This window comes from Nicotiana tabacum, chromosome 20 (genome assembly GCF_000715075.1).
Source record: "Nicotiana tabacum cultivar K326 chromosome 20, ASM71507v2, whole genome shotgun sequence".
NCBI classification, from domain to species: domain Eukaryota; kingdom Viridiplantae; phylum Streptophyta; class Magnoliopsida; order Solanales; family Solanaceae; genus Nicotiana; species Nicotiana tabacum.
The window spans coordinates 97070124-97214302 of record NC_134099.1 but is presented as its reverse complement, the minus strand read 5'-3'; the positions used below and the strand labels follow the sequence as shown (position 1 = coordinate 97214302).

The following is a 144179-nucleotide window of genomic DNA, read 5'->3' as shown; positions in this document are numbered from 1 at the left end:
TTCATGAGGGTCCTGACAATTCTTAATTAAATTCTATCTTAAACATGCAAACTTTGAAGCCAACTTATATTCCTTAGGGTTACATTTATGCTAGATTATGCTACTCATGATTGTTTTGAATTTTAAACTAGGTCCCATTTTTCAGGAGGGTCCTGAGAATTTACGGTCAAACCTGTCCGGTGCTACCCTTTCCTTGCAGAGGGTTTCTCCGAAACAAACGAGATTTCCTGCCCCTGTTTCAATCAAAGAAAAATCTTGTCAGTTTAAAATGTGGTGGTTAGTTTGTGGCATTCTTGCTGAAGGTGGCCTCTCCGCCGCCGTGCTTTGCTTTGACTGGCTTTCCTGAACTGGCCAAGCACCGCTTGACTTTTCGACTGACTTTCAAACCACATGACCTCTGATGACCCGAGTGTTCTATGCCTGAACCGTTGTTTTACACTTCTGACCTCTTTAACTGAACCTCTGCATCTCCCATGAAATTACTAAATCATTCCACTAATGGAACTTTCGCTGGCACTTTATATCCCACTTTACATCATACTATCTTTGGTATGTTCTGCCCACACTGTGTTTTGCGATTTTTGAAGTTGGTAGTGAGCTTTGAAATTCCTTCTTATTTGCTTAAACAGAACTAACATTGGGAACATCTTAGATAAATAAACCCAAAAGAAATGAAATGCAATGACTTTCAAAGTTAAGGATAAGAAAAATCCAAAACTGGAAGACTATCTGAAGGGGAAAAAGAAAAGAGACTTATCTGAGTGGAGCAGCTAGCACCAATGATCATGACATGCATTTAAGATTAATCAGTCTAGTCTGTCCAACCAATCAACCTTCGGTTATCGTACTTTGTGCCCTGAGATCTTAAAAACCCAATTTCTTCACCAAAACCTTGGCCTTGTTCGGCCTGCAGTACCCTGATGGGTTTTTACCAGCAAACCTCTCTTATTTGTTCATCTCTCAACTCACTGTCACCTTATGGTGTCCGTGAAGGCTTTCACCAATAAGACTCTCTCATTTTAATTTCTCTCATCTTTCGTCGCCTTATGGTGCCCGGGAGGGTTTTCACCAATAAGACTCTCTCATTTTCATTTCTCTTGCTTAGACCGGAGTGTTTCCCCTGATATGAATTATCTTTACTTGCTCGTCTTGGCATCTCTCGAGGACTGATCGGAAGGTCTTTATTTGGACCATAATGTGGGCTTTTGGATAGGGTTTAGAAAGAAAAGGTAGAAAAAGGCTCAAAAATAATTCAAATGGGTTCAAGATTACAACTTTCGGAATCAGATTTTTTATAACAAACACAACTTCTGCCCCAGTTCCTTTGCTTGAGGACTTTTGGATTTTATTTTGATGAGACCGAACTGTGAGGCTGCCTACGTATCCTTAAAAGGAATCAGGTCGAACGTAGTTCATGACATAGAAAATGCTTTGTTGTTATGATTTTCTCTTTTCTCTTTCTTTTCTTTCTCTTCTTTTCTTCTTCCTTTTTCTCTTTTTGTTGTTTTGTTTTTTTTTTTGTTTTTTTTCTTTTTCTTTTTATACATTCTCTTCTTTTTTTTCTTTTTTTCTTTTTCTTTTACTTATCTTTCGCACTTGCGTTTATGAACTTTACTATTGATTCCAAAAGAGGGGTATGAAAAGAAATAAATAAGGCTTAAAAGTATAACAAATGATGAAGTGTTTAGATAACAGAACAAAATGTCTTCGTCATTCCAACCTTCAAAACATGCCAAGTACAAACAAATACAATTTAACCCCAAGAAAATCATACATAATATCTCTTGACTGCATCGGAATTGATGGCCATTTCTACACACTTGCTTTCTATGTATGTTAAATATAAAGCACCATTGGACAACATTCTAGTTACGATGAACGGCCCTTGCCAATTTGGGACGAACTTGCCTTTTTCTTCAGCCTGATGAGGAAGGATGTGTTTCAATACTAACTGACCCACTTCAAACTTTCATGGACGCACTTTCTTATTATATGCTCTTGACATTCTATGTTGATACAACTAGCCATGACACACTGCTGCTAATTTTTTCTCATCAATCAAACTCAATTGCTCCATGCGGGTTTTGACCCATTCATCATCATCAATTCCGGCCTCAGCGATAATCCGAAGGGACGAGATTTCAACTTTCACGGGTATTACTGCTTCAGTGCCATATACTAAAAATAAGGCGTCGCCCCTACTGAAGTACGAACAGTTGTACGATAACCCAGCAATGCAAAAGGCAACTTTTCATGCCACTGTCTAGAACCCTCCACCATTTTCCGAAGTATAAGTGTGGTTATGGAGTTATGATGAAGATCGTGTTCTATCGTATATTGGCATGTTGGGTGCAGGGAGTGGTATGGAATTTGAAGTGAGGATCAAGGTTGTAGTTTGGTGTTGACAAGGATGTCACGAGCTCGGATGAGCAGGAAAGGAGTCTCCATATTTAAAGTAAGTTGGTATTGTCTTCATCGTCACCTGGATCGGTGTTTTGTGACAGAGCCTTTGCATCCTGGTTAAGGATTCTTGATCGTTCTTCAACGTTAGTGCGGCCGGTGGTGTGGATGCACAGGCCTGTTATCTATTACGGAGGGTTGTGGGAGTGTGCCCTACGGGAAGGTTGTATGAGTGTGGCATGTAGTCACTTAATTGATTGAAGAGTTAAACCAAGTATGAAGATTGTGGTGATTTCGTTAAATTGAGAATTGATGCTTGGAGGGCACTCGGTTTATTGGGTTGTGGACTGTGGAGGATTACTCCGGTTATGATATTTGTTCTTGTGTGTTATGAGAAAAGGGGAGTTATTATGGACCTTTGAAAGGTTATTAGCTTAGTTCAGGGCGATCAGAATCAACTTGAGGTCTGTGGATGGATTTAAATGTTAATATGGGCTCTATATCAGGCCAGATGTGTTCATTTCAACAATGCGCTCCTTATGGAAGAGTAGTCGGGGTATTATTTTGTCGTCAGCTATTTCATGTAATGATATATTGCGTCGTGTGAGTTGTGAGACGGCTTGGTGAATTTCTCATGTGTTGAGGTTCCGCGTAGTGATGATGTTATATGAGCAGAATGGCTCTTCAGATTCAGATCATATATCGCACCTTGGTTGTGCTTGAGTTCGTAGCTGGTAGCGCTATATGTCTCCCCATGGATGGTATTATGCATTTAGCATGATTGTGATCGATATTCGGTATTTTATTGTAATGAGCAATCTAGCTCGGTGTGTATCTCCTTATGTGAATTTTATGTGTTGATCGGGTGGCACGCTGCCATGGGTATGTCGTTTGGATCGGGTTACGCGTTGTAATAGTGTGATGTTGAGTACAGTTCCCCATATCTGATTTTATGTGTTTTGTTTCCTATTTTTCTGAGGAAAACTCATATTAGTTGTGTGCCCGCGTCGCAGGTATGATTCGCGCGTGGGGTGTTTGTTTAATTATGTTGACCGTGTCGCATACATGATTCGCGAGCGGGGTAATTGGATTTCCTTTTCATAGTTCATTTTCCTTTTGTATTGCATTCGAATTGGTAGCCTATTGATGCATTGTGGCATCATATGAGACGTTTGGTCATGTTTGGGTGGCTTATTGCCTGAGCAGTTCGTACTGGGTGAGACGATATCATTGGATTTAGGATCAGTGCAATCTAATTATATGAAGTATATTAAAGAGCTAAGACCATTATTTGGTTCAGAATGAGGTGATGGTTCTTGTCAGAAGTATAGACCCAATGATTTGTCAATTCGGCAGTTGGTTATGAATTTCTACATATCTCTTCCGTCGTGGCAGCATTATAAGAGTTAGAGCAAGACCTATGTATGTTATGAGGTGCAATGGGAGCATCAGATTCGTGGAATTTCGACTAATTTGATCAGAGAGTGTTATTGTGGTCCTGTAAGTAAAGTGGTGCAAGGTGTGAATTCAGCAAAAATTGTGTAGTCATGTTTGGGTACAGCGTGTAGTGATTGATATGGTGATCATATGTTGGAAACAGTCCTGGCAGAAAATTTCGGATGTTGGAATTGCGATTTAAGCTTATTTGCTTGAAGGAAAGAGAATATCTTCAGATTGATCAAGCTAATGTGCTCGACTGAGTTGTGGTAGCATGGGTAGATGCACGAGGTGTTAAACGGTGATTTTGGACAATTTTGCTACAGTTCTCAGCACGTTCGAGGACAAACGTATGTTTAAGTGGGAGAGAATGCAATGACCCGACCGGTCGCTTTGAGCTCTATTATGTCATTCAGTAGTTTGAGGCCATGAGCAACTTCATTTTAGGCATTATGACTTGTACGCATGGTCGGAATTGAATTTCGGGAAGTTCGGAGTTGATTTGGAAAGAAAATGCTCAATTCGAAAGCTTTAAGGTGAAAGAATTGACTAAGGTTGGATTTTTGAGTAAACGACCTCGGAATCGAGATTCGAAGGTTCCAATAGGTTCGTATGATGATTTTGTACTTGGGCGTATGTCCATACTCGGTTTTGGAAGACACGGGAATGTTTCGGCGCCTATTGTGGAAGTTAGCATTTTGGAAGGAAGGTCCTTTTGGAGTCATTTGGCTAAAGATAGAAATTTGAAGGTTTTTGAGGAGTTTGGCTGGAAGTTGACTTTTTGATATCGGGGTCGGAATCCGATTCCGGAAGTTGGAGTAGGTCTCTAATGTCGAATATGACTTGTGTGCAAAATTTGAGGTCAATCGGACGTGATTTGATAGGTTTCGACATCGAATGTAGAAGTTTGACATTCTAAAGTTCATTAAGCTTGAATTGGAAGGTGATTCATGATTTCGATGTTGTTCGATGTGATTTGAGGCCTCGAGCAGGTCCATGTTATGTTATAGGACAGGTTGGTGTGATTAGAAGGGGTCCCAAGGGCCTCGTGTGTGTTTCAGGGTGGTTTCGGAGCATTTCGGGTTGTTTTGGAACTACTGGTGTCTGGTTTCCTTCTTCGCGAACGCGAAGGGAGTGCCGCATTTGCAAAGAGGAGTAGATGGGCCTGCTGAGTTTAGCCTTCACAAACGTGACCAAGGTTACGCGAACGTGAAGAAGGTAAGGGAGAGCTGGGCCCAAGGCCATTTGGCCTACACGAACGCGTAGAGGGTAACACGAACGCGATCAGCGGGTCGCGAATGCGGAGAAGGATTTTCTGGGCATGAAATTTCTGAGCTCCGCGAACACGAGGATGTTCCGCGTTCGCGATGAAGGGTCGCCTGGGCAGTGTTCTTTTAAAAATCGGAGTTTTGGCTCATTTTCACTTCATTTTCCATGGGAGCCGATTTTGGAGCAACTTTGGAGTGACATTTTCATCACCAAGCATGAGGTAAGTGATTTCTAATAGTTTTGATTAAATACAAGGTTTATATATGGATTTAGACAAGGAAATTTGAAGAAATTTGGGGTTTTGAGGAAGACCTAGAAATTTGATATTCTCGAATTTTGACCACGATTTTGAGTATGGGATTGAGAGTAAATTATATATTTGAGTTCGTGAGTCTATGGGTAAACTTAATCTTCGAAAAATTTCGGAATCCGGGCACGTGGGCCTCAGGGCGCATTTGTCAACTTTTCGATCGGGGTTAGAAATTATTATAAACTGGATCATTAGGGGTAATTGAGCATATATTAATTGATTTTGCATAATTATTGGCTAGTTTTGGAGCATTGTACATTGATTCAGGTCTTCGGAAGGGCGTGGAATGCCGGTTATGGATCTTCAGAGCGAGGTGAGTCTCCTTTCTAACCTTGTAAGAGGGAATTATCCCCATAGGTGAAATAATTGGTTATGTGCTTCTATTTGTGGGGGCTACGTACGCACGAGGTGATGAGAGTCCGTGCGTAGCTACCATTATGTTTAAGTCCGGATAGTCTAGGACCCAAAAGCATGTTATACTTGGAATAATTGTAATCTTATTGACAGTTGAATTGCTTAAATCCTATTGAATTGGTAAATGAATTTCTAAAAGGATTAAACTTTATTTTCTTAAATCGTTAAAAGAGAATTGGCTTTTATTTGGATAAATGTTCCTCGATAAATTCTTAATTGGTTGTTTGAGCATGTATTTCTATGTGTACCTGCGTCACATATATGATTCGCGAGCAGGGTGATTGTTTATTTAAATTTAACCGTGTCGCATATATGATTCGTGAGCGGGGTAATAGATGCATCTATGGTTCGTGTTGTTCGACCCTCGGCAGTGCACATTTTACATTTATGTTAGATCGGGTCGTACGACCTTGGCATGATTTGCGCATGCTTGTATTGCTTGTCTGGAGATTTATTGATATTGATATTTGCTCTCCCCCGAATTGAGATAATTGTTAATGAATGGGTTATGAATTCAGAGACTTTTAAATAAAAAAGAACTTTTACCTGTTTCGTGACTTATTTGAATTTACTGTTGTTTTTAATAAATCCGTGATTCATCGCATTAATAATATTACTATTGGACCACTAGCAAGTGTCGAAGTCGACCTCTCGTCTCTACTTCTTCGAGATTAGATGGGATACTCATTGGGTACACGTTATTTTTGTACTCATACTATACTTGTTGCGCATTTTTGTTGCATAGGTTCATATGTGGCTAGTGGCTTAGTGGTATAGCGTCATGGTTGATATGGAGACTTAGGTGAGCTGCATTTATCGAGACGGCCCGCAGCCAGCAGAGTCCCCTTCAGAGTATTGTACTGTGTGTTTTTTATTTATGTCCACTTTGTATTCGGGACAGTTACCATATTTTATTTCATTCCCTAGTAAATGCTCATACACTTATGACACCGGGTTCTGGGATGATTATGAGGTATCTTGTATTAACTGCTTAATATTCATATTCAGAAGGGCGTGGAATGCCGGTTCTGGAATGCCGAAACTATGTACTGCTTAAACTGCCAGCGTGCATTTGCTTGTTTATATGTGGAGGTTAACTTGGGCCTTTAACTGTCTTTATGTGAAGTCCTACATGTTTTGCTTGTTGCCTAGTTTTTTTGCATTTTTGAGCAGCCTAGATAAAGTCTAGAACCAATAGAGGTCCAAAACCTCCTGGACCGTAGGTATGGGACGGGTAGTGCACGCATAAGGTACGACTTATAATTGTACTAATGCGCTTTAAATAACAACTTGAAGATAGTAATCGGGTAGCAGGAGATGATAGTCTGTGCCCAATGGATAATATGAGTAACACCCCATTTAGAGGGAGTTACGAAGTATTATTTATATTACACGGGGTGATCCTTTAGGCTAAAAAACTTAGGACCCCCCCCCCCACCATTTTTCTTTATATATAGACCGTTATAGTTATATCCTTGTAACTCTTAAGATTTCTATCAATTCTCATTGTGTTATACTAAAACTAATTCAAGTTCGGCCAGGACCCACAGTTGTGGACCTCGAAGAGTGTCTAACACCTTCTCTTCGAGGTAATTCAAGCCCTTACCCGATATTTGATGATGCAAACTAGCTAAAATAGAGTTATTTGCAAATAAGTGTCCTAACGCACCTTAAACCCGTTAGGTGGAGACTATTCTTCTATTTTAACACTTTCCTTAAAACAGTCGTCACGACGTCGAAACCCGATTTCGCGAGAAAAAGGGGCGTGGCAAGTGGTGATTTACATGAGAGGCAAGCCTATGGTGTTTGAAGCCGTACTTGTGACATTATCTTGTGAGAGATGAGTGAGCCTTTCATGAATCTGAAGATTGAGTGCGAACTTTTTAAGCGAGCTTGGCAAATGGAAGTTAGAGGAGGAAGAGTTTGGAGTCCACCATGACCTACATGATAGAACAAGAGCCTTTGATGAGTAAAGTCAGTTCTTGAAGCTCAAATGTCATAATAGAACTAAATGTGCATGAATGTTTGTCCATTCCCCATTTCATGAATGGCCATGGGGATAAGACCGAATGGAGCCGCTCCTCGGGCTGGTGAATTATCGGTGCATACCTTTGACATTTATCACATTTTCGAACAAACTCTTTTGTATCCTTTTCCATATCAGCCTAATAGTACCCTACTCTGATAACTTCTTGAACCTGTGATACGGCACCGGAGTAGTTCCCACAGGTGCCTTCATGAATTTCCTGTAGGACGTAGTTGGTGTCTCCTAATCCCAAACATATCGCCAATGGACTATCGAAAGTCCTCCTGAATAAGGTTCCATCCTCGGCCATAGTGAACTATGCTGCCTTCGTGCGTAAAGTGCAATTTCGGATTTTTAATGGAAAATGTAGAATTTCATATGGAATTAATTCCTATAATTTTTATTGACTGAATCGAATAGTTTATGACTAGATTTGAAGCTTCGGACGAATTCGCGAGGCGAAGGCTTGTTGAAATTTTGAATTGGTAGCAAAGCGAGGTAAGTGTTTGGTCTAACCTTAGCTTGAGGGAATATGAGTTGAGTCTTAATTGCTACTTGCTATTTGTCGAGTACGACGTATAGGCATGGTGACGAGTATCTATACGTTGGTGTCTAGTGTCACACCTCCTTTTTCCTACCCCGTAAGGGTATAAGGGAGTTTTTCCAATTAAAGGATAATCGAAACGGGATTTGTTTATTTAATTCAGAGTCGCCACTTGGGAGATTTATGGTGTCCCAAGTCACCGGTTGAATCCCGAATCGAGGAAAATATTGACTCTGTTTAACAGTCTGCGCACCAGAAATCTGGATAAGGAATTCTGTTAACCCGGGAGAAGGTGTTAGGCATTCCCGAGTTCCGGGATTTTAGCACGGTCGCTCAACTGTTATATTCGGCTTGTTTATCTGATTTTTAACAATTAAGACCTTATATGCAAATTTTAACTTTGAACCGCTTTTATCAATTTTATTATTATTGTTATTATTTTATGGAGAATTGCAACGTTATGAAAACGTATCTCGAACCACGTCACAGTCAATGTACCCGTGGTTATCGACACATTTCGACTCCGTTGAGATTTGGTTTTGGGTCACATACCAAATTTAAGAAAGTAATTTATTAAAGACGCGCCAAAAGCGACTAGCGTATTGTTGTTTTGGGAAAGGCCACGAAATTTTGCTAAACGGCCCATCCCGAAGTCTAAGCATTCAATTAAACATTTATCGAGGGCCCCGTAATTTGTGTGTTTTATTGGCGAGGCTCATCTCATTTTTATTTTAAAGGTCGTCCTATAATGACTATGTTTTCTATTTCGTTTGTCTCTATAGTAAATGAAGAAAAAGGTCCTACTTTATTTACATACTTACGAGTTACTATAGTTGAGTTTTGAACATGATTCGTTAAATCTAAAATGAACGTAGTAAGAGCAATCTATTTGACAGTTATGGGCCCAGGTTCCGACATATAAGGAGTAAAACCGGACCTGGGCCATACTACTTCAAATTGGACGACTTGTTACCTTGTTGATAATGCATGAGTAGTTTGGGTAATTGTTGGTCCCAACTGAGTATAAAAGGCTAACCATTGACTCGCTGAAATGACCTTTAACTTTGAGAAGGTGGGAACTAATCTATTTGCTTGAGGACAAGAAAAGACTTAAGTTTGGGGGAGTTGATAAGTGTGGATTTTGACCACTTATTAATACCTTTTTACTTTCGTATTAGTCCGAAAGTATTGATTTATGTTTCAAAACTAGTTAAAGTGTGCAAATTGCAGGAATGTTGGAAATTTGGTCTCTCATGAAAAAATCTGACTCAAAAAAGTGCGTTCTGACTCACAAGGAAAGAAGGGGCACAATACACAAGAAGTGTGGTTCGCATATGTCACGATCTGACTTTCCCACCCTCGGGAGTCATGATGGAACCTACTCATGAAAGCTAGGCAAGCCAACTATTAGGGTTCTACACAATAACAATCAATCCAAAATAGTTATAAGCAGAAACTAAAGTTAAACAGATGATAAATGCAAAAGAGTTATAACATGATCAAATAATCCAATACAAGTCTACCCCCGGATCTGGTGTCACAACTTCACGAACATCTACGAGTTACTATAAATACTGGTCTAAAAAAGAAGTACAACTGTTCTCATAAAGAAAAGAGACAGCAGAAAACTAAAACAAGGAAGGGGGACTCCAGGCTCTATGGGCGTTAGCAGATCTACCTTGGTCTCCTTGGACTGAAGGCAGCTACCTCAGCTACTCACCGGGAACGGTACCGAAATCTGCACAAAAGAATGCAGAGTGTAGTATAAGTACAACCAACCCCTTGTACTGAGTAAGTGTCGAGTCTAACCTCAGCGAAGTAGTGATGAGGCTAGGACACGACAATCATATATACCTATGCAGTTAAATCATATACATACAGAATCATAATAACAGGAATCAATAGGATAAGGTGGGAAGGGGACATGCTGTGGGGAATATCAGATTCTAATAGTAGACCAATAAAGAAGCATTAATAAATAAGCATAATGAACATCACAACTATATCAACAAAATGATGAAATGGTAACACGTGCACGACATCACCCTTTGTGCTTTTGCTCTCGTCTCCACCATATGAAACAACAGAAATGGCACGGCATCACCCTTCATGCTTTACCTTACATAATCATGGCACGGCATCACCCTTCGTGCATTATAACTCACAATATCGGTACGGCATCACCCTTCATGCATTACACTCACTCACAATATCATGCACGGCATCACCCTTCGTGCATTAATACTCATAATATCGGCACGACATCACCCTTCATGCATTACACTCACTCACAATATCATGCACGGCATCACCCTTCGTGCTTTACACTCTTCCTCACCCAAACAATAGAAACAATAAGTCCTGGCAAAGGAATCAACAATATCAGCAATAACATCCTACCAAGGGATTCAGCTATAACCAATCTCGTTTTCAACAATTACTTTACTAAATGAACTCAACTTGTTCCAATTCTCAACAATACTCAATTACAATAAACTTTCATAAGCTTTGTTCAACAATAATCATCATCAATTTGAGCATGATCGATACATAATATAGTCACAACAATCATGATATAAGACTCACGGGCATGCTTGACACCAACGTATAGATACTCGTCACCACACCTATACGTCATACTCGATACTAACACGTAGCAAATAGACCACAACTCCTATTCCCTCAAGTTAAGGTTAGGACAAATACTTACCTCGATTCCACGGACAAGACTAAGCCTCAACTACCGTTTTACCTCTCGGTTCCACTTCCAATTCGCTTGTATCTAGTCACAACGTACTTAATAATATTAATATATTCTAAATAAACCAATTCTAATGCATGAAAATATGTTTCCCATTGTTTTCCCCAAAAAGTCAAAAATCGACCCGGACCCACATGGTCAAAACCCAAGGTTTGAACCAAAACTCGATCACTCATTCACTCATGAACTCAAATATGTAATTAGTTTTGAAATCGGACCTCAAATTGAGGTCCAAATCCCCAAAATTGAAAATCCTAACTTCTACCCAAAAACACCCAATTTCCCAAGAAAAAATGAAGATTGAAGTAAAATCATGTAAAAAAATGTTATAGATTGAAGAAAATAAGATAGAAATCGTTTACCTATGATTTGGGGAAGAACTCTCTTCAAGAAAATCGCCTATGGGATGTTTATGTTTGAAAAAGTTGAGAAATGAAGAAGAATCCCATCAAAAATCCCACTTATTAGGTGCAGATGTCGCAATTGCGACCAGGGGTTCGCAATTGCGAACCCTTTAGAATCCTGCTACCTTCGCATTTGTGAAGTCTATGTCGCATTTGCGATAGAGAGCCATCGCAATTCCCAGCTCAGGCTTTGCATTTGCGATGATGGCCTGCCCAAGCTGGTTTCGCAATTGCGACATACGGGTCGCATTTCCCAAACCTGAGCACTTCGCATTTGCGAAGCCTGATCTCGCAATTGCGAGATCAGAGGCCTGTTACACAGCTGCAACATACCAGCAATCTCTCTAAGTCCAATTTCACTCCATGGCCTATCCAAAACTCACCCGAGCCCTCGGCGCTCCAAACCAAACATACACGCAAGTCTAAAAATATCATATGGACTTGCTCGTGCGATCAAATCATCAATATAACATCAATAACTACGAATTTAACCTCAAATTCATGAAATTCTTCAAGAATATTGAAATTTCCATTTTCTCAACTAAAGGTCCGATTTATACCAATTCAACTCCGATGCTTACCAAATTTCACAGATTCGACTTAATTATTATTTTAAACCTGTACCGGGATCCGGAACCAAGATACGGGCCCGATACCATCAAGAAAATGCATCATTTAACTTCTAAATATTTTTCAGCAAATAATTTTCTTTCAAAATTCTTTTCTCGGTCTTGGGACCTCGGAATTCGATTCCGAGCTACGCCCAAGTCCCATATTTTACTACGGACCCTACGGGACCGTCCGATTACGGATCTGGATCTGTTTACCAAGAATATTGACCAAAATCAATTTTAACTAATTTTAATGACCAAATTTATTATTTTTCGAAAATTTCACATAAAATCTTTTCGGAAACACACCCGGACTGCGCACGCAAATCGAGGTAAGACAAAAAGAGATTTTCAAGGCCTCGGAACACAGTTTTGACTTCTAAGACAAGATATGACCTTTCGGGCCATCATAACATAAGTATTTCTGCGGCCGCAGAATTCCCTCGGTGGCTGCAGAACTAGTGAAGAATCCCACCAGACTTTAAGCAAATGTGCGTACTGCACATGAATTGTGCGGCCGTAGAATAGGGTTTGCACTAACAAAGATTCAAATGTTCACAGAGTGTGCAATTGACCAAGACTTGAAGCCTTTCCTGAAGTGTGGACCGCGCAAGAATTGTGCGGCTGCAAAAGTTATCTTGCAGGCACAGACCAAATTTTGCAGCTGCAGAATCCAAGTCCTTGAAAGCTCAAGCAATGTGCGGACCGCACATGTAATTGATTCATGCCTTTTTAACTTGGTCTTTACTTGAGAAAAATAGACCTAGTCTAGGATAACTTGGCTAACAAGAAATTGGATTAATTAAGGTTTTAATTAGCCTAATTAGTGGGTTTGAATTAGAGATAAGGAAAGCCCGAGTTGAGCTCTTATTAACTATTTAGCTTGATACCCATTTAGGCTTGAGAGAGCCAAATTGAGCAAAATCACTCTATGACCAAGAGGTATTGAGTGGGTAACTTATAGTTGAGAGCTATAATATACCCCGATCAATAAAACAAGCGTTAGCATACTTAACCCATTAGATAAACACCTAGGTGAAGGTCACATCCTAAGATTTTTAACCATTTGGTAAAAATAACAAAGATAATAATTCGCTTTCTAGTTTCTTCTCTTTAGTTTATAATTGTTAGTGATAATTTAGAAGTAGAAAACAAAATCCGTTGTTTGGAAGCGCAATTTAGTTATTTTATTTTCTCTCATCAAGTGTATACATCTAACACCCATATTAAAATCCTTGTTGAAATCGACCCCGACTCTGATTGGGTATTATTTTTCTAATGACCGTTTTCACTCACTATTGAGCGCAGATTGGATATAGATCATAGGTTCATAGAGGAACCATATAGCGAGAGAGTATCCCCATACTCCATATAAAGACCTTCAAAATGCCATCGTATCTCAAAATATACGACGGAACAACCGACCTGAAGATCACGTGACTCATTACATCACTGCCGTGAAGGGCAACAATCTTACCAAAGAACATGTGTCCTCTATTTTGCTGAAGAAGTTTGGCGAAACCCTCGCTAGAGGGGCGTTAACACGGTATTCACAGCTACCAAACCACTCCAAAAAAACATTCTAAGAAATGCCCAACAAGTTGGTGATGGCACACGCCGGGGCAAAGAAAGCGGAAACAAGAGTAAACGACATCTTCGCTATCAGGCAATCCTTAAGAGAAAGGCTGAGGGACTTCCTCGCCCGATTCAACGGGGTAAGGATGACCTTACCAAATGTGTCCGAGGGGATGGCATTCGCAGCCTTTCAGAACGGGTTGAGTAGAGAAGGTTCAAGAGCGATCAGAAAGTTGTTGAGCCGGCTGATAAAGTACCCCCAACCACTTGGGATGAAATCCATAATGCTTACTATGCTGAAGTCCGAGCAAATGATGACAACCTTAACGGACCAACTCAACGGCTCATCTCAGTGCAAGCCGAGCCCAGGAGAGAACGAACAGATAATATAAGGAGGGATGACCCAGTCTTACGGCCAAACAGGGAACGACATCAGCCTTACGTCAGGGCTCCTACCCCTCCTATTGGATATTAATATTAGTTATCTTGTCTTTTGGATATTAATATTAGCTAAGATTGACTCTATTTTATTAAATCTAATTGGTTGAGCCTAGATCTAAATTTTGGGTCAAACAACTAATTTTCTGGAAAAATTATTTTATGAATATTATGAAAAATTAAGTACCATGTATTCTGCATCCACTAATTTAAAATTCTGAATCCATGGGATATTAGTGGTTGCACACCACGACTACATATTCTCTAATTTCAAGAAGACTAATGTTTTCGTGTTTCCAACTACTACATACAGAACTGTTTAGCTTAATGAGTTAAGATTGAAAGAGTTTTTAGTTCTTCTTGGACTTTGTCTCCACTCTCCAGCTATATTCTATTTCGCAGCTTGCTACTTAGCTTTACGAGGATTGTTCATGCAACTAGCTGACTTCATTTGGCGTTCCCTCTGATTGTTTCAAGCAGATTGCACATTGATAGAAAGGTAAAAATAGATACAAGTAAAAGGAAAAATTGCTATCTTCAAGCTACACATCTATGAGGATATTATGTATTAAGAAATCACTTCAACTGTATGATCTAAAACATGAGTTTCTGCATCAGAAACATAGCTCGAAAAAATCAAATCGAAATTGGTATTGAAAAACATTCATCTTAAGGATAGTATACACGTACAGAATATATATATATATATATATATATATATATATAACAAGGTAAAATGTGGCACCTCCATTGAGCATAATTTTTATTTATCTTTTTTCTTTATTTTTGAATTTTTCCTCATTTATATACATTTAGGTGCTTAGAATACCCAAGAGTGAAAAGTCACGTATTTAGTGAAAGTCATATATTTAATTCTCTTAATTAGCGTCCCTCTCCTTTCTTCTTTCTTCAACTTGCCAGTTAACTCATGTAACCTCCATCTCTTCAATTCATAAAAGCTCCTATTCGTACCAGATGCATAATTACATATATATCGTGCCTCTTGATGGACAAATGAAGAGACATTTTCAGCAAATTTTATAAGGGCCTTGATTCCCCATTTAACCATAAAAGACATTATCTGATCTGCATATTGTTAGGAATATAGTAGATATGTCTTAGATCCAATATCATATTTGATGATTTGAACTTATTTTTGTGAACGTTATTTGATATAAAATATATATGGCATTTGATATTCTTTTATCATTATTATTAATTGCTTGATTTATTTGATAAGGTCCTTGATTAAATTTTGAGACTTGTCATCGTGATGGAGATCATGATAATGAGAGTAAAGTTTCTTATAATTTAATCGAAATTTGTTCTTGATCGTAGGATTATTAATTTGGACATTAGTAATCCGGTTAGATCAATATTTTTGTGATCGTCTTTATGGGATAAAGATTAGTTGATCTCATTAACTAAATTACATAGATAGATGATGCATATAGAAATATGATTATTGAACCGACTCATTGAATAATTTCTAATGGTTAGAATTATCATAAACTGTCAATAGGATATTCTCTTGAAGAACGTGGTGTAAGAATTTCCTTTAACCTGAGATCGTCATAGTAATTGACAAGCTATTAATTGTGATTTGATACCAGACACCTATGGCCCTAGGACGATAGTTGAAAGGATATTGGGTACGATTAAATACTTGTAGAATTAGTGATTGATCAAGATGGAATTTGTCAGCTCTTAGTAATGAGTTTAAGCTCCATGTTGTCATAAATTATAAACGACCAAACAAAGACCTTGGCCAGGGCAATTGAATGAAAGAAGAAATGAGTTTCTTAGGTCATTCAATGGTCGATTATATTTGACATGAACACATAGTTGGTCGCCTATTAGGATTTGACAGTTGAACCATATCCTAGGGTGATCCAGAGCTATAAGGACAGAAGGAATTACTACATTATTCTTCTACTGGTTCTTGAGAGTAAATTGTATACTTCATGATATCCGATTGTTAATGAGTGTTGCTAGACACCACCCTTGATTAGTATATTGATGTGATCAATTTACTACCGATTTAGTATTGAACCTATGGGGTCGCACACTTACGAGTGTTCTGATCTTTGCTAAAGGATTAATTAACTTATTATTTGATAATTAAATTAAAGAATTTAATTAGTCAAATAAATTTAGTTAGTTAGTCCAAATGAAATATTATTATATTCTTTGCTAGCACAAAGGATATAATTAATATTGTGAACAAATTGAAATTTATATTTGGAATAAAAAATTAAATTATATCTTTTAGTTGAAATATATATGATATATTTGATACTCATAATTAATATTTATTTATATATGCAAATATATAAAATATTAATTAAAAAGCTCATAAGTTAAAACCAACTTTGAGTTGGATTAACCAGAAAGTCCATAAAGGACGTGAGGCTCTCAAAATCCCATGAGTAATGGGATTAGTAGTTTACGTATAAGGTCCAAAAGGACTTGTTGGCTACTTCGTCCTATTATGAATAGGCTTTGTATTTTACAATATAAAATTATAAGAAGTCCAATTTTGAGAATTGATCCTCACGTCAGTCACGGTCTTCACGTTTTTTCTTAACCTAAGGTAATAGTTTGGTGCTCGAGTATATATATATATTTACTAGTCACGTTCATATTTTATATCAAAGATTATCAAACACGTTCCAAAAGTAATGTATAAAATTCAATAATCATGAGGACGTGAAAAACTTCGGATGAGCCGCAAGAAAATTACTTTGTGAAAGTGAGAGTGCAATACAAAGCCAAGAGAGAAAATATAATTACAAAAAAAGTGTTTCTTGTTCTTCTAATTTGAGTTGAGATTTTTGAAAAAAAATTCAACACAAGTTTTTCGTTCAATTTGTTCGCGAGTTTCATTGATCAAAGAGTTGATAGCAAGGATCTGTCTCGGTGTGGATACACATATAGTCTTCGCACTATCGAAGAATTTGAAACGAGACTTTCTTCACCAGGTACGTCTTAGATCCGATCTATTGACATGTAAATAAATTTTAAACACGAAAAGATCTGTCTAGGATTGTTATTGTCTTCCGCTGCGTGTTATGAACATCTATACGCAATTTTTCACATATTAGGTGTCAAATTGATGTTAACAATTCTTATGCATCGTACAGATCAGCATGATCAACGGTACAATATTCTCTCTTTTTCCTTTTCTTTGCTTCTTGGTTTATAAGCTTTACACCAAAGACTACACAACTTTTTCTAACATATAGTAAAAGAGCAGTTATTGAAGAGGATGGAGAAGATACGGTCAGCGCTCTGCCAAGAAACGTTGTAGATTCATCTTTATTCCTTTTTCCCAGCCTCCAAATTAATGTCTTTCTCCACTTTTTTCTTCATTTACTCACTTATATCCTGTTTGGCCAAACTACTGCAAAAATCAGAAAAGTGTTTTTCTCAAATGTACTTTTAGTGAGAATCAGTTTGCGTTTGACTAATTAATTTGAAAAGTATTTTTGAGCAGCAATTAGTATTTGACTAAACTTTTATAAATTATTTTTAAATGTATTTTTCTCAAAAGTGCTTTTCAAAAAATATTTTTGAAGAGAACTATTTTTTCTGCTTCTCCAAAACTGTTTCTGCTTCTCCTCAAAAGCATTTTTTTTTCTTCCAAAAACTTAGTCAAACACTTCAACTTTAAAAAAAGCATTTTCTAAAGAAAAAAAAAATGCTTCTAGAATTGGAGAAGCTTTACCAAACATGCTATTATATGACTGTCTCTTCCTATTAATCTACGTTTATGTTTGCATTTTAGCATTTGTCTTAGAAATTCTTATATTTGTGTAATATAGCATAATCGTAATTGCACATATATTTCATAAAGCATATCCTAATACGCTTAATTTGATATAGAAAAGCCTTATTCATATGTACGAATGTTGGTCAGGTGGGTCTTTTTTTTTTCAATCGGTCATGCATGTAATAATCTCACTTTTGTTTATACCTATAACTCTATATTTTAGGATCTTTCTTCAACAGATTATTTGAATCATGCATGCAAGATATATTATAAAGAAGAAGTTCACATCAAGAAGAGAAAAAGTAGAGTTAATCTTAGTGAGGGAGAAAGCAACAATTTAGGAGAGGGCGAAGAAAAAGAAGGAAAGAGAAACAGAAGGGTAAAAAAGAATCTGGATTTGTGTCGTCTTCGTCTTCTTCTTTCATTTTAATTTCAGCCCTTTTTCTTATTCTTCTTTTTTTGAAGCTTATTTTCCATTTCTCTTTCCTTTATCATTAATACATGAGAATTTGAAAAAAAATTAAAATACAAAAAAAAAAAAAAAGGTGTACAGTGTGAATTTTACATAATTCAATATATCTATACGCATATAACTGAAATTTTTATGCTAAGCGGAAAGAAATATAGAAAGAGGAAAAAGAGAAAAATAAATAAGAAAATAGTGATAGAATTGCAACTTGATTCTATAATTGAAAATCTGTGGCTGAACACTTTGAGAAAAGTGTGACGTAACATTGGGATTGTCTTAATATATCCTCTATTGTGAATTGCCTTCACATCCTCCATTTTACATGAATCACATCACTCACATATAAAGAGTGATTAAAGTGAGTAAACTTTCCATTGTTCATTTTAGAAATGGAGAAGCGAAAGAGAAATTATATTGGATAAATTACTTATGGTCGTCTTCAATGGAGAAGTATAATGATGCATGGTGGATATATAACATTACATGATGATTTAAAGATTAATTAATTGAACCACGGATGAACGACGACAAAGTTTTTATCTATATGCTTTACTTTATTAATGTTTATTACTTTTACCATAAAATATTTATTACCATTGTATACATGTAAAGTTATTAAGTATATCCAGAGGATGAAAGTAGCAGAGATGCGGATGTTGAGGTAGATGTGCGGGCACACTAGGACAAACAAGATTAGGAATGAAGATATTCGGAAGAAGGTGAGCGTCGCCCCTGTGGATGACAAAATGCGGGAAGCGAGGCTCTGATGGTTCGGGCACGTGCAGAGGAGAAGCCTTGATGCACCGGTGAGAAGGTGTGAGCGGTTGGCCGTGGTGGGTACGAGAAGAGGTAGAGGGAGACCTAATAAGTATTGGGGAGAGGTGATCAGGCAGGACATGGTAAGACTGCAGATTTCCGAGGACATGGCCCTTGATAGGAAGGCCTGGAGGTCAAGCATTAGGGTTGTAGAATAGGGGTAGTTGAGCTCTCCTTACTTCATATCGGGGGTGAGGTGGGGTTGGATTAGGGTTGATCTTAGATGGCTTGTAGTTTATGTTGAACACACACTATTCGTGCTATTTATCTTAGCCGCGGGCCTTAGACTCTGATTATTGTTATTGCATGTCATTAATCTTTTGGTTTTTATGCTTCTGTTACTATTATTGTTTCTACTGGAGTTACTAATGAATTCTCTTTTCTTGTTTTTTATTTCCGTCTTTCTGAGCCGAGGGTCTATCGGAAACAGTCTCTCTGCCCTATCGGGGCAGGGGTAAGGTCTGTGTACACATTACCCTCCCCAAACCCCACTGTGTGGGATTTTACTGGGTAGTTGTTGTTGTTGTTGTTATAGTTGTAGTCTTAATATAACTTTTTTTTTTTTTTGGCCTTTAAATTATTTTTTGGGCAACTGATAATATGACAAGTGTTGGAGCTAACCAAAAATAATATTAATATGTATAATTTATTAAACTTATATAAATAAAATAATAAAGAACTTTTTTAAAATTCACTGATTTATTTTTGTGACCGTGCAAAGCGCGATAATAATCTCTAATGAACACTATAATTCTCGAGAAAAATATTAGTATTTGTTAGTACTCAATCAATCCCAAGCTCTTCAACCAGGGAAGCACCTCGGACAAACCTTCTTTCAAGCTTCTGGGGTTGTAATCCAACTCTTCTTTTGCCTTCTCACAAGAGTAAGCCCACTGATGTCTAGCCGCAGAAACAATCTGTTCAAGATGATGTATAACGAGGTGATAAGAATTAAGGTCCAATGCTAGCTATAATCAGGCATAAAAAAGAAAGAAAAATGAAAAGAAAGTAGGCCAGCAAAAATCACCCTGCATGCCTAGAACATGAAAATCCCATCGATGTCACCACCTGTTTTTGGGCAGGTGTGAAAAAATTTGACCTGCTTATGTGCTAAATGATGTCTACTTTTGTTTTGGTGGAGCAATTATAATTTTTTTTAATAGTTTCTTAAAGAAGCAATGTTTTCGAATAAAGTAAGACCAAGAAATGTTGCATATGTACAGCTCTAGTTATGCAAATGCGGAGCCCAGAAATAGAGACTTAGCTTGAGAGATAAGGAGTCGGGAAATATGCAACATAATGATGGCTGCCATACATATTAGATACATAAATATTAACCTGTAGTTTAATTTATAAGCAATAATTCCGAACTATAAGTTGCAAAAATGAAAAAGGTCTACTAGACATGCTAAGAAAACAATTTTTCACACTTAGAACCAAATAAGAAGGCGCTACTATCCATCTCAGAGTAACAGGTCTGAAGTAATTTAAGCCGGGGCAGTGACAAGAACCTTAAAGAAAAGAAGGAAAAAAGCTAAAGCCCAATGTTTCTGTCATTGTGACATTGATGTATTAAACCAAAAGTCACCACCATTTGGTCTCGAATCTCATACAACTTAAGACATACACCCCTAAAGAAAAACCAGTATAACAAATCAAAGCATGAAATGTCAATCAGTTTCTTACCGGAGGACTGATTAGAGGAAGCTTTCCTGTTAATTTGGAGAAAATAATTGATATCCAGCCGTAAGCTTCAACAATAAGTAGGGGAATTCCAAATGAAGGCCTCTTTGTCTGAGTGATCATGGCAGCTATGTCGAAAACTTCCTTAAATGACGCATTCTCCCCAGTAAGAAGGTACCTTTCACCTGATTTGCCTTTGTCCATAGCCGCAATATGCCCGTCAACCACATCATCAACATGGCTAAAAGAGAACCTTTCATTTGCTTGGCCAATGTAACCAGGTAAACGCCCACTATAGCGTTCAATTATCTGACAAAAAAATTATGTGAAAACTCAATACCATATAAATTTCATGTCTGACAAATCAAATTACAGCAGCTAACTAGTAAAATTGCTAAATCCTACCTTCACAAAGGCAGGGTTTAGGCTGCATACCCACTAATTTCACTGGGGTATGTTGTTGTTATTGTTGTTGCTAAATCCTACTATCGCAACATGAGCGTTGACCTGAAGCACTGTTTTCTCTTTCTTTTGTTGACAGGTAACGTATCAAACAAGGTGATACAGAGTCCCTCAAAGTTTATGTTTGTGGAACTTAATCCCAACATTTTGTTTTTTGGGTACTAATACCCTTCAAAAAATTTCATCGAGGAATTTTTCCTACAGTTCGAAATTGGTTTAATTCACAGGAAAAAATGCAAAATTCCTGATTATCTCCTTTTTATCAGCATTCCTCCTCTTCTTCCTTCTCATTTCAAGGAAACAGAATTAATTAACAAACATCCCTCTTATAGAATGAGGAGTTTGGCATCATTGAACATGTTTTACTCTTTGGTGAAGCAGTCATTATGCATGAAATTATAGAACATCTACAATTTATTAATCAACTACAAAAACATTGCCAAATATATAGCTGTCTCCAAAATCCACAGCATTAAAACGAGTTATTTTGATCCTAACCATCAATTGAAAGATAATATAGTTCCAAACATCAAGCTGAATCCATGAAGGGGAGAGGAAGAAGTATGAAATATTTACCATACGCGCAACGATATTTGCACTCGTGACCTTTCCAGGACCATATATGAGTCCTGGATAAACAGGCACTATCGGCATTCCTTCAGACGCAGCATCTAGTGCAACTTTATCAGCAACAGCTTTCGATTTCTCGTACTCCGTACAGAAGAACTTTCCAGTATGAGTCTGTATTCCATAATATTAGTCAAACATTTGTACCCAAGGATATGGCGTAATTGTCAATGACGTGGGGCCAACCTTGAAGTCTCATGTTCAAATACTAGGAAAGCCAAAAAATACTTAATTTGTTCCCATCTGCCACCTAGTACTTGTCCCCGACACCACCATCATACAAAACATAGCTTGCGGGCCTCTTTTTTTTTTGGGACTAATATTAGTTTAGAGGTGACGATGAGACTCAAAAAACAAGACTTTGCTTGCTCTGATACGTGAACTGTCTCAACTAAAGAAGGAATAAATCTAGTTATTAATATGAGATCTTTAACACAGTCAATCAGCTTTTGTACCTGAGTTTCATTGGCAATATATCCATCAGTTGATCCCAGGGCAAAAAACGACGATGTGTACACAATTTTCTCTATAGTTCCCGTTTCTTTATAAGCTTGTAACACATTCTTCAATCCTCCAACATTGACCTATAAATGCAGTAAGTATTACCAAAAAATAAAACAGATCATTCCACCATCATTTAATACTCACAAAAAGATTACTCTTATATTGCACAATCAATAATACTCATAAATATCACAAAAACATCATTCTTTAGTTAGTTACGTGTCATATTTTCCTTTTTAGTTATTTATAATCACATAAATGTCTAGTGTTTATTTTAGACCACAAATTCAATAAAATATAACCAGATAGATGGAGACAGGGGGAATATTTTTATATCCTAATCAAAACACACTATTTGTATTCCCTATTATTTTACCGTCATCTACTTGTATATGTCTAATTACTACGTGTAACCTACTTTTCTACCTCAACACTGAAAAATGATTTTTTAAAGTAAAACATTTTCTACGAATAAAAATATTCCTTCAGGCGAAACGCATTATTGTGCTCACTGAGAAGAATCTAGATGGATCAGGAAGCCATAGCTCGACCAATGCAGCAGCATGAAAGATGACGTGGCAACCGGTAGCAGGCTTGAAGGAGTGACTGATAATCTGTAACATCTCCAAACACAAGCTCTAGGGTTCCGCCACCGCTTCCGCATCAGTAAGCGAAGGTAGAGAAGATAGGTTGCTTGTATGGCGAACGAATGCCTTAACATGCTGGCCGGCGTTGAATAACTGCTGGCAGAGCCGTCCACCCAGGTAACCAGAAGCTCCGGTTACCAATATCACCGTTTTGTTCATTTTCTGTGTACTTGTCACGTTCTTAGCCAACCATTAAGCCAGAGGTCAGTCTTTATTTTTAACTCATCAAGTTGAATAGTTTTAATAATTCATCGTACGTCTCGAAAAGTACTTTGTTGATCGATAGCACAGGAAAAGAAGGGCAGAAGAAAACAAAGAACATGTGATGAAATACAGCTTATGTTTGGCAAATCTTCTTTTACGCCAAAAAAAAAAATTCCAACGGTTAAGTGTTTGGTCAAGTTTTTAAAAGTAAAAATAAATATTTTTAAGTAGAAACAAAAACAAGAATTTCATTCCAAAAACATCTTTTGAAAAACACTTTTAAGAAAAATACACTTAGAAGTATTTTTTAAAAACTTGACCAAACATTAATTGTTGTTCAAAAGTGATTTACTCTTCTGTCAACAGGAGTTATTCTTTACCTTGACGCTGTGAAATCTTCCGGTCCTTGAGTTGCTACGAAGCCCGTAAAGGAATTGTGGATACTGTTGTACGAACATCAGACGCTGGATATCTCACTCGCAGACTTCAAATTAATTAGTCAAACGCAAATTGCTTCTCACCAAATATATTTTTTAAAAACACTTTTAAGAAAAATATTTTTCAAAATAAATTGATTTTAGAAACTTGGCTAAATAAGTTATTAGTCCCAACAAGGTTTGGGATTGACTACACCAACCATCAATTTTTAATTTAAGCTCAATTCAAATCATTATTATACTAAATAAAATTAAAAGTTAAGAATAAATCAACTATATATAAATAACACTATCTCTATTTTATTTTATGTAATAGATTTACTATTTAAAGAGTCAAAAGATTCCTTTTAAATTTTTTGAATTATTTTTTTTTTTTGGTAAAACTGTTATGTATTACCATTGACAAACCAAACTTTACACCTAACGAGCACTTAGGAAAAGCAGCAGTATGCCTACCCTCCTAAGCCTCGGAACAGAGAAAAACAACTAGTTACAGAACTGTTGGATCGGATATTTATATTTGCTTGCTTTCCTAGAGTTTTTCCTACATTCTATTCTCTCCACTATTTCTTTATCTATCTGTTGTATTGCTATATTTGCAGTAATTTATGTCCCTCTGAATTGCTTCCAGTTCCTTGCCTGCCAGGAATGATAAATTCTTGTTCCGAGTAATGCCGCAGCTATTTCCTTCTTGAATTGTTTCCAGTGCCTCCCCTTGATCCATTTTAAGCATTGTATAGTATCTTGCTTTTGTGTTCTGATGCCCGTCCATCTTTCCAGTACTTCTTTTACTTCCAGTGTCCAGCTACATTCATGAAATAGATGCTTATGTGTTTCCCTCTTACTATCAGTGCATAGACAGCATGTCGCATCCTCCACTTGGATATGCAGCATTCCCATCCTTTCCTTTGTAAGCAATTTGTCTTGACTAGCCAACCACACTATAAACCTGTGTCTTGGCAGCATAATTGAATTTCATATCATATCTGCTTCTTGAAGCCTGTCCATCTCTCCCAGTAGTGCAATGTAGCTCTTGCTAACAGAATAGTGTTGGGATAAAATAAATAATCCCGCCCAGGAATAATATCCACAGCAAATAATAATAACACAAGAGAGTAACAATGACACCAAATATTTTAGCGGGGTAAAATACAATACCCGAGTGGAGCAATATTATCACTATAATATTGCAACTTAGTAGTGTCAAGAAACTACTACAACTTTGAAAGAAATAACACTCTTTATTTAACACACTTCACTACAATATTACTACCACTCACTAATTATCTCACAGACAATAATCTGTGGATTACTCTCACTAACTATATGTTGCTTCTCTCTTTATTTTGGTGTATTTTTAACCGAAACAAAGCGCCCTTTTATAGGCAAAGTTGTAACCAAATCAGTCGTCCAACTTGGAAATTTTTTCATTCAAATCAGCCGCCCATATTTTTTTTAAGCAGCCCATTAAATTTTCAAAGCCACGCAATTTGACTTCTTTTTCATCTTTTTCAATGTTTCACTTTTTTTTTTGGGGTCCTACAAATCTCTCCCTTAATTTTGATTTTTCTTCTTCATTACAAGTCTTGATCTCAATCTTTGAAAATCTTCAAACTTGAGAGCCTTTGTGAAGATATCTGCAACTTGATCATGAGACTTCACATATTTGAGCTCGACTTCCTTCTTCGCAATGCATTCTCTGATGAAGTGATACCTTGTATCTATATGCTTGCTTCGATCACGATACACTGGATTCTTTGCGAGTGCCTGCGCTGATTTGTTATCAATACAAATCTCTGTAGCTTCCATTTGTGGCAAATTGAGCTCTTTTAATAATCTCCTTAGCCAAATAGCATGACAGGTACATGACGTTGTTGCTATATATTCGGCTTCACAAGTCGAGAGAGTAACAATGGACTGTTTCTTTGATCTCCAAGAAATAACACAATCACCCAAGAAAAATACAAAATCAGTTGTACTTTTTCTATCATCAATACCTCCCGCATAATCACTATTACAAAATCCCATAAGGTTGAAATCATTAGAAGAAGAATAAAATAACCCAAAATCGATCGTACCTTTTAGGTAACGAAGAATTCTTCTAGTGACCTTCAAGTGAGTAGAGGTAGGAGCCTCCATGAAGCGACTTACTACTCCAACTGCAAAAAGTATATCTGGTCTGGTACAAGTCAAGTACCTCAAACTTCCCACAAGACTTTTGAAGAATGTGGGATCCACTTTTTCTCCTTCATCAAACTTGGACAATTTTGTCCCACTTTCCATCGGTGTGTTCACGGGGTTGCAATCGAGCATGTTGAACTTCTTCAATATCTCCTTTGTATAGCTTTCTTGAGAGATAAAAATTCCATCCTCCATCTGCTTTACTTCTAGGCCCAGGTAATATGACATGGGCCCTACGTCTGTCATCTCGAACTCACGGGACATATCTTTCTTGAAAGCTTCAAACAAACTTGGGTTATTACCCGTAAAAATAAGATCATCAACATAAAGACAAACAAGTAAGATATCTCCATTAGTATGAACTTTAAGGTAAAGAGCATATTCATGGAGACAACGAGTAAACCCATTGTCTTGAAAATACTTGTCGATGCAACTATTCCATGCTCGTGGGGCTTGCTTTAATCCATATAAAGCTTTCTTCAACCGCAACACTTTATCTTCATGGTTTTTGACCACGAAGCCCAATGGTTGTTCAACATAGACTTCTTCTTCAAGATAGCCATTCAAGAAGGCTGACTTGACATCTAGTTGATGAATCTTCCACTTCATTTGTGCCGCCAAAGAGATCAGCAAACGAATTGTCTCCATGTGGGCAACAGGTGCATAAACTTCTTCATAGTCAATGCCTTGCCTTTGCTTGTAGCCTTTAGCCACAAGTCCTGCCTTGTATTTCTCCACATCTCCATCAGCATTCTTATTTATTTTGTATACCCAATTCACTCCAATTGTTCGATGACCCTTGGGAAGAGTTGTTAACTCCCAAGTGTTGTTCTTCTCTATTGACTTGATCTCCTCTTCCATGGCTTGTCTCCACCTTTTGTTTGTAACAGTTTCATCAAAGTTCATTGGTTCACTGTCAGCAAAGAGACAACATAAAAAATCAAAATTAGTAACTTCTTATGTGTCCTCATAGAACTCTTGAATGCTTCTTGTCCTTTGCGGCTGTTCATTTGAACCTTCTTGAGAAGAGGGAGATGCAACATTTGTTGGAGAAGAAGGTGGAGTTGTGTCCTGCACAGGTTCTACGGTCTCCGGTTCTTCTTCATCACCAAAGTATGGAAGAAAATCATATGAAGTTTCTTCCTCAGCTTCCCAATTCCATGCCAGTTCTTCATCAAATTCAACATCACGACTTACCACCACCTTACCGCTGCTTGGGTTGTATAGCTTGTAGCCTTTTGAACTCGTATCATAGCCAACAAACACATGCTTGACACTTCAATCGTCAAGCTTTGCTCTCCCTTGATGTGGCACATGAGCATAGGATATGCTCCCAAAGATTCTCAAGTGCTTGACACTTGACTTTCTTCCACTCCATGCTTCTTGAGGGGTTTGATCTCTAACATTTCTTGTTGGAGACCTGTTATTCAAATAAACTGCACAAGAAACAGCTTCGGCCCAAAATTCCTTAGGCATACTTTTAGCTTTCAACATACATCTAGCCATATTAAGAATCGTTCGATTCTTTCTCTTTGCAACATCATTTTGTTGAGGTGAATAAGGTACCGTTAGAGGGCGACGAATTCCATGAAATTGACAGAAGTCATTAAATTCGTTTGAGGTGAATTCGCCTCCTCTATCGGACCTTAGAGCTTTAATTTCATAGCCATTTTCTTTCTCCACAAGTACTTTGAAATTTTTAAAAGCAGCAAAAGCTTCAGATTTTTGGTTCAAGAAATAAACCCAAGTCTTTCTACTGAAGTCATCAATGAAAAGCAGAAAGTATTTTCTTTTACCAAAAGAAGGTGGATTGATTGGTCCACACACATTAGTATGGACAAGCTGGAGCGGCTTGGTTGATCTTGACATGGCCTCCTTTGGAAAACTCTTCCTTGCATGCTTTCCAGAAGACAAGCTTCACACAATTGATTGGGATGGTTAATTGATGGTATCCCATGCACCATGTTCTTTTCTCCCATTGATTTGAGCGCTTCAAAATTTAAGTGCCCAAATCGCATGTGCCAACACCATGATTCATCTTGCACATTAGCCTTCAAACACTTTGCATCAATTGTTTTAAGATTCAGAGAAAACAATATATTATTTGCCATATGCACTTTAGCAATTAGAATTCCACTTGAATCTCTAAGCCAAAGATGCATATTTTTCATGTGGATGTCATATTCCTTTTCAAGAAGTTGGCCCAAACTTAAAATATTACTTTTTAATTTTGGCACATAATAAACATCTTGAATTAACTTGTGACTACCATCTTTACAGGAGATCAGAATCGTACATATCCCTTCGATTTGAACCTTTGAGGTATCTCCAAAGGACACATTACCTCTCACTGTTTTATTGATCTCCACAAACTTCTCTTTGCATCCACACATATGATTGCTTGCTCCATTGTCCAAATACCACGAGCTGCAATCATCTTCGTCTTCTTCATTGAGTGCCATCAACAACGTTGACTCATTTTCTTCTTTCTTGTCGTCAATAAGGTTAGCCTTTTCTTAAACATTGCTACGACATTACCAAGAGTAATGGCCAAATTTATGACAATTATAACATTCAATTTTTTATTTGTCATACCTTTGTCCATTATTTTCTTGGTAGTATCCACGTCCTCTTCCTCCTCTTTGTCCACAACCACGACCTCTGAATGTTTGGTGGATTTTAACTTCATTGTTGAAGTTGTTACCATTACTTCTTCCTCTTTCATGACCTCCTCGACCTCGGCCTCGTCCTCGTCCGTTTCCTCGATAGCTTGTTTCACCTCCATAATCCTTGAAGGATGCCTGAGTTTTAAGAAGTTGCTCCAATGGCGCTTCTTGTCTCCTTTTGATCTTTTCTTCGTGGGCCTGTAAAGAACCTTCCAATTTCTCCACCATCATAGAGTCTAAATCTTTAGATTCCTCAATAGCACACACCACAAAATCAAATTTAGGTGTTAAAGTGCGAAGGATCTTTTCTACCACACGGACATCTTCTATGTCCTCCCGTATCTTCTTAGTTGATTTACAACAGCCTTCACTTTTGAAAAATAATCCGAGATACATTCGGATTCTTTCATTTTTAAAACTTCAAAATCAGCCCTTAGAGTTTGAAGTTTTACCTTTTTCACCTTGTCAACTCCTTGAAGAGAATTTTGTAAAATCTCCCAAGCTTCCTTTGAGGTGGTAGCATCTGTCACCTTCTCAAACATGGCATCATCCAAACATTGGTGGATGAGCGTGAGGGCTTGTTGATCCTTCTTCCTTGTCTTTGCCAAGACCTCTTTTTCATTTTGGGCAGAGCTTCCTCATTATCGGGTTTTGCATACCCTCTGTCTACGATTTCCCATACATCCTGAGAGCCAAGGATGGCTTTCATACGTAGACACCATTTCTCATAATTATCTTTTGTCAGACGGGGGTACTGAAAAGATAGCGGACCATTATTTGCCATGGCTCTGATACCACGTTGTTGGGATAAAATAAATAATCTCGCCCAGGAATAATATCCACAGCAAATAATAATAACACAAGAGAGTAACAATGACACCAAATATTTTAGCGGGGTAAAATACAATACCCGAGTGGAGCAATATTATCACTATAATATTGCAACTTAGTAGTGTCAAGAAACTACTACAACTTTGAAAGAAATAACACTCTTTATTTAACACACTTCACTACAATATTACTACCACTCACTAATTATCTCACAGACAATAATCTGTGGATTATTCTCACTAACTATATGTTGTTTCTCTCTTTATTTTGGTGTATTTTTAAACGAAACAAAGCGCCCTTTTATAGGTGTAACCAAATCAGCCGTCCAACTTGGAAATTTTTTGCCGCCCATGTTTTTTTTAAGCAGCCCACTAAATTTTCAAAGCCACCCAATTTGACTTCTTTTTCATCTTTTTCAATGTTTCACTTTTTTTTTTTTGGGTCCTACAAATAGCACCCATTAGAGGTCAGATTGTAGACATCACTTGTGTACCTGCTAGTCATCACATCTTTGAGAGAATTAAGTTTCCTCAAATACCAGCTACTATCCGCAGGAGGTACATGAGTCCAAATATCCTGGTTGCCTCTCATATATAGTTCATGGATTCATTTAATTCACAATGTGTCTTCTTTGCATGTTAGTTGCCATATGAGCTTTCCTACAGAAGCAATGTTCCATAGTTTGCAACTTTTCACATTTAGACCTCCATACTTCTTTGGCCTACAGATTTTATCCCATGATACCAATGTAACTTTCCTCTTTCCTTCAGTACTTCCCCATAGGTTTTCTCTGCACTTTCTGTCTACCTCTTTTACGATACTCTGAGGCAAAATAAAGACTGCAACCCAAAAGTTATAAACTGAAAACAAAGCTGCATTTATAATTTGCAACCTCCCTTCATATGACAATGTTTTTGCATAGGCACTTGTAATCCTGCATGTTATCTTGTCTACAAGCTGGTGGCAATCAATCTTGCTCCATTTCTTAGAGGAAAGAGGCAATCCCGGATATCTTATTGGTAAGGTGCCTACTGAGAACCCTGTAAGTTGTATCAATTGATTCTTGATGTCATCCTCCATACCTGCCATAAAGATGCTCGACTTTTCCATGTTCGCCACTAAACCTGTAACTTCACTAAAATGGGTAATGGCCTCCATTAGTCTAGCCACAGATTTCATATCTCCTTTACAGAGGAGCATTAAGTCATCAGCAAATATTAGATGGGTGAGTTTAGTCTGCTTGCACATTGGGTGATATTTAAAATCAGGCAGCTCTCCTATCTTCTTCAAAGTTCTTGAAAAATACTCCATAACTAGCACAAAGAGTAAGGGTGACATGGGATCACCTTGTCTCAGACCTCTTTTTCCTTCAAAATAACCATTCCCATCTCCATTGACCTTAATTGAGAACTTTGTAGATGCAACACATTCCATGACTATTGCTATGAATGCTCTTGGACCATAGCCTTCTAATGCTTCCGTAATAAATTCCCAACTAACCATATCCTATGCCTTGTTTAAATTTATTTTCAGCATGCACCGTGGGGTGGTCTTCCTGCTATAATGTCTCAAGATATCATGACAAACCAGCACATTATGCACTAGAGATCTCCCCTTGATCTTGTTCCTGTCAATATTACCCACTGCTTTCTTTACATTCGTCTCATGATATGGTTGTACTAATCTCAGCTGTTGCTCAGGTGTCAATCTCTTCCCATTGTGCAAGATACTCTTGAATTCTTTAACTCTGTGATTAGATTTCCTACCTAGCATATCCTGATAGAAATCCACCAAGATCTGAGCTATAGAATCAGGCTCAGTTTGCAACTGTCCATCTTTATTCTTCAGTGTGTAATAGCTTGCTGAAGCTTCCTATGTTTGATCACAGAAAAGAAATATCTAGTATTATCATCACCCAACTTGATCCACTTTAGCTTTGCTTCTTTGTTGTAAAAATATCTCAGCTAGGTAAGAACTCCTTTTGAACTTCTGGTAGTTTTCCTTCTCTTGTGCCTGCAGCCTTGCTTGCCTCTCCTGGATTCAATTGCAACTCTCACTGAATTTTCTCTAAGGCCTCTCTATCTTCATTTGCTTCAGTCAGTATATTCCTGAAGTGTTGTCTATTCAATTCCTGCAAGCTCTTCTTTAATTGTTTCAGCTTTTACACAATTTGATCCCTCAACTGGTTTGCTCCATATTTGATCAATTCTGGATAAGAACTCCGGATGCTGAGTCCATGTGTTGCAGAATATGTAATTTTTATTGTGATTTATAATACTGCTTTTTATGTAATTCTGAATATGTAAATTTTATTCAAATATTTTTTTCTAGAAATTAATCAACTTGAATCACGTATTCCGAGTTATGTTACATAAAACAAAATGAGTAATAATTAATAATAAAAATTACATAATAGGACGAATCCTACTCCTACTAGTAACATCACTTATATGATTTTTTCTTCTTCTTTATGTGCTATATTTGGAGTCCGCATTGATCCATATAGGTGATAATTACTAGTATATTTGAGTGGCCTATTTATAAATATTGATAATTCAATGATTAAGATAAATGATTCCCCACAAAATAGTTTTTTTCTCAAATATCAACTAATTTGTCTATATCCATATTATATTAAAAGCACGAAACCCCTTAATGGTATGTCGTTCGCCCTTTTTACCCTTTGAAAATAGAATTTATATTGGATAAATTATAATCTAAGTTACTTTCCTACTATTTAGGACTAGTCTCCTTCGTGGCTATAGTTTGGAGATTAAATCTTTTCATATTTGAATTATATGACAACTTCTAATATTTAGGAATTAAATTTAGGAATTGAAGTCAAGTAAAATTGAACTTATATAAATATATTACTTATCGAAACTGGTAAAATAATTATTAGGTCGTCATTATGAGTATGCCCTTCATGTTAAATAGACATACAGTTACGTTACATCATAATAAGAATATGTAACATAAATATCTCTAAAACTGGTAAGGGCCAATATTTTTATTTAGAGAAAATGCATAAAGTATCCATTAAATTTATCCAAAAAAAATTATTTACACACCTAAATTTTATGGGCAGGCTTTTATCCCTTATTCTAATCTTAAGTGAATGTAATACCTCCTTGAGTGATGACTTGGTGGAAAGTGTAGTCCATTTCTTAGATGTGTGTGAAGGCTAAAAAAAATAGCTTAAAACTAATTTAATTGTCTAGGTGTCACTTTCCTATTGAATATTATAAGTAATTAAACTTAATACTAATTTTTTCTCTTTTCTTTTTCGTTTTTTTGTTTCTCTTTCTTCATTTTAAGAGAACAAGTGAACCACTGCCCGTCATTACAATCTCCAACCATCCTCTTCTTCCCCATTTTTTTTAAACTAAGTCATGTTTTTGTTTTTTTTATTTATTTATTTGCTTCTCTTTCTTTCTTGTCGAATCTCCATTCCCGCTCCTCCATTTCCTATGCCATACTGTACCTTTACAAACTCTATTTCATTACTCATATTTTGTCCCTTTAATCTCCAGGATTTGATAGAAATATAAGTTCTCCAAAGTAATTGCATCAAGAATTTAGGTTGGAATAATTTTTATACTTGATTGGAGAGCTTGATATTCGCCAATACCATTTTTCGTACAAGTAATTTTCTTTTCTTTTCTCTTCGATCTGGGTGTTCGGGTTTTTTTCCACCTCGGTAAAAATCCATCACCAAGTTTAAATTACTTGGACCATCAAGTATTTTATGTTCGATTTAATAGACATTGCTCTTTAGGTGATAAAATAAATAAATTGACAAAACAAGTAAAACACAAAGAGAAATTATACAATTTTTTTTTTTGGTTTCTCATCCGGTGTCTGATATCTGTATTGGAGCCTCTCTCGCGATTGCGATGAACAGACCCACTAAACCATCGTGAACGTGTCCAACTTCTCGCAAATGCGATGAAAACACATCTCTAGTCATCCAAGTACACGTCGTGATCGTGAGACCTTCTTCGTGAACGCGTATAATGAAGCCAAATACAGCCATTTCAGCAGTCCAACAAATCCAAAAAATGAGTCGAACATGATCTGAATCACACTCGAGGCCCTTGGTACCCATCCAAATATACCAACACATCCTAATTGGGATTCGCGCCAGAAAGTCCCACATTGAGTGGTAAAGAAATTCCTAACAAAGGCGACTCCATACCAGGACTCGAACCCGAGACCCTTGATTAAGGATGAAGGAGTGCTTACCACTCCACCACAACCTTTGTTGGTAGAAATTATGCAATTGCTATATATTCATTTGACTGATTGCTTATAAAATCTAGTTGCCAAAAAGTACTATTATATTTATTAGGAAAGTTTTTTTTAGTGAGATTGATGTGAAGGGGAAATGGTCAAGTTAGAGGTGTTAAAGTGGAGTGGTATGAGGAGGTGGTTCTCATTCCAGAAATAGCGGTTATGGGCTTAAGGGAGGTTATGGCCATGAATGTCTGCTATGATGGCGGGCGGCGAAAATGATGATGAAGGAATGCGGAGAAGATGAAATGAAAAAAAAAAGAGTGAAAAAATAAAGAAAAAGTAAAAAAATAAAAAATAAAAAAAACGAAATAGTGCAGCACTTGACACATTGTGCGTGTAACGCAGCCCACGACAAGACGAGTTCAGTATTTTGAAGGAGGTATTAAATTTTGTTTAGATAAGAATAGTGGGATGTTAAGCCACCCGTAAAGTTTAGGTGTGTAAATGATTTTTCCGGACAAATTTAAATGAATGCCATTTAGACCAGTTCTCTTTTACTTATTGGGAAACAACATGACTTTGGCTTTGGAATCATTAGTTTGTATGATTTGGAAGAAATATTTTTTGAATTACTTATTATTTCGTTATATATATATGTTATTTGAAAAAGAATATCCTGAAAGTATAAAAATAACTACTGAAGTTCTAAAAATAAACCTAACAAAAGGTTTAAAAAAATTAAGGAATTGAACAACCTAAAAATTTATGGAGTAGATTATACGAAGTTAATTGCCATAGAGTTAAAACTTGGTCGACATATTCATATTTTATATCTTTAAGAAACTAAAATATTCTTTCAGCATTACTAAGAAAACATGAAATTTTGATCGGTTTTTTTTTATTTATTTTTCGTAAGCACATTTCATGCTGGATAAAATCAAATCATAATTAATAATTTATTTTAAGTAGAATTAAAATTTGGGCTCTTGAGGAGTTCTTTGGGTAGAACTTTTTCCTTTATTGAGTTAGTTAAATAGGATCAACATTCATTAATTTTTATGATCTTACATTTAATTTTTAATATATAATTCAAATACTATTTTTAAAATAATTTTTACATTATTTTAATATTTATATGGCTTTTATAAAGTTTAACCCACTTACATAAGCGACATACACAACACACATATCCTGAGACTAGTTTATATAAAAAATTCCTACAAGTGTTATTTTATTCCTCGATCTTCACCGTCCCTTTTCCCTTCCTTCGTCAGATTGTAATATTAAAAACTTTTTAATTCTAAGAGAAAAAATTTATAATCCTATTTTAAAAAGAATTCCAGTACCAAACACTTTATTTTCTTTGACTATATTCTCTTAAACATTTCTAAATATTTTTAACTATAAAAATTTATGATTTATAGTAATTTTATGTAGTTTGTAATTATGTAAATTTATTTAAAAGTATATAAAAATGCTATTATTGTTAACTTTTGTTTATTCTCAAATAATTCTGAGAAAAATAAAGAAACCAACTGAATCAATTTTCATGAGACTGTTGTGAAGTATTATAATTATATTAGTGGATGTCTATTGTCACACCTCCTTTTTCTGCCCCCGCGAGGGCGTAGGGAGTTTTTTCCAATTAAAGGACAGTCGAAACGGGATTTATTTGTTTGTTTCAGAGTCGCCACTTGGGAATTTTAAGGCGTCCTAAGTCACCAATTTTAATCCCTGAATCGAGGAGAATATGACTCTGTTTATTATTCTGCGAACCAGAAATCCTGAGTAAGGAATTCTGTTAATCCAGAAGAAGGTGTTAGGCATTTCCGAATTCCGTGGTTCTAGCACGGTCGCTTAACTGTTTTTATTTTTGGCTTAATTATCTCGATTTTACATTTTTTATTGCATGATTTTGTTATCGCTTCTGTTTAGATTGTTTATAATTAAAGACCCTTCTTCGAATCGAATCACACATACGCGTATCCGTTTTATATATTATATATATTTTAACGTGAAAAATCGTGTCACGCGTACGTATACACAATGATATTGATAATATAATAATTATTTTTTTCGAATTTTTTTTTATTATAAAAATAGACTTAAGTTCGAAATTGTGCTTAAAATAAAATTAAGAACGTCTGTCGCTCTTGTATGATTAAATAGCGAACTGCACATCTCGGGTTATATGAAATTAATTTGATATTCTCCGAAGAACCCCCTTTTTTATTAAATGTTTGCTCGAAGTTGCGCGAACGCATAATCCGAATTGCCTTTAGAAATATAATCAGGTCACGCGAACGTATCCCTAATCGCACAAGATATTCTTGATGGTAGTATAAATTTTCCACAAATTGTTTGTTACATCCATACATTTTTATGTGGAAGTCATGAGAAATCACTATTTGAGATGCCTCTAAATTCCTTGAAAAGAATTCACAATTCATTAAGTGTTGACCGCAAATTATATTTTACGTGTGAATTATATTCCTCAAAAAAACCATTCGAGTTTAAAGAATAAAAAAAATAAAATAAACAACGTGTGATTAATACTACCATTTTTATTGTAAATACAATATTTATCTACCCAAAAAGCGAATTGCGTATAAAACTTAGGAAAACAATTGATTTAATAAACGAAGTAATATTTTTCGAAGAATTTTCATTGTTATATTTGGAGCAAACGCTATTTACACATTTTTTGACTTAAAATGTTACAATCTATAAATCTCATCCTTCTTTTACACCACTTGTTTTTAGTCCGAGGTTATAATTGTTTGGTTAATTTTGCTTACGAAGATTGAGTTTGAGATAAATAAACCAATTCTTATTCTCTGCCTATGCGAATATTTGCAAACACTAACTCTATATTTAAAAAAAATCATTGACATTATTTCATACATTAAAAGAAATGAGTTGATCGCGTTCCTAAAATAACTAAGCCATTTGTTATTAAGAAAGAGAACTAATCTACCAATTGATTTAATAAGACGACATCACATATAACGTAAACATACATCATGACATGTTCGCAATATTCCAGCATTGTAATAGTAATGGATTATATTAATTCACCTTTCAACTATGGGTTATACACATAACCGTTATTACGCCATATACGAACAAAGTACGACTGACATCATCTAGTCTTAAACAAAATTGGATATTTGACAAAATAAACTAGTAATGTAATTTCTGGGTATTTCCGTACTATTCTTTACTTAACTAACAATATCACAAGATTTAATTAATGGTCAACTTTCTGCCATGTTCCCTATCTCAACAATTCAAACAGTAAATATCATCACTAGTCCTCAAAACATATATGATTATTGTGGAATTTATTACTCCAGAAGGTTAATTAGTTAACAGTTTATTATGTCAAGTATAATACTATATTAACCAACTAAAACAAAACTGAAACTTAAACTACTAAAATTTAAATGAGTAGAAGACATCCTTATAATTCCAAACTTCATTTACTTGTCATGTTGAATCTTTTCATGACATGAATTTACAGATATGTACCTGATATTGGAAGCAAAAGAAAATGATGATGAGAATCAGCGGTAGTAATAACAATACAGCAACAACAATCCAGCAGCAGTAACAACCCAGGAACAGAGTTTGCAAACCAGTAGAACAGTAATCCCAAAAACAAAAGCTTCAAGCTTGGAATGAAACAACAACCATTAATACTAATTTCAAACAAAGAAAGAAAGCAGAAGATTTTTTAGTTTTTATTTTTATTTTGAAAGCTTAAATATTTTTCGAAATTTTCTTTCTCTTAAATGTTCAGCGAATTTTGCTCTCTTCTATTCTCTGTCCGTTTTTTCTCTCTATCTGTGTGTGTATTTTTTTCGTATCTCTCTTTATTTCTGTTCTCCATGTCTTGTGTTCAAGACTTCTTCTTATAACCCATCCCATAAACCTTTCAATTAATTAAAATTCATACTTTTTCTCTACCCAACCCATTATCTTTCCACTCATCCCCATTACATTAAATAAACATATCACACCACCCCATTATATTTTGTCCCCCATGCTTCATTTAAAATAATGCAAGATTCCCCTTTAAATTAAATCTTGTCCCCCTTTTATATTAAACAACTATATCACAACCCACCCCATTTCATTTTGTCCCTCATGCTTCAAATAAACAATTTCAAAATGTACAATTCCTAAACTACCCCTCACGACCTTACTGAAATTACCAAACTACCCCTGAACGTACTACAAATTTACCAAACTACCCATCAGCTTTAACACATCAATTAATCAAACTTAACCAAAATATAGACAATATGATCAATTTCTAACAATGTTCAAACAACAATATGAACACGGATGAACATCATAACAACAATATCACATGAACACGATTTTAACAACATTTCAACAACAAATCACATGAACACAAATTGAACAACAAAGAACAACTAAAATTTGATTGAACAATATTTTAGCAACAAACAATTCTATTTTCGGATTCAACAACTACAACAAACAAGTATATTTAGATTTCTAACTTCAATCATATTGAACTTAAAATCAATTCTAACAACATTACAACCAACAATTCCTATATTAAACTTTATGAGACAAATTCAAGAAATAATCACAAATGGTAAACAAGAAATCAAGCTATACAAATTTCGGATTCAAGAACAATCAAACAAAGTATGAACATGAATTAAATCTATTTTAAACAACAAACATGATGGATTTAAACGATTAAACCAACATATTTCTCTAACACAACTAAATTCTTTAAACAAATAACAAGATCGACGAAGAAACAATTATGAACTTAAACTTGAACTTAACAATATTAACAATTTCTAACAATACATAAACACATGAAACAAATTGAAGAAATAGTTAATTAAATTTCAATTTGAATCTAACAAACATCAAACTAACAAATACTTACTTAAACAATAATACAAACATGAAATAAACATGAAAACAACTAATTAAACTTCTATTTTGAAATCTAAAAATTAATTTAACAAACAACATGAACACACTAGAAAATTATTTCAACGACGAACAAATCAAACAAGAATTAAATTACTTCTTTATTTTGGATCCGAAAAATACCAAACAAAATATGGACAAAATTTGAAACATAAACCAACTAACCGATTCAAAAACAACGACGAAGACGAAGATGATGGAGAGGCATGAAGCAGTAGGGAGCTGATGCGACGAGCAGCAACAACATCGCGGCAGCAGCTATGGCGGATGGCAGCAGCTGGTCGAGGAGATGGAAGATGCAGCAGCGGAGTAGAAGAAGAAGCCGCGACAGCAGCGGCGTGGGCAGCGATGGGGTTTGTTTGCTCGATGATGGGGTGTTTGGCGATAATAGAAGCTTGACGAAGCATCACTAGCAACGTCCATGGTGGGTTGTGAAACTTCACGAGATGGAGAGCTGCTGGACATCAAGCAGCAGCGTGAGGTGAAGGAAGAAGAAAAAAAACAGCAACGTTTGGAGCTTTGACGAGGAAGAAGAAGGCGCAACGTTGTAACCATGGGAGCTCGACGTGACCGGAGGAGCTTGGGCGTTCATGGCTTGGGTAGGCGGACTGGAGGGTGGTCGATGTTGGGCAGCCATGGTTGGAAAGTTTGGAGCTTTGGGGAAGAAGAAGATAGGGAGGGGGGGCGGATGGGTTAGTATAATTTTAGGGTTTTCTTCTTCTTCTTTTTTTGTTTTTGTTTTGTTTTTTGTTTTGTAAAAAATGAAAGACAAAGGGGGTTTGGGTCTTTTGGGTTATGGACTGGGTCGACCCAGTTCGAAATGGACTGGGTCGTAGGGAAGATTGGGCCATTTTTTGGGCTTGTGGCTTAAATTTGAAGAAGAGACCCAATTCCGACTTTCTTTATATTTCCGTTCTCTTTTCTTCTTTTATTTCTCTAAAACTAAATTATAAAAATACTTAAATTATTATGAAGAATTAAATTAAGTTATAAAAGCGCAAATTAACTCCCAATAACAATTAATGCACAATTAAATAATAATTAAGCATAAAATTGTATATTTGGTCATAAAATGCTAAAAATGCAAACGATGCCTATTTTTGTAATTTTTAAATTTTTGTAAAACAAATTTAATTACTAACAATTGTAGAATTAAATCCTACATGCAAAATGCGACATATTTTTGTATTTTTTATTAATTTAGCAAATAAACATGCACAGACAAATACAAATAATTATTCAAAATTGCACACCAAAGAAAAATCATTTTATTTTTGAATTTTTTGGGAGTAATTCTCATATAGGGCAAAACTCATGTGCTTACATCTATAACTCCTAAAGAAGTTACTCCCACTATTCATCTCCATTATCTCCATAACTCTCACTACTCCAATACTTATGGTTGTAACTCTCATGCTTCCATAACCTCCCCATGATCTTCCTCCATGATAGCAAATGTTTAATTTCATGTTCATGGCATTCTTTTGTATACCGCTATGTAATCCTATAAATAGAGGTTTTGCCACCACATTGTACACACTTGGAATACATAGAGGAAATAAGAAAGTTCTCTCTTCCTCTTTACATCTTTTGTCTATTTTATTATTGTTTCATATTATTACTTTGAGCTTAGTTTCTTAACACGTTATCAGCAGGAGCCACTAACCATCACGGTGAGTTATCTTCTCGACTCTGATTTAAAATTATTAGGTACAACCTATTTCTCTCTTTTGCAAGAATAATGACATGTTTGGCTGGATACTTAGTTTTTCTTAATTCCGTTTTAAACAAACAAAAGAAAAGATATTCATACTTCACCATGATTTCTTTATTTACGAATAAGGATGTGATGATTTTAATAGACTTTTTCTTAATTGATTTGCATTATTAAAATATGAATAGAAGTAATCATCAGTAGACTGGATAACAAGAGTGTTTTCTTGACAGTAGTATTAGTATATATTCAAAATATGATTATAAATAGTGTTTGTATCATTAAAATATGGCATCCTACTTTGACTAAATCCAAGAAGTTTTCACCGATTATTCAAAGCTTATCCAAAATTGACTTTTGACAGCTCAGAGTCGTCAGAAGTCATACTTTGATGTGGCGATGAGATTTAGAGTTTGGAGTTATCTTCTGTATAGAAACAAAGCATGTTAGCAATAATGAGATTACTTGAAATTGTTTTTGTTTTCAAATATATTTTCTTTCTGATTTCAAGTATACCCAGTTACAAGATAAGGTACTTAGGTACACCTAATGTAATACATAATTATGCATTATTATGCAGTATAACATGATATACTACACTGGTTAAATGTAACTATTTATTTTGACAAGATTATTATTAGTACATGAGTATGTACTGCATCCAATTTTCATTGATATTAGTTTTGGTCATTTTAATTAACTTATGCATATAATAATGAAAGGTGAGTTATAGTACATTTTAGCCTATTATGATATTGGTTAAGGGTAGGACGATGGGTTCAATTCCCAGCATACCACGAGGGTAAAACATTGGGTTTGAACCCGGGTACACCATGATGATAAGAGTTAGGTTTAAGTCTCAGCTCATTATGGCCTAACATGCCTTTATATGGGTAAGGCATTGGGTTTGAGTCTCAGTGTACCATATTGATGATATAATGATGACTAAAGAAAAATAATGTATTTTTCATGAAAAGGCATGAGACTTGTCCCACTTGAGTTGCTCCATTCTTGAAGTGAATGTGATAGCGGTGCATATAAGTCCAAATGAAGACAAGTGGTTGACCAATGAATGTGGGCGTGCCAAAGATCAAAATAATAATTGTCATCATTATGGTAATTGTAAAAATGAGAACAATAAGGGTTCTCAAAATAGTTCTTCAAAATGTGAAGGCAATGTTTACCATCAAATTGGTATGGAAAATTAATAAAGTATGTTGTTTATTATGATCCATTCTTAAAGAGAATGTGACTTGTGATAGGCATTGAGAATGCAGACCCATTTCTGAAGGTGAATGTGGCAATATGTGATAAAAGTAATGAATAAAGACGTGCAATGCATGATTGGATAAATATCACACAACTCACCTCTATGAAGGTTTGAGTGAAATAAAAAGAATGAACATTATTGTGGTTATATGAATATGTCATTGGTTGTGTACATGTGGTACGCCAAAAATATGTTGTCATGCATTATAAAAACTTATTAAAGGCAAACTAAAGCAAGAAATGATTTTGCTTATGATGATTTTGACCATGACAATTATTATGATATAATTTTCTCCGTGAAGAAGACATTCACTATATGGATGGTGTGACAAAAGATCTCGTAGTACAAAATTAGTTAAGAGCTCCGGAAAAGCTTGTTACTACTCAGATAAATAAAATTGTCCATGACATTGATATTGTAGTAAGTCTCAAAAGAAACTTTTTGAGTTTCAAATATAATAACCAAAGTGGTTGGTATTTGATACTATAATAAACAAGAATTAAATTACTTCTTTATTTTGGATCCGAAAAATACCAAACAAAATATGGACAAAATTTGAAACATAAACCAACTAACCGATTCAAAAACAACGACGAAGACGAAGATGATGGAGAGGCATGAAGCAGTAGGGAGCTGCTGCGACGAGCAGCAACAACATCGCGGCAGCAGCTATGGCGGATGGCAGCAGCTGGTCGAGGAGATGGAAGATGCAGCAGCGGAGTAGAAGAAGAAGCCGCGACAGCAGCGGCGTGGGCAGCGATGGGGTTTGTTTGCTCGATGATGGGGTGTTTGGCGATAATAGAAGCTTGACGAAGCATCACTAGCAACGTCCATGGTGGGTTGTGAAACTTCACGAGATGGAGAGCTGCTGGACATCAAGCAGCAGCGTGAGGTGAAGGAAGAAGAAAAAAAAACAGCAACGTTTGGAGCTTTGACGAGGAAGAAGAAGGCGCAACGTTGTAACCATGGGAGCTCGACGTGACCGGAGGAGCTTGGGCGTTCATGGCTTGGGTAGGCGGACTGGAGGGTGGTCGATGTTGGGCAGCCATGGTTGGAAAGTTTGGAGCTTTGGGGAAGAAGAAGATAGGGAGGGGGGCGGATGGGTTAGTATAATTTTAGGGTTTTCTTCTTCTTTTTTTTTTGTTTTTGTTTTGTTTTTTTTGTTTTGTAAAAAATGAAAGACAAAGGGGTTTTGGGTCTTTGGGTTATGGACTGGGTCGACCCAGTTCGAAATGGACAGGGTCGTAGGGAAGATTGGGCCATTTTTTGGGCTTGTGGCTTAAATTTGAAGAAGAGGCCCAATTTCGACTTTCTTTATATTTCCGCTCTCTTTTCTTCTTTTATTTCTCTAAAACTAAATTATAAAAATACTTAAACTATTATTAAGAACTAAATTAAGTTATAAAAGTGCAAATTAACTCCCAATAACAATTAATGCACAATTAAATAATAATTAAGCATAAAATTGTATATTTGGTCATAAAATGCTAAAAATGCAAACGATGCCTATTTTTGTAATTTTTAAATTTTTGTAAAACAAATTTAATTACTAACAATTGTATAATTAAATCCTACATGCAAAATGCGACATATTTTTGTATTTTTTATTAATTTAGCAAATAAACATATACAGACAAATACAAATAATTATTCAAAATTGCACACCAAAGAAAAATCATTTTATTTTTGAATTTTTTGGGAGTAATTCTCATATAGGGCAAAACTCACGTGCTTACAGCTGCCCCTCTTTGCCCGAAGACACGAAGGGTTTTCGTGCAAAGATAAAGCGAGCGATTTTTGCCCATCCGAGTACTCCGTTGAAGCATTTTTTTTGAAAAAGATTTGATCGAACCTTTGCTTCAAAGGTTTCCTACATATCCTGGGCTAAACAGGAATCAGGTCAATGTAGTTCGGAAAATTTTGGTAGCTGGGACTACCGTGGGACTGCATTGTCACTGATGTTGCATGCTATTACTACTGCTTATCGATCTCCTTGTTACACCGTGCTTAAAAAGAACAAGAAGCTAGGCTAGAGTACAATTTGTTTTTGTTGCCTTGCTTCCTTGTCTGCTTGCATTTCTTCCGGTGCTTTTCTTCTTTTGACACATGTACTTGAGTTTGTACTGTGACCTCTTGTTGCAACCTTCTGTTTCCCGGTGCTGGGGATTTTTATTGTTTCCTGCTGGGGATTCCTATTGTAACCCTCTATTTTATTGTCCTCTGACTTGATCTTGAAATGTATGCCTCTGTTATCTGGGCGGGCTCCCAACTTCAATACTTGAAAATTAAAGACTTGAAATGTAAAGACTGCAATGTATGCCTCTGTTGTCTGGGCGGGCTCCCAACTTCGACGCTTGAAATATAAAGACTGAAATGTATGCCTCTGTTATCTGGGCGGGCTCCCAATATCAATAACAACTTTAGAAATAAACGTCATTCCTCTCTTCAGGCGGGCTCCTGACTTCAACCAATACATTGTCATTCCTTTCTTTAGGTTGGCAAGATTTCAACAACTTTTAAAAATGTCTTTCCTCTCTTCAGGCGGGCTCCTGACAACAACTTTGAAAATAATCGTCATTCCTCTCTTCAGGCGGGCTCCTGACTTCAAACAATACATCGTCATTCCTTTCTTTAGGTTGGCAAGATTTCAACAACTTTTAAAAATGCCTTTCCTCTCTTCAGGCGGGCTCCTGACAACAACTTTGAAAATAATCGCCATTCCTCTCTTCAGGCGGGCTCCTGACTTCAACCAATATATCGTCATTCTGTTCTTCAGGTGGGCTCCTGACTTCTTCTTAAATTCTTCATCCTATTCTTCAGGGGGGCTCCTGATTTCAACCAATAAATCGCCATTCTATTGTTCAGGGGGGGACTCCTAACTTCAACCATTTTTTTTCAATTCAAACTTCTTTTTTTTTTTTTAATTATCCTAGGAGAAAATTCATCAGACTAGGATTTGATATCTTATCTTAGGAGAAAGATTCATCGGACTAAGATTTGATATCTTATCTTGGGAGAAAAATTTCACCGGACCAAGATTGTGACTCTAGGAGATAAATCGTCAGACTAGGTCCATTTTGTTGTGATCTTAGGAGAAAGATTCATCCGACTAAGATTTTATCTTGGGAGAACAATTTCATCAGACCAAGATTTTGACTCTAGGAGATAAATCATCAGACTAGGTCCATTTGTTGTGATCTTAGGAGAAAGATTCATCCGACTAAGATTTTATCTTGGGAGAACAATTTCATCAGACCAAGATTTTGACTCTAGGAGATAAATCGTCAGACTAGGTCCATTTTGTTGTGATCTTAGGAGAAAGATTCATCCGACTAAGATTTTATCTTGGGAGAACAATTTCATCAGACCAAGATTTTGACTCTAGGAGATAAATCGTCAGACTAGGTCCATTTTGTTGTGATCTTAGGAGAAAGATTCATCCGACTAAGATTTTATCTTGGGAGAACAATTTCATCAGACCAAGATTTTGACTCTAGGAGATTAATCGTCAGACTAGGTCCATTTTGTTGTGATCTTAGGAGAAAGATTCATCCGACTAAGATTTTATCTTGGGAGAACAATTTCATCAGACCAAGATTTATCGGGAGGGAAATTCATCAGACTAGGACTTTTTATCCTAGGAAAAAAATGTAAAGATCAATGATTTGAGAAACTTACCTTCGTAATTCCTTCTTTTCTTTTCTCCTTCCTTCGCGCTTCTTTGTTCTTGCTTGCTGGGGATAATACCACTGCGGTAGTTTTCTTTCTTCCCCTCCTTCAAATTCAATTTTTTTTTTCAGAATTTATTTTCTCTCAACACTGCTGGGGATAAAAGTGTTATCTTCTTGGGATAACGTCGTTGAGGATAACGTTGCTGGGGAATTTTATCCCTTCAAATCGATGCTTCATTCTTCTGGAAGCTCCTAGGGATGATAATGGCTTTTGTTTTTCTGAGCACAAATGTCATCCCTTTGTTCTGTCTGCTGGGGATCAATTTCCTCCATTGGAAACTTATTATAATGGGCCAACACTGGTTCAAAGACCACTTCCCTTGAGACTGGTGTTATTTTTTATTCTTCCTCAAATGGGTACCTGACTTCCAGAAAATTTTCCAAATGAAAGGAAAATTTTCTGCCTCAGTTTTACAGTCTCCCTTATGGCATGCATTTCTGTCATCAATGCCATTTCTTTTACCTGTTTCAAAACAAAATTTGTTAGCTTAAAGCGTGGTAGTTGGTTGTGATACTCCACTGGGACGGCTTTTCCCTTTTTCCTTCCTTGCTCTGCATTCCACAAGGGATGATATTATTTGCTGGGGATAATACTTTTCTGCTGGGGATATCCCTCTTCTTTCGTGGCATGGCTCGGAGACTTGCATTTTTCCGACCTTTTAGTCTCGCATGAATTTTCCAAGTCATGCTTATTGCTCTCCTTGTTTTGTCCACGGGCCTTGGCCTTGAGGTTTTAATAACCTCTGATTTCGGCAAGGATATCCCTCTTGACACTCGTTGATCCTTTTGTCAATTCCCTTTTGCTGGGGATATCTTTCTTGACATTGGCCTCGCGCTTGTTCCTTCCTGACTATATCACTTGGATGTATTAGTCAGATCTTATCTTGGAAAGCTGATGGCCTATTTTGAAGTCATTTCCTACTGGTTCCGACCAAACAGACTCTACTGGGGAAATTTCTATGAAAGGAAAAGATAAAAGGGAACAGAATAAAAGACAACGGAAAAAGATGACTCTTTAACAAAAGAAACTATAAATAAAAACCTATCAAACGCAAATACCGACTCTAATGGTCATGACATGCACATGTGGCCCATCCTCTGCCGTCAATCGTCTTTCAAGACCTTCAATTGGCGATTCCCCATCTGATTCGACTTGTAGTGCCCGAAGGGTTTTCACTATCAAGCCTCTCTCATTTTGGTTTTTCTCTCAGCTTTCATCGCCTTATGGTGTCCGTGAAGATTTTCACCGATAAGACTCTCATTTGTATCACTTTCTAGCTGGGGATTTGGAGTGTTGCCGGTATGACTCTATCTGCTGGAGATTAGAGTCCTTTCTGCTGTGGAACAGAATGTTATGTTCGCCGGTAAGACTCTCATTCGTCTGACTTGACATCTTTTGAAGACTGATCAGAAGGTCTTTCTTTGGACCGTAATGCGGGTTTTGGATAGGCTAGAAAGAAAGGGTATTAAAAGGCTCAAAAACAAAATAAATTTGGGGTTTTAAAATTACAACCTTCGAAACCAATTTTGCTTACAACGAGTACAACTCTTGCCCCAGTTTCTTGCTTGGGGATTATTTATTTAAATTTTTTTTTTATTTATTACACCATGCATACCATGCACATTATGCACACTATGCACCCTATGACCGAGCCGTGAAGCACCTACGTATCCTCTTTGAGGAATCAGGTCAAACGTAGTTCCCAATTCCTCTGTTTTCTTCTGACTTTTTTTTTTTGTTATCATTTTTCTTCTTTTTTTTTTTTTTTTTTTTGATTTTTTCTTTACCTTCCAGGCTCATATTTCCTAGTCGTTGCTATTGATTCCGAACGAGGGGTATGAAAGAAAATAAATAAGGCTCAAAAGGGGTAACGAAGGATAAAGTGTTTAGGTAGCAGAACAAAATGCCTTCGTCATTTCAGTCTTTAAAACATGCCAAGTGCAAACAACACAATTGAACATAGATTTATAGTCTCTTCCGATGGTGCTAGACTTGACAATTATGTTAAACACTTGCTTTTTCATTTTGTCATTTCTAAAGCACTGCTGGGCGACACTCTCACTCTCATGCACGACCCTCATGCCAATTTGGCGAATCTTGCATTTAACGGTTTTCTTTATGTTTTACTTGCCCCAGTTTCACATGACTCGGGCTTCAAATAATCTCAAACCGTTCTTATTTCCTTTAAATGCTTTGATCACCTTCCCAGGGTTTTATGATTAACTTTATAGACTAGGCCCAAACTGTGTGCGCATGTCATGTCACTAGAATCGGCGCTTGAATAAAAATGATAAAAGGACTAATCAAAAGAAAACTGGAAATAATAAAAGACCAGCTTTTGTATTAGACTACTGGCGAAATGGTTTGAATAATAAAACAAACAAAACAAGCAGAATAAAATCCTAACACAGCCTTGACAAAACTTAAACAAACTGATATGACAAAATGGAAAGATAAGAAGGTTTGACTCAAGACAATATTCGGATTACAACCCTAAGAATAATCCGGACAACAGAAATGACAACAAAATAAGCCACCACAAGCTTCTCTCTTGCTAACCAAGGAACGGAGCGTCCTCCCATTTTATCAAAGTTGGCATCTTTAGCCACTGAGCTTTGCAGTATTGTCCAGACCATTTCCAACTTCGATATCATTATCATCAGTTAGCGGCTTTCCGGGATGACTCTAAAATCCCATGTTACCAGGCATCCTCCCCATAAAGTTTGCATCATGATGTGCAGGTAAAGGATTCTGCGCGATATTCTGGGTGTCATTACCTTGGATCACAATCAGATTTTCCTGGATCATCCTTTCTATTTATTTTTTCAAATCCCGACAACTTTCAACATTGTGCCCCTGGGCATTGGAATGGTATTCACACCTTTTAGAAGGGTCAAAGCTTCTTGCACGTGTGTCCAGATGATTTGGAGGAATAGATGCAATCATGTCGTGATGCTTTAACCTCTCAAATAAGCTTTCATAGGACTCTCCTATTGGTGTAAAATTATCTTTCAACCTTCGTTCCCCTTATACTTCTGACTTGGATGTGGGTTATAGGGCACCTGAAAGTTATGTGGAGGCTTCTGGAGATTTTGTGACGCTCGTGCTCGCCTTCTGGGGCGTTTTGGTGGCCGGGCAACATACTGAGGTGGAACAATAGAGTGTTGTGGGTTCTGAGGGGGATAATATTGCTCAGGGGATTCATAGATAACTTTAGGAGGCTGCTCATACCTTCGAGATGTTCTCCTAGGACCTCTTCTTGACCCTGATGTCATCATGATTTCTTCAATCTTCTCATTTGTGTCGCAAAAATTATCAGACTCAACCCGAACAGCGTGAGTTGCAGCTTTAAAAACTGCTTGACTCATAATTTTTCCTGTCTTAAGACCATTCTCTATTATTTCTCCCATTTTGATTGCTTCCGAGAAGGATTTGCCAACTGCGGACATCATGTTCTGAAAGTAATCTGGCTCTTGCGCTTGAAGGAAGACAGTTATTAGCTCGTGGTCATCCATGGGTGGCTTAACTCGAGCTGCTTGCTCTCTCCATTTAATGGCATATTCCCTGAAACTTTCACTTGGTTTCTTTTTCAGGTTTGAAAGGGAAATGCGGTCTGGGGCAATGTCGACGCTGTATTGGAACTGTTTGACAAATGATTGTGCCATGTCGTCCCAGACATACCAGCGAGACGTGTCTTGATCCATAAACCATTCGGAAGCTACTCCCGTAAGGCTTTCCATAAAATAAGCCATCAACAATTCTTCATTTCTTCCCGCACCTCTCAGTTGATTGCAATACCTTTTCAGGTGGGCAATGGGATCTCCATGTCCATCGTACTTTTCAAATTTGGGAGTCTTGAAACCAGGCGGCAAGTGGACATCGGGGAACATACATAGATCTTTGAAGGCAACACTCTTTTGACCAGACGACCCTTGCCTGTTTTTCAACCATTGTTCTAAGTTTTTCACTCTTTGGGTCATTTCTTCTTGTACCATCTTTCGGGCAGGCTCTTCAATCTTTGAAGGAAAATCAAACGAGTACGGGTGGTACTTAGGAGAGTGGTACTGCTCTTGTTTTGTCGCAAATTGTGACTCATGACGAGGCTGTCCTTGCCCACTGGCCCATGCTTGACACACTCTGGTCATTTGTTGTTTCAGTATTCTATTTTTCCCGGCACAGTAGACTCTTGTTGAACCCTCTGAACAAACCGACCAACTCAACTTTCTTCACAATTCAAAACAAAACATGTTAGAATGGACTCAGTCGGTTCTTATTACTAGCAACATCTTTTTCCTTTTTTTCATTTTCTTTTTCATTTTTTGTTGTGGTCGAATCTTATGGAGATTGCCTACGTATCATGACCCCGCATGAATCAGACCTTGTGTAGTTCGGACCAATAAAAGATAAGCAATACTAATCATTTTTCAATTTAAAACAAACTGGGTTTCAAAGGTTTGAAGATGACCTACAAACTCGAAAATCAAACAACCCACATATTCTAATTAAAGATTTATAACCTCGAAATAAAAAGGCCAGCTTCCTTTCCCCGTTTGACAAATGCAACCAAACGGCTATTTTTGCAAATGTGGCCCCTTCCAAATTTCACATGAATTTTGAGGCCGGGGAGGATTATTTTGACACTTTACAAACTTGTCCGTTCTTTTACGAAAATAGCCTTTCGACAACTGAAAGATACTCTGAGGCTATTTCGGCAAAAACGGTTTAAGACGCGGCCGAAGCTGGCTCGGCTTATTATGACAAAATTCAAACGGTATTCACCTGACCGCCGACTCTTTGTTTTTTTTCAAATTACAATAAAAACCAGGTGTTGCAAACACGGCCCTTCAGCGGCTCGGGGACGAAGATTTTTAAGGTTGTGTGGGTCAACTAGACCAAAATCCTAAACATGACCCAAAAGGTGGTTGTTTATGCAAAGTCGGCCTTCTGGCGTCCCATTCGGGAACATTCGGATATGTCTTGATAAAACAACGTCACCCGACTTCTTTATGACTCTTAAAATTTGACATTTTTTTTTGCTATTTTGTTTTAGCAAAAAGTGGAGGCTGGACACTGCCCGACTTATTTATGAAAAAAAATTAAAATTTTGACATGTTTTTTATTTATTTATTGGTTTTTGGCTATTTTAGCAAAAATGGGGGTTGGACCCGATGAGGGTTGCCTACGTATCTCACATCCGGTGAGAATCAAACCCGCGTAGTTCGGACAGGTCATGAATAAAGTAAATAAACTGATTTTAAATTATGATTTTTTTTATTTTTTTTTTGTAAAAGAACTGCTTTAAAAGAAAAAAGGAAGTATTTTTATATTTTTTTTTGGATTTTTGATTGATTTTCTTTTTGAAAGAAAGACTTCTAAGAATTCCTTTTCTTTTGATTTGAACTTTGAGAATTTCAAAAGTAAAAGGAAGATATTTTTTTTTGTTTTTTCTTATTCTAAAGAAGAAAGAAAATATTTTTTGGAATTTTACCTCTAATAAAAGAAATGCTTTCTAAATTTTTTTTTTTGAATTTTCTTTTCAATTTTTAAAGAAGAATGAAAATATTTTCGGATTTTTTTATTTTATTATATATATTTTTTTTAATAATTAAAAAGACTTTCTAAAGAAGTCAATAATGGAAAATATTTTTGAAATTTTTGTTTTGAAAATTGGGAGTCTAAACAAAACTTTTCTAGACCTTTTTGGCAGGACAAATATTTTTGCAACAAATAAAGATATATATACATTTTTTTGAAATAAAGAAAAACTTTTTGGATTTTTATATATATATATTTGCAACAAATAATATTTGCAACAAATAATAAAACCACTTTCAACGCCCGACTCTTTTTATTTTATTATTTTGAATTTTTCAGAAACGAATAAAAAAAAACTATTTTAAAAGTAAGACTCTTTTTCATTGTCATTTTCAGGGGAAGACAAACTATTTTCCTTTATATATATATATATATATATATATATATATATATATATTTTTTTTTTTTGAAAAATAAGACAGAACAACGATTTTTTTTTCTTTCTATTTTTTCTTTGCTTTTAATAAAACAAACTAATAAAACATTTTTTTTTCATTTTCTCAAAATTTCGGCAGAGTTTTGACAGTATTTTTTTTTCCAAAAATAAACAGTCAATTCCCTAACCGCTATTTCTTTTTATTTCAATTTTAAAATATTATTCCTGATATTCAAAAGTTAGTCAACACACAAATCCGGATCAAATAAATGCGCAAGTAGCAGCAAGTAAGATGCATCAGGATGGTCATTTTCATTTTAGGTACACCTGTCCTAGACAGACCCAAACCCTGTGTTGAGCCTCCAAAGTCAAATGCACGTGATGCAAACAAACGTTCCTACTAGGGATCCGGCATGAAGCTGAGTTATTCTAAGTGAAAAAACCTAAGGTATATTGTTCTAGCCCTGGCTTACCCAAGTGGACAGCTTGAGCCGAAATGGGGGCAACGTACCGGGAGCACGAAAGTCTGCTCGACCTAGTTACTTGTCCCAACTTCGTCTTTATTTGGTATGACTTGTAACAGAAAGGTGGGCCACGCGCACGTGTACACCATAAATTCAGAAGACTCAGAAAGAAGAAAGGTTTCGCAGCAGTTTTATATACACAATTCAAATAATATTAAAGCGGTAAAAGCATCATTTAGCACATTAGGCATATATCAGATAATAAATAAAGCCAACTATAACAGTTATTTTAAGCTCGAATTCTTGAACCCTGAACTAGTGGTTCTGGGTTAAATGTCCCCAGCAGAGTCGCCAGAGCTGTCACACCTCCTTTTTCCGCCCCCGCGAGGGCGTAGGGAGTTTTTTCCAATTAAAGGACAGTCGAAACGGGATTTATTTGTTTGTTTCAGAGTCGCCACTTGGGAATTTTAAGGCGTCCCAAGTCATCAATTTTAATCCCTGAATCGAGGAGAATATGACTCTGTTTATTATTCTGCGAACCAGAAATCCTGAGTAAGGAATTCTGTTAATCCAGAAGAAGGTGTTAGGCATTTCCGAATTCCGTGGTTCTAGCACGGTCGCTTAACTGTTTTTATTTTTGGCTTAATTATCTCGATTTTACATTTTTTATTGCATGATTTTGTTATCGCTTCTGTTTAGATTGTTTATAATTAAAGACCCTTCTTCGAATCGAATCACACATACGCGTATCCGTTTTATATATTATATATATTTTAACGTGAAAAATCGTGTCACGCGTACGTATACACAATGATATTGATAATATAATAATTATTTTTTTCGAATTTTTTTTTATTATAAAAATAGACTTAAGTTCGAAATTGTGCTTAAAATAAAATTAAGAACGTCTGTCGCTCTTGTATGATTAAATAGCGAACTGCACATCTCGGGTTATATGAAATTAATTTGATATTCTCCGAAGAACCCCCTTTTTTATTAAATGTTTGCTCGAAGTTGCGCGAACGCATAATCCGAATTGCCTTTAGAAATATAATCAGGTCACGCGAACGTATCCCTAATCGCACAAGATATTCTTGATGGTAGTATAAATTTTCCACAAATTGTTTGTTACATCCATACATTTTTATGTGGAAGTCATGAGAAATCACTATTTGAGATGCCTCTAAATTCCTTGAAAAGAATTCACAATTCATTAAGTGTTGACCGCAAATTATATTTTACGTGTGAATTATATTCCTCAAAAAAACCATTCGAGTTTAAAGAATAAAAAAAATAAAATAAACAACGTGTGATTAATACTACCATTTTTATTGTAAATACAATATTTATCTACCCAAAAAGCGAATTGCGTATAAAACTTAGGAAAACAATTGATTTAATAAACGAAGTAATATTTTTCGAAGAATTTTCATTGTTATATTTGGAGCAAACGCTATTTACACATTTTTTGACTTAAAATGTTACAATCTATAAATCTCATCCTTCTTTTACACCACTTGTTTTTAGTCCGAGGTTATAATTGTTTGGTTAATTTTGCTTACGAAGATTGAGTTTGAGATAAATAAACCAATTCTTATTCTCTGCCTATGCGAATATTTGCAAACACTAACTCTATATTTAAAAAAAATCATTGACATTATTTCATACATTAAAAGAAATGAGTTGATCGCGTTCCTAAAATAACTAAGCCATTTGTTATTAAGAAAGAGAACTAATCTACCAATTGATTTAATAAGACGACATCACATATAACGTAAACATACATCATGACATGTTCGCAATATTCCAGCATTGTAATAGTAATGGATTATATTAATTCACCTTTCAACTATGGGTTATACACATAACCGTTATTACGCCATATACGAACAAAGTACGACTGACATCATCTAGTCTTAAACAAAATTGGATATTTGACAAAATAAGCTAGTAATGTAATTTCTGGGTATTTCCGTACTATTCTTTACTTAACTAACAATATCACAAGATTTAATTAATGGTCAACTTTCTGCCATGTTCCCTATCTCAACAATTCAAACAGTAAATATCATCACTAGTCCTCAAAACATATATGATTATTGTGGAATTTATTACTCCAGAAGGTTAATTAGTTAACAGTTTATCATGTCAAGTATAATACTATATTAACCAACTAAAACAAAACTGAAACTTAAACTACTAAAATTTAAATGAGTAGAAGACATCCTTATAATTCCAAACTTCATTTACTTGTCATGTTGAATCTTTTCATGACATGAATTTACAGATATGTACCTGATATTGGAAGCAAAAGAAAATGATGATGAGAATCAGCGGTAGTAATAACAATACAGCAACAACAATCCAGCAGCAGTAACAACCCAGGAACAGAGTTTGCAAACCAGTAGAACAGTAATCCCAAAAACAAAAGCTTCAAGCTTGGAATGAAACAACAACCATTAATACTAATTTCAAACAAAGAAAGAAAGCAGAAGATTTTTTAGTTTTTATTTTTATTTTGAAAGCTTAAATATTTTTCGGAATTTTCTTTCTCTTAAATGTTCAGCCTTTTTTTCTCTCTTCTATTTTTCTTCTCAGATTCGTTTCTCTTATCTGTGTGTATATTTTTTTCTCGTATCTCTCTCTATTCTCTTTCTCTGTATTGTCTTGTGTTCAAGACTTCTTCTTATAACCCATCCCATAAACCTTTCAATTAATTAAAATTCATACTTTTTCTCTACCCAACCCATTATCTTTCCACTCATCACCATTACATTAATTAAACATATCACACCACCCCATTATATTTTGTCCCCCATGCTTCATTTAAAATAATGCAAGATTCCCCCTTTAAATTAAATCTTGTCCCCCCTTTATATTAAACAACTATATCACAACCCACCCCATTTCATTTTGTCCCCCATGCTTCAAATAAACAATTTCAAAATGTACAATTCCTAAACTACCCCTCACGACCTTACTGAAATTACCAAACTACCCCTGAACGTACTACAAATTTACCAAACTACCCATCAACTTTAACACATCAATTAATCAAACTTAACCAAAATATAGACAATATGATCAATTTCTAACAATGTTCAAACAACAATATGAACACGGATGAACATCATAACAACAATATCACATGAACACGATTTTAACAACATTTCAACAACAAATCACATGAACACAAATTGAACAACAAAGAACAACTAAAATTTGATTGAACAATATTTTAGCAACAAACAATTCTATTTTCGGATTCAACAACTACAACAAACAAGTATATTTAGATTTCTAACTTCAATCATATTGAACTTAAAATCAATTCTAACAACATTACAACCAACAATTCCTATATTAAACTTTATGAGACAAATTCAAGAAATAATCACAAATGGTAAACAAGAAATCAAGCTATACAAATTTCAGATTCAAGAATAATCAAACAAAGTATGAACATGAATTAAATCTATTTTAAACAACAAACATGATGGATTTAAACGATTAAACCAACATATTTCTCTAACACAACTAAATTCTTTAAACAAATAACAAGATCGACGAAGAAACAATTATGAACTTAAACTTGAACTTAACAATATTAACAATTTCTAACAATACATAAACACATGAAACAAATTGAAGAAATAGTTAATTAAATTTCAATTTGAATCTAACAAACATCAAACTAACAAATACTTACTTAAACAATAATACAAACATGAAATAAACATGAAAACAACTAATTAAACTTCTATTTTGAAATCTAAAAATTAATTTAACAAACAACATGAACACACTAGAAAATTATTTCAACGACGAACAAATCAAACAAGAATTAAATTACTTCTTTATTTTGGATCCGAAAAATACCAAACAAAATATGGACAAAATTTGAAACATAAACCAACTAACCGATTCAAAAACAACGACGAAGACGAAGATGATGGAGAGGCATGAAGCAGTAGGGAGCTGCTGCGACGAGCAGCAACAACATCGCGGCAGCAGCTATGGCGGATGGCAGCAGCTGGTCGAGGAGATGGAAGATGCAGCAGCGGAGTAGAAGAAGAAGCCGCGACAGCAGCGGCGTGGGCAGCGATGGGGTTTGTTTGCTCGATGATGGGGTGTTTGGCGATAATAGAAGCTTGACGAAGCATCACTAGCAACGTCCATGGTGGGTTGTGAAACTTCACGAGATGGAGAGCTGCTGGACATCAAGCAGCAGCGTGAGGTGAAGGAAGAAGAAAAAAAACAGCAACGTTTGGAGCTTTGACGAGGAAGAAGAAGGCGCAACGTTGTAACCATGGGAGCTCGACGTGACCGGAGGAGCTTGGGCGTTCATGGCTTGGGTAGGCGGACTGGAGGGTGGTCGATGTTGGGCAGCCATGGTTGGAAAGTTTGGAGCTTTGGGGAAGAAGAAGATAGGGAGGGGGGGCGGATGGGTTAGTATAATTTTAGGGTTTTCTTCTTCTTCTTTTTTTGTTTTTGTTTTGTTTTTTGTTTTGTAAAAAATGAAAGACAAAGGGGGTTTGGGTCTTTTGGGTTATGGACTGGGTCGACCCAGTTCGAAATGGACTGGGTCGTAGGGAAGATTGGGCCATTTTTTGGGCTTGTGGCTTAAATTTGAAGAAGAGGCCCAATTCCGACTTTCTTTATATTTCCGCTCTCTTTTCTTCTTTTATTTCTCTAAAACTAAATTATAAAAATACTTAAACTATTATGAAGTATTAAATTAAGTTATAAAAGCGCAAATTAACTCCCAATAACAATTAATGCACAATTAAATAATAATTAAGCATAAAATTGTATATTTGGTCATAAAATGCTAAAAATGCAAACGATGCCTATTTTTGTAATTTTTAAATTTTTGTAAAACAAATTTAATTACTAACAATTGTAGAATTAAATCCTACATGCAAAATGCGACATATTTTTGTATTTTTTATTAATTTAGCAAATAAACATGCACAGACAAATACAAATAATTATTCAAAATTGCACACCAAAGAAAAATCATTTTATTTTTGAATTTTTTGGGAGTAATTCTCATATAGGGCAAAACTCATGTGCTTACATCTATAACTCCTAAAGAAGTTACTCCCACTATTCATCTCCATTATCTCCATAACTCTCACTACTCCAATACTTATGGTTGTAACTCTCATGCTTCCATAACCTCCCCATGATCTTCCTCCATGATAGCAAATGTTTAATTCCATGTTCATGGCATTCTTTTGTATACCGCTATGTAATCCTATAAATAGAGGTTTTGCCACCACATTGTACACACTTGGAATACATAGAGGAAATAAGAAAGTTCTCTCTTCCTCTTTACATCTTTTGTCTATTTTATTATTGTTTCATATTATTACTTTGAGCTTAGTTTCTTAACACGTTATCAGCAGGAGCCACTAACCATCACGGTGAGTTATCTTCTCGACTCTGATTTAAAATTATTAGGTACAACCTATTTCTCTCTTTTGCAAGAATAATGACATGTTTTGCTGGATACTTAGTTTTTCTTAATTCCGTTTTAAACAAACAAAAGAAAAGATATTCATACTTCACCATGATTTCTTTATTTAAGAATAAGGATGTGATGATTTTAATAGACTTTTTCTTAATTGATTTGCATTATTAAAATATGAATAGAAGTAATCATCAGTAGACTGGATAACAAGAGTGTTTTCTTGACAGTAGTATTAGTATATATTCAAAATATGATTATAAATAGTGTTTGTATCATTAAAATATGGCATCCTACTTTGACTAAATCCAAGAAGTTTTCACCGATTATTCAAAGCTTATCCAAAATTGACTTTTGACAGCTCAGAGTCGTCAGAAGTCATACTTTGATGTGGCGATGAGATTTAGAGTTTGGAGTTATCTTCTGTATAGAAACAAAGCATGTTAGCAATAATGAGATTACTTGAAATTGTTTTTGTTTTCAAATATATTTTCTTTCTGATTTCAAGTATACCCAGTTACAAGATAAGGTACTTAGGTACACCTAATGTAATACATAATTATGCATTATTATGCAGTATAACATGATATACTATACTGGTTAAATGTAACTATTTATTTTGACAAGATTATTATTAGTACATGAGTATGTACTGCATCCAATTTTCATTGATATTAGTTTTGGTCATTTTAATTAACTTATGCATATAATAATGAAAGGTGAGTTATAGTACATTTTAGCCTATTATGATATTGGTTAAGGGTAGGACGATGGGTTCAATTCCCAGCATACCACGAGGGTAAAACATTGGGTTTGAACCCGGGTACACCATGATGATAAGAGTTAGGTTTAAGTCCTAGCTCATTATGGCCTAACATGCCTTTATATGGGTAAGGCATTGGATTTGAGTCTCAGTGTACCATATTGATGATATAATGATGATTAAAGAAAAATAATGTATTTTTCATGAAAAGGCATGAGACTTGTCCCACTTGAGTTGCTCCATTCTTGAAGTGAATGTGATAGCGGTGCATATAAGTCCAAATGAAGACAAGTGGTTGACCAATGAATGTGGGCGTGCCAAAGATCAAAATAATAATTGTCATCATTATGGTAATTGTAAAAATGAGAACAATAAGGGTTCTCAAAATAGTTCTTCAAAATGTGAAGGCAATGTTTACCATCAAATTGGTATGAAAAATTAATAAAGTATGTTGTTTATTATGATCCATTCTTAGAGAATGTGACTTGTGATAGGCATTGAGAATGCAGACCCATTTCTGAAGGTGAATGTGGCAATATGTGATAAAAGTAATGAATAAAGACGTGCAATGCATGATTGGATAAATACCACACAACTCACCTCTATGAAGGTTTGAGTGAAATAAAAAGAATGAACATTATTGTGGTTATATGAATATGTCATTGGTTGTGTACATGTGGTACGCCAAAAATATGTTGCCATGCATTATAAAAACTTATTAAAGGCAAACTAAAGAAAGAAATGATTTTGCTTATGATGATTTTGACCATGACAATTATTATGATATAATTTTCTCCGTGAAGAAGACATTCACTATATGGATGGTGTGACAAAAGATCTCGTAGTACAAAATTAGTTAAGAGCTCCGGAAAAGCTTGTTACTACTCAGATAAATAAAATTGTCCATGACATTGATATTGTAGTAAGTCTCAAAAGAAACTTTTTGAGTTTCAAATATAATAACCAAAGTGGTTGGTATTTGAGACTATAAATGAAAGGAAGATTGAATATCTTCATATTACTATAATCATACCGGGTAAATATGAAAGGTTACCCGACTTTTCTTCTATTTGTACTACACATGTATAAGCATAATGATAAAATCACATGCCATAGTAAATTAGATGTTTACTGAAATACGTATCAGTTGGCATGACCGGTTGGCCACCTCGGTTCAATTATGATGCGAAAAATTGATTGAGAATTCACATTGGCATATATTGAAGAAATAGACGATTCTTCAAGAATTCTCATGTGCTGCTTATTCTCATGATATACCAGTTAAGGTTGGGATTAAATCCCTTGATTTCTGGAACGAACAAATAGAAGGTGATATATGGGTTCAGTCACCTGCCATGTGGACTATTTACTATTATATAATTTTAATAGATGCATCTATTGTATGGTCACATGTGCGTTTGTTATCAACTTGCAATTTGGTTTTTGCAAGGTTGTTTGCTCAAATTATTATAGCACAATTCCGGAATATAAATTATGATAATTTATTTTGATAATGCTGGTTTAAATCTAAGTTGGTTTAGCACAAATTGTATGCCTCTAATTATAGCTAAACTATTGATTATGAGAACAAAATTCACAAATAGACATTTTGTATGAGGTGTATTATTTAATATACAACAGCACTTGTACGCATCTAGCCAAGTTATGATAAATTTTCCCCGTCACAATTGGTTCAGAGTCAGGAACCAAATAATTTTCATCTTGAAATATGGATGTGCTATATGATTTAATTGTGATACCACAATGCACAAAGATGGATTCCCAAAGAAGGTTGAAAAATGTGTTGGTAATCCTAACATTAGAGGGAGAAATTGGGCAGCTGAAACAGTGATACATGGAATGAGTTATTGTGAATACATCTAGATCCTCGTACAAGAAAATGTGAACTTATGTGAACTTGAAGTTCAAGTTATAATTCATTTCCAAAATATTGCCAGGAGCATTTGCTGACCCAAAGCTAAATGTCATATTTCAGTTGTTAATGCTCCAAATAGAATAAAGTCCATGATGGACAGAGTTTATGGCACACATGAAGCGTAATAGACAAATCGGTTCCAAAGATAAAACTCATTGAAGAAGGAGGGAGAAAATGTTCAAGATGGTCATAATAAGGAGGCAAGTGCTTTATAAGAGCACGATGACATAACACTTTATATGACCTCATGGGAGAGGCTCAGGTTCCTGAAAATAATGAGATAAAGAGATCTCAATAAGTTATGTCTTTAATGGGTAACGACGGAACTGATGTAAAATGATCGTCGATGATATTGTTAATATAATGTAGCGCTCAATATTATTAATATTGACAAGGATCTTGAGCTCAAATCTGTCATGAAATTTGGATAGATAATTGATTGGCCAAATAAAAAATATGCAATGAAAATTGACTTCATCTGAAAAATATGAAGTTGGACGGATAGCCACAACAGCTGAAAGTATAAAGGCTATATGGAGATATTGAAATATGATTAGTATTATATTGCAAAAGGAAACCTTGATATAGATTTGTTTATTCTAACAAATATTGTCAAGATTTTGCTAGTTATGCAAATGCAGGCATTTTTTTAAAGTCCGTTCTTTAAACAATCTATTTGTATGTGAGGGTATTGCCATATTATCATTTCACAAGGTTGTCAATTGTTGATAATTATTCAAGTCATGTCAATATACTAGCAACTGATGAAGCAAGTGACTCAACACACTACAGATGTGTGACTTTTCTTTGAAGAGAAGATTCCAATAATAGTGAAAACGTTGATGTTTGCTTATCTCAATTGAAAGAAGGATATATTGAAGGAGACAAAATAAATCCTATATTTCATCAAAGTTCTTTTTCAGACACAATCTTCAACAGAATGATGAAATAGATGTTCAAGAAATTCATTCAAGTGATAATTTGGCGGAATAATTCACCAAGGCATTGTCGGTCTCAAGATTAGAGAAGTTGTTATACAAGCTTGGAATTTTTTGTCTCCGAGAATAAAGTGATATTTTCATCAGGGGGAGGCACATACACGTTGTACTCTTTTTTTCTTAGCTAAGGTTTTATCCCACTGGGTTTTCCTGGCAAGGTTTTTAATGAGGCAGCAAGTAATGCGTATTACAATATATGTGTACTCTTTTTCCTTTACTAGGATATTTTTCACTGGGTTTTTTTTCCTAGTAAGGTTTTAACGAGCCACATTATCTATGGACATCATAGGAGTGTTGTAAAATATTATAAAATGTGTAGTGGATGACTATAACTTCTAAAGAAGTTACTCCTACTACTCTTCTCCATTATCTCCATAGCTCTCACTACTCCAATACTTATGGTTGTAACTCCCATGCTTCTATAACCTCCCCATGATCTTCTTCTATGGTCTCAAATGTTTAATTTCATGTTTATAGCATTCTTTTGTATACTTCTATGTAATCCTATAAATAAAGGTTTTGGTACCATATTATACACACTTGAAATATATAGAAGAAATAAAAAAGTTCCCTTTTCCTCTCTACATCTTTTGTCTATTTTATTGTTTCATATTATTTAATTTGAGCTTAGTTTCTTGACGGAAACAAAATAGTTTTGGTATCCAAAATAGAAACAAAACCAAATCTGTTTTCAAATAAGATTTTTATTTGCCAAGGATGAATTGTTATTTTGCTTAAATACACCCTTTTTCCCCTATTAATTGGGGAAAACACCCGTAAATAAACCCAACTCTGGTGTGGAAAAAAAAAGGACCGAACTCTGTCTCCACTCTTCAGCATCCCAATTTCTCTAGCGTCTCTCCTGAGATTCTCTGCCGCTGCAATAAGGACCCACCGTCGCCGTTACCGGATCCGGCCGCGAAATTTGAATACCCATTTTAGGTAATTTCGTAGTCCAATTTTCGGTACGTTGTTTTCGTCTAGTTTTTGCAGTAAAGGTGATTACTTAATGAAAATTTAAAGGTTGTATTAAATTGAATTGTTATTCAGATGATAATTTTAGCTGTTGGATTGGTCTCCTTTCTCTTTTTTGTTTGTTCAATGGGTTTCATTTGTCTGCTGAGTTTGTGAACTATAACATGAATAAAGTTGATGCGGAAAAAATGGGACATTTTTTTAAGCAGTAAATATGGAGGAGTAGTATTTTCAACTTACTTGATACAGAGTCACTCTTGATGTCTAGATCCGGTAGCCATCACATATAATCCCAAGGGAAGAACATTGTGGGGGTTCTAACAGTGCAATCAAACAGGAACTTGATGAGTGAAATCTGTTAACTAAAAAGAAAAAAGAGAACTTTTCGAATCACTATATCCCGGGTACCTTGATAACTTAGGATTAGTGATGATAGGGTTGATGTGATATCTCAAAACTGGAATTTGATGGTATATTTATAGGGTGTATGTGGGAACTCACTAATGAAGTTAAAAAGTTTGGGAAATGAAATATTGTGTGGTTTAGGCTAATATGGCGATGATGCCTCTGGTCCTTGTGATGAAAGAAGACTAAAGCAGAAGGAAATTTTAAGCATGGTGAAAGGCGGTTCCCTTTGGTTATTCAGCTTCGGGGAACTTTGTTTGAACTTCCTGTTTATCATATTTTCTGTCCTCTCTTATTGGTCAATTACTCTGCAAACACTGAAAGAAGAGAAGGCACTTAAGGTTACCGTGAAAGCTAATTGCATATAGCTGCTTCTTACCTTTCTCCACTTAATACCAAGGTATTCCCTTGTAAGTGATCTCGCATGCTTAAGTTTATACCTCTCTGTCAACTACTTGCTAGCTCTGAAATATAAGATTGTCCTGGCATGGCACTGATTGTTGACCCCTCCTATGGTGTTGCTTTGTTAAATTTAGTCCATCATTATAAGATTGCCAGATTAAGATGCAGAGCATTTTACTTTTCAGTGCCATGTAAAGGCAACTGATCTGAAGTCAGCTATAAACTTTCTCAATCTTGTAATGAGTATTATTGATTGGTGCCTGATCTTTATGCATAAAGGGGTACCTTGCTTGCATTTCTTGGCGCATTCTTTGTTGTTGAATTTTGTTTTTTCATGCATGCCAAGTCAAGCAAAATGCTGTAGGATAGGATACCAGGCCTCGCTCACTCAAATTATCTGTCTAATTTCATTTCTATTGTAACCTCAGATAATTGAAAACCACATTACAGTAATCATGTTTTTGTTGGCTGCTAAGTGTTTATTCATGCTTCTGTGGTGCTAAGTTGTTTTAGATGTTTGTACATTGGTTCACTGCTAAAATTCTCTCTTTCTGACAGATGAACTGGGCTGTTCTCTGTCAGTGGCTTCTATATAGAAACAATAAGGGCCTAGGACGCACATTGTAACAGCAAGCTAGACAGTCTAGTAATTTGTGTGGTTGTTTGATGGTCAGCAGTCAAGCATCCTACTGACGTTCTTCCCTGCTGGTCATCATTTTTATTTCTTCTCTATGGGCAGGGAGTGAATTGAGTGAGAGGCATACTGAAGGATGTGAGTTGAAGTCCTGCAGATCAATTGGGAAAAATTCCAAAGGCCGTCTTTTATAGTTTTTGAACTTGCCCCAGTGCTTTTTGGTTCAATGACAGAGTTAATGCAGTGTGCGATATGTGGTAGGTGCTCATTATTAGTTTGAATCTTAGCTAGTGAAGCAAGTTTGATTTTTAAGTGGAGAAGGGTAGAGGGTGGACACATTATCCATCACAGTTTCGAAGTTGGGAAAAAATAGATTTTGCGGTTATTAGAATAAAGTTCAAAATTCTTTGTATGCGATCTAATTCTGTGCATGCAATCTTATTGTACCAAAGATTTTTTGATACAGGGTGCCATGATTTCGAGCAGCAACTTCATTCATAAGACTCACTATGAGATCCTGGGTGTGAAGGAAGATGCAGATTTTGAAGAAATCCGTAAAGCCTATCGGTCAGCCATACTTTGTTTTCATCCCGACAAGCAACAAAAGCCATCAGAAACATCCAATTTTGAGTGTCTGACAGAAAACAAATTTTTAGAGATACAGAGAGCTTGGGAAACCCTTGGCAACCCGAGGTCACGTGCACTTTATGACAGTGAATTGCTAGTTTTGAGACAGGATGTAGCAATTGCTGAAGATGTTAGCTTAGAGGACCTTACAGTTCAAGATTCTGGTGATATTATAGAGCTTTCTTGTCCTTGTAGATGTGGTGACTACTACTTTATTGATTCTTTTGAATTGGCTGACACGGGTTGTTCCATATCCAGAGACGGGTGTACAGTCTCTTTGCTGACATCTAAATCTTTGCCAGCATCTATTGTGCTTCCTTGTGGATCTTGCTCACTTAAAGTTCGCCTACTGATTAATGGCGATACTAGGCTTCACAAAGATGTTCACTTGTAATTGTGACTAGTTGGAAAACATTATTCTCTACAATATTTTTGCAAAACTTTTGGAAATTCAAATGACAAGGAAAAATGGGAAGTCTGAAATTTCTTGTGCTTTTTTATTTTTTTGGGTTACTTCTGAAATGGTTGGTAGGCTACATGACAGCCATTTTTCTGTTATTTATATCCTTCATCATTAAAGTACTTGGAGCAATTGAGTTCAGGTATCTAAGGTCAGCTGCTTAATGTCTTCCTTTAGTTAGTAGCATAAAAATGGCATGAGTCCTTAAAACAGTTGACTTATTAAGGGTCTCTAAGAAGGATGAGTCGCATTATTAAAGACACATGATTTTAAAGAAGTAGGACTCAGTCTTCCCTCTTCTCACATTAAAATGCTTTAGTTTAAAGTAGTGTCAATTAAGAAATTAACATTATTTACTTTATGTTCCTCGGTATCCTTGCAAAGGTGGTCTACAGTTTAAGCATTTGAATCAGTTCCTTCACTTCTTGTACTACCTTTTGGACCTTTTATTAAGAAGATTCAAAATTGTTGTGTCATCTGTTCAAGCCATGGAAATAGTCTCTTTCAGAAATGCAATGTAAGGCTGCATACATAAGACCCAATGTGATCCGGCCCTTCCTAGGATCCCGTGCATAGCAGGAACTCAGTGCATCAGGCTGCCCCACTGTTCTTCAAATTTGTTGAAGTAATATGTTGTAGCAACTGGGCTAAGTTTTTACAGGAAAGGCTACAAACGGAAAAACATAGAACATACAGTTCCCAGTTGCAAAAATTCCTGGTCCCAATTGTTGTGTCTAGTAATTGTATTCTAAAATAACTAATGAAACTTTTGATGTCGCCCAAGATTTCCAATTACTGCCCCCATGGAGTTGAGTCGTGTCTCAGTCCCAACATGGCTGATCATCCGAAAAAATCAGTTGAACACCATTGGCTTGGTCCCTTTACCTGACCGACTACTACTAGGACCGGCTCATCAAACAACGCTTTTTGGCTTTTTTCAAGATTTAGCTTGAACAATTCGGCAAATTTTCACGAGTTACCACATGTTCGTCACTTTGTTCTCAACTCTTACCTCCTAGGCGTACAGTTTTATAGCGGGCATTTCCGGAAAGGGCATGAAAAAGGACATATTGAGTTTAATATCCATGTCAAATAGTCTTTTAACCAGACAAACATTTTTGCAAAGTTGCATAAACACTTTTGTGTAGACATAACTGGTTCAATGATAAAATGAAAATTTTCTTACACTGTATTCCAGTCAAGAAATATGAATGGATCTGCAAGTAGTCATTGTTTGGCACCATGTCCTTTTTCACCCTTAACTTCAGTCTGAAGTGAAAGTAACTCACCACAAATTTAGCATCTTGCCCATGCCAAGGAAACACCAAGTTACTTGTATAGTTGTATGCAATAAGAAATTCAATGTCCATTGCTTTCGCTTCAGAAATACCTTGCAGGTTCCATTGCTGAAGTCTTCACCCTAAAGATTAAAACCTCATATTTTCAGAGAAGATGGAAGGCCCCTTTCAAGCAGGAATTTCAAATGGGAAATCATAATAGAGATGAGTTAGATGACTAACAAGGAATTTACTTCTGTTTGGGGTAACTTTTCACCTACAACTCTCATCAAGAAATTTCAGCATGGGATTCTCTTTTAATCAAGACTCTTCAAATACTTCCAAGAGATTCAAATTCCTTGCCTCAACCCTTAAGGATGCATTTGCTAGCTGTCATTCTTTTCGGAAAAATTCACATTCAAGTGCAGAAGAAGATGATCCGATTTGCGACTATGATAATGAAGATGAAGTACTTATTTAAAGCAGCCACGTAATTCTTCTAAGTTCAATGCTATTAACTTCTGATTTACTCATATTTTCTGAATGCTGTTTCGCGGTTTTATCAGCAGGTATTTATATCAGCAGTGATAAGTAAATATATGGAGTTGAAATGCAGAAGAAAGACAAACATCTCAACTGAAAAGTTTACCTGGGCATTCTCTCCAACAACAGGAGATTTATTCATCTCTGCAAGACTAAGGCAAAAGGAGGACAATGAGGATCAAGAAAAGGAAGAAAGCGAAGATTTTTACTCTGTTGCTAGTCGTCTTTCTCCCTGCTCAAGTTCTACAGGTTTTGAGGCATTTGTCACAGCTAAAACAATCTTTTCTCGTTCTTCAAGCTTAGACAGGATTGACTTCCAAGATCTCTGGACGCATTCTATTATTCAGGAATTCTCTCACTGTGAAGGATGGCCATTTGGCCTATACCGAAAAGCCTTGTTACTTCCACCTTTGCCAAAATCACCATCTGATTCTTGGTCATGGCGCAAGAGTGCTGGAACGGTTAGGATGCATTGATTGCTGGCATTTTAAATGAGTTATTTCTTGTAGGCAAAGTAACTTTGCATTTTCTATGGAGAAAGGATGCTGATCTTAGGTTTATGCATGAATTATGTTATTTGCTAATGGTATAATCTTTGCATAATTGAGGACAGCTTTTTTAATATCATTCCATCTTCTCAGACCAACACTTTTAATATTATTTGACATACAATAATTTCTATATGTCTGTTATGAATCTGCACCCTCTGAGAGTTTATTAACCAAACAGATTTGGCCCCAAGGAATTCTAAGAATTCTTGTTATACATTTGTTCCAATCCTCAATCCTCTTTTCTAGATTCATGGATGTTGAATCAATCGAACCCACTTCTAACACATGTTCTACTTTTGAAAGACGTTGTGTTATATCACCAAATCTCGATTTTTCATATATAAATGTAACTAATGTATCTCCTTCCAAAGAGTTTCCCTATAATGGCAGGCTTAGCTGATCGTATTACTATCGAGTCAACTTGAGCAAGTATAAGTTGACTCGGTTTGAGGGGCGGTCCATTTTTGGCTGTACATACATTTGAACAAATAAACTGTCCAAATTAGAGATATCTCTTCACAATAATTGCGATGGAAAAAATACCAATTCAAATTGAGTGGATCAAAAATAGTGTTACGACATGGACCGGATTACAAAAATTCTATATTCATCCATTAAATAATATTTAAATTTAATCACTTGAAAAGTCTATTTTAAATTGTCAAGGGGCAAATGGTTAGTTATAATATCTCATTATGGGTTATTAAATGGTAAGATGAATTAGAATTATCAATTGGAAAGGATGTTCCTAAAAGGGCCCAATGAATTCCTAATTGTAATTAGAGGATCTTTTTTAGTTGATTCTTTTATCACATTGTGATATTTTACATCCTTGAATGGCCCCATTCGAGAACAATTGGTTGCTGGGAAAATTATCAACGACTGACAATCCTTATTTCTACTTAATAGCGTATGAATAGTTCCTTGAGGTTGGTTAAGAGATTGTTGAATTTTTCCCTTGGATTAGGAATAAATGGAAGAAAAAGGGTTGATATTGGTACAATCTGATCCATTATCAGAGAGAAATCTTGACCCTGACGGATCACTCCTTTTCTCGATATATGAAATATGGGATTTCACTAAGTTGATTCTTAGAAAATATTAAATCAAAACATTTGTTCTTATTTCAACAAAAAAAGCTTATGTTTCTCTGCAAGAAAAACTTTTTTTGTCTTGGTTCCAATTCAATACTAAATAAGTCCGAACTAATTAAATATCTGTGTCAGAAATTCCTCGAATCGGTTTGCCATTTCAATAAAGGATATAATTGACAATTGGAAGTTGCACATTATCCCTTTCCTACAATGGATCCGGTGAAAAAATGGTTGCTAAATTTTTACTGTCCGTCAGTGTTATCAAAGGCGAAAAGTGCAAAAAAGCTCTAAGGTTCGTTGTGGCTTTAAGCGCAAAGCGCAAATAAAGCGTGGGCTTTAATGAAAAAAGCGCAACTGGATAAAAAGTAAAAATATGTGTATGTAGTCCAACACTAATAATTATAAGGATGAATAACAAATATATGGACAAAGAAATTGGAAAAAAATTACGAGAAAGTGAAATATCAATTGTTTAATGTCACATTTTCATGATTACACTCATGGGCAAGGAAAAAGTATGCCTTAGAGCCTTGATGAGACACTAAAGCGCACACAAAGCGAGGCAAAGCGCTCAACATGTTTTGAACCTCGCTTCAGGGCTTAAGCACGCTTTGAGCACGCCTTTGACAACATTGTTGTCTGTTACTTCATATGTGACGACAAGTCTAACTAAAGCAAAACTCTTTCTTGTTAGGTGTAATCTATTGGACATAGATCCAATTTTTTACTTTTTTGGATTCCCTGGAATTTCTTTTTCCTCTTCCTGGTGGTATCAAAACGTCGTTATGTCGGGATATCTTATCTGTCTCTCCAGAAAAATGGATATCTCTAGAAAAGATTTTACGTTCAATTTTTTTTCCCTCTCCGGACCAACCCACCGATTCAGCCTTTTAGATTTAAGGTGATTTGTCTATCTACCCAATAATAATACTATTCCACACCATTATGGAAGAAGATCCGGACGAGATATGCACCATTTCAGGGATGAAAAAAAATCGATCTACTTTCATTTGGTATTTTGACCTAAATTCCTTGATTCCTCGATACTCAATCAAATCATCTTTTTTTATGATCGAATATATTTTTGTAGTCTCATATCCAATAATGCCTCAACTCTTTCTTCTGTATTGAAGATCATCGAAATAAGCAAGAATACTAGTTCGACGAAAAATATCATTTATGGGAATTTCAATCGAAATACCTGAACAAGGCATTAGATCATTCTTGAGTTCTTGAATCGAGTGTAGTGGAATGATGAATTTTTTTTTTTTTGCCTTTCTAACAATAAATTAGAATTCTCGTGGAGAATAGGTGAATATACAAGATTATACTGACCTGCACACATTATTCAATTAAGGTTTGAATAATCAGGAATCCTATCTCCTTGTTTACTAGAAAATTCCGAACTAAATAATTTCTGCCTCGCCTGATCATTGGTTACTGAGAAGTTAGAAGTATATCTTTGCTTGCCAGAAAGAGAATATGCATTAATTGGATCATGATCCTTGTGGATCAAAAGGTAGACTAGACTGGACCTGCACAACCTTCCTAGTAATATCCATAAATGACTTGTTTTTGGTAATAGATGAACACTACCGATGTAAATTCAAGTACATGATAGACATCAGTACTCCGATGCATTTCTCCGTTTGAATCAAAATAAATATGTTTTCAAGCCTTCTCTTTAAAATTCAAAGTGGATATTCCTGCACGAGTCACATTGTATAGAATATCTTCTCTCAATAGTTATATACAAGTCTATAGAACATAAAAAAGAGGGATGCTCATGACATATACGTTTTAAATGAACCAAAATCCTCATTGAATTTTATTTTTTCATTAGATGGGGCTCGCACATATTCTGCAGCACCCCCGGAAATACTCCTCCGGTATGAAAAGTTCTTAATGTTAATTGCGCACCCAATTTTCCAATCGATTGACCTGCAATAATACCTACATGTTCAAAATTTTATTGTTAATCCACCCTTTTTGTGTCTCAATTTGCTCAACAGGCATAGTTACTCATTATCCACACTAGTGTCAATCAAACATGTTCATAGATTCAGTTTGTTCAATTGAACAAAAAAGAGATAAAAGTGAACTGGGTGCCACACAGTGCCATGTTCAATAACCAATCAAGAAAAATTAAACCAGTGGACCTGATTCACCAGTCAACAGGAATCGATTGACATAAAACCCTATCTTCTGAATACTGAATGCTCCGGAAACTATCTCCTTGAAGAATAGTATCATCTGTGTATTCCTGCTATCACATCATCATAACTTACGAAAGAATAGTGCAGTTTAATGGATCAAATTGATGCAGCCTGTATTATCAAAATATTTCCTTTTCTCTTTCCAGGAAAATGTTACACAAGTAACTTAAAGATGAAACACTCCCAACTTTCAGCCATCTGTGAAGGTCTATGCTCAACATAGGAACCAGTGATAAGCCACGTATCTTCCATATTTATTCAAGGAGGAAGAAGCAAAGAAATGTAGGAGAAGATAATGATTTGCTTCTCAAATTTCTGGAGCTTTCAGACATGGAAAATTAAGCAGTTATCTGTTAGCAGTTTATTATGGTTACTAGAAGTTATCTGTCTTTATCCTAACTTGGTTATGGAGTAGTTATTGTCAGCCTCTATATAAATAATAGATCTAGTAATATGTAAGTGGGTTGTAATTATCCTTTATATGCAGTCAGACTATCTGTGAGCTACGAGATGCTTGTGTCTCTCTATTATCAATAATATCAGTGTATTTTCTATCTCTTTTTCCATTATTAAATCTCTATTCATATCATTGGTATCAGAGCAGTAAGATCCGCCATGGTGAACACACGGACCAACACTTCCCAAAGCGAACCCATCATTCCGACTCTTGATCCAATCGCCCAACAATTGACGACTATAGCAGCGAAACTGGAGGCCATTGATGCTTTGGTCGCTGATGTTGTTGTCTTAAAGGCACATAATAGAGAGACACAAGCATCTCGTATCTCACAGATAGTCTGACTGCATATAAAGGATAATTACAACCCACTTACATATTACTAGATTTATTATTTATATAGAGGCTGGCAATAACTACTCCATAACCAAGTTAGGATAAAGACAGATAACTTCTAGTAACCATAATAAACTGCTAACAGATAACTTGTTATCTTCTAATAACGGTAAGTAACTGCTTAATTTTCCATGTCTGAAAGCTCTAGAAATTTGAGAAGCAAATCATTATCTTCTCCTACATTTCTTTGCTTCTTCCTCCTTGAATAAGTAAGGAAGATACGTGGCTTATCAACCAGCAAGTCCCGAAGTCCCAAGAACTGTAACCTGGAGTGAGAAAGCCAGAACGCATTCTGAGAAAACAAATAATGGTAAAGCTAAATTCTTCAGGAGATCTCATATCAATGTCAATTAAGCTCGAGCAAGAAAGTAAACAAATCACGATTTACAACCAAATAGGCTACTTCCGTTAGTATGATAAATTTAGCATAACAACAAAATGATACGACTTTTTCTACATAACAAAGCTACCATTTGATCCGTGTTATCAAAGGCGAAAAGTGCAAACAAGATCTAAGGTCTCTTGGTGCTTTAAGCGCAAATAAAGTGTGGGCTTCAATAAAGAAACGCGCAAATGGAGAAAAACTACAAATATGAAAGTGTAGTCCAAGACTAATATCTTTAAGCATAAATACCAAATATATAGACAAAGAGATTGAAGAAAATTTACGATAAAGTGTATATCAATTGTTTAGCGTTGTTGCCTAGGAAAATCATGCCTTAGAGCCTTGATGACAACACCGAAGCGCCCGCTAAGCGATGTGAAGTACTCAACATGTTTTACGCCTCGCTCTAGGGCTTAAGAGCGCTTTAAGTGCGCCTTTGATAACACTGCATCTGATTATGTTTACAAATAAGATTTTGGTCAGGGAAATGCATAAATAGTTAAAATAGTGAAATATAACACAAATCTGGCAGGGAATATTTGAAAAAAGTATGGTCAGGAAAACTAATCGAAATAAGAAATATTGCTTATGAAGAAGACCTTACCTATTCACAGAAAAATTGAAATAAGTGGGAACCAACAAGCAGAAAATTAGACGGTACCTTTCCCCATTGAGAATCAAGGCCACTGCATCTCATCTTCAAGTGTATCATCTTTGTTCCCAGTTCCATCTCAACTTTCTTCTTCAAGTATCCCTCCTCTGACCCAAAAGCACTCAAGTAGGTGATGTAACGTTGGTATACCATGTGAAATGCATCAGAGAGCTCTTTTGACATAGGCCTCACATTCTGCAGCAATAAAAAAATTAAAGAGCAAGAACTTGAGAAAATGTGAATAAAGTCCCTTGCTCAGTAAACTCGTCTTACCTCACCACTTAAGCCAATTGCATCATCAAGCTCCATTTTCAGAGACGTGAGAATCCCAGTAAAGTCCTCCACTGCTTCTGCTGCACGGAAAACATTAATCAAGGCTTCTTGGCCTTCCTTGTCATCAGTATTTTTAGTCAATGCATGCTCTGCATCACCGACAACTGCATTTGGGAGCTCATCCCAGCTTGAAGCCATTAAGTCCTTAAAAGCACGTTTGACCTCTGGATCTTTTATGTCTGGCATGTGGGCTGAATCCTCACAGAAAGAACGTGTGCTTCCGATTGCTATTGTCAAAGGATGCCGCAATTCGGGAATGTAGCAAAATCCATTATGTTTCAATTTAGTGAGCAAGATCCAGAAAATTATAAACCCTACTCACATCTGATCAGTAAGCCGCTTCATGATATGTGATCCAGAAATTATAAATTCCATTTTTGAAACCCTTGGGAAATTAATAGTATGAGGACCTTTCTACCGATTAAATCCTAAATAGATTGTAATAACCCTCACTCTAAGTTATGTTCTCCAAAATCCAACCAAGGAGGCAGCACTGGTACATTTATTTGCACTCACATACTCCGACTAGTCAGAGGGTGAGTGAGCCAAATATTTACCAAAACCATGCTCAAGCCTGCCAAGACCAAATTTTTGTTGTGGGATAATGTCATGCTCAGAAATTCGTTTGTCCTAGAAACTAGCAAAAACTGTCAAAATTATATAAGCTCAATTAGCATTCGTAGTTGGAAAAAATATGCCTGCTGCAATCAGAAATTAGAGAGCAGAAGCACAAATCTAAAAGAGAAATGATCCCTAAAAGTAACCAGCATTATTATAATTATCATTAAAGGAATGGGAACAAAGTTGCAGTCTAAAAGTGGCATGTCACACCTTGCATATTTAGGTGCTCCCCTTCTCTAGATTCCCCTCTCCCACTAATCACGGGCCATACTGCACCCCAAATTTTTCCTCAAAAAGGAAAATTAAATAAACTTGAGATTGAGAATTAAACATCTAAGTGAAAATAAGAGCAACGAAATGATAGAGCATTAAAATTCCTTTTTCATATTTCCAATCAAACGTATGACTAATGTGTCTCAACTCTCATAGCAAGAGAAAGCTAATAATCAGTAAAATCAAACTTAAGATCTTTTATGTTACAATCAAACCAAGAAGCAATGCACTATAATCTCGTCAGAAAATCCCTTCCAATTCAGATATCATATCGAAATATAACCACTAATTCTACATCATCAATCAACCAATTGCGCCTCAATCCTAAACGTTACTATATGAATCACAGCTTGAGTATTTCTAAGCAGCTATGCAACCTACCACGACCCTATTTCTATATAAGCTTGAGACCTACTATATTTTGTGAAACTCACATAGGGAGACAGGGATTCAACTTCTTACTGCAACAACTATCCCTTAATCTCAAACTAGCTAGGGTCGCCTATATGAATACTCATATCCACTCTTCTCCATTTGGACCATGAATTTTACTTCTTACCATAAATACTGAGTATCCGACACCACAAACTAGTTGGCATTTACTACTATATGATTCCTAGTTCAACTATGTCTATACCTGGGCATCAATCTACCTCAACCCTCCTTTTCTATACGGGCTTATCGAACAAAATATTGGATCAAACTGTACCAATTTCTAATAAGGGGTATTACTCAATTTTGTACTCGTTGTTTTATTTTCCAATTAGTTCTTCAATTAAGAAAAGGATCAAACATTCATCTTATTACAGCAACAACTATATCTCAATCTCAAACAATCATGATCAGCTATATGAATCATCAACATCCATTTGGACAATATATTCAACTTCTTACAATAAAAAGATTTTAAAACTTATCCTTTACCAATTTGAGCATAATAAAAAATACGATCTTGAAATTGGGTATGTAGAAGAACATGGGGAATATAAGCAGATACTGAACTACATACAAAAAAAAAGAGACGAAAATGCTAGTACCACGAAAAGGCTACCATAAATTCACCTTCTTACAGTTAAAAGATAAAAATAAAAAATAAAAAATAAAAAATAAAAAGCGTAGGCATTTACCAATATTTGAGCAGAACAAAAATACGATCTTTTTATTGAGTATGTACAGGAAATGCAAATATAAGCAGATACTGAAGTATATAAAACGTAAAAAGTTGGAATTACTAGTACCGTGAAAAGGGCTTTTAGGAGAAGCTGGAAAATTCGGGGATGAGAAATGAAGGTGTCGATGGGAGTGGTGGTTGACGGCGGTAGTTGCGGCGGCGGAAATCGAGAAAGCTGAAGATCTACGACATATGGAACGATATAACGATTGTCTCAATATCAGTTTCTGCATCTTTTTTTTCGCTATCTTCTTCTTTGGTTTCCTTTTGTTTTCCCTGCTTTGAGATTTTTGTAAGTGTCGCTTGATGACCAGATTGAAATTTTCCCAGTCCCAGTGACCTAACTTAAACAAACGACAAAAATAGTCTCTTGTGTTTTGAAGAAGATTCAGAATGATCCCTTAACTATATTCATGAGCACTTTTGGTCCTCTATTTTAGCAAAAAGTAAACACTTTAGATCTCCATCAAATGTTTCCTTTTTGTTTAAGCACTAATTTACTACAACAATAACAACAACAACCCAGTATAATCCTACTAGTAGGGTCTGGGAAGGGTAGTATGTACGCAAACCTTAACCCTACTCTGGGGTAAAAAAGTTGTTTCCAATAGACCTTCGCCATCCTTCTATCCAAAAATTTCCCACCTTGCTCTTGGGGTGACTCAAAATCACAACCTCTTGGTTGGAAGGGGAGGGTACTTATCACTAGAGCAACCCACTAATGTACTAGTAATAGGGTCGTTTGGTAGGGCGTATAAGAATAATGCTAAATAAGGTGCATTAGTAATGCAAGGGTTAGTAATGTAGGGGTTAGTAATGCAAGCATTAGTTATATAGAGATTATTTCTTATGCATTGTTTGGTGTGGTGTATTAAAAATTAAAATGCATTCCATAATTTTTTAAGAAATTTAATTGTTTACAAAAATGCCCTCAATATTCTTTAACTTAAGGGACTTTAAGGATAATTTTGTCTTTAATCATGCTAAAGCATGCATTAATAGCCTTTGTATAGTTAATGCCATGTTTTTCTATGCATTAGCTATACATACGATAATACCAAATAGAGTGTATAACTAATGCTTGTATTAGTTATACATAGGTTGAAAAAGTGTACCAAACAAAACATTACTAACACACAAAGCTAATGCATGCATTATTTTCTCTAACACACTCTACCAAACGACCTCTAAAACTTTAGTGCTCAAATTTTTTATTTAAGCACTAGCATTAATACTTTAGCCTTGCATCGAAGTGCAAGTCTAATACTCTACTGTTTTAAACATGCCAATCACAGTATTTTTTTAGGTTTGAATTGGCTATAATATTTGATATAGTAAATAAAATATAGAATGTGTTATAAATATATTATGGATGTTCATTTAGTACTCCGTTGTAAATAAGCTTCCTGAAGAAGCTTATCCATATGGGACTTCACCGTAAATATGTTTATCTATTTAGTACTCTATTGGAAATAAGCTTTCTGAAGAAGCTTATCACTTCGGTACCCGGTTATGGATAAATATTACCCCTGGTAGAAGATTATCCTTACCGGGTATAATACTCTTATCATTTCAGTACCCAGTTATGGATAAACATTACCCCCGATAGAAGATTATCCATACCGGTATAATAAGCTTATCCTTTCAGTACCCAATTATGGATAAACATTACCCCCAGTAGAAGATTATCCATATCAGGTATAATAAGCTTATCCTTTCAGTACTCCGTTATGGATAAACATTGCTCTCAGTAGAAAATTATCCATATATGGTATAGTAGCAGCTTACACAACAGCTTCCTTTCTTCTATAAATAGAAGAGATTTCAGTTCATTATGTATATCAGTTTGAATTCGAATAATATATCAGTTTCTCTCTATACTTGTCTTTACTTTATAATCTTTATTTTATAACACGTTATCAGCACGAGACTCTGCCATCTCGAGCAAATATTTTGAAAGTATCTGAGGTAAGAACTTTCTTTTCCTAAATAATGTCAAATCTTTCTAAACTTGAATTTGTAGCCCTGGATATATCGGGCAAAAGCTACATGTCTTGGGTGTTTGATGCTGAAATTCATCTTGATGCGATGGGTCTGGCAGACACCATCAAAGACAAAAATCAGGCATCAAACCAAGACCGTGCCAAAGCAATGATATTCCTACGCCATCACCTTGATGAGGGCCTGAAAATGGAATATCTTACTGTTAAAGATCCAGTCATACTGTGGAATAATTTGAAAGATAGATATGACCACCTGAAGCTGGTCGTTCTTCCACAGGCACGATATGATTGGACTCATCTAAGGCTACAAGATTTTAAATCTATCAGTGAGTATAATTCTGCTATGTTCAAAATTATTTCCCAATTGAAGTTATGTGGTGATAATATTAATGATCATGATATGTTGGAGAAAACTTTCACCACTTTTCATGCCTCGAATATGCTCCTGCAGCAGCAATATCGAGAGATGGGTTTTAAAAAGTATTCTGAACTTATCTCACATCTTCTTATAGCTGAGCAACATAATGGGCTATTAATGAAAAATCATGAAAGCCGACCTACTGGTTCTTGTCCATTCTCTGAAGTGAATGAGACGAACTTCCACCAGGCTAAACGTGGAAAAGGTCGTGGCCCCAGTCGTGGTCATGGTCGTGGTCGGGAAAGAAACTCTAATCATGGTAATAATAATGCACCAAAGAACACTCCTCACCACCAGCAGTGGAAAAGGAAGGAACAAAAGCATGAAGCGGTGCAAGCACCAAATGCAGAAAATGCATGCTATAGATGTAGAGAAAAAGGGCACTGGTCACATACCTGTCGTACGCCAAAGCACCTGGTTGAGCTTTATCAAGCCTCCCTAAAGAAGATAGAGAAAAATACTGAAGCAAATTTTATTTCTGAAGATAATTTAGACTTCATGCATTTGGATGTAACTGATTACCTTGGACTCCTAGAAGGAGAAACAAGTCATGTAATCGGTGGTGAATCTGTAGAAATGTAAATATTTTAATTTTTGTTATTTGTAATAGATAGTATGGTTATGTAATTGTTGTACATAAAGAAAAATTATGATTTGATAATGATGTTTACTATAATATATCTTGTTTATGTCATTTTGAAGAATATGGATAACATTATTAGATCAACTTAAACTCTAGCAGAGTTTGCAAGAAATATACAACCGCAAGAAGTGGTTATATTTCGTATATCTCATTGTAATTATATTTTGTTAACTACCAGAAGTGGTATATGCCTATGATCACCAGAAGTGATAATTTAGGCTTTTTATGGTTACAATTGAAGATAAGTTACATAAATATTCTCTATATTAAATGCACGCCTCGATTTGCTCCTGAAGTAGTAAATATTTTAAAAGAGGTTGAGGCATCACAATTTGATGCGATTAATGCGCATTCAGATAATTATGTTCGATTTCCTGAAGGATGAGAACTTTTGATAATATTAATCCATTCCCTGAAGTGAATGTGACAATACTAATAAGTCGGGTAAATATGAACGCGCTCTTGATGTGAATACATTACAATTCACCTCCAGAAGAGTTAATATAATTGAGAGAATATATACTCAATATTTCGTATTTTAAATTTGCTCCTGAAGAAGTAACACAATTGAAATTGCCTCCTGAAGTGGAAAAATACTATGAAGAGGAGATTTCGTGTGCTTAAACAATTGTTTTACATTGTTTATTTGATTGTGATTTTCTCTCATGACACCAGCAGTGTCTGAGCAATATTTGATAGTACAAAATGTATCAACAACTCTTGAAGAGCTAAATGTTTGCCTAAAGAATACATGACACCAGTAGTGCCAGATAAATATTAGATTATGGATAATAAATGAAGGCTCTCGAAGAGCTTATATACAAACATGTCATTCATATTATATGATTATGGTCAAAACATATGTTGTAGTAAATCTGAAGTTTACTAATACGAATGGCTATCATATTGAGACTACAAATGATTGGAAGATTGATAATCTTCATGTTTCCACAATCATAGGGGATAAAATAATATGTATGTGAGAAGTTACCCGCCTTATTCTTTAATTTGTACTATATCATGTATCACAGTAAACCAGAAGTTTACTAAAGCAAAAGTTTATGCCATAGTAAACCAGAAGTTTACTAAGAGATAGCACATGACATGATAAACTTGAAGGTTTTATTTGCTATTTTTAAATGAGCTATTTGAGAATTCAGATAAGCATATACTAAAGAATTAGAAGATTCTTCAGGAATTCTCATGTGTTGCTTGTTCTCATAATGAATTGATTATACCAGCTAAAGTTGGGACTAAGACCCCTGATTCTGAAATATATAAAAGGTGAATATGGGCACGTTCACCTATCATGTGAACCACTTATAGGTGCATATATGAGATGGTTACATGTGTAATTATTGTCAACCTGCAGTTTGGCATTTGGAATTGCTTTTCTCGATTAAGAGCATAATTTTCAGATTATGAAATCAAGACAGTTAATCTGGATAATGCTGGTTTATATCCAAGCTGGTTTAGCATTGAATACCTCCTATTAATGGCTAAACCATTGCTCATGAGAACAAAGCTTCATGTGTTGGTCTAAGATTTTCTAAATTGCATATAGCAGCACTTGTATGCATCCGATCAACAATATATGATAAGTCCTCCCTTCACAATTGGTTTAGGATCAGAAACCAAATATTTTTACTATCTTTTGTTGCGTGGTATATGATTAATTTCTCTACCATAATACACAAAGATATGTTTCCCAAAGATGATTAGGGATATATGTTAGTTTTTCTAACATTTGGGGGATGGAATAAACAGTTGAAAAATATGCTATATGAATCGAATTATCATGATCCTCACTTAGAAGATAATTCAAGTCGAATGCCAGAAGCATTTGCTGATCCAAAATTAAATATTATATTTCAGCTGCAAATGCTCCTATTAAAATTAAAGTCCCTGAAGGATAGAGTTTACTGTACGCATGAAGCGTGGTAGACCAATCGGTTCCAAAGGTAACAATCTTTGAAAAATAGTAGGAGCTAATGATCAAAATGATCATAATGAGGAGGAAATAAGCTCTAGAAGAGCCCACGACATAACATTTCATGAAACTTCCGAAAAAGTTCAGGTACCTGAAAATAAAGAAAGTGATGAGATCTCCACAAGTTCTGTCGCTTCGGAACTGACACAAAATGATCGTCGACGATATATTTAATACAATATAGTGCACAATATTGTAAAAGATTGTGAGGATCGGACTAGAGTCCAGACACTTGAAGATGTCATACCATTTAGATACAAGTCTTAACCTATATGACTTATTTCGCTAAATCTATATGAAGATCCTTGAAGGATTGAAAATGCCCGAAGCATATAATTCAAAGTCTTGAGAAATGTGCTCGATCAAATTATAAAGATCTTTGTACGGTTTAAAGCAATCTGGGTGCATGTGGTATAATCGCCTTAGTGAATATTTGCTGAAAGAAGGTTACATAAATGATGTTATTTGTCCATGTATTTTTATAAAGAAAATAGCATCAGAATTTGTTATACTTGCTGTTTATGTTGATGACATAAATCTTGTTGGAACTCCAGAAAAACTCCAAAAGGCAATTGAATATCTTAAGAAAGAATTTGAGATGAAAGATCTTGGAAAGACAAAACTTTGTCTTGGTCTGCAAATTGAACATTTAACAGACGTGATCTTTATCCATCAATCTGCCTATACAGAAAGGGACTTAAAACGCTTTTACATGGACAAAGCGCACCCATTAAGTACACCAATGATTGTTCGATCACTTGAAGTGAATAAGGATTTGTTCCGACCTCCAGAAGAGGACGAGGAACTCCTTGGTCCCGAAGTACCCTATCTCAGTGCAATTGGGGCACTAATGTATCTTGCTAATGCTACAAGGCCTGACATAGCATTTTCTGTTAATTTACTAGCAAGATATAGTTCTTCTCCTACACGGAGACATTGGAATGGGATTAAGCATATATTGCGATATTTAAAGGGAACTCTTGATATGAATTTGTTTTATGCTAACAAAGATAGTGCAGACCTTGTTGGTTATGCAGATGCAGGTTATTTATCTGATCCTCATAAAGCTCGAATTCAAACCGGCTACGTATTTACATATGGAGGTACTGTCATATCATGGCGCTCCACAAAGCAATCTATTGTTGCTACTTCTTCAAACCACGCTGAGATAATAGCTATTCATGAAGCAAGTAGGGAATGCGTATGGTTGAGATCAATAATTCATTTTATTCGAGAAAAATGTGGTTTGGAATGTGAGAAAAGACCCACAATTTTATACGAAGACAATGCTGCATGCATAGCCCAATTGAAGGGAGGATTTATAAAAGGAGATAGAACGAAGCACATTTCACCAAAATTATTCTACACACACGATCTTCAGAAAAGTGGTGACATTGATGTGCAACAAATCCGTTCAAGTGATAATCCAGCAGATTTATTCACTAAATCTTTGCCAACTTCAACTTTTGAGAAGATGGTATACAAGATTGGAATGCGAAGACTCAAATATTTGAAACAAGATTTTCATCAAGGGGAGTAAAATACGCGATGCACTCTTTTTCCCTTACTAAGGTTTTTTCCCATGGGGTTTTCCTTATAAGGTTTTTAATGAGGCACCTAGCAATGCGTCTTACTAAATATGTGTACTCTTTTTCCTTCACTGGGATTTTTTCCCACGTGGTTTTTCCTAGTAAGGTTTTAATAAGGCACATTATCTTTTAATGAACATCCAAGAGGGAGTGTTATAAATATATTATGGATGTTCATTTAGTACTCCATTGTAAATAAGCTTCCTGAAGAAGCTTATCCATATGGGACTCCATCGTAAATATGTTTATCTATTTAGTACTCTATTGGAAATAAGCTTCCTGAAGAAGCTTATCACTTCGGTACCCGGTTATGGATAAATATTACCCCCGGTAGAAGATTATCCATACCGGGTATAATAAGTTTATCCTTTCAGTACCCAGTTATGGATAAATATTACATCCGATAGAAGATTATCCATACCGGGTATAATAAGCTTATCCTTTCAGTACCCAGTTATGGATAAACATTACCCCCGGTAGAAGATTATCCATATCGGGTATAATAAGCTTATCCTTTCAGTACTCCGTTATGGATAAACATTGCTCTCAGTAGAAGATTATCCATATCTGGTATTAGCAGCTTACACAACAACTTCCTTTCTTCTATAAATAGAAGAGATTTCAGTTCATTATGTACATCAATTTGAATTCGAATAATATATCAGTTTCTCTCTATACTTGTCTTTACTTTATAGTCTTTATTTTATAACAGAATGCAATTACTAAGAAAGACGGTTGATATAATACAAAAATAAATTTGAAATTGTTCTAGTAAGCTAGAGAATATTACATGAATGACTAAAAGCATTATACATCATAAATCCATAACAAGAAAAAGCCTAATGCTTAATCTAAAGAAAATGAGGCCTTTCTCTGTTGAAGAAATGAGCCAAATTCTTGATCAAATCTTTGGACTTTTGACACTGCAAATTATTCAAATGAAATACATGATCCACTCCTTCTGTTTCTTGGATCTCAACCACACCCATCCATCCGCTCCGACCCAATGCTTGATAGTAAGCCCAACCTCTATCCTTCAAAATATCCTTCTCCGCTACACTAATCAAGACTCTACGACAACCCAGACTCGTTAAGCTTGGTGCACCTTCTAACATCGGGTTAATTCTCGGGTCATCATTATCCGGATTCGAAGGACACGCAAAAGACCACAACCGGTCCACATGTGCCTTCTTATCCGGGTACAAGGCCTCCGACCCGATTGAACCCGACCCCCAAAAATATGGGTGGACTAAAGCAACACCAAGAATATCAACCATAAGCTCTGGCTCAACACTTCCAGCAGCCATTGCTAAATTATGAGCAATGTTAGCACCCGCACTGTCACCGGAGAGAAAAACACGCCCGAAATTCGCGTGTTCATTCAACCACGGCTCTTGACCATCGCCATTACAATGAGAAAAAACCCATTGAAGTGCTTGCCATGAATCTTCATAGGCAATAGGAAGAGGGTGTTCAGGTGGTCTTCTGTAATGAACAGAAACAGCGATGATTCGCGATTCGGACACGAGGGTGTTGAGGTAGTTATGATAGTTGGATGAAGATGGAGTGAACATACAAAAACCTCCACCATGGAAGTAAATAACAAGAGGTAGTTTTTGGTTGCCGAGAATGGAAATATTTGGGACATAAATACGAACATAGACTTCAGTATCAGGAATAATGTTTGATATATCTTTGGATGAAACTCCAGTTTGAGAATCAGGGCCTGCTGGAACTGAATCAATGCCTAAAAGTCTCTCAACATGGCCATTTTTGTAGACTCGAAGATATGGTAGGAACTCGTAATCCAGCTCTGCATTGCTCGCAGCCATTACCTTCGCCTTGAATTATATAGTTGATTTTTGCTTTCAAAATATATATTTACGTGATATCTACATTAATTTGTTACTACGGAGGTGTCTTTTGAGTGCAGTTGATGTTTGCTTTTATTTTTGTCCAGTTAAGCTAATATTGCCTAAGCCTAAATTTTTTATCTCCACAAGTTTTGATGAATTCTATTCTACTTAAGATAAGGTGATATTTGGTTTATTGTCTGCTTTTGGATCGTTGAAAATGACTTCCAATTTTGAAAGAGATAAGAAATATAGTGTAAATTGAGTGTTTGGCATCCACGTTTGTAACTCTAGACGCGCACCTTTGCTGGGTGCATGAATATATTCTTTTGTTTCTGTTTTCTGTCAATATTTATTTTTTCTAATTTCTGTTTCTGTTGGCAACTAATTCAATTCTTTTTATGTTTAAGGGATTGCTTAAAGCTGTATCAGAAGTGTTGCCTAAAAGTGAACATAGGTGGTGTGCCAGACATATATTAGCAAACTGGTCCAAAGATTGGAGAGGATTAGAGAGGAGAAACAACTTCTCGAGGTGTGCTAGAGCATCATGTGTAGCAGAACTGAATTTTCACTTGGACAGTTTGAATATGCTTGGGAATGGGATATGTGAGAGCCTCTTGAGGTATAACAAGGAAACCTGGTGTAGAGCATACTTCAACTGTGACAAGAAATGTGATATAATTGACAACAATATGTGCGAGACATTTAATGCTTGGATACTTGCTGCTCGGCACAAGACAATTATCACAATGTTGGAGGAAATTAGAGTGAAGATGATGGAGAGAATAGGAAAGTTGAGGGAGTTTGCAGATACATGGATATGTGATATATCCCCAATTGCTATGAAGGTGTATCAGGATAACATAGCCCAATCTATGAGGTGTACAATCAAGTGGAATGGTGAATATGACTATGAGGTTGAGGATACCTCATTAAGAGTGGTGCTAAAGCATTGTGTGAATATGCAAGCTCAAACTTGTACATGCAGGTCATGGATGCTGAAGGGTATCCCTTGTGCTCATGCCATTGCTGCTATGCATTTCAAGAACCTTGACCCAATTAACTACATATCTCACTGGTACCACAAATCCACCTATCTGAAGGCATATTCAACATTCATCCAGCCTGTGTCAAACATGCAGATGTGGCCAACATCTACCAATCCACCAATTGAACCCCCACCAATTAAAAAGATGCCTGGCAGACCAAAGAAGAAGAGAAGAAGAGAAGAAACTGAACATCCTACTTCTGGAAAGCTTTCAAGAAGGGGTATGGAGATGACATGTTCAAACTATGGTGGATATGGACACAACAAGAGGAGCTGCCCTAAGAAAGCAAGGCCTGCAGATTCTACTCCAGCAAATGCTTCATATATCCAAAGATGTGGAGGAAAAGGAAGAGGAAGAGGCAGAGCAAGAGGAACAGGAACTCCAACTACTTCTGCCCCTACTATTGCTGGTAGAGGAAGAAGAACTGCTGCTAGTAAAGGAAGAGAAACTGGTAGTGGTAGGGGAAGTTCTGGGTTTGGGCTATTTCAATTAAGCAGTGGGTTCACAAGTTTTTCTGTAAGTAGTTCAAAGTTAATTTTATATCTTGTTTGCTTTAACAACTTTACTGAATATTTTTTGTTTTTGGCAGTCTGGTAGAGGTAAGCCAAGAGTGGTCTCTCATGGTGGTGAAAAGAGGTCCTCGACAGATATTCTGGAGTGTGCATACAAGCCAAGAAGTGGTGTAAAATGGAATGGTAGACCAACCATTACTAGAAGACAACTTGAAAGAACTGCTGCAACTCGTTCCAGAACTGCCTCATCTCAATCCAATTTAAGTCAAGCAAGTTCATCATCCCAGAACAACCACTGAATTCTGTTATTGTCACTGTTAATTTATTTTGGAACTGCTGTAATTTTTCTTTAGAACTGTAATTTATTTTGGAATTGCTGTTAGGTTAATTCGGAACTGCTATTTAGGTTTGCTGTTAGTGTTGTTATTTTGTTAAGGCAGCCTGCTGTTATTTTGGTATGCTGTAAAACTGGGCAGCGTCTATTTTTGTTAAGGCAGGCTGCTGCTATTAGGTGACTGTAATGAACACCTTTACTCTATGATGAAATATATTTTTAGTATTGTTTGATAATTTCTGGGCAGATGTGTCTTTAGTGTTGTATGAATGCTGTTATTTTGATATGTTGTTAAGCATTTTTGCTGTCATTTTTGTATGCTGTTATTTCTGGAAAATTTCAACATTTGAGCTGTATATCAGCCACTATTTGACTGTGTTTCAGTGTTTTATCAGTCACAATTTGAGGTGTGTTTTAACTGCACTATCATCTCACACAGCAACAAAGTCAAACGAAACAACATTAACAATTGCCAAAAAAAATCATTCAACTCACACAGCAACAAACTCAAACAAAACAACATTAACGATTGCCAAAAAATTTCATTCATTTCTAACAAAGGGATACAAAATCTACCAAAATACTTCATTCATTTTCTTACATTATATAACAATCTTTAGAACTACCTAACACAATCAACTTCAACACAATTGTAATTAAAATCAGCACACACAATCTCCTCCAATTTCTTTGGTTTCTATTTTCATTCAACAATGCATCAAATGCCCTCTTCTTCTTCAGCAGCCCCAAAATCACCATTTTCAAGTGCTCTGGAGTTGGGGGGTCAAACCACATAAAGAAATTACATGCCGATCGTCTGTCCCTCTGAAAAATTGAAGAGAGAAAATTATTATGGAATATAAAATTGATTAGAAAAGTACAATTGATATTTACCTCATAAAATGGACATCCGTAAAATCGACGACCTGGATTATCAACACTCCATGACTGTATCACCACAGCTTCTTCACCACAATAGCAAAATTTTCTCAGATTATGCATTTTCCCAAACCTTAAAATTGAGTCCTAGAAATTTAACCCTTATGTCAAAAAAGATAAGGAAGAAATAGAAGAAGATTGTAATATTGGCTTCGAGCTTCAAGAAGAGGAATAAATTTTGGCTTCAAGAAGATAAAATTTTCTTCAATTTAGAGCTTTCAAGGAGGAAGAAGAAGATGAAAATCGGGTTAGTATAGATAGAAATGGGTTAAGGCCCTTTTAATCTTTTAAAAAGGGTCATTGGAATGTGTTTTTGACCGTTTATTAAAGACAGAAATTGTCTTGAAATAGTGTCCACGCACTTGGTCCAGTTTGTATTACACACGCTTAGACCTGGTCAAAGGAGGTGTGTACTAGGCACACTTTAGAAAGGTTGCGTGTGTAAGGTTATTTTGGTCCACAGAAAGTGTGTAAGCGGGATTTGGGTCATAGTTCGGGTGACAACTTATGTAATTTCCCTATTTAATCTAACACTATTGTTTGTGCCTATTAATAGAAATTTGTGTTTTATCTTTTTCATCTTTTTGGTTTTGCTAATTTCATAATGTCTGTGGCACCGACAACTCTATTCTTTAATTTTATATCTCTCTGTTTTATTTTATATGGCAATTTTTTTCTTTTTAGTATATCCCTAAAAGAATGATATTTTTATATATTTAAAAGTAATTTTTTACTTTAAACTTTTATTTTATCTTTCAGTGATATGCTTTTACGGTTAAATGTTATGCATGTCATGTTCAAGATGGTACATATGTTCTAAGAGTCTTCATTTTTTTCTAAAATTTTATGTCATTAAATACCGCCACATACAATGAATGGTTGGAGTATTTATTACTATCTCTTCATAGTCATTTTCTTTCTTCACGGAAATTCGTTTCATTTTTTTTGTAGAAACTAAAATGGCGTAATGGCTTCCTGACCACTTAAATTTGTAGGGTTTTTGAAAGTCGATAAACGAACTTTGGATTTTCTCATTTGAACACTCCAACTTGACAAAATGGGTAATAATAAAGAAAGGTACCAACATGTTCGCCTTGATGAGGAGAATACTCCTACACTTCCAATTTCATATGGGTACCAACCAATTCCTCCAATTTTACAATCCAAAAGCTCAGACAGTCCGGTTGAGCAAGGTGTTCGACGAAATGCCCCTATCAATTCTAGGCCAATTGGAGACCAATTTTCAATTGGAATCCCTTCTACTACACCCATGGATCCTTTATGCAAAGATTCAGCTCAATCCATTCAAGAAATCAACCATCACCACCAAGTTGAAAACTCAAAACTTCACCAGTTGGCCGGGCAAGGTGATCAGGCAAACCAAAGGACTCAAAACCAATGCCAAACTACTCCTGCTCCTCAGGAGAATGTTTCCAAACTTTCAAACCAGACCTTACATGGGCCAAATCTTTCGAATATAAAAAATAGTCATTCTGCACACTGTTCAAATAACAGTGTTCGACCAAATGCCAATGCACCCTCCAGTTCTACTCAGCCTCTTTCACTAGGATTTTGAACTTACATGCTCCGGCATGGTCTGGTGAAGTTCGTAGCATCACTTACTCATATGATAGCATCACTTAATCCATGGTGGACACTTGAGAAGATGAAAAAATTGGAAAAGTCTTTTTTTCTTTTTCATTTTTCCTTTTTATTTATATTTTATTCTAATTCTAATTTTTTTAAGTAAAAACACTACTATTCACGCGTCTTGGGAGCGTGATTTGCACATAGTTTAGCCATGTCAGCTTTAGTGCTTCCACATAGGCATAGTCAACGGTCAAATGTGTTTATTACCCATTTTGTCAAGTTGGAGTGTTCAACTGGAAAAATCCAAAGTTCGTGTATCGGCTTTCAAAAGCCCTACAAGTTTAAGTGGCTAGGAAGCCATTATGCCAAACTAAAGTACAGTTTAATAAGTCATTATTAAAATATTCTAAACTTGTATTTAATTTTTGCTACTTAAAATTTGAGGATAAATTTCACAAGTGGTCATATAACTATGATTTTTTTATCAAAATCATATAACTTTGTTTCTCACACAAAAATCATAAAATTTTCACTAACTCACACTGACCAGAAAACAAAACTTTCCGCTAGTGTTTTCTTATTTCATATTTTTTTTTAATTTTCTATCTAATAAATAATAATTCAGCTAAAATAGGAATGATCAAACCCGATCCAATAATAAAAATTAAAATAATACTAAAAGTGAATCCTACAAAATATAATATTTTTTTTTTCTTCAAGATTTTCATTTCAAATTAATAGCATTATTATTTCAAGAGGTCTCTAATTATACATATTTCTTTATTGTCATAATCACGTGCATTCTAAACTACGTTTTTTCTTTTGGAGGGGGAGGGGAGGGGAGGATTCATTTTAGTATTATTTTAATTTATATATATGGGTATTGGATCGCGCCAGGTTGGGTCATTCTTATGTTATGAGAAAAATATAAAATTGACCAGTGGGTCAAAACTAATTGCATTCGCTAGCCAAAAAATTATATTAAATATGTATATTATATGTATATAATACACATACACAAAAAAATATTTTATCAACTATTATTTTTGGGAGTGGCTATATATATATATATATATATATATATATTTCTCTTATTGCATTATTATTTATTAGATAGAAAATAAAAAAATATGAAATAATAAAACACTACCGAAAAGTTGTGTTTTTCGGCCAGTATGATTTTTGTATGAGTTAGTGAAAGTTTTATGATTTTTGTACGAGAAAGCAAAGTTATATGACTTTGGTGAAAAAAAGCCATAGTTATATGACCATTTGTGAAATTTACCTTAAAATTTGACTGTTGGCTTAAAATAGTCCAAACTTAATTACGTTCCTTCAGTTTAAGAGCCCGTTTGGCCAAGCTGTCAAAAACTGCTTATTTTGAAAAGTGCTTTTTGAAAAAGTACATTTGCAAAATTGTAGTTTATGTTTGGCCAAGTCGTTTGAGTAGTCCTTTTTGCAAGCGCATTATGTTTGGCCAATCTTTTAAAAAAGCACGTTTAAGTATCAAACTACGACAAAGGACAGTAAAGGTTCAATTTGCTATTAGTATTATTTAGAAAAGGAAAATAAATTTAAACATTTATTATAAAAATATTTATATAAAATAGGCGTAATGGCTTCCTGGCCACTTAAACTTGTAGGGCTTTTGAAAGTCGATACACGAACTTTGGATTTTCCCATTGAACACTCCAACTTGACAAAATGAGTAATAATAAACACATCCACCAGAGTGTGTATATCAATTGCGCTGACATGTACAACACATCATGCTAAGCTATATATTACTTGCCATGTGTTATTTGTGGGTCCCATTTTTAAATATAAAATAAGAAAAAAAGTTACAAATACAAAAAGTAAAAAAAAATGCCTGAAACTTAGTTCGACAATTCCACCGTGGGAATTGTCCCCTCTGACGAGCAGCAGAACTCCGGCGAGGCAAAAATGAACGCGCAAGGTGTTCCAGGTATCCAAATTGGAAAAGAAAGGTACCAAAACGTTCGCCTTGATAAGAAGAATGCTCCTACACTTCCAATTTCATATGGGTACCAACCAATTCCTCCAATTTTACAATCCAAAAGCTCAGACAGGCCGGTTGAGCAAGGTGATCGACGAAATGCCCCTATCAATTCTGGGCCAATTGGAGACCAATTTCCAATTGGAATCCCTTCTACTATACTCATGGATCATCTATGCAAAGATTCAGCTCAATCCATTTAAGAAATCAGCCATCACCACCAAGTTGAAAACTCAAAATTTTACCAGTTGGCCGGACAAGGTGATCAGGTAAACCAAAGGACTCAAAACCAATGCCAAACTACTCCTGCTCCTTAGGAGAATGTTTCCAAACCTTTAAACCAGAGCTTACATGACCCAAATCTTTCGAATATCCAAAATGGTCATTCTGTACATTGTTCATATAACAGTGTTCGACCAAATGCCAATGCACCCTCCAGTTCTACTCAGCCTCTTTCACTAGGATTTTGAACTTACATGCTCCGGCATGGTCTGGTGAAGTTCGTAGCATCAGTTACTCATATGATAGCATCACTTAATCCATGGTGGACACCTGGGAAGATGAAAAAATTGGAAAAGTCTTTCTTTTCTTTTTCATTTTTCATTTTTATTTATATTTTATTCTAATTCTAATTTTTTAAGTAAAAACAATACTATTCACGCATCTTGGGAGCGTGATTTGCACACACTTTAGCCATGTCAGTTATAGTGCTTCCACATAGGCATGGTCAACGGTCAAATGTATTTTTTATCACCCATTTTGTCAAGTTGGAGTGTTCAAATGGGAAAATCCAAAGTTCGTGTATCGGCTTTCTAAAGCCCTACAAGTTTAAGTGGCCAGGAAACCATTACGCCAAACTAAAATACAGTCATTTAATAAGTCATTATTAAAACATTCTAAACTTGTATTTAATTTTTGCTACTTAAAATTTGAGGGTAAATTTCACAAATGGTCATATAACTATGATTATTTTTTTCCCAAAATCATATAACTTTGTTTCTCACACATAAATCATAAAATTTTCACTAACTCACACTGACCTGAAAACAAAACTTTCCGGTAGTGTTTTCTTATTTCATATTTTTTTAATTTTCTATCTAATAAATAATAATTCAGCTAATATTGGAATGATCGAATCCGACCCCATCTAACCCGGTCCAATAATAAAAATTAAAATAATACTAAAAGTGAATCCTCCAAAATATGATGATTCTATCTTTTATTTTTCTTTTCAAGATTTTCATTCAAATTAATAGCATTATTATTTCAAGAGGTCTCCAATTATACATATTTCTTTATTGTCATAATCACATGCATTCTAAACTACGTAATTTTTTTTTTGGGGGGGGGGGGTTTCACTTTTAGTATTATTTTAATTTATATATATGGGTATTGGATCGCGCCAGGGTTGGGTCATTCTTATGTTATGAGAAAAATATAAAATTGACCAGTGCGTCAAAACTAATTGCATTCTCTAGACAAAAAATTATATTAAATATGTATATTATATGTATATAATACACATACACAAAAAATATATTTTATCAATTATTATTTTTGTGAGTGGCTAAAAATATATATATTTCTCTTATTGCATTATTATTTATTAGATAGAAAATAAAAAAATATGAAATAAGAAAACACTACCGAAAAGTTGTGTTTTTCGGCCAGTATGATTTTTGTATGAGTTAGTGAAAGTTTTATGATTTTTGTACGAGAAAACAAAGTTATATGACTTTGGTGAAAAAAGCCATAGTTATATGACCATTTGTGAAATTTACCTTAGAATTGGACTGTTGGCTTAAAATAGTCCAAACTTAATTACGTTCCTTCAGTTTAAGAGCCCGTTTCGCGAAGCTGTCAAAAACTGCTTATTTTGAATAGTGCTTTTGTTCAAAATTGCTTTTTGAAAAAGTACATTTGCAAAATAGTAGTTTGTGTTTGGCCAATTCGTTTGAGTAGTCCTTTTTGCAAGCGCACTGTGTTTGGCTAATCTTTTAAAAAAGCACGTTTAAGTATCAAACTACGACAAAGGACAGTAAAGGTTCAATTTGCTATTAGTATTATTTAGAAAAGAAAAAATAAATTTAAACATTTATTATAAAAATATTTATATAAAATATAAAACATAAAGTAAAAATATAAATTAAAAATTCCAATCAATACAAAATATAGTTATTCCAAAAGCAATAACATTGAGTGTGTCACAATCCGGAATTTTCTATTTTGGGGCCGTGATGGCGCCTAACATCTACTTGCTAGGCAAGCCTCTGTTATTAAATTAATTAACCAGTATGTAAAAATTATTACAAAATAATGCTATTTAACGATAAATAAACTCAGAATTTAGCATAGTGTTAATAGAAATAACGCGATGCTAACTACTCCCAGAAATCCGGAGTCACAAGTACATGAGCAACTAGAATACTACATATAAGTTTTGAAACAAAGTACAATTGTTTGAAACTAAACAAATAGTAAACTGAATAAAGAAGGGGACTTCAGGGCTGCGGACGTTGTATAGCTTTACCCCAAGTCTCCAATACAGCTGAATCCGAGCAGAATCACCACTAGATGTCGCTGGGACCAACACAGTATTTGCACAAGCAGTGCAGAAGTATAGCATGAGTACAACCGACCCAATATACTCTGTAAGTGTCGAGCCTAAAACGAGGTAGTGACAAGGCTATGATAAGACACCTACATAAATCTTGTACAAGTATATACATAAAGCAATAAAATAACAAGTAGGATAAAAAATATTAATTGGGGGGGGGGGGGGGGGAGGCAAGTAGAAAGGAGAGTACGATAAGAACGACAATTATAAAATTACTGAATAACCTTTTTTTGAAAACAATAATAATGCAACCAATTAAATTATCAATTCGGAAATCAAGTAAAGAAATGAAATCAACAATGTCACGGTATCATCCTTCATGCTTTTTCTCTCGTCAGCACCATGTAATATCATAAATGAAATGGCACGACATTACCCTTTGTACTTTTATTCTCAACCCCATATGATGTAATAAATGATAATAAGCAATCAAATGCACTGCATCATCCTTCGTGCTTTAATCCTCACAATCATTTAAAAAGATGATATTGTAGAAAATAAGGCACAACAACACCTTTCGTGCTTTTTCACTCTTCTTCACCAAGCAACAATATAAATCCAAATAGCAAAACAGGGTGGGAAGCTATTTCACTTCAATATATCTTAGTGTAATGATAATTCATCTCAACTTTTAAAATTTCAACAATTCCAAAATAATCAATAGATATGAAGGCGAACAATTAAAGAAATAATAATCTAACTACTGCATGGAAAACATAGTCATGAAAGCAACATAACATAATAAAACGATTTCCACCTGCATGCTTTAACTCAATATCAACGTATATATACTCGTCACCTTATATATACGTCGTCCCCACATATAATTCACGTAGCAAATAGACCAATAAGTCCTAATCCATCAAGTCAAAGTTAACTATGACACTCCTCGCTCCGCAACCAAGTTGATCAATCAACCACGGCCTTACCTTTTGAAAAATCCTCCAAACCAACCAAATCAATGAATTTGAGAAGAAAAATCTCTTGAAAAATCGCCTCTAGAGTGTTTAGGGTTGAGAAATAGTGTAAAATGCTCTAAGTCCCAATTTTTTCCTTTTTTACCCAGTTGCAGATGTCGCAATTATGAATTTTTGTCCGCAAATGCGAGAAACAGGTTACAATTGCGAACTGTGTCCCCAGTCTGCTACAGTCGCAACTGCGACAAAAACATCGCAAATGTAATCTCCCATTCAAACACGAATGCGATGACAAGTTCGCATTAGCAAACCTGTCTCATCCCAGGGCTCAGTCGCAAATGTGACTAAGCAATCGCAAACTGGGTTGTTCGCAATTGCGAATATTTTTCCCAAAAACAAAGATTACCCTGTCCAATCATCCATTGCAATTATGAGCTCGACTTCGCAAAAGCAGAGTTTGCATTTGTAAACAGGTCTTCGCAATTGCGAGACATGCAGCCCAGTGTTTAACCAAAAAGTGGAATTTCGGTCAAAGCTTTAATTTAGAAGAACTCGGGTTACTGATAATCAAAAAATTTATAAGCGAAAGTAATTTGGCTAGCAATAAGATAATTAAAAGAAGATAAAGTAAACCAATGTATTCAGATAGTCTTTTTTTTTTTCTTTACAATTGGCCCATCCTTTCTCTTTTATAGCTATCTTGAAAATATGCGTTTTGCCTTTGTCATAATAAAGCTATTATAGACAATTAAAGACATTAAATTCTACGTTACATAATCATTGTATTTTAATACAGATTCTCTAACATTTTTAGTATTTAATGCTCATTAAATACTGTATCTGTACTCTCTTGTGCTGTCAGATTCATTCTCCTTGATTCTTGGACTTAAATAGGTACGGGCGTTGAATCTTTTGAGTATCCGCTCATGCCTCTTATTATGCCTCTGCTCGTATCTATTGCAACTCGTGCCTCTTTGCCAATCATAACTCTTTGAACAGTCTACGTGTCATGACACGTCATCTTCCAATCACTTTAATATGTAAACTCAATTTTTCCCATACAGATAGCCCCCCCACTTGCCATTTATTCATCAATTGAATATTTGGGAAGTGGAATTCATTAAAATGAGAATTTGTGTCACGACCCTAGTTCACCAACCGTGAACATGTCATGACGACACCTAGTCTTCGTGACCAGGTAAGCCTAACACTTGCAGAAACATAATAATTGCAGAAAAATAGAATAACATATTTAATTATCTAAAAAGGAAATTGTACTGAATGCCGCTCGGCATATACGACTCAATATCTCAAGACTAAAACAATCCCAAAACCCGGAAACTCACGGGAAAACACAGGCTACAGAAATGTATAGTGAGGCTCCAAACTCCAGAATATCTAACAAACGGAAGGAAAGAGAACTAAGTACTAAAGATAGAATAAAGAGGGAGACTCGTCGGTCTGCGGACGCAGCAGATCTACCTCGAAGTCTCCGTAGTCCTCCTGCCTCACTGATAGTGTGCCTGAGTAGAGGTACCTGGATCTGCACATGAAAACATGCACAGAAGAGGCGTGAGTACACCACAACGGTACTCAGTAAGTGCCAAACCTAACCTCGGTTGGGTAGTGACGAGGAAGGTCAGGGCCCTACTGAGGTTATATAAAATATAAAGATGTCAGGATAAGATAGGCAGTGCAATTGAGAACCTACAGTAAGAATCTATGCAGGATAATAAGAGTACAATAACGGAAACAATGATGAAAGCAAACCATAAGGAAAGTAACCGGGGATCTCTAAGTATCCCGAGGATCTCTTAGTATCCTCGACGTGTACTAGGGATCTCTTGGTATCCCGAGGATCTCTCGGTATCCTCAATATAAGCCAGGAATCTCTTGGTATCTCGAGGATCTCTTGGTATCCTCAATATGTACTAGGGATCTCTTAGTATCCCGAGGATCTTTCGGTATCCTCAATATAAGTCAGGGATCTCTTGGTATCCCGAGGATCTCTTGGTATCCTCAATATATGTGCGGGGGATCTCCCGGAAATCTAACCCGTAGTCCCAAAGTAAATGTGCAGGGGGAATCTCCCGGGAATCTAACCCGTAGTCCCAAAGTAAATGTGCAGATCTCCCGGGAATCTAACCCGTAGTCCCAAAGTAAATGTGCAGGGGGAATCTCCCGGGAATCTAACCCGTAGTCCCAATTTAAAACACAGAGCAACAACACAAGAATATTAAATTAAACGCTAATTTCGTACCAAGTAAACATTTACTTCTAGCCTAACATGCTTCACGTAATGCAATTCAGGCAATTTAGTCAACTAAACATGCCTTTCTAGACTAGCAACATGCTAAATTCACAAGTAGAATAAAACAAGAAAAGAACTCAATTGAAATACTTAAGGAAAAACCGGATTTTCCAACAATTAGCTCAAGTACGCGCTCGTCGCCTCACGTACAGGGCATTTCAATTATCAAATATAGCACATCCTAAGGGGAAAGGTCCCCCACACAAGGTTAGACAAGCCATTTACCTCGAATGCTCCAACTCAAGTCTCGATTATAGCTTTACCTCTCGAATTCACCACCCAACCGCTCAAATCTAGTCACAAATTACTTGAATGCATTAATAATTACTATTGGAACTAACCCAATGCACAAAAATAGTTTTTACAAGGTTTTCCCCAAAAAAGTCAAAAATACCCCCGGACCCACGTGGTCGAAATTCGAGGTTCGGACCAAAACCCTGTTACCCATTCTCCCACGAATCCAAATATATGTTTTGTTTTGAAATCGGACCCCAAATTGAGGTCCAACTTCTCAATTTGTAGAAAACCTAGGTTCTACCCAAAACACCCAATATCCCCATGAAAATCTTTGATTTGAAGTTGAAATCAGGTTAAAAGATGTTAATAAGTGAAGAAATTAAGTTAGAAATCACTTACCAATGGTTTTGGAGAAGAAAAGTTGTTTGGAAAATCGCCTCTTAGGTTTTGGATTTTTTTGAAAAGTGAAAAATGACTGAGATTTTCCGAACTTGTATACCTTTCTGAGGACCTAGCGCGGACCGCACAAAAATGTGTTGAGGCCGCGCCGAGTGGGAGAAAAATTGGGGCTTCTTTGAACCCTTCCAGCGCGGACCGCACTGTTTTGGTGCGCGGCCGCGCTGGTTAACCTGAAACCCTAGCCCTCAGACTCAGCCACGCGGGCCGCACAGAAAGGCATCGCGGCCGCACGGCTCCAGCGCGGACCGCGCGGAAATGACCGCGGCCGCGCTGGTGTCTGCAACACCTGAACCTGCATTTTCTTAAGTCCAAGACCTCCCGGGCCCCATTCAAAACTCACCTGAGTCCTCGGGGCTCCAAACCAAACATGCACACAACCTTAAAACATCTTAGGGACTTACTCGTGCGATCAAATCGCCAAAATAACATCATATACATAGGATCAAGCCTCAAACACATGATTTTCTTTCTTCAACTTTCATAACTCAAATTCTCCATTTTTAGTCCGAAACACGTCATATGACGTCCGTTTTTAGCCAAACTTTACAGATAGTGCTTAACACATATTTAAGACTTGTACCGGGCGTCGGAACCAAAATACGAGCCCGATACCTATATTTTCTAACTCCTTTTCATTTCAAATTTTCATATCAAATTTCGGAAAACAATTTCTTTCAAAAATTCATTTCTCGGGCTTGGGACCTCGGAATTTGATTCCGGGCACACGCCCAAGTCCCATATTTTTCTACGGACCCTCCGGGACCGTCGAATCACAGGTCCGGGTCCGTTTACCCAAAATATTGACCGAAGTCAATATTATGCATATTAATATCAAAATTCATCAAAATTTTCACATAATTTGCATATTTCAACATAAAAGCTTTCCGGCTACGTGCCCGGACTGTGAACGCAAATCGAGGCAACTAAAAGCGAGGTTTTCAAGCCCTCGGAAGCAAGGAACAAGGAAGAATTATGGTGATGCCCCTTTGGGTTGTCACATTCTCCACCTCTAAAACAACCATTCGTCCTCGAACGGACAAAAGAAAGAAGTACCTAAGTCGGGAAATAGATAGGGATAACGGCTCCGCATATCGGAATCGGACTCCCAGGCCGATGCCTCAGGAGGCTAACCTCTCCACTGAACACGCACCAAAGGAAAACTCTTCGACCTCAACTGTCGAACCTGCCGGTCTAGAATAGTCACCGGCTCCTCCTCATATGACAGATCCTTGTCCAATTGGATAGTGCTGAAATCCAACACGTGCGATGGATTGCCGTGATACTTCCGGAGCATAGATACATGAAACACGGGATGCGCAGCTGGCAAGCTAGGTGGTAAGGCAAGTCTATAAGCCACCTCTCCCACACGATCAAGAATCTCAAATGGATCGATGAACCTAGGGCTGAGCTTGCCCTTCTTCCCAAATCTCATCACGCCCTTCATAGGCGATACACGGAGCAATACCCGCTCACCAACCATGAAAGCAACATCTCTGACCTTGCGGTCTGCATAACTCTTTTGTCTGGACTGAGCTGTACGAAGTCTGTCCTGAATAATCCGGACTTTATCCAAGGCCTCCTGAACCAAATAAGTACCCAATAATCGAGCCTCTCCCGGCTCAAACCATCCAACTGGAGACCGACATCGCCTACCATACAACGCCTTATACGGAGCCATCTGGATGCTGGACTGGTAACTGTTGTTGTAGGCGAACTCTGCTAAAGGCAAAAACCGGTCCCACGAGCCTCCAAAATCAATAACACAGGCTCGGAGCATATCTTCAAGAATCTAAATAGTCCTCTCGGACTGACCGTCCGTCTGAGGGTGAAAAGTTGTACTCATAGTCACCCGGGTACCCAACTTGTGCTGGACGGCCCTCCAGAACCGTGATGTAAACACTGAACCCCTGTCTGAGATGATAGAAACTGGAATGCCATGCAGACGGACAATCTCCCTGATATAAATCCCTGCTAACCGCTCCGCTGAGTAAGAAGTACACACTGGAACGAAATGAGCGGACTTGGTCAGCCGATCCACAACAACCCAAATAGAATCAAACTTCCTCGCCGTCAGAGGGAGACCAGTCACAAAATCCATAGTGATCTTCTCCCATTTCCACTCCGGAATCTCCATCTGCTGGAGTAACCGTCCCGGCCTCTGGTGCTCAGCCTTTACCTGCTGACAGTTGAGGCATCTAGCTACAAACTCTACTATATCCTTCTTCATCCGCCTTCAGCAGTAATGCTACCTCAGATCCTGATACATCTTCGCGGCACCCGGATGGATGGAGTACCGCAAGCTATGGGCCTCGGTCAATATCAACTCCCGAATATCATCCACATCGGGTGCACAGATACGACCCTGCATCCTCAATAACATGTCATCTCCAATAGTCACATTCCTAGCATCGCCATGCTGAACTGTGTCCTTAAGGACAAGCAAATGAGGGTCATCATACTGCCGCTCCCTAATACGATCAAACAATGAAGACCGAGAAACCACACAGGCTAGAACCCGACTGGGCTCCGAAAGGTCCAATCTCACGAACTGACTGGCTAAAGCCTGAACATCCATCGCCATGGGCCTCTCTGAAGCTAGTAAATATGCCAAACTCACCAAACTCTCTGCCCGGCGACTCAAGGCATCGGCTACCACATTGGCCTTGCCCGGGTGATATAGAATAGTGATATCATAATCCTTCAGTAGCTCCAACCATTTCCTCTAGCGCAAGTTCAGATCTTTCTGCTTGAACAAGTGCTGTAAACTCCGATGATCCGTGTAAATCTCACAAGGCATACCGTACAAATAATGTCGCCAGATCTTCAAGGCATGAACAATAGCAGCTAACTCAAGGTCATGGACATGATAGTTCTTTTCATGTACCTTCAACTGTCTGGACGCGTAGGCAATCACCCTACCGTCCTGCATCAACACCGCTCCCAGTCCAACTCGTGAGGCATCACAATAAACCTTATAGGACCCCGAACCAGTAGGAAAAATTAGAATAGGGGCTGAAGTCAAAACCGTCTTGAGCTTTTGGAAGCTCGCCTCACACTCGTCTGACCACTGAAAAGGAGCACCCTTCCGGGTCAATCTAGTCATAGGGGTTGCAATCGATGAGAACCCCTCCACAAAACGACGGTAATACCCCGCCAGACCAAGGAAACTACGGATCTCAGTAGCTGAGGAGGGCCTGGGCCAACTCTGCACGGCCTCCACCTTCTTTGGATCTACCCGAATGCCCTCACTCGATACCACGTGGCCTAGGAACGCCACAGAACTCAACCAAAACTCACATTTTGAGAACTTTGCATATAATTTCTTTTCCCTCAGGGTCTGAAGCACTGTCCTCAGGTGCTGCTCATGATCTTCCCGACTCCGGGAGTATACAAGAATATCATCTATAAAAACAATGACAAATGAGTCGAGATAGGGCCTGTATTCTCTGTGCATCAAATGCATAAAAGCTGCTGGGGCGTTGGTCAGCCCAAATGACATGACAAGGAATTCATAATGACCATACCGAGTCCTGAAAGCAGTCTTCGGGATATACGGCTCCCGAATCTTTAGCTGGTGATAGCCTGAGCACAAATCAATCTTAGAAAACACCCGTGCGCCCTGAAGCTGGTCAAATAGATCATCAATACGAGGCAAAGGATATCGGTTCTTCACTGTAACTTTGTTCAACTGACGATAATCGATACACATGCGCATAGAACCATCCTTTTTCTTTACGAACAAGACAGGAGCACCCCACGGTGAAACACTGGGTCGAATAAAACCCTTATCAAGCAATTCCTGTAACTGATCCTTCAACTCCTTCAACTCGGGAGGAGCCATACGGTAAGGAGGAATAGATATGGGCTAAGTGCCCGGCAACAAATCAATACCAAAATCAATGTCCCGGGCAGGCAGCATGCCCGGAAGATCAGCTGGAAACACATCGGGGAAATCTCGTACTACTGGGACAGAGTCAACAGAAGGGGTATCAGCATTGACATCTCTCACATAAGCTAAATACACGGCGCACCCCTTCTCAACCATACGCTGAGCCTTAAGAAAAGATATAACTCTACTGGGAGTGTGATCAAAAGTACCACTCCACTCAATACGGGGAATACCTGGCATAGCCAGCGTCACGGTCTTAGCGTGACAATCAAGAATAGCATACTGGGGCGATAACCAGTCCATGCCCAAGATAATATCGAAATCAACCATATCAAGTAATAAAATATCTACCTTGGTCTCAAAACCACGAATAGTAACCAAACATGACCGATATACGCGGTCCACAACAAGGGAATCTCCCACGGGAGTAGAAACATAAACAGAAGAGCTCAAAGTCTCTCGGGGTGTATCCAAATGCGGAGCAAAATAAGATGACACATAAGAATAAGTAGAGCCTGAATCGAATAGAACCGATGCCTCTCTGTGACTAACCAATATAATACCTATGATAACAGAATCGGAGGCGACAACCTCGGCACGATCAGGAATGGCATAAAATCTGGCGCGACCCCTCCCTCGAGGGCGACCTCTATCTCCCCGATCTCCGCCCCTGACTGGCTGGGTAGGTGGGGTGGTAGCTGGAGCTGGAACAATGGCCTGAGAACTCTGCGGGGCACGCTGTGGCTGAGAAGTGTGTGGAGGTGCACCCCTCCCAAGTCTAGGGCACTCCCTCACCAAGTGACGTGTGTCACCACACTCGAAACAAGCTCTGGGAGGACGTGGTGGCTGTGACTGGCTAGGGCCAGGTCTGCTAGACTGACCTCTGAAAGCACCCCGCGCAAGAGGCGCGCTAGAAACTAGAGGTGCATAATATGGCTCCTGAGATCTGGGAGGAGCTGGAGCATTGCTGGCTGCTGGAAGAGCTGAATGAACGGGGCGACTCATATAGCCCCTACCATGATGACCTGCAGCTGGGGTACGGGCACCAGAAAAATGGCCCGACTCACGAGACCTCTTGGCCTCCCTCTCCTCTCTCTCCCTAGCATGCATACCCTCAACCCTCCTAGCAATGCTCACTACCTGCTGATAAGAAATATCCATCTCCAACTCACGAGCCATGCTAGATCTGATGGAAGGAATAATCCCCTCAATAAACCGGTGAACCCTCTCGCGGACAGTAGCAACCAAGGCTGGTGCATGCCTAGCAAATCTGGTGTAACAGATAGCATACTCTGAAACAGTCATAGCACCCTGGCGCAAATGCTCAAACTCTGCACGCTATGCGTCCCTGAGGCTCTGAGGGACGAACTCTCTCAAAAACATGTCTGAGAACTGGGTCCAAGTCAGTGAAGCAGCCTCGTCTGGACTGTCTAACTCATAGGTGCGCCACCACTCATAGGCGGCTCCCCAAAGTTGGAAAGCAGTGAAAGAAACCCCGCTCGATCTGGAAATGCCCATAGTATGAAGAATACGGTGGCAATCCTCCAGAAATCCCAAGGCATCATTTGTCGCTAGTCCACTGAAAACCGGAGGATCATACTTCTTGAACCTCTCGAGTCTCTATTGCTCATCCTCAGAAGCAGCTGCCCCATCCTCGGGCTGAACTGGAACTGCAGTCTGTACAGGAATGATCTCTGGGACCTTCTCAACCTGCACTCGCTGCTCAGGAGTGCGGGCGGCGGGAGTCTGTGCCCCTCCCCCGGCCTGGGATATGGCTGCAGCAAGGGGAAGCAACCCTGCCTGAGCCAGCGTGGTGTACATACTCATAAACCATGCCAATGTCTCCTGAAGGGCTGGAGTAGTAGTGGTTGCAGGCGTGTCGGGTGCCTGAACTCCGGCTGGATCTACTGGCGGTACCTTAGCGGCAGCTCGCGCATGTGCTCTGGCTACACCCCGTGTGCGTCCACGGCCTCTGCCCCGATCCTGCCTCTGAAATACTTAAGGAAAAACCGGATTTTCCAACAATTAGCTCAAGTACGCGCTCGTCGCCTCACGTACAGGGCATTTCAATTATCAAATATAGCACATCATAAGGGGACAGGTCCCCCACACAAGGTTAGACAAGCCACTTACCTCGAATGCTCCAACTCAAGTCTCGATTATAGCTTTACCTCTCGAATTCACCACCCAACCTCTCAAATCTAGTCACAAATTACTTGAATGCATTAATAATTACTATTGGAACTAACCCCAATGCACAAAAATAGTTTTTACAAGGTTTTTCCCAAAAAGGTCAAAAATACCCCCGGACCCACGTGGTCGAAACTCGAGGTTCGGACCAAAACCCTGTTACCCATTCTCCCACGAATCCAAATATATATTTTGTTTTAAAATCGAACCCCAAATTGAGGTCCAACTTCTCAATTTGTAGAAAACCTAGGTTCTACCTAAAACACCCAATTTCCCGATGAAAATCTTTGATTTGAAGTTGAAATCATGTTAAAAGATGTTAAGAAGTAGAGAAATTAAGTTAGAAATCACTTACCAATGATTTTGGAGAAGAAAAGTTGTTTGGAAAATCGCCTCTTAGGTTTTGGGTTTTTTTGAAAAGTGAAAAATGACTGAGATTTTCCGAACTTGTATACCTTTCTGAGGACCTGGCGCGAACCGCTCAAAAATGTGTTGCGTCCGCGCCGAGTGGGAGAAAAATTGGGGCTTCTCTGAACCCTTCCAGCGTGGAACACACTGTTTTGGTGCGCGGTCGCACTGGTTAACCTGAAACCCTAGCCCTCAGACTCAGCCACGCGGACCGCACAGAAAGGCATCGCGGCTGCGCGGCTCCAGCGCGGACCGCGCGGAAATGACCGCGGCCGCGCTGGTGTCTGCAACACCTGAACCTGCATTTTCTTAAGTCCAAGACCTCCCGGGCCCCATTCAATACTCACCCGAGCCCTCGGGGCTCCAAACCAAACATGCACACAACCTTAAAACATCTTAGGGACTTACTCGTGCGATCAAATCGCCAAAATAACATCATATACATAGGATCAAGCCTTAAACACATGATTTTCTTTCTTCAACTTTCATAACTCAAAGTCTCCATTTTTAGTCCGAAACACGTCATATGACATCCGTTTTTAGCCAAACTTTACAGATAGTGCTTAACACATATTTAAGACTTGTACCGGGCGTTGGAACCAAAATACGAGCCCGATACCTATAATTTTCTAACTCCTTTTCATTTCAAATTTTCATATCAAATTTCGGAAAACAATTTCTTTCAAAAATTCATTTCTCGGGCTTGGGACCTCGGAATTTGATTCCGGGCACACGCCCAAGTCCCATATTTTTCTACGGACCCTCCGGGACCGTCGAATCATAGGTCCGGGTCCGTTTACCCAAAATGTTGACCGAAGTCAATATTATGCATATTAATATCAAAATTCATCAAATTTTTCACATAATTCGCATATTTCAACATAAAAGCTTTCCGGCTACGCGCCCGGACTGCACACGCAAATCGAGGCAACTAAAAGCGAGGTTTTCAAGCCCTCGGAAGCACGGAACAAGGAAGAATTACGGTGATGCCCCTTTGGGTTGTCACAATTTGTCACTTCCATTTAATGTTATTCACGCGTGGCACCCTTTTACTGGTTCTGCAACTTTACAACGCTTTTTAGGTCTTTTTCACGGCTTCACTGATCACGAAGCGTCAGTTCTTATTATGACTTTTCCATCATTGCATCTTTTCCTTTGATGGTTGCTTCGCAGTATAAATATAGTTTTCTTCTTTGTCTTTATCACATAAAGTTCTCAAAATATTCAGTTCTTGAATCTTTGTTTATTTCTTCCTCGTACTATCATGTCTTCATCAACCCTAACCCTAGAAGGGTCCCCATAGTCGATAACTTCCTTAATGCCCCCAGTAGGAGCAGAAGGGGAGGTAGGCTTTGTAATTTAGGATCTTCATCCTTGCGTGGTTCCTCTCTTCCTTCACCTAGTTCTGGCCCTTCTTTTAGAACTAGAGGTTCTCTTTCACCCAGATCTTCTTCTAGAGGTAAAGAATCTTCTAAACCTCTTCGTGAACCTCTAGTAGAGGAGATAGTTCCTGCAGAACTATCTTTCTATAATGACAGAGAATCTCTTAGAAATCAAGTATCTTCTTTAGATCGTGCTGATATCTATCCCACTCAAATCACTAAAGGTTTGATTTCTTTAGTCCGTAGAGACTGCCATTGGAGTCATGACTTTCCTATCATTATTCCCAATCCGAATCAAAGAATTACCTCTTACTTAATCGAATTTTCCTTTGTCTATACGTACCCTTTCACATTAGGATTCAAACCTGCTATTGATTCTGTTATTCTCGAGTTTTGTCATTTCTTTGATGTTTGCTTAGGTCAAATTGGCCCAACAATATGGAGGGTTGTTGCCTGTTTGAGGCATTTGACCAACATAGCCAGTGTGTCTTTTACTTTCTCACATCTAATTCATCTTTACTCCCCTAGACTCTTTCACAATGGTGTTTTTACACAAGTAGCCAAAAGCAAAAGAGTTCTAGTTAGTCCTGAAGATAACAAAGACCGTGGCTGGTATGCCAGGTTTGTTGCTGCCCCCACTGTTGGTTTAGTGGGTGATGAGAATGTTCCCTTCCCTGAGAAGTAAAATTTTGCACGTGAGTCTTCTAACTTTCTCGTACCTTTTTCTTCAATTTTGTTGATTTTTCTAATTTTACTTTCTTTTCTAGCAACCATGGGAGTTGTGGAGGATATTCCCAATTTTCGTGATTGGGTAGGAAAGCTGTTGAGTATTGCACCAATGGATGTCAGATCTTGGAAGACCCTTTCCCAACATTTTGGTTGGAAAGTAAACACTCATGGTAAGAACTTTTATTTTATTTTACATATTGTTCTTTCCTGAACTTATCTCAATCCTTCTTTCTATCGGGATTTGCTATTCGAGGAGTTACTGCTGAGGCAGTTGCGGCTTCTCGTATCTCTTTGGAAAGGGCTCAAGAAATAATTCTGTGCTCTTCATAGAAAAGAAAAGCCGTTGATGACCAAGATTCCAAAGAAGAGGAAGACGGGGGTTCCTTGGTAATAAGGCCACGGGCTCGTAGACGCATTATTTTCGATGATGAAGCAGAAGCATCCCCCCGCTGTTCTATTCCTCTTACCAAATCTGTTGAAGCCCTGGTAGTGATCCCTGATGATATTGATGATTCTCCCGCTGCTCTTCATGATTCTATTGGGCAACCTTTTGACCGCGGGTTTGGTAGTGAAAGTTTAGGTCCCATTTCAGATGAAGCTCCCTTGGCTTCTTTTTCTCCTCCCGTGCCTGTGACTCCTACTTTGCCGATTATGGCTGCTTCCATCCTCCCCAAGCATTTTTTACTACTTCTAATGTTCCTCCCCCACCTACTCAACATGCTGAGGTTCGTTCCTCAAGTAGGAGTGGTGCTATAAGGCAAGTGATTATTGAAGTCCCCGCTAAGGGCAAACTTTTAAGGAAATCAGGTCAAGCAGATGTGTGGCTAAAGCCTTTAATTGGTCCTGTTGAGAGAGCCAAACTAGAGAGCCATAGTTCTTTGACCTTGATGAATGACATTGTGCATGCTTCTTTAAAGGTATTCCTTTTTTCTAACTTTTACTTTGTCATTTTTCTATCTTTGGGATTCTCATTTCCTTCCCTTTTCCCTTTTTAGGCCAATCTCATCGGCACGGAGATGATGAAAAGGGTTACCCTCTAAAAGTAGTTAGTGCGTGATTACCAATTGGAGGCATATAATTGGAAGGAACAGTATGAAAGTCTTCAGATCGACGTGGAGTACTTAGAAGAAAGTAAAAGTACCTTGGAGCAGTAGGTGCGGGCTTTGACTTCGGAATTGGCAGTTGAAAAGGCTTCCTCCAGTCAAGCAGACAAGGAAAAGGTTCGTCTTGAAACTTCTTTTTCCGAGCAGTTTTCCAAGGCAAGTGAAGATATTAGAGAGTTGAAGGCTCTCTTGGATGCAAAAGAAGCCTATGCTGGTGAAATCGTGTAGAATTTGACTCAAGCCTAAGAAGACTTCCGGGATTCTTCTGATAAGGTTTGTTCCTTAGAAAATTCCCACGCCTCTCTTTAAGCTTCTTATGAATCTGCCTTGGCTGAAAATGAAAAGTTAAAGAACGAAATCGCTGACTGGGAAAGAGATTATGAGATCCTTGAAGATAAGTCTGCCATTAAAGTGAGTTGGGGCCGTGATACCCTTGTTGAAGCTAGCCAAGAGAATTTTAACTTGGAATTTGAGTTAGCTAAGATCAATGAAACTATTGAGAAGACTTAGCAGAACCAAGATTTTCCTTCTCCCGTGGCCGAAGCTTCCGCAAATGTTGAAGATGATACGTGTATCCCTACTCCTTCAAGCTAAGTTGAACCCGCTGCTGTTGATGTACCTACTTCAGTTCCTTCATCTTCTCAGTGACAAGTTTAAGTTGTTTGAATTCCTTTGTGTCTTTTTTTTTCTTTTTGGAAAATTGTGGTTAAAACCCTTGGTCTCATTTGAGGGTTTGTTTTGGAAACTTAAGTCCCCAGACCTTTTATGGGGCAATATGTATAAACAATTTTAGTTTATGACTAAGTTCATACTTAGTCTAAACTTTTTAATATTAAGAAGTTTTTCGTTACTATTTGAACTTCTGTTTTGTTTATTCTTGCCTTTATTTCTAAGGACTTACTGAATAACTTGCATTTTTACTCTTCAAAAAATGCTTCTGTTAACTTCATGAATACGTAAATTAATCATGAATTTTATAAAAGAAGGCCCTTTTATATTCGACACTTAATAAAGAAGACGTCTCAACTTCATAACGGTATTAATATACGATAAAATAAATAGGAATACACTTGTTTCTTGAAATAACTTTGACAAGTTTTTATTTGAACTTTGTCTAGTTTTGAATAACACTTTACATGTATTTGAATTACATCTATAACTTTCTCGTAATTGTTTTCTTATAACAGATTTAAAAAAGAAAAATAAACACGAGGTTTTTATTTATAACCCGTTTTAGTACATTGCCTTTACCCTAGCTATGGTAAGGTCTTTCTTTAGGCTTAGCTCGTGACTTTGCTCTGTACTTGACTCATTCATTGAGTGAACTTTTCAGGCCTGATCTTTGATTATTTCGTAATCTTCTTTGCCTTCATTATACACATGCCTGTGTATATTATATAGTCTCCCAAGTGTTTGAGCATTGAAGTATGAAGCCTCAAGCACTTGATTGTTCCTCTCATTTGGTCCTTTCCCTGAAAAGGAAAAACATACGGGACTCGGAGGTACAATTATAGATGAAGACTACTTAGCCCGTTTGAATTTCTATCAGAATAATTGTAACCCTAGACCGGGAAGTTTAATTTAGTCCACGTGCCTTGCAGGTCGTGACTCATCATTTAGTACGGGCTAGCTTTTTGCCTATCATCTAAAATCATTAGTAAAATTTAACAATTCAAAAATTAAATTTTAAAATACGGATACCTAACCATGGGTATTCCTTAGAAATAGTATCTCTTCAGGTGAACCACATTCCAATGTGAAGGTAGTATCTTGCCATCCATTGTTTCCAACTCGTATGCTCCTTTACCTGCAATATCATGAATCCTATAGGGTCCTTCCCATGTTGGACTTAACTTCCCTGCATTAGCTGCCTTCATAGATTGAAAAATCTTTTTGAGCACGAAGTCCCCAATTTTGAAGAATCTTAGGCGTGCTTTTCGGTTGTAGTATCGTTCTATGACCTGCTTTTGTGCTGCCATTCTTATTAGTGCAGTTTCCTTTTTTCCTTCAAGTAGATCAATATTTATGCGCATTTCTTCGTTATTAGACTTTTCTGACGCTTGTGTAAATCTTGTACTTGGCTCTCCTATCTCAACTGGAATTAAAGCTTTACCTCCATAAACCAATGAAAATGGTGTTTCTCCCATACTTATTTTTGTTGTTGTGCGGTATGCCCATAAAACACCAGGTAACAATTCTGGACAATTACCCTTGGATTCCTCCAAACGCTTCTTTAAATTGTTGATAATGACTTTGTTTATTGACTCAGCTTGTCCATTACCCACCAGATGATAAGGTGTAGATGTAACCCTCTTGATCTGCCAACTTTGAAAAAACTCTGTAATTTGTGCGCCTATAAATTGAGGGCCATTATCACACACGATTTCCTTTGGCACACTTAACCGGCATATGATATTCCGCAAAATGAAATCTCTAACTTCTTTTTCTCGTACCTGTTTGAATTCTCCTGCCTCCACCCATTTAGTAAAATAGTCAGTGAGTATGAGCAAGAATTTTACCTGTCCTTTTGCTTGTGGTAGTGGACCCATGATATCCATCCCCCATTTCATAAATGGACACGGTGCAATGATCGGATGTAACAACTTTGCAGGTCTATGCATGTTATTATCGTACCTTTGGCATTTATCACCCACAAAAGTTTCCGCTTCTTCTTCCATTTTAGGCCAGTAATAACCTACCCTAATCATGGTTCTTACCAGTGATCTTCCTCCGGCGTGATTTTCACAATGCCCCTCGTGTATCTCTCTCATTACATATTCCATTTGTGAAGGCCCGAGGCACCTTGCTAAGGGTCCGCCGAACATTTTTCGATAAGGATTGCCTTGATTTAAACAATATCGAGCAGCCTTTTTCCGAGGCGCGTGAGCTTGTTTCTTGTCTTCAGGGACGGTTCCATACTGCAAAAAACCAACAATCTCATTCCTCCAATCCCAGGTTAAGTTATTTAAATTCACCTCATTTTTGTCTGGATCGAGCACTGAATGAAACAAATGAATTACGGAAGCATTTTCATTGCTTGCCACGTCTGCTACAGATGCGAGATTGGCTAGGGCATCCACCTAGACATTTTCATCTCTTGATATTTGCATAACTTTCCAGGTTTGAAATTGCCTGATCAGATCCCGTACCTTCTCTAAATATTGTTGTATTTGTGCTTCCTTGGCTATATAAGTCCCCAACATTTGGTTAACCACTAGCTGCGAATCGCTTTTGATTACAATCTGATTAATGCCGAGTTCCCGTGCCAGTTCTAAACCTACAATTACAGCTTCATACTCTGCTTCATTGTTAGTTATAGAATGACATTTAATGACTTGTCGAATGGTTTCACCTGTCGGTGGTACCAAAACAATTCCCAAGCCCGCACCCTTCACATTAGAAAAACCATCAGTGAATAAGGTCCAAATTCCCGGATTAGAGCCGTTGAACACTTGCAATTCTTTTTCTGCTTCCAATTGCATTCTTTGGCTAAAATCAGCCACGAAATCTGCTAACACTTGAGACTTAATCGCGGTTCTAGGTTGGTATGTGATATCATATTCACTTAATTCTATAGCCCACTTGGCTAACCTACCTGACAACTCATGCTTGTGTAATATATTGCTTAATGGATAAGCAGTTACTACAGCAATAGGATGACATTGAAAATAAGACCTTAATTTTCTAGATGCCATGATTAATGCAAGTGCAAGCTTTTCTAATTGAGGATACCACGTCTCTACATCTAATAAAGATTTGCTGCCATAATAGATCAGAGATTGTTTACCTTGGTCCTCATGAACTAAAACAGCACTTACCACTACTTCTGAGACAACATGGTAGATGAGCAGTCTTTCCTCAACCTTTGGTTTTGCGAGCAATGGCGGATTTGATAAGTATGTCTTCAAATTTTTGAGTGCCTGTTGACATTCCTCATTCCATTCGAAATGATCTTGCTTTTTAAGAGCTGAAAAGAATTTAAAACACTTTTCTGATGATTTAGAAATGAATCTTCCCAAGGCTGCAACTCTTCTTGTCAATCTCTGCACTTCTTTTTTACTTGTAAGTATGTCAGAGATTTCTTCAATGGCCTAATCTGTGTGAGATTCACTTCAATACCACGGTTAGAGACAAGAAAACCTAAAAACTTAAAACGGCCAGGCCGAATCCACAAATAACACCATTATTCAGAACAATGGTCATGTAACAACAGTCTAACAACAACATTGTAATTACTCCAAAGGAAAGTGGCACCTACCATGACTAAAATTAAAAGTAATATTCGAGATCATATAAGCTGCATGAAAACTCTAGCATGTGTGGGCACTAATATAAGCTAAGCATGGACGCAACAAAGGGCAGAAAGACTAGGAAGAGTAATAGCATATGTTGAAATAAAGCTAAGATGGGGCAAAAGAAATTATCCGATCAATGATCCATAATGGGTTATGTTATGAACGCACTTAAGGGGAGTTTTATATGCAGCATATACAACCGTAGAAGATTCTGGTATACGTTAGAAGAAAGAATTGAGCCCAAGACTTAGATGAAAGATTAAATTGTTAAAAGATTGTATCATGCATATTTCTCAGCGCCCATGAAAGCTAAACAGAATAACTAATACAGTGAACCCATATCGGGAGATAACTTAAGCCGACATAAAGGCCGATAAGAAAAAGGATGAAAATAAAGAGTTAAATCAACGAAGTAAATCAGGAATCCGATTATTGGACCTAGAAGTTATCGGAATCTTGATTGAGAACATAGCAGAATTACTCTTAATATTAAAGGTGCAACATAGATAGCACAACAACTATATTCTATAATGGCTTTATGATAAAGCTAGTTAGAAGAAGCACCAGCCTCATAAGAAGTCAGTATGGAGCTCCCACCGGATTGTATACACACCAGAGGTGCAAGTATTATAATAGAGCTTCAAATGGTGGATGTGATTTATGCCTATATGGGAGGGAGGTTATGAAAGAAGGATAGAAGAATGTAAGGTGATATTTTAAAAGTAAGTAAGGTAGAGGTGAACAATGTACGAAATACACAAGTATAGAAGGAGTCACCTGAATGTTGAGTTTTGATGAGCATGTCGTCTATATAAACCTCCATGGTTTTTCCCAAATGTTCTTGAAACATTTTGTTCACTAGTCTTTGATATGTTGTGCCAGCGTTTTTAAGACCAAAAGGCATTACTTTATAACAGTAAGTCCCCTTGTCTGTTATAAATGAAGATTATTCTTCATCCACAGGATCAATTTTGATCTGATTGTATCCTGAATACGCATGTAAAAAACTTAATAATTCATGTCCTGCAGTAGCATCAATTAGTTGATCTATATGTGGTAATGGAAAAGAATCTTTAGGACAAGCTTTGTTAAGGTCTGTGTAATCTACACAAACTCGCCACTTACCATTCTTCTTCGGTACCACAACAGTATTGACTAACCAATTAGGATACTTTACCTCACGGATAGACCCAATCTTTAGTAATTTTTGAACCTCATCTTGAATCACTTGATTTTTGAAAGTTCCTTGCTTTCTCTTCTTTTGGTTTGACAGGAGGATACGATAGGTCTTCATTTAATTTTTGAGTCATTACCTCTGGTGGTATTCCTGTCATATCAGAGTGGGACCAAGCAAAATAATCCACGTTAATTTTCAAAAATTCAATCAACTTACCTTTCATGTCCTGGCTTAGATTGGCCCCTACGTAGACTTTTCTATCAGGCAATTGTGCAAATAACACCATAGCCTCCAGTTCTTCAATTGTTGTCATGATATTTTTGTTTTTCTCTGGTTCTTGAATGGTATCTGGCCTTGAGTCTACATCTGTTCGCCCTTGTTTAGTTGAGGTTTGTGTTGTGGTACCCTCAACTGGATTCTGTGATTGCTATTTTTCTTTGTTTCTCGTACTTGAATCCGCTACAGAGTTGATGTTCCTGGATGTATGTTGGTCCCCACGGATTTGACATATTCCCCATGGTGATGGAAACTTAATAACTTGATGCAAGGTTGACGGAACGTCATCCATCTCGTGGATCCATGGTCTCCCAAGGATCATATTATAAGCCATATCCATATCTACTACTTGAAACCTTGTATCTTTGACAACTCCTTTTGCGAATGTAGTAAGTATTACCTCTCCTTTCATCACGACACTGGAATTATCGAATCCAGATAAAGTATGCGCCTTTGGTATTAATTTATCTTCGGCTTGCATCTCACGTAATAATCTTAACAGAATAATGTTCACGAAAATACCTGGATCAATCAAAACTCGTTTTACATTAGTATCATGTACAAGTAGAGATATTACCTGTGCATCGTTATGAGGAGATAATATGCCATCTGCATCTGCATCATCAAACGTAATGCTTTCTTACTCTAAGACATGTCACACCCGTTTCCCTTGGGTAAATGTGACTTTGGAAATTTTATTGGCTGCTGTGTACGTCATACCATTGATGTCTTCACCTCCACTTATAACGTTGATGGTCCTTTTGGGAGAAGGTGGTTTAGGGGGTTCCTGCTTATTCTTCATGTATGCTTGCTTACCTTTCTCACTGAATAACTCGGTGAGATAACCCTATTTTAACAAATGATCAACTTCACTTTGTAAAAACCTATAGTCTACCGTTTTATGCCCGTCATCATTGTGAAATTCGCACCAATGATCAGGATTGCGCCTGTTTGGATTCGATCTCATCTCTTTTGGCAATCGTACCTTGTCACCCATGCTTCTCAAAAAAGCTACGAGTTCGGAAGTGCTCATATTGAAATTATAACCGCCAAACCTCGCCTTCAAGTTTCTATCATCATCTCGTGACTCACGCGTGTTTCGATCATTCCCAAATCTTGATGACGAGCCCGACTCTCTATTCCTCGACTTGTGATCGTACCTTTGATTGTCCTATTTTGACCGTGAGTCTTTTCCTGCTGGTCCCATGTATGGTTCGTACCTATTTTTACCGGACCTTTTTTCGATTTCCGCCCGTCTCGAACTTACCTTTTCTTCTTTTTGAGATTGTGAGATAATATCTTCCTCTATCCTCAGCTTCGTGCTATACCTGTTGTAAACATCATTCCATGTTGTAGCTGGGAATTCACGAAGACTTTCCTTGAGTCGCCTCGTAGCTTATGAGCCTTTTTCATTCAAATTACTTGTGAAGGCTATAGCTGCCCAATTGTCAGGTACACGCGGTAATGTCATTCTTTCATATTGGAATATGTCCACGAACTCTCTAAGCAATTCTGAGTCCCCTTGCTTGATTTTGAAAATGTTTTCCATTCTTTTTTCGACTTTTTGAGCTCTCGAGTGTGTTTTGATGAAAGAATTTGCAAGCTCAGCAAAAGAATTTACAGAATTTTCGGGTAAAAGAGAATACTATGTTAATGCACCCTTAGTGAGTGTTTCACCGAATTTCTTGACCAATACTGATTCGATCTCCTGTTTGGTCAAGTCATTGCCTTTTACACTTTTTGTGAATGCAGTCACGTGGTCTCATGGATCAGTTGTTCCATTGTATTTTAGAATATCAGGCATTTTGAATTTCTTTGGAATTGGGAGGGGAGCAACACTTGGCTTCCAGGGTTGTTGCGAATATTTATCCATATCTATCCCTTTGATTACGGGCAGCACCCCAGGTATTTGCTCTATGCAGTCACTTTGGTCCTTGAGCTGTTTCTGCAATGTTAGTACTAAATTTTGTAAATCAGAATTGACTAAGTTACTTGGTACTCCATTTTGTGATTTGCTGGGGGGTCAACCACTACCTGAATTAACAAGCCCAGAGCGAGGGTTCTCCAAAGTGTTGTTATTTGGAGTGGGTGTGGGCGGTGCAGCTGGTAACTGGCTAGCAAAAGCCTCAAGAGCTTTATTGACCTGTTCAGCAATTAGTTTTTGCAAAGCTTCATCGATAGCTTCAACATTTTCAAATTGAGCGTTTCCATTTGCATGAGATCCATCCGAAGTGCCTTCTCGAGACCGCCGAGGAGAGCTTTGTGGAGAAGGGACCGGGGTGTGATTATCCTGTAGATTTCCCTGAAGTTGTTGGTTTCCTTGAATGTTGTTATTATTGTTCGACATGGTTGATGCAACAAGGAAAGTTAAACTAAAAAAGAATAGATTATTAGATTCCTGGTAACGGAACCAATTTGTTTAACCAAAAAGTGGAATTTCAGTCAAAGTTTTAATTTAGAAGAACTCGGGTTACTGATAATCAAAATATGTATAAGAGAAAGTAATTTGGCTAGCAATAAGATAAAGAAGATAAAGTAAACCATGTATTAAGGTAGTCTTTTTTTTCTTTACAATTGACCCATCCTTTCCCTTTTATAGCTATCTTGGAAATATGCGCATTGCCTTTGTCATAATAAGGCCATTATGGACAATTAAAGACATTAAATGCTACATTATATAATCATTGTATTTTAATACAAATTTTCTAACGTTTTTAGTATTTAATGCTCATTAAATATTGTATCTGTACTCTCTTGTGCTGTCAGATTCATTCTCCTTGATTCTTGGACTTAAATATGTACGTGCATTGAATCTTTTGAGTATCTGTTCGTGCCTCCTCTTATGCCTCTACTCGTATCTGTTGCAACTCGTGCCTCTTTGCCATCATAACGCTTTGACCAGTCTATATGTCATGACACATCAACTTCCAATCACTTTAATATGTAAACTCAATTTTTCCCAATACACCCAGTACCATAACTAAATCACACCAATAGTCCTCACACTATCCAAACTACTTCAAAACGCGTCTGAAACTCACCCGAGCCCCTCGGCTCCAAACGAAACATGCACACAAGTGTAATATAACCATACAAACTCGCTCGCGCGATCAAATACAAACACCAAAATGAATGAAATTTCAAAAGAAAACTCAAGAACCTCCAGAATTGCAACCAAGCATCCGAATCCTATCAAACCAACTCCGAATTGCACCAAATTTTGCAGACAAATTTTAAATAGCAAAACAGACCTATACCAAGTCCCAAAACCAAAATCCAAACCAGGTAGCCATGAAGTTAACCTACGGTCAAACCTAGAAAAATTCCAAACTTTTAAATTGCTAACTTTCGGCAAAACAAGTCAAATCAACCTAGGGGCCTCCAAATTTAATTTTGGGCATACGCCCAAGTCTATAATCACAATACGGACCTACTGAAATAGTCAAAATATCGATCCAGTGTTGTTTACACAAAATGTTAATCGTAGTCAACTCAAGTTATTTTTAAAGATAAAATCATATTTTCTTCAAATTTTCATGTAAAAAAATATTAGTAAAAAGAGACGTACTGCGCACGAAAATGAAGAAACATCAAATAAAACTAATAGAGGTGTCAGAACACGGAAATAAGGGCTAGTGCTCAAAATAAGCTATCGGATCATCATAGAGTGTTTGATATTACTTATCGTTTACATAATAATTTAAATATATCAAAATACATCATTCAATATAAATTTAAAATCTACTATTAGGAATAGGATAAATAGAATAAACATATGATTAAAAAAATGCATAGTAGAAATAAAAAGAAAAAAGGAAAAGGAAAAGAAAAAATATTAAATTAATGAGGGATAATTTGAAAAATATAAAATTAATATGAACATATTTTACCCTATACAGAGTCTCCCTACTTTCTGGTGGCACATCATTGTGTCACCGGAAAGTTGGTGAAGATACCAATACCTTTTGTTGCAGCCAAACGCACACGCAAGTATACGCAGTCGTCAAGTAATAAAGTGACTAAAAGTCGAATGTCAAACCCACGAGGACTTGTGATTAACTATTAACTAAATTAGACTATCTTAATTATCTAAACAAGGATTAAACCCAAAAGAAGTGACGCTAAATAATTAAACTAAAAAGAAAATAACTAATGAACTTTAAACAAAGGAAGAGCAGACTTTTATACTATCAATATGATGAAAACGATCTAGAGTTATGGACTATCTAACTTTCCTATTGTATTCTTCAATTGAATTGACTAACTAATTTATCTAGTTTATTGATTAACATGGTTAATATTGCTCACAAGAATCTGTCGAGTTCTTACTCACCTATTCAAGCTAACCTAACGCCTATATGTCTATGAAATTAGAACTAACAAGAATGCATTTATAATTCCTGTAAATCAACCAAGCAAGGCAATTAGGTATATGTCTATCCTAACCGCGAATCCGTTCCCCGATGCCCAATTTCAAGAACTTGCTCTACTCAATCCTATATGCAATCTAGAATTTCCACTTTCGAGTTCAACTCTAAACTCGTAGATAGTATTCAATTAGTGATCAAGCAATTAAATAATTTTTCGCAAGATTGAATAAATAAACCAATATGATAAATCAAGAAAGCAAAATCAATATCCGAATAACAATAATCATGAAAGAACCATAACCCTAGAACGTGAAGTTTAGCTCCACATAGACATGGTAGCCGAACAACAAATCATACAAAGAAACATAAAAATTGTTACACCCCATATTTTCGTACGTGAAGGTACAACATAAATAAATTGATGGAAGCTCGGAACTGGGATGTTACATCCCGCATTTTTGTATGTTAAAGTTTTGTCCTATGTTAATCGACGTAAGTTTGACCCCAGAGTATAGAAATCATTATGGGCTGGTGAACAAGATAAATTAAACATGAATTAGGGACTGAATGATTTCATAATAGTCGGCATCACGAGAATTTCAGAGATTGCATTCCGGTGATAATAGAATGGACGACAGAAGAATAACATTTAAAGGTCATTCAGGAAGACGCTTTTCTAAAGCAAGCAATGCGAGCAAAGTTAAGCTTAATGGACTTTGTGTTCCAGTTACACTAAGTGTCACCCTCGCGGGTAAGGAATTTTGTTATCCTTGGTAGAGAAGGATTACCGCAAGGCGAGTAAGGGTTATCAATGATGTGAAAAGATGCCAAAAATGACTAGGTAAAACATCTATAGGTAGTCGTCGTAGCTCCAACTCTTAGGACTCCCCAAAAGGGGGGGGGGGATATGGAGTGATGTGACATTAAGTTAGAATTAAGTGGTTCTAATAACTATGGAATGGTAAAGGAAGAATGCGATAAAAATAAGAAAGGGATGAGATTGCACTTATTCAAATCCTACAGATATACTACAATTCCAGAACATTATGCAAACACGATGTCAAGGAGAGGAAGTAAGGTTCCTTCCCGAGATGTTATTGATAGATAAGGAGCCAGTGCGAGAAGTAGGTTAAGACAAAGGAAATGACCCAAGAAAGATTAAGCAGAATATTGATATGAGAATGTGCCAATAAATAGGTTGCAATTGATTCAGAAAGAGCTTAGTTATGGCTAGACAGGAGGTTACAGACAAATCAACAGATCATGCAAGATAAGCATAGTGAACCCCAACATGGGGAATTCATCCTCGCAGTTATAACATTATAATACTTGAGAAATACAGATAGGAGTTGGGGGTAGTTAAAGGTACCGTATGAGTGTTATGGAGATAAAAAAGAGTTCCACTAGGAAGACAATCAAAATATCTGCTCAGAAGCAGCCCTACAAGTACAAGGGCATGAAGGTAAGTAACTACGGATAATTATAGGCGAGAAAAAACATCAAAAATTCCGTCGAGTATACGATGTAATAAGCTCGCAGCTTTACAAGAGTCAGAAGGTCCTTCCTAAATACTACAATAAAAGACTAGCTGAGGAAATAAAGAAGAAGGCTTCAATCTAAGTATAGTGACCTAAAGAGAAAATGGTCATGGAAAAATAGTTGTAGCACCCCGGAAAATTTCGAAGTACTTAAGCGTTATTAAGAAAGTTGACGTGTGTTAATTATATTATTTTGTGTGCAGACAAGGACTATTAATATGGTGGATATTAATTGGATATGATAATAAGTGTATGAGGTGTATTTGAAGTGATACATGTCATAAGGAGATCCCTTGGGGCAAATCAAGATGGAAATTACATGATAGACTGAAGTTCCAAATGAGTACGCACAAGACCTAATTTTGGACAATCATATATAGATATATATAAAGGGTTATGTGGATTACAATATATCCAATGAAAGTTCTTTGAGTCTAGTTTCTATCTCTTCAAACCGTTTGTCATTTGGGCATTCTTACAAGAAATTATAACCAAATTATCAATGGCTAGCGGAGGAGTCTGCAGGTGCGAACCATCCAGGGTCGCATCCGAAAGAATGGCTGGCAGTGAAGTGCTGACATAGCATCCAAGGCTGCATCCGAAGCCTAGAAATCTGGGCATATAAATACCAAGTCGGGGGAGAGAGTATTTTGACTATTGGAGGATTACAGTTTTTGAGGTGAAGGGGTGATTTTAAGCTCAAATCAAGTCCAATCGACCAAGGTAAGTTGTTAATGTTGTTTTGGGTTGATGCTTACTCAATATACATGAGTTCTAACATCATTCTAACATCCAAATTCTAGATTTCATCATCAAATCCTCAAGAACACAAAAATCACCAAACTTGTGATTTTTCAAGATTGATCTACTAGAGGTAATTTCAATGCATCAAACTCATTTATTATGAGTAGTTAGAAGTATTTATTACAAGTTTTATTGGTTGAAAGATTGGATTATAAAACACTACTTTATGGTATGAATAGTATTTTTGAGAAAACAAGAGAGAAGATGAATGGTGAATTTTGGCGATGAAATTGATTGAATACAATGAACCTATGAAATTATTTGTTAGCAAAAGATGGAAGTGATCAACTAAGTAATCATCCGAATTGTATATTGTGCAAGTTTTGATTATGGAAGATGATGAATAGTAACTTGGTGGCATTGAACAATTGATGTAGTATCATTAATGACTCGAGTGGATATTAAAATATAAAGATGAAGTTGAATGGTCTAGCTTGTAAATCTATTTGGTGATTTGAGTTGTTGGAGGCTTGTAGCCAATTTATGAGCCATATATGGATATTGATTAATATCTTAGGTCATATTTCGATGTAATTAGGATATCTAATTGTAGATATCGACTTGTTGGTGATGTTGAGCTTTATAATCAACACTAGAATGATGGAAGAAGATTGTAAGCTTGTGAATGATAATAAAGCGAAAGCGAGGTAAGTTGATTAAAACGTACTCTTCTTGAGGGACTTTCTCTAAAATTATGTTTCAAGTTAATACTTTAGTTGTTTGTAAATGTGCTTTCGTGCTGGTGGGGACAAACAAGTACAAATGTCTCCATGTACTAAAATATTATGTTGCATATGTAGTGTCATGCCATTTTGTAAAATTTTAATTTTAATCTTGTTGGCAAAATGATACTCAAGGTAAATGTTATAAGTTTTTATCAAAATTTACGTATTGACAAGAGTATACATATTTGAGTGCTAAAGATAAGTTTTCATAAAAAGTATTTCTTTTGGAAATTAATGTGCAGAATACCTCTTGTGGTATATTTTAAAGATTGATGTTAAATTGCTAATGACCTTAGCATATAAAAGGTTGTTTATTTAATTTTTGTTCAAATGATTTAGATTTTCTATAAATCCTATGATTTGATAAAAATAGATCCTTTGAAGCTACTATGCTATGAATCTATTTTTGAAGTATCAAATATTTTGGGAGTTACTTGTGTTCACCAAGATTGACTTTGGATATATTGTGTTCGTTGTCATGAAACTACACGTGCCGGTATAGGCGTAGATGGCCACTTTGTGGTATAGACTACAGCAGAGTGCTCTTCCTCGAGAGAATACTATTTTGTGCTATTATTAGCATGGCTGAGTCTATTCGTACGATATTACGATGATATGACCTGATCAAGTAGGGTATATGATACTTGCCGCTAGTACATAATCTAGTTGACTTTCTTATGTCGGTGATGGTATAGTACTCCCAGTGAAAGGTAAATGTAAGGCCCCAAAAAATTTCGCTAAGTAATTTAGGATTTCGTGGTGCCATGTCGGCTAATTATAAAATTTTATGTGCTATTAACATGATGGGTATCAATTGGATTTAGTAAATAAGTGTATAAGTATTATAATAAGTAATGTGGGGTCTAATGGGAGGCCTAAGTCTAAGTCAAGTTAGAAAATTTTATAATAGGCTAAAATTCAAAATGAGTTTGCATAAGTCCACACTTTTAACGAGTATATCTAAATATATAGGGTTTTATGTGATGAACAACCTATCATATGAAAGGTCTTCAAGTCTAGTTTCTAAAGCCTTAAACCGTTTGTCATTTGGACATTCCTATACAAAGTTATGATCAAATTACTAAAGGCTAGAAAAATGCGATCCTGCGTCAGTTCTGCGATCGCAAAACCATTATGTGGTCCGCATAACTGATCTGTGACCACAAATCTGGACCAGTGTAGCCCAACTTTAGGCACCAGTTCCGCAATGCATTTTGTGACCCACATTCTTGTTTTGCGGTCCATTATGCGACCGCAGACCCGATTTCGGAGGCTTATTTTCCTATTTTTATAACTCGACCTCATTTTGATAAATAGGCTTAGGGCTTCATCTGGGATTATTTTCTACTGATTTTAGAGAGAGTTGAGTGCATATATAGAGAGAGAAAGAAGGAGCCTAGCTTGATAATCACCCAAATCTTACTCAAGTTTTCAAGAACCAAGGAAGATAACCACTTAATTGTCCTCCATCCGGGTAAGTCCTTTTTCCAAGATTTTATGTAAGAGATTAAGGATTCAAATATGTTGTGGGGATTATAAATAGGCCATACATGTGGGACTAAGTTGTAGTATGTGACATTAAAGAACTAATTTGGGCAGTTCCTATTAAAATTGGTTGAGGGAGGAAGGAATTTCCATTTTCAGACCTTGTAGACTACTTAACATGTTAGGTGTTTGATAAAATTCCTAAGAGAGTTACACCATAGGTAATCTTCCTAATTATTAATCGATTCCCACTATCTTCATATAGATTGTTATTGCTAGAGGTGTTGGTGGATTGTAGAAACTTAAGGAAAGGCTCTTTGAGGTATGTATGGCTAAAACTCCCTCTTCTTAGAAATTGAGCTCCCATGATGTCCCCGCATATTTTGTAAGTCCGGAATTTGATTTATGTAGTATTTGTTATTTCAAAGGATTTGGTGTTGCAAGAATATATGTGAAAGGTGTGTCTCAATGTGTTCAATGTGCTATTCTTGGTAGATTGGGGATATGTGAAGAATGTGAAATATATGCTAAATTGCCTAGATTTCAAGTCAAGTTTAAATTGTGATTATTATGCCGAATCATGAGAATTCCTCTCTATGCTTCCAACTTGAATTGTTCTTATATGTGCCCATTATCTTGAATTGCAAGTTTGATGTTGAAAGTGAAAGTGATGTGGAATATGAGTTATGAAATGTGGCCTAGTGCCAAGTATGATGTGATAATTATGGCCCCAAATGCCGACGATTTGATACACGTGAAATAAAGATTGAAATGAGATGATTGATGGAAAAAGGGAAAATGTCTTGCTAAGACGGCCTAGCCGATCGGGCCGTGATCGGATGCCATGCTACACACATGGTGGTATTATGCTGATATTGAAACCAAAAAGTGAGAATGAAATTGTAACTGCGGTACATGTCTCAAATGAGGCAACCTAGCCGATCGGGTCGTGATCGGACCCCGCGCAAGAAAGCGGTGGTATTGTGAATGATGATGCAACAATATGGAATGCCCCAACCTAAAGTTATGGAAATTGTGTAAAAGCTATGTGATCCTTTATTTGTATTTGATGATGTGGTGATTGCTTAAAGCTTTATATATCCTTATGATTTCTTTATTCTTATATGATTGTTCTTTCTAGTGAGATGGTATTTAGTTATACATACTAGTGCTATTCGACGACACAAACGTTATTGATCATGTACTTTGTATTTTGAGGTATAGCAGGAGCCTTGTTGCCGGCATTTCCATATTACTCTTCAGTTGTATTTAGAGGCTCCGTAGACAGGTTGTGAGTGGTGTCGGGTATTGAAAATTTGAACTAGATATGTTGTTATTTGGCAGACTGTCTCCGTATCTATTAATTGTAATAATTTGGTTAGTATGGTTGAACTGTTAATGAAAGACAAAGATAAAAAGTGTCAATGTAATGCTCATAAAGTAGGATTTATGGAGTTCATCTCCTTGTTATTCATAAATTAATTTTGGGAAGAATGAAACCTAATAGGCTTGCTCAGTCGTGCTTGCTCGGTTGAGTGCCAGTCGCGCCCCTCGGTTTTGGGGTGTGACAAACTTGGTATCAGAGCCTAAGGTTTTAAAGTGTCCTAAGATGTCTCGGAGTCGCGTCTAGTAGATTCCTTCTTATCGGTGTATTGTCGACCACATCTATAAGTTGGAGGCTATTCAGACATTTAGGAATTTCACCCTTCTTTGATACTCCAGATCGTGCGATATAGCTCAAGATAGGGAGCTGATTTCCTCTCTAAGTCTTATTATCAAGACTAGTAATCTTGATACCATAATTCGCAAATTTGAAGCATGTAAGGAGGGATTGATCCCACCTTTGATTCCGAAGGAGATTGTCCAAAGGTTTGTTAAAAGAATGTATTGAGCCCTGGAGGGATTAGTAGAACCTGTTGCTAAGGGAAGTTCTCATAAGCATGGTCTTGATAGACAATGAATCACAAAACATTGCATATATCTACTTCTTGAACGAGATCCATTATTTCATGAATCTACTCCGCCCGCAAATTTTCCTATATGCAATTTCTTATGACATTCGAGTTTTTGGTTCAGTCTGAATGTTAACATAGTATCATAGTGAAGATCTTGCCTTGTGTCATCATCCTCTTTAGTTGGTAGTGCCCTCACTCTACTTTTTTTGAGACTTTCATTTTCGCATAGTTATTGGAATTGGCAACATTTTCATTTGCTTGGTGAGTTCCCCCTCTTCTCTTGTAAGTTATTTCCTGGATTTGATCTGCTCAATTACTTTTGGTGACATTGCTAAATCTCCATCGAAGCTATGGTTTGTCGAGCCTCTATTTTTGCAACTGGATCACGCTACTTATTCTTGTTGTTCATCTTATCCTTGAAGGTTGTCCTTCTTCTAGTTGTAAGGAAGATGAGTACTTTCGCTCCTCTTTTGATTTGCATGATACTTGTTTGAGTGTCTCTATGTGTTAATTGCTCTATTTTTCTACGAATCCAACTGATTTTAATGTTAGTAGTGGCTTCACTAGCCGTGATGCTTTTGAGTTTACTCCTAGAAACCTCAAGTCCTCTTTCTGTTAATTCCTCCAATATACCCGGTCTTCCCTAGTTGTTGTCCTATTTTTCCTGTTCCAATTTAGGTGGTTGAAGGAAGATCATAATTTTGTCTTTGGCATCTAAAAATAAAATTTTCTATATCTATAGTAATCCACATGAATCCCCTTGACAATCCAGCTGAATCCAGACAATGAGATAGATGTAACAATACCTTTATTTTTCGGGATAACTAGTTTTCGATCCTCTGATATTATTGGGATTTTTTGTATTTTGACATAACTAAACAAGCATATGGAATTATAGGTGGCGGAGGCAAGTCAATTCATCCTCTCACTTTATCTATGAATCTGCTTCATTCACTATCAACTATACTATCCCTACTCAATCCTATCCCCCTTGGAAGCACTATCCTTAAAGGTTGAACTTTTACCCAAAAAGAGTAGCTCTAATTTGGAAATACTTCAAGATATCTGGTCAATGGATTAATAAATTCCACATATTACATGGGTTCCCACCTCACTTCAAGTTCATCAAGGGTTGATACAATTGCTGAGATTGAATGATCTCCTTTTGATAATGGGTTATCTACACATGTGCTAGTCCAACAATCTACTTATCAGTCTAACTCTCACCTTTTGGTTTTAGGTTGACCAAGGAGCAATACACCTAGTAACACATTCATATGTTAAAGCCTTTCTTTCAGTCAAGACTTATAGCATCTCCCCAATTTGGCTGGTAATAGCTGGTTGTGTAGAAGTGTGTTGTAGTGCTTCATTGTGAAGTAGAGTTGCTAAACATAATTGGATTTTTGAATTCCGAAGCTATACATCACGTGACTACATACAGAGATCTTCTTTTAAAAGTTTAGCTTCTTGTAATCCCTTATATTACCACCCTTCCTAGCGGTTTCAATGTAAAGGTTACTTCCATATGCTCTCTCACTTTCTTTTCACTTACCTTGCATCATGTGTCGTTTCTCCATATGTTTCAATACGATCTTATCTCATTTTCTCGACTAGCTATCCAACTATATGATTCGATTCAATTCACCTCACTTTTATGTACTCTACAAACCCCCTTTTGAAAAAAAAGACACTGGAAGTGAGTAAATTCCCTTTTACTATAGACTTCTAATGTCTTTAACTCAGTTTAAGCTTGTTGGTTCCAAATGGTGCTCATTAGTTTTGCTACCCTATTATCTATTTCATCTGATAACTCTCATTGTAAAATTCATTTATGTTTTATGGCATCAAAGAGGAAGTCTTATAGCATCAAGGATGGGGACATATTCCTTTTGTTAGAATAAATAAATATTGCTAGTATTCCTTGTAGATGTTCTTCTAAGAACCATTTACCTGCTCTGTTTGTCCCTGTGACTAGATAACCAAGGTTACTTTTCCCCGATTAATACATTAAGATTTCCCATTCTTTCAAACTTATTCATGTGGAAACTTTGAGGCCTTATTCTACACCAACTCGTAATGGTTTTAAGTACTTTCTCGCCATTGTTAACGATTTTATAAGGCTACGTGGGATTGTCTCATGGGTTCCAAAAGTAATGATTTCCCTTAAGTTCAAGCTTATATTGCCATGATTTCAAACAAAAGTGCATCCCCTTTTCAAAAGTCTTAAATGGGTCGGATTGGATGGGTTATGTGGCCTTCTGCTCACTCGGCTTCTAGGATTATTGAGAACGTCATTGTCATGTACAGGAAATTTTGCTACCCCTGGCATTCCACCTCCTTAAGGAGGATCAAAGTTTTAATTGTCTTTCCTTCCGGATCATTATGTCAACCATTAGAACCCCTCTAACCAATACATAATTTCACCCCTATTGTAGGATGTCCTAGCTATGTGGTTTCACTCGTGAAAGGTTGAGATTAGATGCCTTCAGATTTCTGCACATATCATGAGCATATTGGTTTGGAAGACAAGTTGTCTTATCTTTAGTTCTCTTATATAAGATCAATTATCAGGAAGGGTTAAGTTGTTTGAAATATGATAATCTCATAAGTGTTCAACTTCTTTTCATCCTCATGGGCTTGTGGCATAGATTCCTTGTGTCAGTTAACGTTAGGAGTGTAATTCAACTTTATGTATTTTGAAACCCATATCGCATTCAAGGTGCCAAAGTATTCTCATTCTTGATAAACTGATTTTCCCTACACTCCAGGAGACTACTGGGTCACGTACTTGAATATTCCTCCTTAATGATTCCTATTGCCAATGTACAAGTTACCATTATGCCTCATTTGTCTAATAATTGATGTCATCATAATGTTTAACCATGTCAGTATTGTTAGTAGTAATCTTTGTGTCTCTTAGCATATAACATCGTGAAATACTCTACTCAGCACATTAATGGATTCCTGAATAATTCCAGCCCACTCTTGGACTCCGTTGCTCCTCATTATATTAAATCTATTGGGTATTGTAGGTTTAAACATGTCAAAGAGTGAGCATCCCCGTGTGATCACATATATTCGATAGGTAATTTTTATGGTTAGTTCAGGATAGCACATCTTAGCATAATCGTTGAAGGTAATCAAAGGTTTAGTGTGGGTGTTCGCGTAGAGATTTAGATCTTAAGAGGGCGAACAGGTTATTCACAATATTTTTTCATAAAGATGTTATCTGGGTTGATAATGAAGGTTGCATAAGTGTATATCACATTAGGACGCTCTAGGAGTATGAAGTTTCCCCATAGTTGTTCCCCATATATTTTGTATTTTCATATGTCTATGTCTAAGAAGGTAGTTGGAGATCCTTTGTGCATCATTTCGGTGGAAATTACTGAAGGTGGAGGTAATGGATTGTTGGCCTATGAAGGGTATCTATTTGTCATCCTTGTTAGGTAAGTTTAGGGGTGAAGATTGTTTCCGTGAATGTGTTATGGCGAAGTCTGTAAGTATAAGAGGCCACATTGAAGGCCGAGAGTGTTGTGAAGATAAAGTATTTTCTCTTGATTAAATAGCAATTGGTTTTGACTTGAAAGGTACCCTCTAGGTATTATGATTTAGAAATGTGCAGTTCATGTCCAGGTATCCTCATGATAATATAGTGCTTGAAATGCTGTGATTAGCATTATTGATATATACATTGTGGTGCATTGTCTAGTTGTGTATGTGTTGTTAGGACGGTTTTGGTGATTCTCTGGAAGGTGGATAGGCCTAGTAACAAAGGAGTCTCTACTGAAATTTCTGAAAAAATTTAGGAGTTAATCAAAATTTAGGGACTTGAGGTAGGTGAGAAAAGAGTTATATTATGTTAAGCGTTTAGGGCAGACTCTAATCCTCATTCGAGGACGAATGATCCTAAGCGGGGGAGAATGTAAGGCCCCGAAAAATTTTGCTAAGTAATTTAGGATTTTGTGGTGCCATATAAGCTAATTATAATATTTTATGTGCTATTAACATGATAGGTACAAATTGAATTTGGTAAATAAGTGTATAAGTCTTATAATAAGTAATGTGGGGTCTAATGGGAGGCCTAAGTCTAAGTCAAGTTAGAAAATTTTATAATAGGCTAAAATTCCAAATGAGTTTGCACAAGTCCACACTTTGAATGAGTATATCTAAATATATAAAGTATTATGTGATGAAAAACCTGTCATATGAAAGGTTTTCGAGTCTAGTTTCCAACGCTTCAAACCGTTCGTCATTTGGACATTCCTACACAAAGTTATGATCAAATTACCAAAGGCTGGAAAAATACAATCCTGTGTCAGTTCTGCGATCGCAAAACCATTATGCGGTCCGCATAATTGATCTGCAACCGTAAATCTGGTAGCAAACTAGACCAGTGTAGCCCAGCTTTGGGCACCAGTTCCGCGATGCATTTTGCGACCCACATTCCTATTTTGCGGTCCATTATGCGACCACAGACCCAATTTTGGAAGCTTTTTTTTTCCTATTTTTATAACCCGACCCCATTTTGATAAATAGGCTTAGGGGCTTGATTTGGGGTCATTTTCTACTGATTTTAGAGAGAGTAGAGAGCATATAGAGAGAGAAAGAAGGAGCCTAGCTTCATAATCACTCAAATCTTACTCAAGTTTTCGAGAATCAAGGAAGATAACCACTTGATTGTCCTCCATCCGGGTAAGTTCGTCTTCCAAGATTTCAAGTAAGAGGTTAACGGTTCAAATATGTTGTGGGGATTAGAAATAGGGCATGCATGTGGGACTAAGTTGTAGTATGTGACATTAAAGAACTAATTTGGGTAGTTCCTGTTAAAATTGGTTGAGGGAGGAAGGAATTTACATTTTCAGACCTTGTAGACTACTTCACATAATAAGTGTTTGATGAAATTCCTAAGAGAGTTACACCATGGGTAATTTTCCTAATTATTAATCGATTCCCGCTATCTCCTTATAGATTGTTATTGCTAGAGGTGTTGGTGGATTGTAGAAACTTAAGGGAAAGCTCTTTGAGGTATGTATGGCTAAAACCCCCTCTTCTTAGAAATTGATCTCCCATGATGTCCCCGTATATGTTGTAAGTCCGGAATTTGATTTATGTAGTATTTGTTATTTCAAAGGATTTGGTGTTGCAAGAATATATGTGAAAGTTGTGTCTCAATGTGTTCAATGTGCTATTCTTGGTAGATTGAGGATATGTGAAGAATTTGAACTATATGCTAAATTGCCTAGATTTCAAGTCAAGTTTAAATTGTGATTATTATGCCGAATCATGAGAATTCCTCTCTATGCTTCCAACTTGAATTGTTCTTGTATGTGCCCATTATCTTGAATTGCAAGTTTGATGTTGAAAGTAAAAGTGATGTGGAATATGAGTTATGAAATGTGGCCTAGTGCCAAGTATGATGTGATAATTGTGGCCCCAAATGCTGACGATTTGATATACGTGAAATAAAGATTGAAATGAGATGATTGATGGAAAAAGGGAAAATGTCTTGCTAAGACGGCCTAGACGATCGGGCCGTGATCGGATGCCATGCTACACACATGGTGGTATTATGCTGATATTGAAACCAAAAAGTGAGAATGAAATTGTAACTGCGGTACATGTCTCAAATGAGGCAACCTAGCCGATCGGGTCGTGATCGGACTCCGCGCAAGAAAGCGGTGGTATTGTGAATGATGATGCAACAATATGGAATGCCCCAACCTAAAGTTATGGAAATTGTGTAAAAGCTATGTGATCCTTTATTTGTATTTGATGATGTGGTGATTGCTTAAAGCTTTGTATATCCTTATGATTTCTTTATTCTTATATGGTTGTTCTTTCTAGTGAGATGGCGTTTAGTTATACATACTAGTGCTATTCGACGACACTAACATCCCTTTTGCTGGGGGCGCTACGTCTTTAAATGAATGTAGGTGGTTCCACAGCAGGCAATATTGGTCGCAGCTAGTGACGCATCTTCCTTTTAGCTGTCTTGGTGAGCCCCACTTCATTTCAAGGTACTGTACCGTTATTTATCATGTACTTTGTATTTCGAGGTATAGCCGGAGCCTTGTTGCCGACATTTCCATATTACTCTTCAGTTGTATTTAGAGGCTCCATAGACAGGTTGTGAGTGGTGTCGGGTATTGAAAATTTGAACTAGATATGTTGTTATTTGGCAGACTGTCTCCATATCTATTAATTGTAATAATTTGGTTAGTATGGTTGAACTGTTAATGAAAGACAAAGATAAAAAGTGTCAATGTAATGCTCATAAAGTAGGATTTATGGAGTTCATCTCCTTGTTATTCATAAATTAATTTTGGGTAGAATGAAACCTAATAGGCTTGCTCAGTCGGGCTTGCTCGGTTGAGCGTCGGTCGCCCCCCTTGATTTTGGGGTGTGACAATTATATTAGAGCCTAAGGTTTTAAAGTGTCCTAAGATGTCTCGGAGTCGCGTCTAGTAGATTCCTTCTTATCGGTGTATTGTCGACCACATCTATAAGTTGGAGGCTATTCAGACATTTAGGAATTTCACCCTTCTTTGATACTCCAGATCGTGCGATATAGCTCAAGATAGGGAGCTGATTTCCTCTCTAAGTCTTATTCTCAAGATTAGTAATCTTGATACCGTAATTCGCAAATTTGAAGCATGTAAGGAGGGATTGATCCCACCATTGATTCCGAAGGAGATTGTCCAAAGGTTTGTTAAAAGAATGTATTGAGCCCTGGAGGGATTAGTAGAACCTGTTGCTAAGGGAAGTTCTCATAAGCATGGTCTTGATAGATACTGAATCACAAAACATTGCATATATCTACTTCTTGAACGAGATCCATTATTTTCATGAATCTACCCCGCCCGCAAATTTTCCAATATGTAATCTCTTATGACATTGAGCTCTATACTCATGTCCTTGAATTGAGTTGTAACTATAGAAGTACTACTTCTGACATGCTTGTCTAAACTTTCAACAAGGGACTATACCTAAAGAACTTCTTACCGAATGAATGGATGGACAATTCTAATATTTTCGCACAAAATAAAAAGATATTTTCTCTCGACCATTTATTCTTCTCTATTCAAAACCCTAGGCCATTTTTCTTCGAGTTTCTGCTTCAGTCTGAATGTTGACATAGTATCATAGTGAAGATCTTGCCTTGTGTCATCATCCTCTTTAGTTGGTAGTTCCCTCACTCTACCTTTTTTGAGACTTTCATTTTTGCATAGTTATTGGAATTGGCAACATTTTCATTTGCTTGGCGAGTTCTCCCTCTTCTCTTGTAAGTTATTTCCTGGATTTGGTCTGCTCAATTACTTTTGGTGACATTGCTAAATCTCCATCGAAGCTATGGTTTGTCGAGCCTCTATTTCTGCAACTGGATCACGCTACTTATTCTTGTTGTTCATCTTATCCTTGAAGATTGTCCTTCTTCTAGTTGTAAGGAAGATGAGTACTTTTGCTCCTCTTTTGATTTGTATGATACTTGTTTGAGTGTCTCTATGTGTTAATTGCTCTATTTTTCTACGAATCCAAATGATTTTAATGTTAGTAGTGGCTCCACTAGCCGTGATACTTTTGAGTTTACTCCTAGAAACCTCAAGTCCTCTTTCTGTTAATTCCTCCAATATACCCGGTCTTCCCTAGTTGTTGTCCTATTTTTCCTGTTCCAATTTAGGTGGTTGAAGGAAGATCATAATTTTGTCTTTGGCATCTAAAAATAAAATTTTCTATATTGATGGTAATCCACATGAATCCCCTTGCCAATCCAGCTGAATCCAGACAATGAGATAGATGTAACAATACCTTTATTTTTCGGGATAACTAGTTTTCGGTCCTCTGGTATTACTGGGATTTTTTGTATTTTGACATAACTAAACAAGCATATGGAATTATAGGTGGCGGAGGCAAGTCAATTCATCCTCTCACTTTATCTATAAATCTGCTTCATTCACTATCAGCTATACTATCCCTAATCAATCCTATCCCCCTTGGAAGCACTATCCTTAAAGGTTGAACTTTTACCCAAAAAGAGTAGCTCTAATTTGGAAATACTTCAAGATATCTGGTCAATGGATTAATAAATTCCACAAATTACATGGGTTCCCACCTTACTTCAAGTTCATCAAGGGTTGATACAATCGCTGAGATTGAATGATCTCATTTTGATAATGGGTTATCTACACATGTGCTAGCCCAACAATCTGCTTATCAGTCTAACTCTCACCTTTTGGTTTTAGGTTGACCAAGAAGCAATACACCTAGTAACACATTCATATGTCAAAGCCTTTCTTTCATTCAAGTCTTATAGCATCTCCCAATTTGGCTGGTAATAGCTGGTTATGTAGAAGTGTGTTGTAGTGCTTCATTGTGAAGTAGAGTTGCTAAACATAATTGGATTTTTGAATTCCGAAGCTATACATGACGTGACTACATACATATATCTTCTTTTAAAAGTTTAGCTTCTTGTAATCCCTTATATTACCACCTTTCCTAGCGGTTACAATGTAAAGGTTACTTCCATAGGCTCTCTCACTTTCTTTTCACTTACCTTGCATCATGTGTCGTTTCTCCATATGTTTCAATACGATCTTATCTCATTTTCTCGACTAGCTATCCAACTATATGATTTGATTCAGTTCACCTCACTTTTATGTACTCTACAAACCCCCTTTTGAAAAAAAAGACACTGGAAGTGAGTAAATTCCCCTTTACTATAGACTTCTAATGTTTTCAACTCAGTTTAAGCTTGTTGGTTCCAAATGGTGCTCATTAGTTTTGCTGCCCTATTATCTATTTCATCTGATAACTCTCATTGTAAAATTCATTTATGTTTTATGGCATCAAAGAGGAAGTCTTATAGTATCAAGGATGGGGACATATTCCTTTTGTTAGAATAAATAAATATTGCTAGTATTCCTTGTAGATGTTCTTCTAAGAACCATTTACCTGCTCTGTTTGTCCCTGTTACTAGATAACCAAGGTTACTTTTCCCCGATTAATACATTAAGATTTCCCATTATTTCAAACTTATTCATGTGGAAACTTTGAGGCCTTATTCTACACCAACTCGTAATGGTTTTAAGTACTTTCTCGCCATTGTTAACGATTTTATATGGCTACGTGGGATTGTATCATGGGTTCCAAAAGTAACGATTTCCCTTAAGTTCAAGCTTATATTGCCATGATTTCAAACCAAAGTGCATCCCCTTTTCAAAAGTCTTAAATGGGTCGGATTGGATGGGTTATGTGGCCTTCTGCTCACTCGGCTTCTAGGATTATTGAGAACGTCATTGTCATGTGCAGGAAATTTTGCTACCCCTAGCATTCCACCTCCTTAAGGAGGATCGGAGTTTTAATTGTCTTTCCTCCCGGAGCATTATGTCAACCATTAGAACCCTTCAAACCAATACATGATTTCACCCATATGGTAGGATGTCCTAGCTATGTGGTTCACTCGTGAAAGGTTGAGATTAGATGCCTTCAGATTTCTGCACATATCATGAGCATATTGATTTGGAAGACAAGTTGCCTTATATTTAGTTATCTTATATAAGATCAATTATCAGGAAGGGTTAAGTTGTTTGAAATATGATAATCTCATAAGTGTTCAACTTCTTTTCATCCTCATGGTCTTGTGGCATAGATTCCTTGTGTCAGTTAACGTTAGGAGTGTAATTCAACTTTATGTATTTTGAAACCCATATCGCATTCAAGGTGCCAGAGTATTCCCATTCTTGATAAACTGATTTTCCCTACACTGCAGGAGACGACTGGGTCACGTACTTGAATATTCCTCCTTAATGATTCCTATTGCCAATGTACAAGTTACCACTATGCCTCATTTGTCTAATAATTGATGTCGTCACAATGATTAACCATGTCAGTATTGTTAGTAGTAATATTTGTGTCTCTTAGCATATAACCTCGTGAAATACTCTACTCAGCACATTAATGGATTCCTGAATAATTCCAGCCCACTCTTGGACTCCGTTGCTCCTCATTGTATTAAATCTATTGGGTATTAAAGGTTCAAACATGTCAAAGAGTGAGCATCCCCGTGTGATCACATATATTCGATAGGTAATTTTTATGGTTAGTTCAGGATAGCATATCTTAGCGTAATCGTTGAAGGTAATCAAAGGTTTAGTGTGGGTGTTCGCGTAGAGATTTAGAGCTTAAGAGGGCGAACATGTTATTCCCAATATTTTTTCATGAATATGTCATCTGGGTTGATAATGAAGGTTGCATAAGTGTATATCACATTAGGACGCACTAGGAGTATGAAGTTTCCCCATAGTTTTTCCCCATATATTTTGTGTTTTCATATGTTTATGTCTAAGAATGTAGTTGGAGATCCTTTGTGCATCATATCGGTGGAAATTACTGAAGGTGGAGGTAATGGATAATTGGCCTATGAAGGGTATCTATTTGTCATCCTTGTTAGGTAAGTTTGGGGGTGAAGATTGTTTCCGTGAATGTGTTATGGCGAATTCTGTAAGTATAAGAGGCCACATTGAAGGCCGAGAGTGTTGTGAAGATAAAGTATTTTCTCTTGATTAAATAGCAATTGGTTTTGACTTGAAAGGTACCCTCTAGGTATTATGATTTAGAAATTTGCAGTTCATGTCCAGGTATCCTCATGATAATATAGTGCTTGAAATGCTAAGATTAACATTATTGATATATACATTGTGGTGCATTGTCTAGTTGTGTATCTGTTGTTAGGACGGTTTTGGTGATTCTCTGGAAGGTGGATAGGCCTAGTAACAAAGGAGACTCTACCGAAATTTCTGAAAAATTTAGGAGTTAATCAAAATTTAGGGACATGATGTAGGTGAGAAAAGAGTTATATTATGTTAAGCGTTTAGGGAGGACTCTAATCCTCATTCGAGGACGAATGATCCTAAGCGGGGGAGAATGTAAGGCCCCGAAAAATTTTGCTAAGTAATTTAGGATTTTGTGGTGCCATATAAGCTAATTATAATATTTTATGTGCTATTAACATGATAGGTACAAATTGAATTTGGTAAATAAGTGTATAAGTGTTATAATAAGTAATGTGGGGTCTAATGGGAGGCCTAAGTCTAAGTCAAGTTAGAAAATTTTATAATAGGCTAAAATTCCAAATGTGTTTGCACAAGTCCACACTTTGAATGAGTATATCTAAATATATAAAGTATTATGTGATGAAAAACCTGTCATATGAAAGGTTTTCGAGTCTAGTTTCCAACGCTTCAAACCGTTCGTCATTTGGACATTCCTACACAAAGTTATGATCAAATTACCAAAGGCTGGAAAAATGCAATCCTGTGTCAGTTCTGCGATCGCAAAACCATTATGCAGTCCGCATAATTGATCTGCGACCGCAAATCTGGTCGCAAACTGGACCAGTGTAGCCCAGCTTTGGGCACCAGTTCCGCGATGCATTTTGCGACCCACATTCCTGTTTTGCGGTCCATTATGCGACCAAAGACCCAATTTCGGAGGCTTATTTTTCCTATTTTTATAACCCGACCCCATTTTGATAAATAGGCTTAGGGGATTCATTTGGGGTCATTTTCTACTGATTTTAGAGAGACTAGAGAGAATATAGAGAGAGAAAGAAGGAGCCTAGCTTCATAATCACCCAAATCTTGCTCAAGTTTTCAAGAATCAAGGAAGATAAGCACTTGATTGTCCTCCATCCGGGTAAGTCCTTCTTCCAAGATTTCATGTAAGAGGTTAAAGGTTCAAATATGTTGTGGGGATTAGAAATAGGGCATGCATGTGGGGCTAAGTTGTAGTATGTGACATTAAAGAACTAATTTGGGTAGTTCCTGTTGAAATTGGTTGAGAGAGGAAGGAATACATTTTCAGACCTTGTAGACTACTTCACATATTAGGTGTTTGATGAAATTCCTAAGAGAGTTACACCATGGGTAATCTTCCTCATTATTAATCGATTCCCGCTATCTCCTTATAGATTGTTATTGCTAGAGGTGTTTGTGGATTGTAGAAACTTAAGGAAAAGCTTTTTGAGGTATGTATGGCTAAAAACCCCTCTTCTTAGAAATTGATCTCCCATGATGCCCCCGCATATGTTGTAAGTTCGGAATTTGATTTATGTAGTATTTGTTATTTCAAAGGATTTGGTGTTGCAAGAATATATGTGAAAGGTGTGTCTCAATGTTTTCAATGTGCTATTCTTGGTAGATTGGGGATATGTGAAGAATGTGAACTATATGCTAAATTGCCTAGATTTCAAGTCAAGTTTAAATTGTGATTATTATGCAGAATCATGAGAATTCCTCTCTATGCTTCCAACTTGAATTGTTCTTGTATGTGCCCATTATCTTGAATTGCAAGTTTGATGTTGAAAGTGAAAGTGATGTGGAATATGAGTTATGAAATGTGGCCTAGTGCCAAGTATGATGTGATAATTGTGGCCCCAAATGCCGACGATTTGATATACGTGAAATAAAGATTGAAATGAGATGATTGATGGAAAAAGGGAAAATGTCTTGCTAAGACGGCCTAGCCGATCGGGTCGTGATCGGATGCCATGCTACACACATGGTGGTATTATGCTGATATTGAAACCAAAAAGTGAGAATGAAATTGTAACTGCGGTACATGTCTCAAATGAGGCAACCTAGCCGATCGGATCGTGATCGGACTCCGCACAAGAAAGCGGTGGTATTGTGAATGATGATGCAACAATATGGAATGCCCCAACCTAAAGTTATGGAAATTGTGTAAATGCTATGTGATCCTTTATTTGTATTTGATGATGTGGTGATTGCTTAAAGCTTTGTATATCCTTATGATTTCTTTATTCTTATATGGTTGTTCTTTCTAGTGAGATGGCGTTTAGTTATACATACTAGTGCTATTCGACGACACTAACATCCCTTTTGCCGGGGGCGCTACGTCTTTAAATGGATGTAGGTGGTTCCATAGCAGGCAATGTTGGTTGTAGCTAGTGACGCATCTTCCTTTCAGCTGTCTTGGTGAGCCCCACTTCATTTCAAGGTACTGTACCGTTATTTATCATGTACTTTGTATTTTGAGGTATAGCCGGAGCCTTATTGCCGGCATTTCCATATTACTCTTAAGTTGTATTTAGAGGCTCCGTAGACAGGTTGTGAGTGGTGTCGGGTATTGAAAGTTTGAACTAGATATGTTGTTATTTGGCAGACTGTCTCCGTATCTATTAATTGTAATAATTTGGTTAGTATGGTTGAACTATTAATGAAAGACAACGATAAAAATTGTCAATGTAATGCTCATAAAGTAGGATTTATGGAGTTCATCTCCTTGTTATTCATAAATTAATTTTGGATAGAATAAAACCTAATAGGCTTGCTCAGTCGGGCTTGCTCGGTTGAGTGCCGGTCGCACCCCTCGGTTTTGGGGCGTGATAGTAAGGATGATTTTCTTATGTTTAGGATTAAGGAGCCGAAAGCGATTTCGATGACTTAAAGCATATGTAATGATTTTGTACGATTTATCCAAAATCTTGGATTGATGTAAATGTTTTAAAAGTTTATATTGTGGGTTATATTTCACTTGCTTGTTATTTAAAATAACAAGGGTCATGAATTGATTAAATTTCTTATCGTTTTATACCAAAAATTGGTGTCACGACTCGGATTTTCCACCGTCGGGATCGTGATGGCGCCTACTAGGGAAAGCTTGGCAAGCCAAGCGATACATTCTAACACATTGATTATTAATCCAAACAGTAATAAATTGCAAATAAAGCTAAGCTGGTATAAAATGCAGAAGTTTCATAAAAACTTAAGTTCTAAAACAATGCTACCCAACGATCTAGTGTCACAATGTCACGAACATCAAAATATTTCTACAAACATTGGTTTAAAAGAAATACAAATATTCTCGAAATGAAAGAGACAATATATCTAAAACATAAGGAAGGGGACTCCAAAGTGTGTGAATGTCGGCAGATCTACCTTGAGTCTCCTATGGACTGAAGGCAGCAACCTATGATCTACTCACGAGGTCCAGCACCGAAATCTTCATAGAAAGTGTGGAGTGCAGTATTAGTACAACCGACCCCATGTACTGGTAAGTGTCAAGCCTAATTTCGGCAAAGTAGTGAAGAGGCTAGGACACGACAACCATATAAACCTGTGTAGTTAAATCATATACGAACAGAGCAGTAGTAACAGGAAATAACAGATAAAGAAGGGAAGGGGAACATGCTGCGGGGAATATCAAGTTCTAATAGTAATTCAATAGAGAAGCATAATGAACACCATATTTGTATGAATAGGAATAATGAAATAGTAACACATGCACGACATCACCTTTCGTGCTTTTACTCTTGTTCTCACCATAAGAAAACAACAGAAATGGCATGGCATCACCCTTCGTGCTTCGTGCATTACCTCTCATAATCATGGCACGACATCACCCTTCGTGCATTAACTCTCATAATATCGGTACGGCATCGCCCTTCGTGCTTTATCTCTCAAATCATGGCACGACATCACCCTTCATGCTTTAACACTCACAATATCGGCACGATATCACCCTTCGTGCATTAACACTCACTCACAATATCCTGCACGGCATCACCCTTCGTGCTTTACACTCTTCATTACCCAAACAATAGAAACAATTCATCCCGGCAAGAGAATTAACAACAGAAACAAATACATCCCGATAAGGGAGTCGACAATAGAAATAAATACATCCCGAAAAATGATTCAGCTATAACCAATCTCGTTCCAACAGTTACTTCACAAAATAAATCTCAACTTGAGCCAATACTCAAAAATGGTCAATTACCAAGAAATTATCATAAGCCTTGTTCAACATTGATAATCATCAATTTAAGCATGGACAGTACATAATAAGAGTCGCAACAATCATGGTATAAGACTCACGGGCATGCTCGACACCAATGTATAGATATTTGTCACCACACCTACACGTCGTACTCAACACTAACACGTAGCAAATAAGACCCTAACACCTACTCCCTCAAGTTAAGGTTAGACCAAACACTTACCTCAATTCCATGGACAAAATCAACCCTTAATTACCTCTTTACCTCTCGGTTCCACTTCCAATCCGCTTTTATCTAGTCATAATTTACTTAATAACTTCAATAAATGCTAAATAAATCAATTCTAATGCATGAATATAGATTTTCCAATGTTTTTCCCAAAAAGTCAAAAACCGGCCCCAGGCTCGCTTGGTCAAAACTTGAAGTTCGAATCAAAACCCGACTACCCATTCACCCATGAACTCAAATATGCAATTGGTTTTGAAATCCAACCTCAAATTGAGGTCCAAATCCCTAAAATCTGAAAATCCTATTTCTACCCAAGAACGCCCAATTTTCCATGAAAACCCCTAGATTTTGAGATGAAATCATGTAAAAAGATGAATTCGATTGAAGAAGAGGAGTTAGAAATCACCTACCTATGATTTGGAGAAGTTTGAGCCTTTAAAAAATCGCCTAGGGATGTTTAAGGTTCGAAACTTTGAAGAATAAAGTGCAAATCTCGTCTAACTCTCACTTAATAGGCTGCAGTTATGGCAATTGCGATCAGGGGTTCGCAATTGCGAACCGTTTGAATTACTGTTGCCTTCGCATTTGCGACACTTAGGTCGCATTTGCGACCTCTAGGGCCTTCGCAATTTCAGCCAAGGTTGCGCATTTGCGAGGTTGGCCTTCCTAGGCCTTCTTCGCATTTGCGACAATATTGTCGCATTTCCTAGGCCGACAGACCTCGCAATTGCTAAGCCTGATCTCACATTTGCGAGATCAGAGGCCCATGCAAAACACCATATGCACAACTAAGTTTTCCTAAGTTCTAATCACTCCGTGGCCTATCCAAAACTCACCTGAGCCCTCGGGGATCTAAACCAAACATGCACACAAGTCTAAAAACATCATACAGACTTGCTCGTGCGATCAAATCGCCAAAATAATATCTTAAACAACGAATTTAACACCAAAATTCATGAAATTCTTAAGAACATTGAAATTTCCATTTTCTCAACTAAGGGTCCGATTTATACCAAATCAACTCCGATTCTTACCAAATCGACTTAATTGTTATTTTAGACCTGTACCGGAATCTGGAACCAAAATACGGGGCCAATACCATCAAGATCACACACCATTTTATTTCTAAAAGTCCTTATATTTCCCAGCAAATAATTTTCTTTAAAAATTCTTTTCTCGGGCTAGGGACCTCGGAATTTGATTCCGGGCATACACCCAAGTCCCATATTTTACTACGGACCATACGGGACCGTCAAATCACGGGTCCGGGTCCGTTTACCAAAAATATTGACCGAAATCAACTTTAATCAATTGTAAAGGCTAAATTTAATATTTTTCTTAAATTTCATATGAAAGCTTTCCGAAAATCGCCCCGACTACGCACACAAATTGAGGAGAAAGAAAATGAGGTTTTCAAGGTCTCGAAAACCGGATTCAGATTCTAAAATACAAGATGACCCTTTGGGTCATCACATTCTCCACCTCTAAAACAACCGTTCGTCCTCGAGCAGACATAGAAAAGTACATGAGTTGGTGAAAAGATGAGGATATCGGTTCTGCATATTGGACTCGGACTCCCAGGTCGCTGCCTCAACAGGCTAACCTCTCCATTGCACACGAACTAAAGGAAAATTCTTCGATCTCAACTGATGAACCTGCTGTTCTAAAATAGCTACCGGCTCCTCCTCGTAGATCAAGTCCTTGTCCAACTGGACAGTACTGAAGTCTAACACGTGGGATGGATCGCCGTGATACTTCCGAAGCATGGACATATAAAACACTAGGTGCACAACTGATAAACTCGGCGACAACACAAGTCTGTAAGCCACCTCTCCCACTCGATCAAGAATCTCAAAAGGTCCGATGAACCTAGGGCTTAGCTTTCCCTTCTTCTTAAATCTCATCACGCCCTTCATAGGTGACACCTAAAACAACACTCGCTCTCTGACCATGAATGCCACATCACGAACCTTACGGTTGTCATAACTCTTTTGCCTGGATTGAGCTGTACGAAGCCTATCCTAAATGATCTTAACCTTGTCCAAGGCATCCTGTATTAGATCTGTACCCAATAATCGAGCCTCCCCCGGCTCAAACCACCCAACTGGCAATCAACACCGTCAACCATATAATGCCTCATAAGGAGCCATCCAGATGCTCGACTGATAGTTGTTGTTGTAAGCAAACTATGCTAATGGCAAGAACTAATCCCAAGAACCTCCAAAGTCAATAACACAGGAGCGGAGCATATCCTCTAAAATCTTAATAGTACGCTCAGATTGTCCGTCCATCTGAGGATGAAATGTGTTGCTCAACTCAACCCGTGTACCCAACTCACGCTGAACTACTCTCCAAAAATGTGAGGTAAACTGCATATCTCAGTCAGAAATAATAGACACGGACATACCATGAAGACGAACAATCTCCCGGTATAGATCTCAGCTAACCTCTATGAAGAATAAGAGACTGCCATAGGAATGAAATGCGCTGACTTGGTCAGCCTATCAACAATAACCCATACCGCATTGAACTTCCTATGAGTCTTTGGGAGTCCAACAACGAAGTCCATAGTGATATGCTCCCACTTCCACTCAGGAATCTCAATCTTCTGAAGCAAACCACTAGGTCTTTAATGCTCGTACTTTACCTGCTGACAATTCAAACACCGAGCTACATAGGCAACAATATCCTTCTTCATCCTCCTCCACCAATAATGTTGCCGCAAGTCTTGATACATCTTAGCGGCGCTCGGATGAATAGAATACCGGGAACTATAGGCCTCCTCTAGAATCAATTCTCGAAGTCTATCCATATTAGGCACACAAACTCGACCCTCCATCCTCAAAACTCCATCATCTCCAATTGTAACCTGCTTGGCACCACCGTTCAACACTGTGTCCCTAAGGATAATCAAATTAGGGTCATCATACTACTGATCCCTGATACGCTCAAATAATGAAGACCGAGCGACCGTGCAAGCTAGAACATGGTTGTGCTCAGAAACATACAACCTCACGAACTGATTGGCTAAAGCCTGAACATCCAAAGCAAGCGGTCTCTCACCGATCGGAATATATGCAAGGCTGCCCATACTAGCTGACTTCTTACTCAAAGTGTCGGCCACTACACTGGCCTTCCCCGGATGATACAAGATGGTGATATCATAGTCTTTCAATAGCTCCTTCCACATTCTCTGCCTCAAATTTAGCTCCTTCTACTTGAACAAATAATGTAGACTCTTGTGATCTATGAACACCTCACATGACACGCCATATAAATAATACCTCCAAATCTTCAGCGCGTGAACAATGGCTGCTAGCTCCAAATCATGAACTGGATAATTCTTCACGTGAATCTTCAACTGTCACGAAGCATATGCAATAACCTTACTATTCTACATTAACACTGCACCAAGTTCAATACGAGATGCGTCACAATATACTGTATATGGCCCTGAACCTGTGGGCAAAACTAACACCGGCATCGTAGTCAAAGCTGTCTTGAGCTTCTGAAAGCTCGCCTTACACTCTTCTGACCACCTGAACACGCTTCTGGGTCAACCTGATCATCGGAGCTGCTATAAATGAAAAACCCTCCACAAACCGACGGTAATAACCTGCCAAACCCAAGAAACTCCGAATCTATGTAGCTGATATGGGTCTAGGCCAGTCCTTGACTACCTTTATCTTCTTCGGATCCACCTGAATACCCTCTGTTGATACAACGTTACCCAAGAAGGCAACTGAACTCAACCAAAACTCACACTTTGAAAAGTTAGCATACAATTGACTGTCTCTCAAAGTATGAAGAACGACTCGAAGATGCTACTCATGCTCCTCTCGACTATGGGAGTAGATCAAAATATTATCAATGAAGACAATCACAAAGGAATCCAGATAAGGCTTGAACACTCGGTTCATCAAATCCATAAAAGTTGTTGGGGCATTCATCAAACCAAATAACATTACTAAGAACTCATAATGCCCGTACCGAGTGCAAAAAGCTATCTTAGGGACATCAGGTGCCCTAATCCTCAACTGATGGTAGCCATAACTCAAATCAATCTTTGAAAACACTTTGGCACCCTGAAACTAATCAAACAAGTCATCAATCCTCGGCAATGGATACTTATTCTTGATGGAAACTTTGTTCAACTGCCGATAGTCTATGCACATCCTCATCGACCCATCCTTCTTCTTAACAAACAACACTGGCGCACCCCAGGATGAGATACTAGGTCTAATAAAGCCCTTATCAAGCAAGTTTTGTAGCTGCTCCTTCAATTCTTTCAACTCTGGCAGGGCCATACGATATGGCGGAATAGAAATGGGCTGAGTGCCTAGAGCCAAATCAATGCAAAAGTCGATATCCCTATCAAGTGGCATCCTTGGTAGGTCTGCAGGAAAAACCTCTGGAAACTCCCAAACAACTGGTATAGAATCAATAGAAGGAACCTCAACACTAGAATCATGAACATATGCCAAGTAAGCCAAACACCCCTTCTCGACCATGTGCCGAGCCTTCATATAAGAAATAACCCTACTGACAGAATGACCAGGAGTCCTTCTCCACTTCAATCGAGGCAAAGCCAACAAGGCTAAAGTCATGGTCTTAGCGTGATAGTCCAATATAGCGTGATAAGGTGACAACCAATCCATCCCTAAAATGACATCAAAATCAACCATATCCAGAAGTAAGATATCTATACGGATCCCAAGACCCCCAATAATAACCACACATGAGAAATAGACACGATCTACAATAATAGAATCACCCACCGGTGTGGACACATATACAGGAGCACTCAAAGAATCACAAGGCACAACCAAATATGTAGCAAAATAAGATGACACATAGAAGTATGTAGACCCTGGATCAAATAAAACTGAAGCATCTCTACTACAAACGGAAGTTGTACTTGTGATAACAGCATCAGATTCCTTAGCCTTAGGCCTGGCTGGGAATGCATAACATCGAGGTTGGGCCCCACCACTCTGATCTACATCCCTGGGACAACCCCCTGCTTGCTGGCCTCCATCTCTAGCGGCCTGACCTCCACCTCTAACGGCATGGCCTCCACTTCTAACACCTCGACCTCTACCTCTAGCTGCCTGACCCCTACCTCTAGCTGGCCGAGCGTGTGGTGGAACACCTAGTGCCTAAACCATGGAACGAGAACCCTGATACTGAGAACTGCTTGATGCTCGAGGGCAAAATTTAGCAATATGCCTCGGATCACCACAAGTATAACAAGTCCTCGGCTATTGGGACTGCTGATCCTGAAACTGACTCTAATGGCCTAAGTAACCAACCTGAAAACTCTGGAGTAGAGGTGCACTGATAGGAGCTGGTGGTGCACTATAGGGTAGCTGATCAGAATACTGCATATGCGATCCACGACCACTTGGAGCACCGTGAGAAGTCTGAAGTGCTGAATGAAACAGCTTGGGAGGATGGCCTCTACCAAAAGAATCCCTGCCTCCAAACAAGGCATCACTGAACCTACCAGAATGACGAGGCCTTTTGTCAGACCCCTGACCACTCCCCTGTGATAGAACCATCTCAACTCGCCTGGCCACATTGGTTGTATCCTGGAAAGAAATCTCACTCCCTGTATCCTTAGCCATCTGCAATCTGATAGGCTAAGCTAGTCCCTCAATAAACCTCCTCACCTTCTCTCTCTCGATGGGAAGTATAAGAAGGGCATGACGAGCCAAGTCAATAAATCTGGTCTCGTACTGAGTGACGGTCATAGAACCCTGCTAGAGATGCTCAAACTACCTCCGATAGTCCTTCATCTGAGTGATAGGAAGAAGCTTCTCCAGAAATAGCTGAGAGAATTGATCCCCATTGGTCTCCGCTATCCCTATGTTTCGTAGAACCTTGTGAAAACTGTCCAAATAATCTTGGGGATCCTCTGAAGATGTACCGCCATAGGTAGTAGTAAAAAGCTTGGTGAACCTGTCCAGCCTCCACAAGGCAATAACAGGCACAACTGACCCACCACTGGTCTATGCCACAACACCTGGCGGAACTACCCCAACTAACTGTGCTGCTAGAGTCTGAAACTAGGGAGCCATCTGCTCTGGAGTATGAGTAGTAGGAGTCTGGGCTCTTCCTCCAGACTGAGAGATAGCTGGTGCTACAGGGAATATGCGTGCCTGAGTGACGCTCTCCATAAGGCCCACTAGACGAACCAAAGCATCCTGGAGTACTGGGGTGGCGATGAACCCCTCTGGGACCTAAGCTGGCCCTGCTGGAACTGTTTGGGCAGGAACCTCATCCTCGAAATCTACCTGAGGCTTCGCCGCTGGTACTGCTGCTCGAGCTCAGGTTAAGCCCTACCTCTGCCTCGACCTCTAGCATGGCCTCGGCCTCTACCCCTTGCAGGAGCTGCTACTGCGGGCTCGGGCTGCTGGTCAGCTGATGAAGCGGTACGTGTTCTCACCATCTGTGAAAGAACAGAGTGGAAGTTCAATTAGCATTAAGAAATCAAATTGCACGACAAGAAAGAATAGATGTAAAGTATTTCCTAAACTCTATAGCCTCTGGGGGATAAGCACAAATGTCTCTGTACTGATCCCTCAGACTCTACCTAGCTTATTCGTGAATTGTGAGACCTAGGAAACCTAGAGCTCTGATACCAACTTGTTACGACCCTGATTTCCCATCGTCGGGATCATGATGGTGCCTACTCGGGAAAGCTAGGCAAGCAAACCGATACATTCTAACAGATTGATTATTAATCCAAATAGTAATAAATTACAAACAAAGCTAAGCAGGTATAAAATGCGGAAGTTCCATAACAACTTAAGTTCTAAAACTAGGCTACCCAACGATCTGTTGT

The 144179-nt window shown here is 37.1% G+C and overlaps 5 protein-coding genes and 1 pseudogene across 14 annotated transcripts; 3 read left to right on the top strand and 3 right to left on the bottom strand.

Annotated features, from left to right (window-relative positions):
* Positions 1-19987: 19987 nt before the first annotated feature.
* Positions 19988-23362, bottom strand: LOC107771557 (uncharacterized; annotated as a pseudogene).
* Positions 23363-61752: 38390 nt separating this feature from the next.
* On the top strand, positions 61753-64554 carry LOC107771555 (uncharacterized). 6 transcript variants are annotated; one of them, XM_016590950.2, is made up of 3 exons: positions 61757-61970; positions 63369-63701; positions 63897-64554. In XM_016590950.2, the coding sequence occupies exons 2-3, from the start codon at positions 63671-63673 to the stop codon at positions 64463-64465; spliced, it is 600 nt and encodes a 199-aa protein (XP_016446436.1). In that variant the 5' UTR covers positions 61757-61970; positions 63369-63670; the 3' UTR covers positions 64466-64554. The 6 variants fall into 6 exon arrangements, with proteins under 6 accessions (XP_016446441.1, XP_016446440.1, XP_016446436.1 ...); XM_016590949.2 differs by having other exon boundaries at positions 61758-61970; positions 63550-63701; XM_075240818.1 differs by having other exon boundaries at positions 61759-61970; positions 63911-64554.
* A 1308-nt stretch (positions 64555-65862) lies between these two features.
* On the top strand, positions 65863-67186 carry LOC107771560 (uncharacterized). 2 transcript variants are annotated; one of them, XM_016590960.2, is made up of 2 exons: positions 65863-66277; positions 66378-67186. In XM_016590960.2, the coding sequence occupies exons 1-2, from the start codon at positions 66113-66115 to the stop codon at positions 66825-66827; spliced, it is 615 nt and encodes a 204-aa protein (XP_016446446.1). In that variant the 5' UTR covers positions 65863-66112; the 3' UTR covers positions 66828-67186. The 2 variants fall into 2 exon arrangements, with proteins under 2 accessions (XP_016446446.1, XP_016446445.1); XM_016590959.2 differs by having other exon boundaries at positions 65867-66277; positions 66375-67186.
* A 2810-nt stretch (positions 67187-69996) lies between these two features.
* LOC107771554 (succinate dehydrogenase subunit 5, mitochondrial) lies at positions 69997-74826 on the bottom strand. 4 transcript variants are annotated; one of them, XR_012703714.1, is made up of 6 exons: positions 74568-74826; positions 73267-73344; positions 72376-72662; positions 72112-72297; positions 71784-71901; positions 69997-71331 (listed from the first exon to the last, which is right to left on the bottom strand). XR_012703714.1 is itself a non-coding variant. In XM_016590944.2 (5 exons), the coding sequence occupies exons 1-5, from the start codon at positions 74731-74733 to the stop codon at positions 71875-71877; spliced, it is 744 nt and encodes a 247-aa protein (XP_016446430.1). In that variant the 5' UTR covers positions 74734-74826; the 3' UTR covers positions 71600-71874. The 4 variants fall into 4 exon arrangements, 3 of the variants coding, with proteins under 3 accessions (XP_016446430.1, XP_075096856.1, XP_016446433.1); XM_016590944.2 differs by lacking the exon at positions 69997-71331 and having other exon boundaries at positions 71600-71901; XM_075240755.1 differs by lacking the exon at positions 69997-71331 and having other exon boundaries at positions 71600-71901; positions 73267-73326.
* A 7036-nt stretch (positions 74827-81862) lies between these two features.
* Positions 81863-83138, bottom strand: LOC107771553 (putative carboxylesterase 2). Its single transcript, XM_016590942.2, has one exon. The coding sequence runs from the start codon at positions 82973-82975 to the stop codon at positions 81995-81997; it is 981 nt and encodes a 326-aa protein (XP_016446428.2). The 5' UTR covers positions 82976-83138; the 3' UTR covers positions 81863-81994.
* A 182-nt stretch (positions 83139-83320) lies between these two features.
* On the top strand, positions 83321-85095 carry LOC142174863 (uncharacterized). The gene is made up of 2 exons (XM_075241247.1): positions 83321-84561; positions 84635-85095. Exons 1-2 carry the CDS (start codon positions 83398-83400, stop codon positions 84854-84856), a joined length of 1386 nt encoding a protein of 461 aa, XP_075097348.1. The 5' UTR covers positions 83321-83397; the 3' UTR covers positions 84857-85095.
* The last annotated feature ends 59084 nt before the right edge of the window (positions 85096-144179 follow it).

Coding starts and splice junctions, on each gene's coding strand:
- LOC107771560 (XM_016590959.2), top strand. CDS start 66,113: ATGGGATTCTCTTTTAATCAAGACTCTTCAAATACTTCCAAGAGATTC. Junction 66,278..66,374: donor ACTATGATAATGAAGATGAA/GTACTTATTTAA, acceptor CGGTTTTATCAG/CAGGTATTTATATCAGCAGT.
- LOC107771554 (XM_016590944.2), bottom strand. CDS start 74,733: ATGCAGAAACTGATATTGAGACAATCGTTATATCGTTCCATATGTCGT. Junction 73,345..74,567: donor TCCTAAAAGCCCTTTTCACG/GTACTAGTAATT, acceptor TTCCTTTTTGAG/GAAAAATTTGGGGTGCAGTA. Junction 72,298..72,375: donor CAATTGGCTTAAGTGGTGAG/GTAAGACGAGTT, acceptor TTATTGCTGCAG/AATGTGAGGCCTATGTCAAA.
- LOC107771555 (XM_016590950.2), top strand. CDS start 63,671: ATGACAGAGTTAATGCAGTGTGCGATATGTG. Junction 63,702..63,896: donor AATGCAGTGTGCGATATGTG/GTAGGTGCTCAT, acceptor ATTGTACCAAAG/ATTTTTTGATACAGGGTGCC.
- LOC107771553 (XM_016590942.2), bottom strand. CDS start 82,975: ATGGCTGCGAGCAATGCAGAGCTGGATTACGAGTTCCTACCATATCTT.
- LOC142174863 (XM_075241247.1), top strand. CDS start 83,398: ATGTTTAAGGGATTGCTTAAAGCTGTATCAGAAGTGTTGCCTAAAAGT. Junction 84,562..84,634: donor GTGGGTTCACAAGTTTTTCT/GTAAGTAGTTCA, acceptor TGTTTTTGGCAG/TCTGGTAGAGGTAAGCCAAG.